This window comes from Saimiri boliviensis, chromosome 11, assembly GCF_048565385.1.
Source record: "Saimiri boliviensis isolate mSaiBol1 chromosome 11, mSaiBol1.pri, whole genome shotgun sequence".
Lineage (NCBI taxonomy): Eukaryota > Metazoa > Chordata > Mammalia > Primates > Cebidae > Saimiri > Saimiri boliviensis.
This window is the reverse complement of record NC_133459.1, coordinates 84759691-84903869: the sequence shown is the minus strand read 5'-3', so window position 1 is coordinate 84903869 and position 144179 is coordinate 84759691. Positions and strand designations below refer to the sequence as shown.

The 144179-nt window shown below is 42.3% G+C and overlaps 1 protein-coding gene and 1 long non-coding RNA gene across 4 annotated transcripts in view; both read right to left on the bottom strand.

Moving 5' to 3' along the window:
• LMO4 (LIM domain only 4) overlaps positions 1 to 7753 on the bottom strand; it is a 17147-nt gene extending 9394 nt beyond the window's left edge. The window contains exons 1-2 of one of the 2 annotated variants that reach the window (XM_003943264.4): positions 6964 to 7753; positions 3942 to 4180 (exon numbers count right to left, since the gene is read on the bottom strand). In XM_003943264.4, coding sequence (XP_003943313.1) covers positions 3942 to 4177 — 236 coding nt within the window. In that variant the 5' untranslated portion in view covers positions 4178 to 4180; positions 6964 to 7753. Of the gene's footprint in view, positions 1 to 3941; positions 4181 to 4377; positions 4533 to 6963 lie in introns of those variants that run through there. The other variant, XM_003943265.4, reaches the window with a different exon arrangement.
• A 20444-nt stretch (positions 7754 to 28197) lies between these two features.
• On the bottom strand, positions 28198 to 141083 carry LOC141580409 (uncharacterized). 2 transcript variants are annotated; one of them, XR_012512617.1, is made up of 4 exons: positions 136608 to 136651; positions 135950 to 136027; positions 125609 to 127407; positions 28198 to 28349 (listed from the first exon to the last, which is right to left on the bottom strand). It is a non-coding gene; the product is annotated as an uncharacterized LOC141580409 (long non-coding RNA). The 2 variants fall into 2 exon arrangements; XR_012512618.1 differs by lacking the exons at positions 135950 to 136027; positions 136608 to 136651 and adding an exon at positions 140867 to 141083.
• Positions 141084 to 144179: the final 3096 nt, after the last annotated feature.

Genomic DNA, 144179 nt, shown 5'->3' with positions numbered 1-144179 from the left:
GCAACCCAGAAATTATGCCTAGAGCCAAGTCCATTAAAGGTACTTCGGAATAACTAGAGACCAAGCACCTTAAAAGCACCAGAAGCTATTGATACTTAAGAGGGGGGTTGTGCATAATCGCAACTGCTGCATTAGAGAGGGGAGGGAGGGGAAAAAAAAAAAATCAGCCAAATTACGCTTGGTTAATTCAGAGTAACAGATCTGCCCCCAAGTGAATTGGAGGCCTTGAATTAATTCTGTTATGACAAATCAAGATAAACGTTCCCCCTAAATTGCATGCGATTTAATTAATTTTTGAGATCCTGGGTTTTTTTTTTTTTTTTTTTTTTTTTTCCTAGCTAATAGTTCACATGCTCCTGTGCTGTCATTGTGCTTGAGTGGGCAGACTTCAAAGTGATATTAAATAACCAACTATTAGATTTACCTAGCACGTCCTATTGGAAAAGTGCCATTTAATTACCTAGCCTGTTCAATTAAAGGGACAGCATTCTCTGAATATAGCAGCTTGCTGTTGATTACCAGGGAAATGAACTCGCTGTCTGGCGGCGCCTCCATTCCTAACGCCACCCCCTCCCCAAACACACCCTCCACCACCAACTACCAATTCTCCCCACCCTCGCCCCAGGCCCCCACCCCCGGCCGCGCCGCGCTCACTGCGGCTGCGGGCGCCACGTGAACCGCCCGAGCGGAGCCCACGGAAAGAAAGCGCGACCCGCCAGCCCTGCTCCCGCCCTGCGCTCGCCCCCTCGCGGGCCGAGGCCGCCCGCCGGCTGGGCGCTCTGACTGCGGCCTCGGGCGGCGCCGGCCCGGGTGCGGACGGCCCGGCGAGCGAGGGCCCGCCGACGACCGCCACCCGAGCTTCCGGCGCGTTTCCTCGCCCTCCCCGGACCTGGAGCCCCACCCGTCGGTCTCCGAACTTCCTCCTCTCGCTGCACTTTCCGCGCCACTCTTCGGGCCCGAGGTGGGGGTGGAGGAAAGAGGGTTTGAGGAGAGAGAGACGGAGTTTCCAAAGCTACTTGGGGCGCTTGGGTGGAGCTGAGGGGTCCGAAACCGGGGGTGGGGGAGGGGGAGGAGGCAGTCTTAGGACAAAGTGGGGGGGCACGCAGACGTTGGTCCCTTTAAGACCCACCCTCCCCCTCCGCTCTACAACCCCCGCTTCATCCTTTTCCCTCCCTCTCTTAGAGGCCAATTTTGTTAATTAAATGTTTTGTTTGCGACGCAGCTCTCATTCATTGCGGACACGTCATTCGGAGCAGATCTAAGCCAGAGACCAGATCTCATTAGATAAAGCCCATCAGAACTAAGAAAATGGAGGAGCCACTAATTAAAGCTTTTAATTGTGCGGATTCGCTGCAGCAAGGCAGCCGCTTTATCTGAAATCTTGGAGGGAGAGGAGGCAGAAGCCCAGCTCTGCCCAAAGACACTTGGCCGCCGAGGGGGAGGGGACTGGTGAAGGCGCCCCCTCTTGCAGCCCCCTCCCCCGCCCTCTGGCCGGCCTTTCCCGGCTCTCCCGCAGCTTTTTTAGCAAGTCCTTGTTTGTTTTCAAAAAACCACAATCTCAGAGTCAGACAGTTTAAAAGCCCCTCAGTAAATCGCTCCGTGGTCTCAGCCGGACACCTAGGGGTCCCCTTCACCTGGCGGCGCGCGAGCAGATTACTCCACTCATCAGCAGTGGTCCCTGCGGCATTGAAAGCTTCTCCAACAAGTGGACTTGAGGGAGATTGGGGAGGGGATAGCTGAGAGGAACAAGAACGTCTGCGCTTCCCCACTTTCCCACTCTTTGGGCATCTTGATGGGCTGACAGAAGGAACACTGAAGGAAGACTTCAGTAATCTCTTAAATTGGAGGGGAAGAGGGGCTCAGCTGCTGGTGAGCCCTGAGCGAAGTGTGAGGCCATCAATCTGGTACTGAGCTAGAACTCATCTCTCCTAGAGAAAGATCTAAGGTCCTCCGGGTAGCATCTAGTTAAAGAGGGAGCCTGGCTCCAGTTTCCAGATTCAGAGGGAAAAAAGGAAGTAAGAACGTTAGATCCGATTAATTAAGGCTCAGGGCTGGGCACACATCCTCCATTGCTCCATTAGGGCACACGAAAACACCAAAACGTCATTTACATTTGGCCCCAAGAATAGAGAAAGGCATGGACACAATTCCCAGGGAGCCACTTGCCTAACTTTGTCCTGGGGGAATACAAGTGGACCCATCTTCTTTTTAATTAGTTGTAATCAGAAGCGAGGGGTTTTTGGTTTTTATTTTTATTTTTTAAGGGACTTGGAGAAGAGATGAATATGTACCATTCACGGAATCTTAACTCAATTTTTCCACTTCAAACCACACTCCTTTTTTTTTTTTTTTTTTTTTACCACAGTTTTGCTTTCTATTTAATTACGATACTGTCAAAGCTCATGGCATTGCTTGGAAGGAGAACCAGAAAGCATTACCCATGTTCCCTCTGACTTTCCAACATTTACTTCTAAAAGAACACTTAGTGAAATTAATGCTGCCATCCTAATTTAAAAATAAAAGCCCTCTCCCTTCCTGTATTTCTTTTACTTGACTGATTGAGGATGCCAGCAGAGTGGACACAGGTTGCATTATCAAAATAACTAAATATCATTTTACTCCATCATCTTACACTAATGATATCACTGGGGTAAACATATCCACACTCAGCTCCTAACTGCACTGGGATATGCTGCAAATATTAGCCGCAGAGTAAGGCGAATCACAATGGAGCTATACTTTGAACAAAATGTCTCATCCATTGATTAACCCACACTGAAGAAGAAAATTGTGTACTAATCACTTAAAAGAAAAACGTTTAGGACAAATTTACATAGGATGAAATTCTGCTTAAAAGTGCGATTTTCTAGTATCAACTGTGTGCGTGTGGGTTTTTTTTTAATTACTGGATGTTGAAACAGAACACCTCTTAGAAGCATTCATGTGCATCAGTCTATCAAACCATTTACTCAAATTAAATGTGTAATCCTTCAAATGCCTCCTTTCAAATTAATGAGTTTAAGTAGCTTGAGTTCACCTGAAAAGATCCTATAGGCACCTGACCTCCTGAATGCTTCCCATTAATTGCACTGCAACTTGTTGGAAAAGACTGCTTACATGAACATATTAATGTTCCTATACATTGCTTTAAAATGCAAGATTAGTATAATTGTATAGCCTCTTTTTCTAAATCTCTTTTGGGGATCAAGGGCAGTGATACAAACACCACCACCACCAAAAAAACCCAAAACCTGAACATGCTTCAACTGAAAAAAACTGCAAATTCTACATCGCAAACCACACACTAACTGAATTATTGCAAGCCTACAGTATGAAGAGAGACATTACCACTAGGTTTTATTTCTTGGGTTTTTTTTTCTCTATAAGAAGAATTACAAGTCTTTAAACTGATGGGTAATTAGCATTTTTCACAAGGAGCACACAGAACCAATCAACAACTTTCCACTCAAAAAAGTTTAAAGATGCTTATGTAAATATCATAATAAGCCATCACCATAGACAAATCATTTCTCAAAAACTACACTTGTATTTTTAAATCAACCTTTGTCTCCGTGGGTTCCTACCGTGTTTTAAGAACGCAGCTTAACTCCCGCTTGAAATGTTTGCTTTTAGCTGAAAGTCCAGTTGAGGCGGACCACTTACAACTCTGGGACCAGAGGGTGCTCAACCTTTGCACATCTAATGGCCCAGTCCCACTAGATGGTCTTTGCTTAGTACGGTATCTGCCATTAATTTGACATCAGATATTGGAAGACTAACACATGCTTCCTGAACCCCTTAAATTCCGTCAACTAGAAGATTTTTGAGGTGAAGGCTGCAATGTATTCCCATAGGTGCCTACTCTTCCTCACAACCCTGTTGACCTTTGGCTTTGCCAGTGCTCTGCTCGCCCTTCTCCAGGAAAGGCAGCAAAGCCTTACCTAATGTAGTCATTTCTGCAAAGGATCATCCCGCTCTTGGTGTAACAGGACGTGCCGATGTCGCCCAGTTGCGCCTGGCAGCAGGAGCACTTGAGGCACCGGCTGTGCCAGTAGCTGTCCATGGCATAGAGCAGAAAGCGGTCCGCAATCTTGCCCCCGCAGCCTGCGCACCGCTTCCAGGAGAGGGAGCCGGCCGTCACCGGGGGCGGCTGCGAGCTGCTGCCCGGATTCACCATGGTCTGCAGAGGGCGGGAAGGGACAGGGAGGGAAAGACAAAACAGGGGCGATGCAAAAGTTAGTAATCGCCGGAGGAAGAGCAAGCCCATTCCCCTCCTCCCCCCAGAGCTGCTGGAAGGAAGCAGCAGGGCAAGGGCGGGAAGGAGGCTGAGAGGGAGAGGGAAGGAGGGAGGCTCGCCGGCAGCAGCCGCCTGTTTACTTTTCTCAAGCTTTGTTCTGGGGCCACGAGCTCCTCTCAACTTTCCTGCGCTTGCAGCCGCTGACAATTTCAGCTCCGGTACTGTCAAAACTCCGAGAGCAGGCTCTGCGGCGCGCTCCACCCCTCGCGGCGCCTCCTCCCAGCCCCCGCCTCCGCCCACTGCCCCCTCCTCCCCTCCTCCGCCGCCCGCCTCCAGCAAATGAGGGTCAAACCCACCCACCGCCGCGCCCGGCCCCTCCCCAGCCCCCGCCGAGCCCCGGGAGAGAGCCATGGGGAGTGGGGAGGCGGCGGCCCCGCCGGAGCCTCGTTCCCTCCCGGGCGCTGCCCTGGGAAGTGCAGCTGCAGTTCACAAGTTGGAAATAGTTCGGTTTTCCGAAAGAGAAGGAGGGAGGGACGAGCAGACGGGAGATGGAGAGCGTGGTGGTGGGAGGGAAGGCAAGGTGGCGGGAGGGGGGTGCAGTGTGTAAAGTTGCGAAACTGGTTTTTCGTATTTTAAGCAGCACCTTTCACATGCCATTGTGGTGACCGCCATCTCCCATTATTGTTCCAAATCTCATTTCATTTTGAAGATCAATGAGTGTTTTCTCTGGGTTTTCAGGACACAGGCAAGAATAATAGATCATTGAACTTTAGGATGCCTGTTAACTTCCTATACAAACACTCTCCACTTTGGTCTCACTAATCTGCCCTTGATCAGCAATTTAAATGCTAAAGCTTTGTTCCTCCAAAAGGGGGGTGGAGGGGGGGCAGTGTTACAGATAATGTGCGGGAAGGCACCATTAAGGGATGCACAAGTTAAATTCGAGTCTGTCCTGCCGTCACCAAAAACTGCTTTAAAAAAAAAAAATTCCCCACTCTTTCTAATGAATGCCACAAGAGATGCAACTGGGGTATAATATAGGAATCAATTTATAAAGCTTAGCCTAAACCGATTAATTTGTTGCCTTCAATCCCGAGTCCAATAAAGTCCTAGTGTTCCTCCAGTCACTTATTCTATAAAAAGATCAAGTTATTTACTGCCAATTAAGCAGCCTGTTTTGTCTTTGTCCTCAGTAAGCTGAGAGTGTGGGCTCCCCCTGAGGCTCCCGGCTATCTGCTCAAGACATTCAGCTGATACCTCAGAAGAAGGCGAAGTTTGCCTGTCCCCGGCCCAACTTGGCTGCTGCAAAAAAACGAGGAAGAGGGAACGAAACAAGGACTCCGGTTCCTTAAATAGGCCGATTTTAAACACATTTCCTCCGAAAGAGTCCCGGAACGTGTGTCCAGTGACCGCACAATAAACCAGAATAAGAACTGCACCAATTAAGCTGTAACAAAACCCTGAGACTTTGGAAACAGGACCACTCTAAAACCCATTAGCATTGCATTTATCCGAATGCATCATACCTTTATGTAAATTGATTTATCTGATGCATTTACTCGAGGAATTGCTTTTTGTTACAATTTCAGCCCTAACCCAAATGAATCTGCATTTCCTGCCCTAGGTCTTTAAACTGTTTCCCCCCCCAACCCCCCAACGTTTTAATCGCTCCGAATTCCTTTTTAGAAGGAGAGGGAGGGAGGAGATTCCAAGCTCTTCCCCGCCCCCATCCTTAGTGAGAGGTAAATATATATATATATATATATATATATATATATTTTTTTTTTTTTTTGAAAAGGAAACATTACACTGAGAAAAGCATCCAGTAACCCCATTAGCTAAAGCTCTTAAGGACAAGCAATACCTTAATGCTGATTAAATCTAAAAGAGATGAATCAAGAGGACTGACCAGAAACTGACTCCCCTGATAACTAAGGACGGGCCCTCATCAAGTTTCATTTAGAGTTGGAAAAAAAAAAAGAAAGCTTTTAAGTTAAATAGGCTTATACTCTAGTAATTACATAGCCAAGCAATTTAGGTCCTGGGATAGTCAGTGAAATAGAAAGCAGAACTGGCAGCTAGAGGCAAAATCTGCCCCCCTTTAACAACGTCTCTGGTGTTTTTTAATGGAGACCAAGGGAGGGACAAACGTAACGCTGGCAATTTGTAGTACAAAAATGGATGCTTAATTCATGTCTTGATTTTAATTAGGTGATTCACCGGATTTCTCCTGGATTGGAACAAAAGACTTATAAACCAAAAGGAATTTTTTAAAAAGAACCAGCAATACCGAGTCCTGCTCACTTAGATCCTTCCTGCCACTGTTTCAAAAATAGTGTTTACTAGAAGGGGGGGCATAGTGACTACTCCCACCCCCCCATACACTACTTCTCATACTGAAATCCTCATCTAAGTACCCCCTGCCTTTTCCTTAAGAACCAGAAATATCCCCACCCCCTCTAGGGTCCCCACCACCCCGTTTCCAAGAAGAGCCCTTTTGTAAGCAGGAACCGCTACAAAGCTGGCGGCCCCGGGCTGCCCTCCGCGCTAGCTTGCAGGCCGGCCTCGGTAGTTTCAGACTCGCGCTTTATCTAAGCCGACGTATTGTTTACTTGCAATTTGGGACGGTCAGGGTAAGGAAGCCAAAGAAAACAGCCCTCGCCCGAATCGGCCCCCTCCCTCCCTCTCCCCGCTCGCGGCCCGCGGCTCCCCAGCCGCCCCCTTACCTGCTTTTCCCCTATATTGCAATATTGCGAGAGGCGGCGGCGGCGAAATGCGAGCGAAGCCGCTCGGCTTCCAGGGAAGGGGCGCCTGGGCTGGCGGCGCTGGAGGGAGGGAGGGAGTTCTCGCAGAAGCAGGAAAGGGGAGGAGGGGGCTAAGGGCAGCTTTTTTTTTTTTTTTTTTTAAATCGCGTTGCTCTGGGGCGGGCTAGGGGCCCCCGCGTAAGTGGCAGGCGGCCGGGAGCAGAAGTGTCAGTCTCAGTCCTCGTCCTTCTCCTCCGCCTCCGGCAGCGCGCGAGCAGCTGCAGGAGCCCTCGGCCCGCGCGGCGCGGCTTCAGGCGCGGCGCAGCGGCAGCAACTGCTGCAATCGCTGCTGCAAGTTTGGCAATGTGGCTTCACTTTGTATATTCCCCCGCCCGGCGGCCTCCGCCCCCGCCCGCGCTCCTCCCGCTCCTCCTCCTCCGCCGCCGCCTTCCTCCCTCCCGCGCGCTCGCCCGCTCGCTCCGGGCAGGCAGCGGCGGCTTGACTGAGCTCCCTGCACCTCCGGCCCGGAGCAGCCGCAGACACAACAGCCCCGGGAGCGGCGGCGGACGGTGCGGAGGCCGGTGGGCGGGCACGCCCAGGAGTCGGGGCTGCGGCCGGCCGGGCCCGGAGCGCTGGAGCCTGCGCCGCTGCCGGGGCTGTTGCCGGGGCTGCTGCTGCCCGGCTCGGAGGCGGCGGCGGCGGCGGCGGCTCTGGCCTCTAGCCGGCTCGCTCGCTCCCTCCGCGGCTCTTACACATGTGTTACTGACAGAGCAAAATCCCAACTACTCCCCGGCTCTGCCGCCGACGTCAGCGACCCTCAGCCACTGGGCGGCCGGATTGTTCAGGCGGAATAATAAAACCTGCCAATCCGGGGAAGGACAAAGGGATGACTGAAACGAGACTCGGGGGGCGGGGGAGAGAGCGAGGCGGCGGAGCGGGCCGACCGAGGAGCAGGGAAGGGCCCGAATCAGGTGGGGAGGAGTGACCCGGGTGCCTGGCGCCGGGGGCCCGCTGGGGCTGCCCTTCGCGACCCGGGATCCGGAGCCGAGATGCGAGGGGGCCGCACCTGCCTTCTCAGCGCTCGGGGACCCTGAGGACCCGCGCCCGCTTGCCCCTCGGGGACTGCTGTCCCCTGGATCCGAGAGGGCACCCTTAGGAAACTTCTCATCTTTCTCAGAAATGGGTCTCTTCCTGTTTGGGAAGATAAGTCCTGCGTCTTAGAGCAGTGGACTTCTGTCCCCCACATGCACACGCACACCCACAATACAGAAGAGGATTTTTGTTGTTTCTTTCATTCACGACATTGGAGATTGGTGAACCGTAGTGGAAGCTTAGTTAACAAGGTAGAAAGATAAGGGAAGTAATAGTTGCTAGCTAAATACTTCCTACTTACCCTCCCTCATCCCCCCATTTACCCGAGTATAAAAGTGCCTAGGAGACATTTCATAGGTCCTTGTCAATTGGTAGTGATGTAGGAGCACGGTCCTTATTTTAAAAGTTGACGAAAACTTCAAGGAGAAAGACTTGCCCGACCACCCTCCTCACTGTGGAGGATGAGAGGTGGAAATTCTCATAGCCCCCCCAAAGCAATGGAAGTAATTGCAAGATTCGTAATCTCACAGCCTCCGGAGAGTAAAAAATGTCACCTCTACTATAAATCAGGTTTTGAGGAATGCTTTTAGGGTGCTAGCCTGAGAGTCTTTTTCCAAGGCCGAAGCACAACCTAGATGCTTGAATTACCTAGGCATTCGACTTTACTCTGCCAAGTATGTTTAATAAATCTCCAAACTGAGGCTAATATTAGGCCTGATTATTGTTAGTAAGTTCCAGAGAGATTTTTCTGGTGGAAATTATCATGAAAGTGCAAAGCCCTTCTGCTAAGTATCATTAAGTAAAACCAGCCTTGTGGGACAAGTTTTCGTATTGTGTTACACACAGTACTGCTAGATTGAGGAAAGAAACCTGAAGGAGAATCTGGTGAGACAATGCAGATGTTGAACATCTATGGTTTTAGTGTCTATATGGGGGATTTCTGTCTTTCAAACCGTCAAAACGAATAAGGCTGCATAAGAAAGAATAATTATTGCCCATACAATCAGGTAGAGGGCATTTTAAATATTAATTCAAATACTCATTTTTTAATTCTATCTTCTTAAAATTAAATGAATTAATTTTATTGATTTGTATTTAAAATTGCAGTGTTATGATCAATTCACCTTGTGTGCATTTAAAAAAACATTTTAAAATAGTAATTAAAATATCCTACACAGAAAACAGCTGCAGATGGGCATGATTAATTAAGGACCAACTTAGAAAAGATGTAATGCTGCTTGAAGGTTAGTCAAGAAAACTCAAACCAAATGAGGAAAGGAACCCCATAAACAAATAATACATTTGAATTCCCTGGTTCATTTTCAATTTGTTAATAATTTATAATAAAACGGGATGACACAAGATATTAGATATCAATTAAGATATACAATTAAGTTAAGACTTGTTATGTGCAAGTACATTTCCTTCTCTGGGCCTTACTTTTCTCATGTACAAATCAGAAAATTAAGCCAAATGGTCTTTAGTTTGCCTTTTTGAAAATGATTTTCTTAGATAGAACACATAATGCATAGATGTGTAATGACCTGTGGTACTTTTCAGTATTTTTCCTGTACTATATACGCTAAAATGAAATCTTAATTCCTGAAGGGAATGTGAGAAATTTAACCAGACACGTGTTGAGCCATCACTGAGTGATTATCCAAAGGATCCCAGTAGTTGTTTGTGGAAGGAAGGAAAGTGAGATGGCTAAAACTTTGAATACAGAGCTCTAGGCTACAAGGGCCTACATTTTAGGAGGTGGTTTTAGTGCTTCAGCTCTAATTCTGTGTGGAGTGAGGTCTTTAAATATGTCCTGGTAGATTAGAGTAGGTGGGAGTGTATTACCAAAGAGCTTTATTTGCTGATGTGTGGTTATAGAAATACAAAAGCGATAATGGCTAACAGTCTCTCTCTTCTGAGAGGTAGGGAGTAAAATACATTCGCTGTAATCAAAATTCAGGTGTACTTTAACCACAGCGCCACCTCTCGGTAGTCTTTATTTCTGCATTCTTTGCGTTTAGCAGTCCTTTCTCATCCTGATTTGTGGTCTGAAAGTGCCTGGTTGAGTGGGTAGCAATGTCAATCTTTTATTTCCACTGATGCGAGACACAAAAACCGTGTAAACACACACAAATTCATTATGGATAAAGAAATTCTGTATTTGGGTATTCTTCAAATATTAAAAACAGTGCATAAAGTGATATTCCTGGTATAAAGTAAAATTGTCTAACTCAAAGTAATGTTATATTGTGCCCCCACAGTTCAAGAAACCTCTGCTGATATTACACATTAGTCATTCAGCCTACTCATCTGCAATGAGATATGAGTATGAGGCTTTGAAAAGAAAGATACATGTAAATGGTTTCTTTCTTGAATCCTAATTAAATGTGGGAACCATATTGATCCTAGATCAAGCCCCCATTTTCTCCACTTGCCCCAAAATTCTTTGTTCATAGTTTCCTTTCTCGTTTATGTCCTTCAATCATAATCACTCTTTTCTCCAAGTGACAGTTCTCTAAGAGTCTCCTCTGGACAGCCAGAGGTTCTCCACAGACCTGTGTAGCCTTTAATGTCTGGGGAAAGTCTAGACTATTTGATGCTGATGTGACCTCCAAGACAACACACCCCAGCTCTCTCTCAGGAAAAAATATTCTGTCCTTTTAATGTCAATGCAAAACCGTTTTTGAAGAAAGTCTTTTTAGGAAGGAAATTTTTTTAAAAATCTGCTCACCTTTACCTTTATTGCTGTCATCACAGAGATCCCTTGATATTGAAAGTTTCCTCCAACGTGAATACAAAAAGCTTGAGTCTAGGACAACAATTCCAAAGTGTAAAGGGTGTGGAGCGAAAAGGGAACAGTAGTTACCAACAGACAGAACCCAAGGAAGAGGAAGGGCAGGTTAGGTCCTGGAACAGTTTTTTTGTGGTGGGGAGTATGGCACAGTAAGTAGAGTCAGGGACCTGCTGCTTCATTTAAGGAATTTACAGCCACAGTGGCCCCATACCTGTAATCCCAGCACTTTGGGAGGCTGAGGCAGGCGAGTCCCTTGAGTTCAAGACCATCCTGGGCACCATGGCAAAACTCCATCTCCACTAAAAATGCAAAACTTCAGCTGGGTGTGATGACATGTGCCCGGAGTCCCAGCTGCTCGGGAGGCTGAGGTGGGAGGATTACCTGAGCCCTGGAAGCTGAGGCTGCAGTGAGCTGTGATTGTGTCACTGCACTCTAGCCTGGGCAGTGGGAGAAAGACCCTGCCTCAAGGGGAAAAATAAATAAATAAATAAAATAAAATAAAATAAAGAAAAAAAAAAGGAGGAGAACTCAACATCCTGAAAAGCCTATATTTCAAAGAACCACATCTTGGCTTTAAAATCGATGTTTAATAATACTTTGATTTTACTGACTGCCTTTTTAGTCTTTCTGAAAATTCTTTATAAATATCTCACTAAATGTTTCATATGATAGATGTTTCTAATAGTTGCCTTATTAGAACATTTTTATTTGTTTTTTGTTAAAGCAATCCAGATGATGTTTGTAAGTATCCCACCAAATTATGTTAATCGGTATTAACTACTATTTTTAAGGTAATATATAAGCATAGGGAAGAAGTTGATATTATGGCAATAAAATAACAGATCACTGAGGAAAAGGAAACAGCATTGACATTGTGATTGGAAATATAATTTAAGACGTAGATTTTGATTTTAATTATTCTATTTGATTGAGGCATTTGAAACTCCTGGAGTTGATGGAAAGGTGAGAAAGATAATAGGAAGGAAGAAAACACCTCTGAGACCCAGCATTTTGCCTGATTTAGCAAGACCACTTGAAAATAGTGTCATGAATGACTCATTGTCTTGATACAGTTTATTACCGTAGCAGCAGGACATTACAAATCCCCCACATTTGCCTCAGAACTATCAGCAAATCTTTTTTTTTTAGACACAGTCTCCCTCTGTCTCCAGGCTAGAGAGCAGTGGTGCAATCTCAGCTCACTGCAACCTACCTCCACCTCCTGGGTTCAAATGATTCTCCTGCCTCAGCCTCTCAAGTAGCTGGGACTACAAGCACACACCACCATGCCCAGCTAATTTTTGTATTTTTAGTAGAAACAGGATTTCACCATTGTTGTCCAGAATGGTCTCGATCTCCTGACCTCGTGATCCACTCACTTCGGCCTCCCAAAGTGCTGGGATTACAGGCGTGAGCCACCACACCTGGCCATGTTAGTGTCAGTTTTAATTCTAGTACTGATCTAATTAAGCTTTTTCTCTGTGTGAATTTGTAATAAGATGTATTTCAAAGTACAACATTGGTTTCTATTTGTTCACCAAAAAAAGATGATGAAAATATAACATTTATGTTATGATAACATAACATCACTATTCATCCAATTGTAATGAATGACCCTGTTGGAATTAGGGAAGTACAATCCATAGCTGTCCTTGGACTTGAAAAGCACACATTTCTACTCTATATAGAGCCATAAATTTTTTAGAATAAAAAGAACAACCAGATATGGATTTTTTTAAATAATAAAATTGAATAACTCAATTGACCAAAATGTGTTCCCTCCACACAGAGGTACACATTATAACGTCATCATTTATATTTCTCAACATAAATCAAATTTCATAATAAAATTGTTTTTGATGAATCACCACTTCTTTTCCAGCTTCCAAACATTCTGACAGAGAAAGCAAATTTGTCAATTTCTCTGTGTGATAAGAAATCACTGAAAATATATTTAAGACCTTTAGTCTAAGATAATAATTTTTTTTGGAAGTTTCGTTTAAAAGGAAAACATTCAAGTGAAGCCATTTTCAAATTTGGAGAAATAACTGAAGAATAAAATAGACTTTCTTTTCAGCATTTTTTTCAGTGCCATCTGCTATACTCTGACAATAAGGCCAGGAGAAGTCATTACAGAACAATACTCTGGAAACAATTTGCTTCAAAAAAGAAGGAAAACTTAAACAACACTACCTTCATACATGTTTGTTCTAATTATAGTGTTAAAACACCCCAGCATTGTCCCCAGATGCCTCTCTCTGTCCTCTTTTTATTGCTTTTCTCCACTGAGATAACATTTAACACTGCATTGAAATTCCTACTTACTGCTTGTGTCCAGTAGTAAATCCTAGCACATTATTAGAATATCTGCCTGTTATCAGCTCAGTCAGGGAATGAATTATTGACTATAACTCATTGCTGGGAAGACTACGTATGACACTCCAGTGAAGTTCTGATAATTTCTAGAAGTCATGGTAATTTATGGAAGGGGGTTTTGATTGATCTCCACCACCTATTTTGCACCTATCAGTAAATAGGACATATATTGATGGCCTACTTGAACTCCATTAACAATATGGGGGAATTCACGATTTAACCATTTCTCTTTTTTCTAGTATGATTTCTATTAAAACGGTCACTTAGTTTCTACTAATTTTCATCTGTGTGGTTTATTCCTGAGAGGGAGGAATCACATATCTCAACTACTGAATACATAACATCACTATTCTAATAATGATTTAGATGGAGTCCTCATTTGTAGTTATACCAGCCTCTGCCTTTTGGAAAGAAAGCCCTGGTATCATTGGAACAGATGGAGGTGGAGCAGAACAAATACTGAAAGATTTTAAAAGGTCTCTTTGAGTGCTGTAATACAGCTGATAGAATAAAAGAGAATTTTTTGAATTAATGGATAGTATGCCAGTTAGTTATTTGGAAAAAAGTTTATAGTGTGTTTTGATATAAAATGTACAAATATTATTTAATATGATATAACTGTCCCTTTAAAGTTCATTTGCCAGAACATTAAATAACCATCACCACCAATCTCAACTCTCTTAATTTTAGGCTGATTTTCCTCCTGTCTCATTTTTTGCTGGATTTCTCCAAATTCAATTACTTCTCAGGGTAAACTCTACCAGACAAATGTTTCTTTTATTTCTTTACTGAGTTTTCATCATTGTGATTTCATTATTGTTTTATTTACTATATGAATTGTTTTCTAGAAAAACAACCAGTGTTTTCAGCTCTTAATATGTAATATAGCAAGCAATATAAATAATAATTTAAAATTTAATGGTTATTTCCCAGATGACATTTAAAACATGTTTACATTTCTAGAAAATTTATCTTATACCCAGTAGTATTTAATAATTTGATGCAAAAATAATGGTGTCTCTTTTGCCAGGGCAGTCAAGATGGGAGGTGGGTAACTTGACTGAACACTTGGCTTAAAGAAAATAATTCTTTTTTCATTTTATCTTAATTTAGTAGCTTCTAGCAGTCATCTAAACAATCTTAAAATTAAAAGATAATGTTAATGGGAGAGACTGTTGTCATAGGATAATGGTTGCCTGCTGCTAGATTAATGCAGTGGCAATAATACTGGAGCATTTATTGAAAATAAAGGGAAAGACAAAGCCAGCAGATTTATTTTTAAAGCAGGTGTCATGGATCCTATGACACCATTGTGTTATAATTAGTTTGTTTTAATTTTACCAAATGGCTGATGGAGAATGGCCCCTTTCCCTGATGGGTGTGGGATGGCAATGACCCTGGCTGCATCCCCATTTCTGGAGAGCAATACTTTGTGTCTGGAGGATACTGTTGTGTGATTCTTCCAATCAGAAGACAGTTTCTTTTTCTTTTTTTGAGACGAAGTTTCGCCCTTGTTACCCAGGCTGGAGTGCAATGGCGCGATCTCGGCTCACCTCAACCTCCGCCTCCGGGGTTCAAGCAATTCTCCTGCCTCAGCCTCCTGAGTAGTTGGGACTACAGGCATATGCCACCATGCCCAGCTGCTTTTTGTATTTTTAGTAGAGACGGGGTTTCACCTTGTTGACCAGGATGGTCTCGATCTCTTGACCTCGTGATCCACCCGCCTCGGCCTCCCAAAGTGCTGAGATTATAGTGTGAGCCACCATGCCTGACCGACAGTTTCTAAAGGCTATGTAATTTAAAGAAACAAATGCCAAAAATGCACAAATAAATTTGTCCTTGACCAAACAAAAAGCAAGAGTCTACTTAACAGTGTCATCAATTGTTCTAGAAACACTAATAAACTCCCATATTAGTACCCAACTACATTGCTCTCCAGCAAGCCCCAGGAATGGCCTATACAACAAAAGCTCTGTCCATAGATTAGTCACCGTAGCCAACTGTCCTTGATTTACCTTCTTTGAATACCTAATGATAATCTGGGGCTAAGTAATAGACTTTTCCAAATGACATTCTCACAGGAATGCCATGGTAGTCAAAATTCTAAGATATACCCCCAAGATTCCCTCCTTGGGTATGTGTGCCCTTCCTAACCCCTTCTCCTTGAGTGTGGGTGGGCCTGCCTTAATCAGGTGAGCCCTTGTGAGAGCGGGTCTAGAGGCAGAAGATTATGAAGGAGATTCAGAGCTGCAGAAGATGTTCTCCTGTTGTCCTGGAAGGGGCAGACTGCCATATGTGAGAGGCTCTATGGGGAGGCCACACAGCAAGCAAGGACCCATGTGCAGCCTCTAGGAGCTGAGACCGGTCTCTGGCCAAAAGCTGGCAAGGAATTGGGATCTCAGTCCTACTGCCATAATGACATTCATCCTGCCAACAACCAGTGACCTTGGAAGGAGAACATAAGCCTCGGATGAGATGGCAGTCCCAGCTGACACCTTGATTTCACCCCGGTGAGACCCCGAACAGAGAACCCATCTGCACCAAACATGAATACCAACCTACAGAGGCTCTGGGATAACAAGTGGGTGTTGTTTTAAGCCATTTATGATCTGCATTTATGATCATTTGTTATGCAGCAATGGAGAGCTAACCAATGCAGTGAGAAAAAGCCAAAGGAGGTATTTTGTTGCCACCTCTTTCTCTCTACTACCAGTTCTTCTATTTGTTCCCTAAAGTCCAATCTTCCTCTCTGGCAGAGCCTGGGACAAAAAGCTGGAGTGTCCTCACTACAACCAGGGTTTGTACCAGTTAGGATATGGGTTATAAGCAAGAAATACCAATAACTAACTCATGCATGAGGGAATATATTAAAACATATCAGGGGTTCTTAGAATTAACACGAGGCCTGAGGCCCAGTCCGAGAAAAGCAAGAGCCAGAGGTGCTCTAAAAAGTTAGGAAGTAGGAATTTCAACAGTGGTCTCCTAGCAGAAATAGGGTGGTTAATATGGTGTTGCCTGGACAAATGACCTTCCACTGTTCCTATTCTTCCCAGGGCCACTTAGTCAAGTTGCAAAATCCCTAAAAAGAGCCTCCTATTGGGCACTCTGTCATGTGCCTGACTCTTAAGACAAGGAGCAGGCCTCTTAGGGCTTCTACAGTTGGAGCAAACCCTGAAAGTCCCCTCCCTCCCAGAATCTGTAAAGTGAAAGAGAGGTAATCCCCTAGAGGAAAATAGATAGTGGACATTTTTTTAAAGGGATGAATGTCATCCAAATTGTATGTGGTCAGAGGGTGAATGCCAGACTCATGTATGATGAGAGCAGAGAGCCTATCAGACAACAAAATTCAAAGCAGGAGTTTTGGGCCACAAGAAAATAATAGGAGTTTTGGGCCACAAGAAGCCTCATAATAAGTCTGAGAAACAGACATCTGCACCACATGGGGCCATCTGAGCAAATTCTAGACCCAAGAATCCAAGAATCTAGATCCAAGAATCTGGCTTCCTACATGCCCCCCACGTGGGTAGTTTAGACCTATGTAGACCAGCCAGAATAAGACTGAGATCTACCTCCTTTGTGTCTAATACTCATTAATTTCTTACTTGTCACCGTATCATAAGCACCATATTTCCTACCTCTTGGGATTATAAGTGTCCATGACTATTTGCAGCGGGAAAGGAGGTGGGGAAGATGTTACACATTTCAGAGTTGTAATACAGATGTTTAGGAGGCCAGTCGGAAAACCAGTCTGGTAGGTTCAGGGTATTACAGGGTTTCCGTCAATTGACACACAAATGGACTCCTGGCTTTCTTTGTTTTATTTACCTCAATTAAAATTGTGCTATCCTCAGTTCATTCATACATTCAAAAAACATTTACTGAGCACCAGTTAGATGCCAACTAATGTTCAAGGTGGTGGAGATACAGCAGCAAAGAAAGCAAAGCCCCTGCCCTCATGGCATTTATAAATTATTGTATGTTAGAGGGTGGAACATGCTATGAAGAAAAGGAAGCAGGGTCAGAATGATAGGGAGTGGTAGGGCCAAGTGGAAAGGCTCTTGGTGGTGGAGCACAATTTTGTGTGGCGAGTCAGGGAAGGCTTCAATGACAAGACAATATTTGCCTAGAGACATAAGGAAGTAAAGGAGCCATGCTCCTAAGTGAAAGAGAATTCCAGGTAGAAGCAGCAGAGTTGCAAATGCCCTAAGGAAGATATGTGCTCAGTATATTTTAGAAGCAGGTAGGAGACCAGGTTGCCCAGGGTGTAGTAGATGAGATCAGAGTTTAGATTGGAACAAATGTGGGGCCTGGGCTTTTACCTGGATGTTACTGGAGGATTCTGAGCAGAAACGAGATACGATCTGATTTACACGTTAGACGCTTTATCCTGGTCGCTGGGTGAGAATAAACAACAAAGCGGGAAGAAGCAGAAATATCACCATAGAGGAGGTTGTTGCAGAAATCAAGCAAGAGATGATGGTGGCTAGAACCACAGGGATAGCAGAAGGGAAAGTAAAAGTGATTAGATTTTGGATATACTTTGAATATCTGAGGCAGATAGAACTACCATTTCTATTTCAAAATTTACATTTGCGTTCATGCACATTTGACAATCTTTGGTGTTTCCATGTTTCATAGCAGCTATACCTTCCTTTCTGTTTCTGAGAAGTTAGGCAGGCACCACTCCCCATCTCTCACCCCACAAAATTCCTCTTTTCACATTCTGAGTTTATGTCAGAAATAGCCATAATATTGTTTTTCACTCAGATATTTCAATTTTAACTCAGAAGGAAGAAATAACAAATAATGAACCTCTCAAGGCATACCAGACACTGAGCTAGGTTCTTTCCATAGAGCAATTCATTTAATCATAATGACTACCTGACACAATAGGCATCATTGCCTCCATTTTAACATTGAGGAAACTCAAATCATAAATGTTAAGTGATTGCCCAAGAATAGTGTCAAAGCTGAGGTGCAAAACTTGGAATTCAGCAAAGCTTTATAGATTGAAGAAACTTTCCACAGTCCACTCCTACATGCTAATAAATTAGTCTGTGCAACTTGAGCTTCTAAACTTGTGGTTCTCAACTGGGGATGGTTTTTGCCCCCCAGTGGACATTTGGCAATGTCTAGAGACACTTTTGGTTGTCACACTGGGGAAGCAGGGAGTTGCTGCTAGCATCAGTGGGTAGAGGCCAGGGATGCTGCTAAACATTCTACAAGGCACAAGAAAGCCCCCACAACAAAGAATTATTTGGCCCAAATGGTGTTTTAGTTGTTGTTGTTTGTTTTGTTTTTTAGATGAAATCTCCCTCTGCCACCCAGGCTGGAGTGCAGTGGTGCAATCTCGGCTCACTGTAGCCTTCACTTCCTGAGTTCAAGCAATTCTCCTGCCTCAGCCTCCCAAGTAGCTGGAATTACAGGCTCCCACCACCACTCACAGATAATTTTTTTATATTTTTAGAAGAGACAAGGTTTCATCAGGTTGGCCAGGATGGTCTTGAACTCCTGACCTCAGGTGATCCGCCCACCTCAGCCTCCCAAAGTGCTGGAATTACAGGTGTGAGCCACTGTGCCAGGCCTTTCCTGCCCAAATGGCAAAAGTGCCAAGATTGAGAACACTGTTCTTAACAATTGTTCCATCATTGGACTGTCACAGTAGAAGTAACGTAAGCTATGACACACTTATTAATAATCTTTCATTAAGATCTAAAACTAAGGAAGTTTCTACAGCCAGAACAATTTCAGTGTGTTGGTTGGGGTTAAATTTATAGTCACTCATGGAAGTTGTACCCAGGACATTCCATCGCACAATGCTCTGTGCTCATATAAGCTCAAGAATACAAAAGCAAAACTGTAAAATGAAAATTAATAAATGTCCAATTAAATGTCTACAAATGGTAGTGGATGAACTTAACAATTGCAATATAATTCACTTCTTATATAGGCACGTGCAAATTATATTACTGTGGGATGTGTTTAATATGATTTGGGCAGATATTCCAAAAGCAAGATCATTCTAGTCTCCACAGAATTCTGATAATAGCTTTACAGTCATTGTTTTAAAGAGTGAAATCAGGAACGGGGCAAAGCTATACCTGAATGAAGTGAGATGCTTAATTGTGCCAAGATTTGACAGAAATGCATTCAGGCAACAGAAACAGCAAATGCAAAGGCTCTGGGGTGGAAATAAGTATGGCGTGCTTAGTGTTAGCTCATGCTGCTAGAATGGAGTGAGAGGGATGGAGTGTAACAGAAGATACTGGTGAGAGAAACAGAGCCTTTAGATTTTAATCTGAGAATGTTGGGAAGCCATTGGAGGTGTTAAGTGGGGTTGTGCCATAATCTGATTTCATTTTTAAAGAAGTTAACTGGCCCTTGGAGAAGAATTGATTAGAGGGCTATGTGGCAGAAATTACTCCAAGCTTACCCCAGGATTCGTTTTCCTTCTCAGAAATAGAGCCCCAGCTTAAACTGTGTATGTTGGCACCTGGAATAAAGGGCTGCGTTTCCTAAACGTCCCTTGCTGCTCTATAGACCATGTGACTACATTTCTATCAATAATTCTTTGTAAGAGGAAGTGTGGCTAGGACTTGCAGGATGTGTTTTAAAGAGGCTCATTCAGCTCTCTTCTTCTTCTCTCCTGTTTCTTCCTTCTTTGGGCCTGAAATGTGTACCTAATCACTAAAGCGTCACCATGAGATGGCCTTGAGGATGGCAGTTGTGTACTAGGATGAAACCTTGCACTAAGATGATAGAGGAGATGAAAGACAGAGACCCTGATGAAAGACAGGTCCCTGGCCATACTATGAAGTTGCCAAATCAACACTGCAAGAGTTACCTCCAAACATATGAGAGAGAAATAAACGTATCTTGCTTAAAGCTTTTTACATTTTTTTATAGAGAGTTGAAATTAATTCTAACTGTTAGGAAGCAAAAGTGGAAGTGAGAAACTAATAAAGTGACGACTGCAGTATTCCATGTGAGAGATGAGGTTGATATAGACAGGGCAAATGGTGCAGTGGTTGGAGGTGTAAGATACCAAATATACTTTGAAGGTAATGTTAAGAGCACATGCCAATGCCTTTTTTGGGGAACTAACGGGAAAGAACAAAATCAAGGATGATTTTTTATTTTCTAGGATAAGCAGATGAATGAGAGCTGTCCTTTTCTGAAATGGGAGGCCCAGAAAAGGATAATGGGGTAAATCGAGATTCTGTTTTGGACTAAGTATAAGATTGAGATCGCCATTTAACATCCATGTAGTGAAGGTGAGAAGTCAATTAGATATGTAGGTCTGGAGCTCATGGGAGAGGTCTATACTACAGAAATAAATCTGGAAATTTTTAATATATAAAAGGTGTCACAACCATGAATAAGACTATAAAGGGCCAATGATTGAGCCCTGGGGTGACCCAACTTTAGAGGTCATGAAGGGGAGAAAGTGCAAGTCTAGTACTTGAAAAAGAGGAGGTAACAAAGTTGGAGGAAAACCAGAGGATACATGAGGAAAATGTAAGAAGAACACTAGTCAAATCTGTAAATGCTGCTGAAAGCCTAAGGTGATGAGCGAAAATAGGTCATTGAATTGGCAAGATGGCGCTATTTGGAAGGGAAGTACCCATTGGACTTCCTTCCCCTTTTATGTCTCATTGGCTAGAACAAGATCATGGGCTCAGCCCTGCACCAATCCTGATTCAATCCCTGGGGGCTGAGGAGAAAAACACCTTCCCTTGTATCAACTGATCTCTGCCTTGGAAAAAAAAATCAGGAATTGATTAGCAGAGAAGTTGGGGCAGGGAAATGGCTGATGTTTTGGCAATAAACAGTGTCTGCCTCAATACTTTTTATTGTGACATAAAAATTCCAAGCCTCATCACAGTTAAGGCTGGTACTACATTGGGCACATGCAGTAAAGTGATCTGCTGCTCTTTTTGCTGTTGCCATTGATCTTGTGATGAACTGCTTGTCAGGCGTTTGTATACTATTAATTACAAAATAATCCCTCCCATCTTCAAGAAATTCAACACACCAAAGACTTCTAAAACTAAATAAAGATGCTGCCAAGTGAAAAAAAGAAAGGAATCAACTGCATGGATTTTTTCCCCCTCTAAAATTCTAGAGCCACCTGCTTGTCAGCTTGGAAGAGTAAAAACATTTTTTGCTCTTTGATCACATGCATAAAAGCTACAAAGTTATTACTGACCAAGTGTTTAAAAAATGATGCTGGAGATTATTTTTTTTAAAAAGCATCCAAGAGAATTCTCCATTTACCTTCAAATTTGGCTCTCTTACCGTCTACTTCATTCTCTGGTAAAATCACCCTTATTTGCCTTCATAAAGTGCCTTAAAGTTGGCAATCCATTGTCATTTGTGTCAAAGACTGAGACAGGTTCTGGAAACTAGTCTCTCTTACTTCCTCTAACTCTGCTGCCAGATATGGAAACTGTGCTTATGAAATGAGTGGGTGGCAATGGGAAGCAGGGAGTGCTGCCTTATTCACAGCAAATGCGATCCTGTGAGACTGGGCCTGGCCTCTTCCTCATAATCATAATAAGCCACACATGTACTACCTGCACCGTAGGAATGCTATATTGCCTCTTTTAAGAAAATCTGAAGACATCAAAAGCTGCTGGAGCAAAATGAATAAGGAAATAATGACAGAGGGCCCACTATGTCTGGGTAAAGCCCTTCACACAGCGTACAGCACCACGTAGGCCCTCAGTCAATGACAGCTCAGAGAACACAAGATACTGCAAAACACACAGAGGGGTCATGTCCTCTGGACTTTTAAAATCTAGTCTAAGAAAAAAGAGTTAAAGATTAAGAAACAGCTAACGGCAAGAAGAGAATTTCGGCATGCTGTTTGTATCAGCTGCAGAGTAAAGAGACAAAGGAGACTACCGGACGGCAGTGAGTAAAGTGGAAAATCTACCAGATTCCAAGGTGAGAAGAGGCATCAAGGTTTCTCTGATCTAACCCCTTCATTTCACAATGAAGTCAGGGAATTGCAGAGGTCCAGGATTGGTAGCAATCACCTAGCAAGCTAGCGGCAGAGCCTACCCTGGGCTCCAGGTTACACTCTTCCCGCCTCATCAATTGCTGGCTACACCTCCTTCCAATTCCAGGACACTATTCCCTTTATCGACGGGGGAGTTGTCAAAAGAACAGGTACGAGAGCCACAAAAGACTGAACCCCATGCTTAACTTTGTATTCTGATTTCATGCTTACATTGACCCTTTTGATTGGAGGCCATTGAGAAAGATTACTTAGAATAGTAATCTCAAGGGCGTGATAGATATTGTTTATGTTTCCAGCAAATCATTCACAACCATCCCCTTTCTTCTCTCTAGTGGGAGCTTGGTTTTGTTCAGTTATCAAGGTGCCAAGTGGTTTACAGGAACCTGGGACCCTTCACAGTCTCCTGAGGTGAACTACGATGTGTCAAACCTGGAGCACCCCTTGCCAGTGACTGGTTTAGGAGTAGGCATGTGACTTCCTTCTGACCAGTAAGATGTGAAAGGTCAGCTGCCGGTATTTCCAGGAACGGTGTCCTTGCTCTTTATTAAAACAAACAAGAAAAGTGGGGAAAGGAATAGTCCTATCTCTGCTGCCTTTAGATGTTATGTGAGGACCACATGCCTGGGCCTGCTGTTATCTGGCGAACCTGTGTCTTTAATAATGTGGGTAAGCGCCTGAATTAATCCAGCGGGAAACTTGGGGTCTCTAACTTCTCATTACTGAGGAAGTAAATACCCCTATTGTTCTAGCCACTTTTATTTTTTATTTTAATATTTTTAATTATTGTACTTTGGGCTCTGGGTCACATGTGCAGATTGTTGCATAGGTACATACATGCCGTGGTGATTTGCTGTCTCCATCCCCCACCTCCTCCCATCGCCTATATCAGGCATTTCTCCCAGTTTTATTCCTCCCCATCCTCCCCGCGCACCTCCCTCCCACGCCCTTTTTTTTGAGACAGAGTCTCGCTCTGTCGCCAGGCACCAGGCTGGAGTGCAGGGGAGCAGCCTCGGCTCACTGCAACCTCCGCCTCCCGCGTTCAAGCAATTCTCCTGCCTCAGCCTCCCGAGTAGCTGGGACTACAGGCACGCACCACCATGCCCAGCTAATTTTTCTGTATTTTTAGTAGAGACGGGGTTTCACCATGTTGGCCAGGATGGTCTCGATTTCTTGACCTCGTGATTCGCCCGTCTCGGCCTCCCAAAGTGCTGGGATTACAGGCTTGAGCCACCGCGCCCGGCCTTTTGTTTTTGTTTTTGTTTTTGTTTTCGTTTTTGTTTTTGTTTTTGTTTTTGTTTTAAGAGGAAGTCTCACTCTGTTGCCCAGGGTGGAGCGCAGTGGCGCAATCTTGGCTCGCTGCAACCTCTGCCTCTCAAGCTTCAAATGATTCTCCTGCCTCAGACTCCTGAGTAGCTGGGATTACAGGCACGCACCACCAGCCTGGCTAATTTTTGTATTTTTAGTAGAGATGGGGTTTCACCATGTTGTCCAGGTTGGTCTCAAACTCCTGATCTAAGGTGATCTACCCACCTCAGCCTCCCAAAGTGCTGGAATTATAGTCAAGTCAGTTTTAACTGAGTTTTCTGATCATTGCAGCCAAAAGCATCCTAATTATTATAAAATAAGAACCAATCTTCAGAATTTCCAATAATCCTGAAGAGTTTTATTTTGTTTTCTGAAAACAACAGCAACGACCACAAACAGGGCTGTCTTCAGGATGATGTTTCTGCAATTAGGCTTTCCTGGTAGCAAGGCCTCCCTGGCAGCATGATTCCACCACATGCTATCTCTTAACACTCTTGTTTCCAGAATGCCTATTATTTTTAATGTGGGATTTTGGCCTCGGCCAAGTCTTGTTTATACCATTAGGATTTAACGTGCCTCATGCCTCTATTGGGTTTTTCCTGTTCCTTACTGCCTGTTTCAGAAGGCTAGGGAGACCTTGAAAAAAACATAGACATTGGGAGAGGAAACAAATTCTCAGTATCAGTCTTATGGGTACTAATATCTATTTCCCACCAGATGGATGAGATTTCAGGGTCTGCTAAATTCATGATGTGTACATTTGAAATGTACTAAACGTTCCCTTTGTTTCATCTGTTTGAATGGGGGCTGTAATGATATTCCTTCAGTGTATATAGTTATTAAGAGTCCTTTGCTTATGTTAAGGGGGCTTATGGAAGGTTTCAGCCAAACACAAAACCACTTATTAGGACAAACAGAGCTTTTAAAAGAATACTATACTCTCATGAATAAACTAGTTTCTGATTGGCTAGAGTTGCAATTTAGCTTTTATCAGTAATTAAGGGCAAGCCATGGAGCAAACTCGTTAGTTGACACCAATTACAATTGGTAGACGAACTAATGAGTCCAAGAAAAAAGTTATTTATTTCTAAACTTTTGAAGCATAATTGTTGTGTAAATCGGATAGCGAGCAAATCTTTTCCATACGTTTAGGTTGGTAATTGAGAAATAAAATGATTACCAAATGTACTCTTTGTCCAGTTTTGTTCTGCAGCCGGTCTCTCTCGGGACTCTTTAAAGTGTAAGGAAAAGGTGATGTCAACAGCAACGTACTCTGGGCAAACGGAGCCAGGATTAATTAATAGAGATGAAAGGGAAACACTAGACCTTTCTAAACCATCGCCTTACAGTCCCCACAGTTAGATGCTTGCTGTTCTGCAGATGACCAAACACAGTGCCGAGGATGAGGGCCAGGGCCCAGAGACCGCCTCGTATTTAAAAACAAAACAAAACAAGAGAATGGAGAATGAGCCTTGTCTCCATCTCATTTCCAGCATGCAGTCTTAAAAATGAGGAACTTTCAAGAGCTTTTCCCTTTGAAGTTTAATATGTGGGACTTTACATCAATATAACATTTTAAATGTGTTAAGCAAATTAGTCTCTGGTTACAAAAGTTTTGAGACATTTGCAAGTTGCTGTTTAACTAAATTTAATATGTGCCAGCAAAGTTGATCGTGCAGTTGTTCGTTTAGAAGAATGCACATTTGGAATGATTAATAAATAAGCCAGCCTCCCATTGCTTCAACCTCTGTTTATTTGAAGGCAATCTACTTTAAAAAGACATTAATATTCTTAGAATTATTATTAGAATAATTGCTTTTACTCTGCTCAGAACACACATTTTTTTCTCATTTCCCTTCAGCACAGACAGCTTTTCACTCAGATATAAACCTCCCATTATTATTCCCCACCCCCCAAAAATGAAGAATAGGAATTATACACTTTTCACTAAGGAATAATTAATTTGTCTCAAGTATTAGAACAGAGAATTGCAGAGTGACTTTGAATGGTAGTCTCTGAGGAGTAGCATTGTTTGTTCTCTCCAGTCTTTAATGAGCTTTAGTAAATGGCCAGGAAAAATTACCTTCTTTCTGTAATATGAGAGAGGCGAAGAATGAAGGAAGCTATAGAATCCCTAGGAGAAAAAGGAACAGACACACGCACGCACACACACACATGCATATACACACACATACACACCTCCTTCACAACAGCACTCTGGTTGGTTAGGAGAACACAGTTCTCCTTTAGACTTATTTGAGGACAAGAGATCTGGTTACTAAGTGCATTAAAACAGAAGCATGTCCCTAATTTGTATTGATTATTGTTATCGTTACCACTGTTGAATCTGCTGGGGAAACCATCCATTCTACAATTCCATGGGGCTGGATATTCATTACACCCGCCATGTTAAATTTCTTTCCTCTTTAATGACTGAAAGAGAATTCGAACTAGAGCTTTAACAGAAATTAGCTGTAAAGAAGCCGCCCCTCCCCAATGGGTCACTGAACTCCATAAAAAGAGTCCCCACGTTGTAAAGATCCTACGCTAAAAGAGACTCACTACGGCCAAAAGACATTTACAAAGAACCAAATCATTTTTCCCAGCTTGCCATTGACTCCTGCGCTTGCACTCAAGAAATGGGAACATTTTTAGTCCTAAAATTCCTCAAGTAAAGAGGAAGTGTTACACTCATTTAAAGGTGGCCTGGAAAGTGAACTACGCCGGAGACTCCAAAGTTCATCCCCTCAAGCTGGTGTTGGGATCTAAGGGTACCCTAAGACAATACCCCTCTTCTTGCCAGAGTTCTGAACCAACTGAGACATAACCCAAAGGGACAAGGCAGGAGGGGCCCAAGTATCACCCCTAGACTGAAGAAGCAAGTATGTGCAAATGTGGCTTTTACCTGGGGCCCAGTAGGCTTTTTTTTTTTTTTTTTGGTGGGGAGAGACAGGGTCTCGCTCTGTTGCCCAGGCTGGAGTGCAGTGGCACAATCTCGGTTTACTGAAACCTCCTTCTCCCAGGTTCAAGTGATTCTCCTGCCTCTGCCTCCTGAGTAGCTGAGATTACAGGTGTGTGCCACCACACCGGCTAATTGTATTTTCAGTGGAGATGGGGTTTTGCCATATTGCCCAGGCTGATCTCAAACTCCTGAAATCAGGCAATCTGCCATCCTTGGCCTTCCAAAGTGCTGGGATTATAGGCATGAGCCACCATATCCAGCCCCAAGTAAGCTTTGTAGTAGCAAATGGCACAATTGGACTGACTTCCCAACATGTTCTCAGCAGCACAGGCCTCTCCGGAACAGCTGAATGCATAGCAGCAGGCAGGACACAGCTTGGCCCCCCAGGTGACTTGCTCTGGAGAGGAAGGGGAGAGGAATGATGGGACTCTCGTTTCTCTTTTTAGGCATCTAACATCCCCAGGCCCTGCATGAAGGAGTGTCCACTATGGAGCCAGTCCAGCCCTGTGCTTGCCTCTATTCCCTGGATTGTGTGTGTCTTCCTTTCCTTATCCCTAGTCACTGACCTCAGGCTTTGTTCTAGCAGGATCCTAAGCTGACACTTTGACAAGTCTTATAAACTGGTTCCCACTGAAATGGTAATGACCAATAGAAGCTTAATATATTAGGCACTGCCAAGGATTTGGGGTAGGGAGACCCATGGGTTTTGGAATTAAATAAATTTCCGTGAATTTTAGCTTCACTTCTTACTAGTCTAGCACCCTTTGGAAATGTCCTTAATCTCTCTGAGTCACAAAATCCTCATCTATAAAAGGGTTAAAGCCACTGTTGGTGAACTTTGTAGGTCAATGCGCTGGCACAATGCCTCCTGTTCAGTAAATGTGCATGTCTTTCCATTCATATTCAGATATAAGCAGATAATAATAACAACCATAGTTTCTAATTGTATAAAGCTCAGAGTTTACAAAATGCTTTAATGGAAATATTTCGTAAGAACTATGAGAACTACATGAATCCTATAATAACTCTCCTAAGGCAGGAATTATCTTTGTTTTGCAGATGAGGAAACCTAAAACTCAGAGAATAGAAGTTACTTGTTCAAGATCATTTAATTAGGAATCATTTAATTAGAGTTCATATGTGAATATGAGTTACCTGCCTCCAAATCCTACTCTCTTTCTATTCATCAAACTAGTTCTTAATAGTAGGTTTTTGTAACACTGCAAAACTGGAGACAGTATCCCCTAAATCAGAGAAGGCAAACTGGCAACCTGGGAGTTTAATCTAGGCACCAAATGTGTTTTGTTCAGCAGAAAGTTTCTTACAATTTTAAAATTTTTGCTAACATTTAAAAATCGGGATATCATTTATGAATATTTAGATTTACAGATTCTTTAAAAAACCAAGAGGTCTGAAACTTGCATGTCCATTAGGCCCCATCACCTACTGGTGCTGTGACCTTGAGAAGACTAGCTCTTTGTCCTTCCTCACATGTAATGTGAAGACAGTAAGAATCCCCTTCTCAGAGGGTGGTTGAGAATTAAATGAGATAAAATATTCAAAATGTTTAGAACAGTCCCTGGCTCATAGGTAGATCTCAATCAACTTTAGGTATTATTTGTATTCTCTTTACGACTATTTGCCAGGAAAATGGAGCCTGGGGATTTTCCTGGAGACCCGCAAACTGTACTTACATTTGAAGCAATGCAAGATGGAAGTGTGGTTTCAGTCTGACATACAAAGCCAAAGTTGGTTCTTACGCAGAAAGTGCAGCTTAACCCGGCATTAATACTTGAGCTGTTCCAGCTGAGGTTCTGAAAAAAAGATTTGTCATGTCTCATATTTATGATATTTAAAGCAAACAAGAACAAAACCCCTAATTCTTGAGCTGGCATTTTGCACGACTTTGCTAGGAAGAAAAAAGATGGAGAGGAAAAGTGGAGGGGGAAGGAAGAACTTTTCTTAGTTTTGCTTAAATGAAAGAAAGAAGGGAGGAAGGGAGGAAAGGAAATAAAAGTAGGGAAGAGAAGAAGAAGAAAAAATTTAAAAAGGCAAAGAAGGTTGTTCTGAATATCAGGGAAGGTGACTTTCTGGTTCTGCTAGAATATTTTAGATACGCTATGCCCTCTGGTAGCAACTTGCATTTTGCTTTGTTTTGTTTTCAGAAACTTCAAAGTTTCTCCAGGCTTCATCCTCAATTAGAACAAATGTCAGTAACATGCTTGAAGAAAATTTGTTTAGAGATGTGTGTATGGTTGAAAATTGCACATTACACATGCCCCATGCATGATTTTCCACTAAATTTTAACGACGAGCGGAGGTACATGGTTCCAGATAGATGAGTGAATCTGAATGTATATATCTGGTGCTTTGCACGCTGACATAAACACAGCTGCTTTTATACATTTGAGAACATTTGTGTTTATTTGAATGTGTGATGGGGAGGTCATCAAAATGAACACACTCGTTGTGTTTATTTGAATCTCACATCGCTCATAAGAATACATGCTGTGTTTGAACATGCAGTCAAACACCAGCATCTCTAAAAGGCAAATCAAACCACAAAAGGCAATTCAGAGCAAAACCCCATTAATGCTGCATTAGAGGTGAAATTCCTTTCACAGGAAAGCCAGGGAACTTAAAGATTTTCAACAACAAGTTTGTTTCTACCAGCTCAAGAGAAGTTCGAAGATCGCTAGAAAGAAGTACACAGTTTCTTTCCATTCCTTAATCACAGTACATAGAATTTGTATTTAGTAAGACAAAAAGAAAGAAAGAAACCAAACCCAAGCACTAAAGTACTAGAAATGTTTGCAGGGCACTAAGAAATGACACACTATTGCAATGTCAATAACATAGGCAGCACATAAGCTTTGTATTTGGAGGATGCTGCTGGTGGTGTCAGTGAAACGAGCAGGATTTGGGTGATGTTACGGTTATGGTGATGGGGATGATTTGTACACGTTTGAGTACCACGTCTACAAGGACAAGGGAGTTCTGAGCCATTACAAAAACGGGAATGGGGCAGGGAGGTACAGATGTGGTCCATGAGTAGAGGTACTTGTATGTAAGTATGCTTGCTTCAGTCCTTAAACAGAGGATATTGCCAAACTTAGTCGTCTGTGACTCAGGATTTTTTTGCACACTTCAAGAACAACAACAACATTATTATATAATCCTGATACATTTTTTGTTGTTGTTGTTGTTGGGATCTCACTCTGTCACCCAGGCTGAAATGCAGCAGTGTGATCATAGCTCACTGCAACCTTGCATTCCTGGGCTCAAGCAATCCTTCTGCTTCAGCCTCTCAAGTCAAGTAGTTTGGAGCTACAGGTGCACACTACCTGCCTAATTTTTAAAAAAATTTTTTAGCAACAGGGTCTTGCTATGTTGCCCAGGTTGGCCTCCATCTCCTGGCTTCAAGTGATCCTCCCACCTCAGCCTACCAAAGTGCTGGAATTTTAAGTGTGAGCCACTGGGCTCAGCCCAGTGGGTTTGAATACTTTGAAGCAATGCAACCTGCTGCGTAAGTCTGAGAACGGTTGAGACTGTGCTGGTTCTCAGCTGTTGCTCTAGTTCAAATTAAAGCCCCTCTCTGTTATGCTAGGTTAGCTTTTTAAATTCCTCATCGTACGTGTGCTATAATAGAAAGAGCAGATTGCCAGGAACTGAGGCATCTGCCATTAAAACCTTCAGAATTAGATTCACAAAACTTGTTACCTATAGTTTTCTCTGGGAATAAAAAACATAAAAAGCAAATAAATAAACAGAAAGGAGGAAAGGGGAACACAAAACAGCAAGATGAGGTACCTCTGCAAATTAAATAGCTGATGCAGACGATTGAACAATAACAAGAAAAAGCGTGTGTTTCTCTTTGGCTTATAAGAACTGACAAGATTACAGCCGATGGTGGTTTGGCTGGAGAGTAGGAATTTTATTGTATGGTATTAATTAAAGCCAGAGGGAGTGGTATACCAGGAGCAGGAGGTGAGTCCATTTCCACAGAGCCACAGAATGCTAGGGTTTGACCACCAGGCAAGACTTCAGATACGTGCAAAACTTTCAAAATAAAAGACATAAAAAATCTTTAAAGGCCCGTGTTATCATAACAAAACATGTTTAGAATAACATAATGTCTCCACTGGTTCCCCATTAGAACAATTATAAAATTCAAAATTGCTTAATTGGTTAAATTAGATAAGATCAGATTGACTGAGACCAGAAGCAACATCTACCCCTCTTCCATTTCCATTGACTGTAACTGTGTCTTTGTTTCTCTACCAGGATGCATTTTCATCTACCTAAAATACTATTACTACATGGCAGCATGTTACTCCATTAGTTTTAACACTTTTAAAAAATGTTTCAGCAATGACAAATGAAAAGAGGAAACAGAAGTTGCATTTTAAATCAAGCAATTTTCGGAGTTTTATGTGGAAAACAAGCAAGACTATCTCAAAACTCCCCTTTGATGAGGCCCCAAATATACAAAGGGATCAAACTCCATAAAGACAAAAGGATTTTCCCCCTGACTTTGGAGTGATATCTTGTTACACTAATGGCTCTTGACAGCTGTCATAAGACCCTTCGTTTACAATCTTCAGAACGAGGGAAGCTAGAGTCTGCCATTGAAACCTCAATGTTTCCCATTCAGAAGCAAGCAAGTTTGCCTCTTAGGAAGAGACATGGACTAAGGTAAGGGAGAGTAGAGTAGATTTAAGTGAAATAGGTAGTTTCAAAGTCATATGTTTGGCTGAGTGTGATGGCACGTGCATGTCATCCTAGCACTGTAGGAGGCCAAGCTGGGAGAATCGCTTGAATCCAGGAGTTTGAGATCAGCCTGAGAAGCTGATTGAGACCTTGTCTTTACAGAACAAAATTTAAAAAATTAGCTGGATGTGGTGGTGCACACCTGTAGCCTCAGCTACTTGGGAGGCTGAGGCAAGAGGATCACTGGAGCCCAGGAGGTTGAGGCTGCACCGAGCTGAGATTGGGCAACTACACTCCAGCCTGGGCAACAGAGTGAGACTGTCACCTTAAAATGAACAAAACCAAAAATAACCCCATATGTTTGATCTGATCTCATTTTCATTTTTAAAAATAAAATATTTGCACATATATGTATATATGTGTATGTTGAGCATCCTTAATTTGAAAATCCAAAATCTGAAATACTCCAAAGTCTAAAACTTTTTGAGCACCAGCATGATGTTCAAAGGAAATGCTCATGAGAGCATGACTTTGGACTTTGGATTTTCAAATTTTGGCTGCTGAACCAATAGATATATCTAATGAAAATATTCCAAAAGTTAAAAAAAAAAAAAAAAAGAAAGAAATCTGAAACACTTCTGATTCCAAGCATTTCAGGTAAGGGATATCCAAACTGCATATGTAAAAAAGCTCAGAAAGGTTATAGACCAAGGTGTTAATGATAGTCCTTCTTTTTCATTAACTATATTTAGTGCTTTTCTATAATGAAGTATGCATTAACTTTGTAATAGGGAAAGTTTAAAAAATATTTTTCAAAAATGGAGATTTTAAAAACTAGCAACATGACACCATTGTTTCATCTCTGAAAATAGTGTGTCACTCGAAGACACAGATCGCTAACCTAGAGATTCTTGAACAGCATATAAAATAAATCTCCTTCAGAGCAGTACCATTTTAACTCCTATTTCATAGATAGGACAAGTGAAAGTTCCAGTGGTAACTCGCTCAGTCTCTCGTGGCAGTAAATGGAGACATGTGCGAACTAGGTCCTTCATTTGCCACTATCGTGTTCCTGTCTCTGTTTAGAAGAACATCTGGAGAGCATTCTATCATTTGTCAAAGCTGAACTTACCTTTCTAACAGCCCAGAAATGTAGTATTACTATTTGCTTTCATGTTAACAACGAGAAAACAGAAGCTCAGAGAATGATTTGATCTTGGTCTTATGTCTGGAATGTGGCCAAGCTGGACTTAACCAAAGCCCTGATTCTGGGGCTAGAATGAATCCCCCTGCCGAAGTGAGGGGAGCCCAGGAAAGACACCCAGCACACGTCACAAGTGGCTACTGATTTGAGGGCCAGGATGGCATGTAATTAACCCCCACATTCTAGAGCCAGAATAACAGGATTGGAATCCAGGCTTCAACACTTACTAACTGGGCAAGCCTGGGCAAGCTACTTATACCTTCTTCTGACTCAGCTTCTGCATCCGTAAAATAGGAATAATAATAGGTCTATCTTATAGGGTTGTGTTGAAGACTAAAGGGGTTAATATACATTAAACACTTAAAATACTTCTTGGCCCCTGGTAAGTACACATAGCTTTTGACTATTATTAACATATAAGGACAATTATATCTTATCTGTTTCACTTAAATTAATAAAATATATATATATATATATATATATATATATATATATATATATATATAAACATGTTATTGGCTGGGCGCGGTGGCTCAAGCCTGTAATCCCAGCACTTTGGGAGGCTGAGGCGGGTGGATCACGAGGTTGAGATATCGAGACCATCCTGGTCAACATGGTGAAACCCCGTCTCTACTAAAAATACAAAAAAAAAAAAAAAAAAAATTAGCTGGGCATGGTGGTGCGTGCCTGTAATCCCAGCTACTCAGGAGGCTGAGGCAGGAGAATTGCCTAACCCAGGAGGCGGAGGTTGCGGTGAGCTGAGATCGTGCCATTGCACTCCAGCCTGGGTAACAAGAGCGAAACTCTGTCTCAAAAAAAAAAAGAAAAAAGAAAAAAAACATGTTATTAAATTATTCCTACACACTGCAGCTGCTTGAGAGCTCTGAGGATGAGGCCTATCTTCTGTTAAAAAAGGTACCTAAATTATTTTAAAAGTGTTAAAGACATGCAGCACTGAGACAGTCCCCTTAAATTAATATGAAGGATTGAAAGTATTTTAAATGGAATAATTTTCTTACTAAACAAAGCAATATATTTTAATAACTGTGTCCATGGAACACCCCAAATCACCTTAAATATAGTGCCCCACGCTTAGGACACACCGATAAACTGTTCGTGGCTAATGTGGAAATTGAGCTAATGGGACAATATGTGGATTAAAGGACAGGGGTACCAGGTTGATGAGTCAGATAGAGGATACTGGAGCTCACTCTCCTGGTTTCCAGGTGCAAAAACTTCAGTCGTTTGGGTAAAATCTTGCTCTCTTCAGCGCTGTGGCAGGTGTGGTGTACATGTGAGGCAGCTTCCCTTTCCCTTTTCCTCAACTTCTCCCTCTCCTTAAATGCCCTCCCTGCTTCCCACTGGCCTTCCCACAGGACGAGGTGAGCCAGAGCCCTGCTAGGCACTGCAGGCAGACTTGCTCTGCCTCTCTGCTTCCTGGTTCTGGTCTGCTGTGCAGTAGGTCAGCCGTTTCTAGCATCCTAACGTAAACTCCGAAGCAGGTGCCCAGGTGCGGAGAAAGAAAGGAGAGCAAACATTCAAGCCTTCTGCCATCTACGGCTACCCCGAGCGAGACACATCAGAGGGGGTCCAGCTTCCATGTGGTCCAGCCCAGCATTCCATATTTCTCTGCACTGGGGTTGAAGGCCAAAACTCTGGCTAATAATAAAGTATAACGTCCATTTCTTGTTCTCTCTCATTTTCTTTCCCTCCTCAGAGTGACAGTGGCTCACCAGAAAGGATTTCAGTATTCCTGGGTCCATAGTATCACACAGTACCATCCCGTGGTTACCCCAACATTAAATAATGATCTACTGACTCTCTCAGGGGACTTTCCAGAGCCAATGTGCCTCTGACTATGGGACCATCAGGATCAGTGGCAGGTTGTAGGAAGAGACTCTTGCGCACAGGTGCTAAACCGTGATTCAATGGGGTGGCTTCATTCCAGAACGTGAGCTTGCCATGCGATTTTGGAGGAAAACTCCCTGAGGAGGCATTTGTGGTGGAGTTTTTGCCTTGGTTGCCCATTCTGGGACTCAGATAGGAGGACAATCAAAATGACGACAGACAACAGTCTGACAGAATTACCCCAGGCACATGCCTGGCCAGTGCCTGTTAGCCTTAGAGCAGCCTCTCTGGAAGTCTTTGTCAGTGATGTGAAGTCAATGCAGTTGTTTTTTGTTTTGTTTTGTTTCGTTTTGTTTTTTGAGGCTGGAGTGCAGTGGCACAATCTTGGCTCACTGCAACCTCCGCTTCCTGGGTTCAAGTGATTCTCCTGCCCCAGCCTCCCACGTAGCTGGGATTATAGGTGCCTGCCACCACACCTGGCTAATTTTTGTATTTTAGTAGAGATGGGGTTTCACCATATTGGCCAGGATGGTCTTGATCTCTTGACCTCATGATCTGCCCACCTCGGCCTCCCTAAGTGCTGGGATTACAGGGGTGAGCCACCACACCTGGCCTTTTTTTTGAGACGGAATCTCGTTCTTGTTGCCCAGGCTGGAGTGCAACCGCGCAATCTCTGCTCAGTGCAACCTCCACCTCCTGGGTTCAAGTGATTCTCCTGCTTCAGCTTCCCAAGTAGCTGAGATTACAGGCAGCTGCCACCATGCCCAGCTAATTTTTTTATTTTAGTAGAGATGGGGTTTCACCATGTTAGTCGAAGTGGTCTCCAACTCCTGACCTCAGGTGATCCACCCGCCTCAGCCTCCCAAAGCGCTGGGATTACACGTGTGAGCCACCATGCCTGGCTAACCAATGCAGCTTTTTAAAAAAAGTTTTCAAATTGTTCTTTCTATTCAAAATGAAAATAGCTTTATTGAGTTCCACAAAAATGATATATAGTTTTACTATATATATATCATTCATACATGTCAATCTAGGTTGTGTTCTTAGAATGTCAATAAAATATTGGCACTGCTTTTATCAGACACAGGGGGTGTATTTTAGATGTGTCTCTGTTGGTTTAAGGCATTTTCCTGACTTCCCTTTGCCCTTGGGATGAAGACCAGCATCCATGCCGTGCCTTCCTGTTCATCCTCATCCCTCCCCTGCCCCTTCCCCCTGTGCTGCTGCCAGAACTGAAGCCAGGGTTAGTGCATTCCCCTTAGGAACAGCATCCAGCCAGGCCCGCTTTACTTCCCGGCGTGGGTGTGCACTGGTCCAGGCCTCCTCCATGGGCCTGCTCATCCAGGGGTGAAGATACCCTCTCTGCTTGGCAAGGCAGGCAAGGGAGTCCTACAGCCTGAAGCAGCCCAACTGAGGCCAGCTTTCTGGAAGAATCCACAGCCAGGCAATACGGTGTTCAGATAGCTCTTCTATCAGACTTGTCACCAGTGATTCCGGAAAGCTGCTTCCCTAAGTTTTCCCTTCAAATCTCCTTGCCATACGTGAGCTAAAGCTTGTCATTAAGAAGGCAGGAAAGCTGCAGATGCTCAAGAGGTGGCTTTTTGTCACTCCAGCGATTTAGATGGCTGCACTTAGCCAGACTTGTCCATCCTCCTGACCTTAGCTTTCAGGCCAATGAAAGGACGAAGGCAAGAGCTGCTGACTTTCATTTGGTCCATACTTTCCCCTTTTTTTTTTTTTTTAAGACGTGGTCTCTTGCTCTGTCGCCAGGCTGGAGTGCAGTGGTGCAGTCTTCGCTCACTGCAACCTCCGCCTTGGTCCATACTTTCACAACAAACCTATCTCTGGGGCAAACTGAGAATCTCAAACCCCCGCTACCCAGAAATGGAACCCACTCACTGTCCCCAGTTTACCACAGGGTTGCCTTTTAAAAATCAGTCCTCCCTTCCCCTGCCCAGCGTCTATCTCCCGCCAGTCTTCTGAGATCTGACTGGTAGACTCAGGCATCCCGAGAAACTGCATCTCTGAAAGTTTGAAAATCTAATTTGTGCTACTGTTGTTAAATGATGGAAACTCATAACCACTGATTCGGAACTCATTAATAGGGCAGCATTAAGGAGTTGCTACCGCATTTGAAATCCATTTCTTGGGGGAGTCTGACTGCCATTAGGGACTTTCTCATGGGGTGATTGAAGTCGCTCCCTTTAGAAAACAAAGTATTCTATACAACCACCTCAAGGCCCCTGCCTGCTTTCTTTTAGGAATTTAACAGAGGCTTATATAAGGTCCAATAACTCAATTAATTAAGAGTAAAATGAAGATGGTGACTTCATATTTCTTTGGTCAGTGAAAATTTTAACATTCTCATAACCCTTTTTATTCTCTCTTCTCTTTGTGAATGCTAATAGAAAAATCCTTTATAAATGGTATTTTGTTAGCAGGGGCTATGCCGACAACTCCACAGTATCTTCCCACAGATCACTGCTCACATCATTCAGATGTTGAAACTTTTAAATGAAATCAATACTGGCCTATTCACGTCAACAGCGCTGTCCCTGGCGATGTAAAAATATACAGAGAAACTGCAACCCAGGCTACTTACCCAGGGCTCTTTTCATTACAGGTCGTCAATTAAATTATTTCTACAATACTGTATCCGTCCACAGAATGTTATGCAATATTCAGGCACATTACTTCAGCTACACAGAATTCCAGTAAAATAAATGAGGGCGGGCAAGGAAACTGAAGAGACTTAGTAAAATAGGAAGGCATTTACAATAAGTCCAGTCACTTGGCTGCCCCCACAATACTTTTATTATCACTTAAGAAACAGCAATGTCTTCATTCTTGTGATTCCAAATTATTCCATTCTATAGGAAGGAATATCCGCAGAGAGATTTCTTGTACCGGTGAGGAGTGGGAACTGTAACTGGGAGCTCGAGAGTCGGCCTCGTTTGGACCAAGCTGCTGGGCTTTGCCTTCAGAGAAGCTGGATGTGTCTCTATGTTCCCGGATTCAGTTGCAGCTGCCAGATTGAGAACTGGGAGCCTATTACCAGTCAAATCCTCCGGTCTTCACTGATGATACCCCAGGAGGTTCTGCAGCTCCAATTGCCCCTGGCGCTGAGCAGGGGAAGCCGGTGGACTGTGCTGTGGCTTGGCCCCGGAATTAGTGATCCCGCCAAGATGCATCTCGGCAGGAGGATAAACTGATTGAATCAATAATTTCAATCACTCCCTATTCCTGATAGAAACCAGGGAGGGCAGAGGAGGATGGGGGAAGGGAAAACCCACAAGCCTGGAGCAGAGGGGCCAGGGCTAAGCCCAGCCTGAAAACAATGCAAACATCACCATAATGAGGTGAGGATTGGAAAGAAGAAAAATGGGCCAGGGTCACTGAATAAGTGCCTAGGAATCATCCTCACCTAAGAGAGCCAACCTGCAAGCAATCCGCCATCTGAAAGCCACCTCCTCCTTCTATGGGGTGCAGAATTTTGAGGCTTTTGGTCTGAGGATTGTGACTACTATGGGCTTGGAAATGACCCACAGAGGCTGCTGCTCCCAGCACCTCGCCTCTGACTTACAGTCCACTGGCCGTGCGCCACAAGGCCCAGCTTGGAAGCTCAGTTCTGACACTTCCTCAGCTATGTGGCCATCTCTACATGGCTATGTTAAGCCGCATAGGATCTGCCTAGGCCTATTTCCTCCTGTTAGCTATGTGATCTTTTTAGGCCTATTTTCTGCTCTCTAAAAGGGAAGCCTGAATCAGATAGCACTTCAAATCCAACTCCTGAGACTAACATTAGAGAATTCTGCAGGCCCAAGTTTCAGCTTGTCTGCTCCCATCGCTGCCTCTCCGGCTGGTCTGGTCCTGCCTGCAGTGGAACCCAGGCACAGATGGGGAGGTAGCAGGGGCTGCCTCCCTTAGTAAGACTTATTAAGTGCTTACCATGGAAGATCTCAGCCAAGTCTGATACTCCTTGGAAACTCCTGAGGCATTATTATTTATGTCCCCATTTTATAGATGAGGAAAGTGAGGAACAGAGGAGTTAAGTAACTGTCCCAAGTCACTGAGCTAGCTCCTAGCAGATCCAAAAGCAAAACCTGGGTCTGTAAGTCCCCACAGTCAGAGCTTTTCATGGCCAGAGTATACTGCCTCGCTCCCTCTTTGCTCCTTAATGGAGCCACTTGGGAATTAAGTGTCTTCTTTTGTAGCGTGACCTTCATCCACCAGCTGGAAACCCAGGAGGGGCCTCAGCCAAGTTTACTCCTGGCACAGTAAGGAAGCAGAGGGCCTCCAGGAACGTTCTTCCTCACTGCCCACCTTCTCAGTCTTCCATTCCCTGTGCCCTGCCTAGGAGACTCAGCTTCATCTGCCTTATCTGTGTCCCAGCCGTCTTCGCTGACACAGGCCTCTCCCTACTCATCCCCTACACCTAGACCCCAGGTCAGAGGATGCTCACTGCAGGTCCCCATCCTTCTGGGCCTTGCTCTCCGCTATGAAGCTGCCAGCAAGTTATGCCATGGGATTTGAGCATCGGGTATAGAGCCTTGGACAGCATATCCCATGCCCCCATTTCTTTAGAACACTTTGGAAAACAATGCTCTTAATCCAAAATTGCAGGTCAGAATTTCTGGGCCTCAGGAAAGGTCATTTGAAAGAGACTTAAGAGAGGAGCAAGTCTGCCGTATCTGCCATCAGTTCAACGACAGAGGGTGTCTTAGTCTGCTTGAGCTCCTGTAACAAAATACCGTACACCGGTGGCTTATAAACAGCAGTAATTTATTTCTCACAGTTCTGGAGGCTACGGATTCAGTGTCTGGTGAGGGCCTGGTTCTATATGTGTCCTCAAGTGGTAGAAGGAGTAAGGAAGCTCTCTAGAGCCTCTTTTATAAGGGCACCGATCCCATTCACAAGGCTCTGTCCTCATGACCTAATCATCCCCCAAAGGCCCCAACTCCTAATACCAACACACTGAGAATTACGTTTCAACATATGAATTTTGGGAAGACTCAGACACTCAGATCACAGTAGTAGTCTACTCCAATCACTCACAAAACTCACATGGTCCAACCCAGGAACTTCTCAACGCATGTTGCAGCAAGTGAAACACTCTGAGTTTTGCAAGTGTCAGTTGGGAAAGCTGTTGGTTCGAGCAGTGGGGAATAGAGAGTAGGAATAGATGACACAGGAGGTGGCCTGGCTCTGTTTCTAAACTGCCACAGTGGCAGTGACCCCCAGCCTTCCTGAGAGATCTACTTGGAGTGTGCAGCACATAATTCATGGAGCTCCACAATTCCATCACACTGTTTTTCAATTCAATTCACCAAAAATTTTTAAAGAGCTTGAAGGCATAAGGTCCTGGTATTGCATCTGGAGACATGGACATGAATAAGACCTGGTCTCTGACTCTAAAAACCTTAGGGTCTAGTGGGAGAGACAGACACACACAGAAGTCACCATGATACAAAGCAAGCGGTGATTAGTGCTGAATAGAGACATACACAGAGGACTGTGGAGAGTCAGAGGCCGGCTGATTACACTGTCTACGGGAGGAATTTGCAGAGGAAGGGACCCGAACTGGACTTTGAAAATAAAAAATGTAGAAGCCTTATGATATGGTTTGGCTGTGTCCCCATCCAAATCACATCTTGAATTGTAGCTCCCATGATTCCTCCATGTTGTGGGAGGGACCCAGTGGGAGGTAATTGAATGGGGGGGGCAGGTCTTTCCCATGCTGTTCTTATGATAGTGAATAACTCTCACCAGATCTGATGATTTTATTCATTTTATTTTATTTTATTTTTTAAATTTATTCTGAGATGGAGTCTCACTCTGTCGCCCAGAGTAGAGTGCAGTGGTGCAATCTCGGCTCACTGCAACCTCAACCTTCTGAGTTCAAGTGATTCTCATGCCTCAGCCTCCCAAGTATCTGAGACTACAGGTACCCACCACCTGTAATCTCACATACTAAATTCAGCTAGTGTTTGTATTTTTAGGCGAGACAGGTTTTCACCATGTTGGCCAGGCTGGTCTTCACCTCCTGACCTCAAGCAATCTGCCCACCTCGGCCTCCCAGAGTGCTGGGATTAAAGGTAAGCCAACGTGCCCAGCCAAGATCTGATAGTTTTATAAAGAGGAGTTCCCCTGCACGTGCCCTCTCTTGCTTGCTGCCAGGTAAGACGTCCCTTTGCTCTTCCTTCATCTTCCACCATGATTATGAGGCCTCCCTAGTCATGTGGAATTGTGAGTCCATTAAAACTCTTCCCTTTATAAATTACCCATTCTCAGGTATGTCTTTATTAGCAGCATAAGAACAAATGAATACACTCTCTGAGCACTTAATATGTGATCAGCTTCTGATGTGTGTCACACCAGAAAATCAACACAACCCTGTGTGGTGGGAATATGCCCCACTTCGCAAACAGGGGTAGCCGAGAATCAGCCCAGGCAAGAGCCAAACTCTAGCCTATCTGCCTTCAGAACCCGAGAGACCCGCACAGCCCAAGAGAACAGAGGTAGCCAAGCCATGTGGTGGGTGGGGAAGTACAGGGTGGATTTGGAGGAGAGAAGGGGTGCAAATCTACTGTGGCTGAAGTTCTCAGGGTGGGGCATGGGAGGGGGCGGGGAGGTGAAATCATGGAAAGGGTGAAACAGTGTCAGGTGGGGCTATGAACAGGGACTCTGCAGCCCGCCGGGCACACGCCACGCTCCTACCCCTTATCAGCTGTAGAACAGTGAGTAAGTTGTGTCATCTTTTTATGCCTCCGTTTCTTCTCCTATAGATTAGGAGAATGATAGATAAAGGGGAATAAAAAATAGCAACCCCCCCAGCCCCTCATAGAGTTGCTGTGAGAATAAATGAGCTACGTAGTAATAAAACTATATTCTCATAGGATGGTGCTAGAAGCACGGTAAATGCTATGTATTATTGAAAGAGACTTAGAGGGTGCATTTTAGAGCTGGATGGCTTGGTTCAAACCCTGGCTGTGTCACTTAGTGGCTGCGTGACCTTGGTCAACTTACAGCAAGGTCTGCCCCTCAGCTTCCTCATCTATAAAAGAGAAACAACAGTACCTATCTCACAGAGTTGTTGTAAGGCCTCAATGAGACATTGTTTGCGAACCTGAGAAGTCTGGCCCCGCGTTGGAAGCTGTTTCCTAAATCATAGTCTCACTTCTACCACTTCGGCTTGCTAGTTAGGGGCTAAAAACTTTCTTCACAATCAGTTGTGCGAGTGTCCTCATGGGAAATTCAATAACAAGTTCAGCAAAAGAACTGTAAATTCTTAATTGTAAGGGATTAATAAGGCTATATTATGGTAAATTTACCTCACACATAATTTATTAAGTCAAAACTACAGTTTCTAATTAAAAACCTAAGAAATCATGCGTGCTGAGGCTTATAACCCACAAATTTTAGTCTGAAACAACTTACTCAGGAAACCGTAAAAGACAGGGCAGTGTATATAAATCATGCCTTGGGAAGAGGCAAGTTGAGGAGGCAGGTAGGTCTGTTTGGGGATTTCTAGCAGGCCCCTCAACGTAGCATCTCAACTCTTTGACATCTGTACTACCCCCAATATACAGACAGCAGATCCGAGGCAGAGGGAAAACAAATGTGCGAAATAGTGGCCCGCCGATGTTGACACCCAGGCTCAGGTGCCAGTTTGGTGCCAGCCTCCCGTCCGCCCACAGCCCCTTGAGCAAAGCCTTCCACACAGATGCTAATTACGCGCCTTCATTTGAACCCACAAATCTGGCATTAATTTGTATTGGAGCTACGAGTCCTTTTTGCTTAAGTGGTAAAAAAGTCAAAATGGTGGTAAACTTCTAGAAGATTCTCAAGGTAACACAGACCATATTTTGATCAGAAGACCGTGTTGCATAAAGGTTAGACAGGCAGATGGACAGACCCAGAGTGGAGGCCAACTCTACCACTTACTGGCTGGGTGCGGCAAACTTCGCTCTCTGAACTAGAGTGCAAAATTAATTTATTCTGCAAAAACGAAAGAAATAGTCATAGCTCCTACTTCTTAGAGTTTTTGTGAGACTTACATAACTGTAAAAGCCTCTGCCCAGTACACAGTAAGCATTTAATATTTATTATTATTATTACTTATTTTAGGCAAAAGGGTCGGGAGGAAGTGGCGATAGAGAAGGAGAAACCCCAAAACCCTCATCACCCTTTGCCTTGTCCTGAATCACAGAGGTGTTTTCTTTGCTGAATAAGGGATGCCTGTTTGAGTTAGAAGACAAAGACAACAAGAACTGCAAAATTCAACAAGTTATCCAGTTAAGTTTTGGTCTTTGGCATAAAAGTTGAGCTTTCACTTAATGTGCCTGACGTTTCTCTTCAAAGGAAAGTAAATTGGAAACGTTTGTTTCAAAGTTATTTTCGGAAAGAAAAACAAAGCAGAGGGTTAATTGATTTGAAAGCTTTAGTGGTAAGACATCTATGATTTGAACTTCTAGTTGTTTTAGTTGTAAATCACATTTAGAAACATAGTTATGTATGTGTGTACATTATGTATACACACACACATTTTTATATATCTCTATATCTGGTTTGATGTCACAGAGTTGAAAGTTCTTTGTTCATTCTAATGCCAATATGTGAACAAGAAGGGAAATCCTCTCACACTGTAATTGCCCTGAGGTCAGGGTCACGAAACCCCCGTGAGACCTTGTGGCATCCCTCTTGATTTCAGCCCTGGGAACAGCCATTTCTGGTGGTAGGGGGGTAAATAACTCTCCATTTGTTTGACAAGACTTCCAGCTGGGGTGTCATCAAGTGTCACTTGCTGGGGCACTGCTGTCTCTCTGCACCCCCACCCCCACCACAGGGACCTGCCTTGTACCCGGGGGAAAGGATTGAAACCAGCCAGGCCCAGAGTGGCCCTTCATTCATTCATTCCTATCCTCAAAGAGGGGGTCCTGCCTGCCCACTCCTGCCTCTGTGTCCAGTTGTCCTCAGAAAGGTGTCTAGGATGTCCTCCGCTTCAGCTCCATCCAGGGGGTCCTGGATGGTGAGAAGCAGGATGTCGGTTTGTCTTGGGAAGACGCTGGTCCTCTGCACTGCCAGCAGCACGCATTCTAACAATTAAAATTTCTGTTCTAAGATAAACAAATATTTTTTTACCTTTGGGGCATTGTACAAGCGATTACATGACACTGGTGACGTGAATGGACTCCAGTCATGGCCCCAGCTGTGGAGTCTGCCACCAGAAGTTAATGAAATCAGATTAATTTGAAGTCTGGAGACTCAGAGAGCCAAAAGTTCTGAGCGGAAAAAAAGAATTGGGAGCTGAATGTGGCTTCCCACAGTAGTGTCCTTGCTAAATAAATGCTAGCCTTGTGTATTTTTCCTCATGAAGAGTAGGGAAGTGTTTTCAATGAAAGGGTGAGAAGAGAGTCATCGTCATCAGAGCTATCCACCCATGAGGAGGTCTGTGTGTGCTGAATGCTCCTATTTAAAATTCAGGCGTAAGTACCACACAGGTGTCTCTTGCAGAGCGACACGCAGTGTCCTGTCCACCCTCCCCACCTCACACACACCCCCCTTCGTTCATAAATGTGCGCCCCTCCTGGCCTTGAACATTCGCTGGGGTTTGGACTGGAATCTGGCTACTCTTTGGCATTGCCATAATTATGTTGGTCAAGGCCTGTGTTCTTGACAAAGAAAACATTCCTCTAACTCAACCTGAGTAATCCTTAATGAGTCCTTGTATCTTGTGATAAATTTCATAATTATTCAGCCCCTACCACTAACACCGAAATTCATCAGTCAAAGCAAATTAGCCGAGATTCATTAGAATAAGACATCTAGTAGGCACATGTACTTTATTAGCCTCTTACACCAATAGTTTTAATTAGGTACATATTTCACAGCTCTCGAGCTACTCCAGTGAAGGGCTGCCTTTATCTCTTTTATTTACAGTAACAAGCAATCAAACACACACCACCATAATTAAACTTGGATATAAAAAAACTTGTTTTATTAATGGCAGCCTATTCTAGCCTTGGATTTCTGAAACCTGTACTAGATAGATATTTTTATTAATTAAATAAATACTATTCAATTAAACTGAAAAGATGAAGTGACATGAGAGGGGCGAAGAGTTCTGTTTAAAAGTGAGATTCTCTTCTTCCTTCCTTGCTGATGGTTTTCTCTGTCTCACCTTCAGCAGGGGAACAAACATCTTCATCAGATATTTTAGTGATGAGAAAAGTGATTAAAATCCAGAACATTTTAAAATTATTAATAAGGAATTTAAATGATGTTATAAAAAAGGAAATACAAGATAAAATGTTACACATTCATAGAATTTTGGCTCATGCATAATAAACAGTCGAAATAATACTATCCAAATTAAAGAGGCAAGAAGCCCCTTGCTTTAGCCGTGGGTAGTAGCGTCAATAAATGACAAATGGCGCCATCTGCTGGTACTCGGGTTAAACACTGAATTCAGAGCCCAATTGCCATAGCAATCAGTTAAGTTGTCAAAACAAGAAAGTGATAAAACTTTGTGCCTCCTGATACTTTCATGAGGGTAGACAAGGTATAACTCTGTAAGAAAGACAAAGTTAGAGCTTAGCATCCGGAGGCTTCAAGCAAGACACTGTGGGGAGATCTCTAGCCTTTCTGGTCTCTTGCACTCTCTTTGAAGTATATGCAGGAGGGTCACAGCCAGATCTTTAAAAGATAACATGCATGAAAAAAAAAAAAGTTTAAAAATAAAAAATTTTTTAAAGCCCCGCACAGCACACACTCACTTTAGGGGGTGACATTACCTGACGCCTTTGAACCCTGAATTCCTGGGTTGCTGTACCACAGTGCACCCAGAACTCTAGGAAGCTACCTTGCTGTGTCTCTCGCAGATTCTGTGACACCATAACCATCATTCCCTAGTCCTTCTCTGGAATGCCTGTTCTTCACTTCCCTCCAACCTTACTCTTAGTTGTTTGTGTCTCTGGTGCATGAATGAGATTCCTCGCTCTTCAGACCTCTCAGGGGCTGGTGTGAAACCAATGAAATAACATTATTTTAATGTAAATGATCATATTGATTGACTGAACCCATTTAAACAACTCACTGAACAAAAATATATGTGCAATAACCTTTGAATTATATCTTTTAAAATTCAAATCCTCAAAAAGAAAAAAGAAAAAAACTTGATCCATTATCCCACCTTCTGCAAAGAGTCCCTTTAAGCCTGATCAATGAAGTCAGTCCCTCTGAGGCCACCTGGACTTACAAATTGAAAATCTACATTTGCAGACACCACAGTCACTGGGACCTTACTTCTTGGCCGCATTTTGGCATAAAATGTGAAATTAGATCATTTTAAAGATTCCTTGATTGTTGTTATATTTCTTATAAGTAACAGATGACAGAAAAAAAAATTTATATTTTTATAGGATATTATTTAGAGGTTATTGGAATGAAAATATTGACAAAGTCTGAGTAAACTTCTATTGCTTCTGCCCTTTCTGTAAGGTAGGACTGAGCTAGGCTTTTCCAGTGGGACTTCCATGAGCACACAAGGAGGGGTAACTACAGCTACAGGCTACCAGGTGATAATATGGGTTACTCACAGTGTGTGTGTGTGTGTGTGTGTGTGTGTGTGTGTGTGTGTGTGTGTATGTGAATTACTCCAAGCCCCAAGTCCACTTTATTCAGGCTATATCTCCTGTGAAAATAGAAAACAGCATAGGAAGAACTTCCTGCTAGGGAGAATCTCCTACCCTTGAAATCCTCCTTATGTGGGCAAATAGCCCCTTTCATTTCCACAGTTTCCCTGCCAGGGTGCTGCCTTCCTGAATGGCCCTCTGCCTTGAATAGGGGTCCATGCCTACAGGCCACTGGTGGCCCACTGTTTGGCAGCACTGGCTCCATCCCCGACCCTCAGGTCTCTGCTTTTCTCAGCTCATCCTTTCAGAGGCACAGATCATTCACCGACTCCGGGACCCCCATCCTCAATCAGCAAGATCCCTATACCCCTTTTCTCTCTTCCCTATGCTTCCTTACTACTTACTGACACCTCAAGCTGCCCTTAATTTAAACTTTTATAGGAGCCAGAGGCTGCCTTAAGATCTAGCCCCTGCCCAGACACTTCAAGGTGGCCCTCCCTCTCCTCAATCTCAAAAGAACGAACAGATGTGTGGTCACCAGACATCCCTGATATAAAAGGAATGGAAAGAAAGAGGCTGGGATGCATGGAATGCCTATCATGTGTCAGGCTCTGGATTTAGAGATTTATCAATGTCTCAGTGAAGCCTCACACAGTCCTACAAAAATGGGGTACCATCTGCATTTTATAGATTAGGAGACAGACTCGGAGAGGTGGAGACACTTGCCCAACGTCTCCCAGCACTATAGGGCAGAGGTAGAGTCTGACTTCATGGCACTGCACTACCTCCCCAAGGCAAGGATGAGCAAAAGCTGCTTCTCACCTGGCACCTGCTTAGAGATCTCTGAGGTCTCCTGTCCAGCCTCACTTGAATGGCCTCACCACTGCTTTTGGCAGGTTGAACACTGCCTCCTTGTAACATTCCCTGCCTCCTCCTAACTCTCTGCCTGTTCCTTCTTCATCTCTTGGGTGGACTCCTCTTTTGTCAAATGGTTCTTGAACACCAGTGTCAGAGTTCCAATCTGACCCTGCCCTTCTACTCTACAGGCTTGCTCTGAGTTGTCTAATTCACCCCCAAGACTCTAAAGGCCAGGCAACACCTCTCAGATCTTCATCTCTAGCTCTGATCTTTCACCTGATCTTCTAACTCATTTATGCAAATTTCTGCTAAGCATCTCAATTTGGGCATCCCACAGGCACCTCAAACTTAACGTGTTTGGAATAGTTCGCCTTTCCATCAAACTACACCTCCCTACATATTGCTTATCTTAGCCAACGGCATCACCAACCCCAGACCTCCAGGCCAGAAAGATGGGATCATCCTGCTACTCCTTGAGTGCCCAACCCAATCAGCCACACAGTTCTGAGCCTCCCATTTCTTAAATATGTATTAGACCCCATCCCCCTCTCCCTGCCCCTGCTGGCGCTGTCCCACCTGATAACACAGCTGTCTCTTTCTCTGTCTATTGTAATAGCTTCCTAACTGGATCTCTGCCTCCAGATTTGCCTTCTCAAATCTTTTCTTCCCAGAATCATCAATGTATCTTTTAAAAATGCAAATCTTTATACATCAGTCTGTGTTCTTCAGGATTCTTGATTGTCAGTGTCAGAAACCAGTTTCAAACTGACATTTGCAAAAGAGAGTATCTGTTGGTTCTTGTAACTTGGAAAGTAGACCCAGGTGTCCAGATGAAGACAGGAGTCCATCTATCTTCAACTCTCACTCCGCTGTCCTCTGGGTTTGATGTTGGTTTGTTCTCAGGAAGGCTCTCCTTGTAGTGACAAGATGGTGACTAGCAGTTCCAGGTGTATATTCTAGCTGCTTAGCAACCTAAGCAGAGAGAACTCTGTTCTTAAGAGTTCCAGTATAGTACCAGAGTGATTCTAATGTGGCCCATCTTGGCTCACATGTTAGCCTCTGAGCCAATCACTGTGGCCCAGAGGATGAAATATCGTTGGTTCAGGAGCACAGTACATGTCCACCACCCCTGTACGTCACGGATCCACAATATCCAAAAGTGGGAGCAGAGTAAATGTTGATCAGTGGATGAACTGATAAACAAAATCTGGTATATTTATTATTCAGCCTTAAAAAGGAAGAAAATTCTGATCCATGCTGCAAAATGAATGATCCTTGAAACATTATGCTAAGTGAAATAAGCCAGGACAAGTATTATATGATTTCCCCTTTTACATGGTCCATAGAATAGTCAAATTCATTGAGAAAGGAAGTAGGAGAGTGGTTACCAGGTGCTGGGAGAGGGGTGAATGGAAAGTTATGGTTTGAGGTCTAGAGAGTTTCAGTTTGTGATCATGGAAATGTCCTGGAGATGGACAATGGCAATGTTTGCACAACAATGTGAATGTGTTTAATGGCACTGAATTTACGCTTAAAAAAGGTTAAAACTGTAAATTTTATTAATGTATTTTATTATAATTTTAAAAACCTTTTGACAGTTCCCCATCAATTTCTGGACCAAGTCTGAGCTCTCAAGCATGCTGCACAAAGTCCGTTTTGATCCAACCCCGCCCCCTTTCCAGCTTGCGCTGCCCTTCTGCCTCACCCTGAAAGCGCACTGTCCAACAGAGCTTTCTGTAATGATGGAAGTGTGCTGCATCCATTCTGTCTGACATGGCAGCCACCAGTGCTATGTGGCCACTGGTCACTTGAAATGTGGCCAGTATGACTAAGGAACTGAATTTTAAATGTTTGTTAATTTAAGTGTCAATAGCCATGTGTGATTACTAGTTACTCTATTAGACAGCAGAGTGCTAAAACATAGAGTTATATCAGGTTATTTTATAACCACGTTCTTTTGCTGATTCTATTCCTTTATCTCTGATGTCCTCCCCTCCCCTTTTCATTCCCAAACTTTCAACTATTCAAGAAAACCTCAACTATTCCCAAACTCTCAACTATTCGAGGAAGGTAAGGCTGGGAAGGACTCCTGTACACGTGGTGTCATGATAACTTCTCTCATTCTGGTTTTCTTTCGAGCATTCATTTATTCATTCCTACAGGTCCTCGCTAGGCACTGGAGATGCAAAGATAAATCCAGTTGTTACTGTAGAGCTCACAGCCAATTTCTCTTCCAACGATCCTAATTATCCCTATGCTACCCATTAGCCAGGTCCTAACTTCCTCTTCTTATAAGGACACCAGTAATTTTGGTTTAGGGCCCACCCCAATGATCTCATTTTATCTCAATTACCTTGTTAAAGACCCTATTTCCAAATACAATTACATTCTGAAGTATTAAAAATTAGGACTTCAACATTGGAATTGTTTCTTTTCTCTTTTTTCCTTTTTTTTCTTTTGGAGACAGAGTCTCACTCTGTCACCCAGGCTAAGAGTGCAGTGGCACAATCTCAGCTCATTGCAACCTCTGCCTCCCGGGCTCAAGCAATTCTCCTGCCTCAGCCTCTCGAGTAGCTGGGATTACAGGTACCTGCCACCACGTCCAGCTAATTTTTTGTATATTTTTAGCAGAGATGGGGTTTCACCATGTTGGTCAGGCTGGTCTCAAACTCCTGACCTCAGGTGATCCACCCTGCGTCAGCCTCCTGAAGTGCTAGGATTACAGGCGTGAGCCACCACACCCAGCCTATTTTCTTTTTAAGAATCAATTTCATTCCTTGAAGTCATCCCTTACTCATATGTACCCACTTCAAGAATACACATGCCCTATGCACCCTGTGTTGGGACTAGGTTCTTCGGGGAGTAGCAGAAAACTCGAGACTATGAAGCATACACAAGTTAGAAACTTTTTCAATCTCAGGTAAAATAGTTAGGACATCCATGGTTTCTATGGAGCTCTACGGTGTCAAGATCAAGTCCTTATCTTAGCACACCACCATCTGTGGCTTCCATTCCTAAGATCATCTTCTTGTCTACCATGACTACTCCAGCTCTAGCCTCAATGCTACATTTTAGCAAACACATGAGAAAAAAAGAAAGAAGTTGTACATATGACCCTTGCTCATATCCCATTGGCTAGAACTTAATTGCATGGTCACACCTAGCTGCAAGGGACTTTGGGAAATGTATTCTTACTCATAATAGCCATATATTCAGCTAAAAACTAGAGAGTCATCATAAAAGAAAGGGGCATCAAAATAAATTAAAGTAGTATTGGATTATAACCCAAAGTATAAAACAAATATCTGTGAGTCCAACTGACATAAATAAATGATTTCATAAGTAAATAAATAGAGGAAAACAGACAAATTTCCTATGCAGAAAATTTCAAATACTGTAATTTATTTACATACTCTACCCTTAGAGAAGGGGAGCATAATTCCCCACTTTTAAGTATGGGCTACATGTGGTGACTTTCAAAAGTAGTTTGGAAAAGGAGGGGAAAAAAGAAAGTTTACAGTGGAGAAATCTGACAAATACTACCCGGAGCCAGGTAATCAAGGTTAAATCAACAGTGGTAAATCATGCTGATAGCATGTACCCTTGATATAATATGGTTAGAATGACATTTTACCTCTGTGGTCCTCTTCCCCAAAACACATTACTTCAGTCTAATCATGAGAAAAACATCAGACAAATCCCAGTTGAGGGTCATTCTCCAAAATACCTAACCGGTCAGTATTCCTCACAACTATCAAGATCATCAAAAACAAGGCCAGTCTGAGGAACTATCACAGTCAAGAGTCGTCTAAGGAGACCCGACTAATAAATGTCATGTGGCATCTTGGTTGCGATCCTGGAATCACAACAACAACAACAACAACAAAGGACATTAGGGAAAACAGAGGAAAACAGAATAAAGCATGGGCTTTAGTTAATAAGAACGTATCAATATTGGATACTGGTTTACTTCTATTATTACTATTTTGAGATGGAGTTTTGCTCCTGTTGCCCAGACTGGAGTGCAATAACACCATCTTAGCTCACTACAACCTCTGCCTCCTAGGTTCAAGCGATTCTCCTGCCTCAGCCTCTGGATTCGCTGAGATTACAGGCATGTGCCACCACGCCTGACTAATTTTGTATTTTTAGTAGAGACGGAGTTTTGCCATGTTGGTCAGGCTGGTCTTGAACTCATGACCTCAAGTGATCTACCTACCTTGGCCTCCCAAAGTGCTGGGATTACAAGCGTGAGCCACCATGCCTGGTCATGGATACCAGTATCCTATTTATAGTGACATATGTGCTGTACCAATATAAATTCATATGGGAAGCTTCACATGGGATATATGAAAAACTTTTGTACTATCCTTTCAATAACTCTATAAATCTGAAACCACCCCAAGACTAAAAGTTTATCTTTAAAAATATGAGGACACTCGATATTGGAGGACAACCAGCAATTAATTGTCCCACCCCACCTAGAAGACATTTCTTTCTCTTTGTACCTCCAAATCCAAGAGATGTTCATGCTAGAGAGGACTTTTAAGGTCATTTGACTTATCCCTCAAGATAAGGAAAAGAAAGCCGAAAAGTCCCATAGAAAGACGTTGCGTACTGCTACGCAGCCAGCTGATGGGTAGAACCAGAAGCTACATGGCTTGAGAAGAAGCCAAGTGTTCTCTCCACTCCTCCATACTGCCTCCCAGGTCTCCAAATTCCACAGAAGAAAGAAGTGGGCTGGGGGGATGTCTGTTAACTGCCTGGTGAAGAAGAAGCCTCAGCATAGTGGAAAGCACTCTGCCATTAACTGTCCTTTTAACAATAACGAGTCACCCCATCTCTCTGAGCAATTTCTTCACCTTCAAAATGGAGACAGTGCTGACTGCCCTGCTTATCTTCACAGGGTTGCTGTAAGACACAAACCCTATGTAAACGTCTGACATTCCTATGTTGTAACAGACCAGCCCTTTTGACATACTGAAGTTTTGTCCACAGTACAGCAGAGTGGACCCAAACGTCACATGTAGGCAGTAGTATATGTCTTTCGAAAATGGAATACAGAATCCAGTCATGGCATGTGACTGTTTCTAACTCCTTGCTGGAGTCTCTTTATTAGTCGGACACTGTCCTGCTCCCTGACCAACTGTCCAGGAGGTCCTCGCAGCCTTGTGTATCAGGTCAGGAAAGCTACAGAAGCCTGTTGAGTCCACCATTGTTGCTTGTCATCTTGTGCAATACAGCGTTTCGGTTGAGTGGCGGTCCTGCATCATCTGTCACGTGAAAGTGATTCCCCAGGGAAAATTGCCTTGAAGATCCAGATCTCTGCACAGGCCTGGCAGGTTTCCCCAAGAAAGGATAGTGCCATTTCCTCAGAGCTGGCTGCAGCCAAGAATAGCCCACTTCCCTGCTCCCACCATGCAGCTCCCAATGCCCAGCTTTTCCCACTGGCATACTGGGGTACTCACTAACCACAGAGGCACTGAGCTGGTGTTGGCTCCAGTGTCTTCTACCTCTGGGGTCCAGAACCTCCTTCTCCCCTCCTTCGCAGGGCTCTACCTTTGAAGTTCGGTTGCTTTGTTTTTCTCTTAAACCTTAAACATCCAAAGCTCTCTGCCCCTCCTTAACATCCAAAGTACACTGCCCCCTGGTCTAGATGTTGAAGCAACTTGCTTTCCCTATGATAGGCTGAGTTCTACTTCTAGGGCACCTTACACCAACCCTTTGGAGAGAAACCACCTTCAGTGACTCAAAGACATTTTCGGCATCTAAGAGAGACTCCACTGCCTTTTGAGAGAGGTGGTGCTACTCTCAGCGATTTCAAGTGATTGAGGACATGGAGAAGAGTGAGGAGAAGCTGATTGTAATATCTGGCAAGACATTTTGCTATGAACAAAGAAAAAATAAAATTGAGTGCCTGCAAGGTCCCAGGTATTGTTTTTGGCATAGGTAATCAATCAGAAATCGATCAGATTTCTAGAAATTGTTCACAGAGATTGTTAAGACACTGTCCCTGTCCTCAGAGAAGTTCGAAAACAGCTTAGGAGACAAAACAGGCAGATGAGCACCATGCTGTTCACAAATATTTTAAGAGGCAACAAGAGGACATGATGCCAACACAGAGGAGAATCTCCAACCTGTCGTGCAGGAGACAGGCACCCACACTAGTCTGGGTCTTCAAGGACCTCCTCGTGGCATGCCTGGGCATAGCTAACCATCTGAGTCTCAGGTAGAGGCACAGAAGGTGTGGAAATCTCAATACTAACATCACGGAGAATAAACAATATGAAATCAGATAAGAAACACAAAGAAGGCAAGACTCTTCTATTAGTCTGGATTCTCTTGGTTGTAAGTGACAGAAACTTGAATCAAATTAGTTTAGGCCACACTGGGATTTAGAAAGATACTGGGCCATAATCAGAAATAAGAAGAGGGACCCAGAGGCCATTTGAAATTGGAGCTTAAACACCACCATGACGCTCTGTCCTTCCTCTCAGAGGGAGACTTCGTTCTCTTCCACAGACAGACGGCCTTCCTGCGGTGGGGAACACAGCTCAGAAAGCCCCTGAATCCAGCATGCAGGGGCTGTTGCCATCAGAGGGAAACAGACAATCCTCCCTTGGTTCCAATTCAGAAAAACCCAGGGAACGATTCTGATTGGCCTGTTTTTGATTGGTGTCCATCCCTACACAAATAAACCATAGTCAGGGTTTGGGTAGGAGGTAGGGTTGTGCTGCTTCAAAAAATCCACGGCAACCTTTGGTGGTGTCAATCACAGAGATGGGGAAACTCTGAACCAAGAGCCACCCCGACAGATGTCTACAAATTCAATGCTCAGAACCCTCGGGAGTGAAAGGTATCACTACTAGGAAGTTGAACCCAGTTTTTCTTTTTTTTTTTTTAAATCATTTCACAATTAAAACCTTAAACAAGCCTAAAATACCGGCATACATAGGCTAAACCTGTGTAACTACAAACATATAGTAATACCTCCCTAGTTATCTTTTAATCACCAGAAAGTTGGCTAGAGTAAATAAATATGAATGGCCTACGTATGTCCAGCATTTTGCAGTGCATTAAGGAGACGGAGTGGAACAGGAGTTGGAAAAAGTAAGCTTCTGAAGTTACTTGGGATCAGAAGTAGATCATGGAGATCACCTAGTCCACAGATATTTCCCTGTCAGCGTTCCCGGGAGGCCACAAAAGTGCTGGGGGAGGGGAGTTGGAGTGGTAGGGGAGAGGTTGAGCCGATGAGCTCTGAGCTCCAGTCTTCTTCCAGAATGTCTCCTGCTACAGCTGTTCCGTATATTAGCATTTCACAAAAATAGTATTTGTAAGAAAGGTTTTTGCTCCTTTACAAGTGTTTGAACACCACAGACACAGTCCAGCTTCCTTGTGTTGCTCCTGGAGATGTCAATGCCCAGATCTGTCTCTTACATGCATTTAACGACCACATTTTACTTAGACCTGGCTGGCTAAGGCAGGCGTGGGTCTAGAGCCCTCTCCTCCTGATACCAGGCCACCACTGTTCCGCCACCAACCCTCACTTCACCTACATGAACAGCCAGATAAAACCATCATCGAGAGGTCTCATGCAGAGATTCAGAGAAGAAAGATCACTCTCTCGAGTCATTCACTATTCAACAGGATAGTGAGTAGTACTGGATGTGTATATGAAGAAGTTTATTAAGGAGAATTGACTCACATGATCATAAAGTGAAGTCCCACGATAGACCGTCTGCAAGCTGAGGAGCAAGAAAGCCAGTAGTGCCTCAGTCCAAATTCCAAGACCTCAGAAATAGGGAAGCAGACAGAACAGCCTTCAGTCTGTGGCCGAAGGCCCAAGAGCCACTGGTGTAAGTCCCAGAATCCAAAAGCCAAAATCTTGGAGTCTGATGTTCGAGGGCAGGACGCATCCAGCATGGGAGAAAGATGAAGGCCAGAAGACTTAGCAAGTGGGCATCTCCCACCTTCTGCCTGCTTTATCCTAGCTGTGCTGGCAGTTGATTGGATGGTTCCCACCAACATTGAGGTGGCTCTGCCTCTGCCAGTCCACTGACTCAAATGTTGATCTCCTTTGGCAATACCCCCACAGACACACCTAGGAACAATGCTTTGCATCCTTCAATCCAATCAAGTTGACACTTACATCACAGTTATATTATGTGGAAGTTGGGAGATGGGGAGGAGAGGAGAGCAGAAGGGAGAAGCAAGCCAGCCCACCTGAGGCTTGTACCACGTAAGGTGTCAGGTGGTTGGCCCGTGAAGAAGTGCATGGGACAGGAGCAGACAAGGAAGAATATAAAGGAGAAAGGAGTAGAGGAAAGAAGGATGGGAGAGGCAGGGGCCACACCAGCCAAGAAGTTCCAAGAATCACACTTTAATTAAAACGGCTGTTGGCTGGGCGAGGTGGCTCATGCCTGCAATCCCAGCACTTTGGGAGGCCAAGGTGGGTGGATCTTGAGGTCAGGAGTTTGAGACCCGCCTGGCCAACATAGTGAAACCCCATCTCTACTAAAAATACAAAATTAGCCAGGCATAGTGGTGCGTGCCTGTCACCCGAGCTACTCAGGAGGCTGAGGCAGGAGAATTGCTTGAACCTGGGAGGCAGAAGTTGTGGTGAGCCAATATCACACCACTGCACTTCAGCCCAGGCAATAGAGAGAGACTCTGTCTCCAAAACAACAACAAAACAGCTGTTTCTTCCTTTGGTTTTGTGTCACAGGTTTGAAATCCTGAAGTCACTTACTCAACATTTTCTCAGGAATTCATAATCAGACCCTTTAAAATTTGCTCTAACTGCAAATGCTGATACTCTAATAGCAAATACTTATTGATGGTCACTGTGTGACAGGCACTGTGCTCAGGGTCAGACAGAATATGGGCAGCTTGGGTTGACTCCCCATTTGGTGTTATTACAAACCAATATCCTATTGACCAACAGTCATTTGCTGAGGGTGAGAGAAACTGATTTTTTGTTAATATAATTCATATTTCTCTATCTTGATATTCAAAATAAGAGACTTATTTCATGTGCTGAAACATGTTGACTTAATTAAAATTGCCTCCCATTTCACTTATTTCACTCTCACAACTGAATAGTGTTCTTTTCAAAGCAAAAAGATAACATACTGATAAAGTTGTAAAATCTTGTTCGAATTTTGCTTAAATATCTAATTTCTCTGACTTTCATGTTGACAGAATGTTTCCCGTGTTTTTGTCCTTGTTTTCTGTTATGATTCTTTAAAGCAGACAACTGCTTGGGAAGCCTGGTGTCAGGATTCTAATTTAGATATTAGCATAATTCTCCAGAATACAGCCTAGGTTTGCAGCTGGCTATGACTTCCAGCTTCAGGGTGGTTGGTGGCAGGACCTGCATGTGTCTGATGCAACTCAACCACACTGGCCAATCAGGATAGTTTTTATCTCTATTCCAAGGGTACTGTCTATTCTGGCAGGAGAGAGCCAATTCCATTTCACCAGACACATCAGGATCACGTGTAGATACCTGAATTACTGGCACCATGTATATCATGTATTCCTAGAGTATTTGGCATCCCTTAAGCATGGACCCAGAGACCCGCAGGCAGCTGCCCTGATGGCCAGCTCTTAATCTGGCTTTGGCTGTGCCATCTGTTCACATGCATTTAATCCTCACAACAATGCTAAGAAAAGAAGTATTATTATACCCATTTTACAGACGAAGAAATTGAGGCTGAGAGTGATTAAGTAACAAACTAACTGGAAAACAGCAGAGTCAGGGTTTGAACCAGAAGATCCTATTTGAAAGCCCACGCTCGTATGGTATACAGCACTCTATACTACTCCTCTTGATAAGTTAAGTACATATTTCACTTCTATTCCCATTTTAGAGTTTCTGCCAAAATTGCTGTTTTTAACTTGAGACCTACAAAGTCAATAGCACTGACTTTGGGTCACTAACTCAGTCAGTTCTACCAAGAGAGCAGTGTATGGCATAGTAGCAAGAGCCCAGGACTAGGAGGCCTAGTCTATGGGTCACAAGGCCGGACACATAGTAGGTGCTTTGTATAGAACTACGAAGCACAAGTCACTTGGGTACATTTGATTATGGCTTTCTTCTGAGTGTTCAAGAGACCACTTTAATTAAAGATCCTACAGTTTATACCAGCATCACAAGGGTTGTAAAACACTGCAGTGTGGCATCAAAAACTACCACCATTTACTGAAAACTCATTAAACTTCCTACACAGTACAGGAACTGAGGAGCAAGGAGAGTGTAGAAGACTTTTGTTCAAAGTAGCCTCTGCCTCTAACTGCTATTTTGTTCGACTTGTCTTCCCTTCTAACTTTGTCCCAGAAAAATCTCTAGGGAAATGAAATTAAGCTGTTTCCCAGATTTACTTTTCAAAATTAGTCCTGGGCTGGCCTTCAACACTGCAAACACATTCTGTGTAGTCACAAGGGAGGACTGCACTGAATTCTTGGACCAACTATGAAGCTTTGGGGGCCAGACAAGCTGAACAGGCTCAAGAAGAACACAGAGTGGGTGTTTTGTGCTAATGACCGCCCACCCCGCCGGTCCGTCCCGGGGCGGAAGGCTCTTTCCTGTGCCCTCTTGTTTGTCCTTGCCCTTTCCTGCTATTAGGAATAATCTGTTTGCTGCCTGTGCTTGGCTTTGGGGCTGGGTAACTGTTACCCACAGTAACTAAATCAGGCCATAGTTTTGCCCAAGTACCCGGGGACCATCATCAGAATTAGGGCACTTTCCCAATCTAAATGGTCCTCCTCCGCGGAGGTGGGAGGTGGCGTGGTTTTTCTTGACACATGGGCTGCCTGCTGTGGTGACTCACCCTGTCTGAGGGCCCATCTGTAAAAGCTAGACATCGTCAAGGACTTGGCTTCATCGTTTTCTTGGGAACGAAGAAATTCCATTTTAAATCTGCATATTCATCATTCTGGAGAAATAAACACAGTGTGAAACTAACTAAAATATTTAATAGTCAACATTTAATAATTCCCCAATCATATGTGGAAGGAGATTTCATTCTCAGGAATTGTAACACTCATACATATGTAATTATACAGGCAGTATTCAAGAAAGCTATCTTTCTTTCCCATAATAGATTTTCTTTCATTCTATGTGAGTTTTCAACAGATTGGCCCCAAGAGGAAAATACCGCCTACTCTGTCCTTTTCCTACAGTGCTGAGGTCATGGCGTTTTAAGCATTACTGGAATTTCCTTTGTATCCAAGTCTTTCTTATCTTCTCATCCTTAAAGTCATCTTTTCACTGACATTCTCTCTCAAAACAAACAAAGCAACAACAACAAATTTTTAGCATAAAATATCCACATAAATTCGAATTTTGTTAAGGTAAGAAGTACTCCAGAGTCCTCATCTGACACCAGTCCTCTGCTTTCTCTTAGCCACGAAAAGACACTCAGGCACTGGGCAAATGTAATTTCCTTGTGCCTGTGGTGGGGAGGTGTCGAGGGAGCAAATTTTAGGAGTCTGATATCAGTGACAGTTTTTGCCAGTAAAATTGTGGATTTCAACACGTCTTCTTTTATAAATGTTTAACACAGGGGGGATTTAGAAGGACTGTTTGTGGTCAACCTTTGTAGATTCTATTCATAAATGCCATTTATTTTTCATCACACAAGAAATTAACAAAATCTGAACCAATCCCTCTTGCAAAGACATTATTCAGTGGTAACAAGTCCCAATATGAAGAATTCAGGTTTCCTTCTGTCTAATCATATGGCCATTTTCCCAACTGTTTCACACATGCTAATGGAGTGTGACAAGTAAAACACGTTTGGCTCAGTGTAGGGTCCAATATGAGATGGCTTCACAACGACAAAGCTTCTAATCATTTTTCCCCTAATCTACCACTGCTTTGGGGAGTTGGTGTCTTCCCTGTCATGAGTGATTTCAGTGCACTGGTCAGGGCAGACTTGACAGATTCTTTATCAATGTCAAATGCCTTTTGTGGTTAGGTCCGGTAATGCTAAAACAAAACGCCTCATAGATATTAGATATATGGTGGCATTACGGAATTCTCTTGCAGGCAATATGTTTTGGTCAACCTATGAAAAGAAAAATGGAGCACAAGATGAAATCAAAGGAAGATGCAGTAAAAGTCTTGGCAGTTATTTCTACGGAAAACAGACAATGTGAATGACGTGGGACCAATCGCCCTGCTCCTCTTCTATTCATGTTAAAATAGAACAAAGAGAAATTGCCAACAAAGAAAGCAATGATCTAAGAGGAGGGGACTGAATCTCAATAGGCCTTTCCTTTCAGGAAACAGTAGTATTGCTGGAAAACATGACACCCCTGTATGGGCAGACACGCATACCCAAATGTACACACTCACTCTTACCAATTAAAATAATAAATTTTCCTTGTGAGTTTTCCTTTTGACTTGCAAGGTTAATCTCTTAGGCCTCACTGACTCATCCACTCTCCCAATATTTAACTTGAGTGCACACTGCCTTAGAAAAAGTAGAATCCAAGCATCTCTGAGCAAAATGGTCTGGAAGAGATTGAATGGTGTTATTTTGGCAAGAAGGGTTTGTAATGCCATCACTGTACCTTTCTAGCAGTACAGCCATGACAACTGTATTACGGAGCATATCCTCTTCTTCAATTCATAACAGTGGTTATTCCATGAGCAGATTCTTAAGGAATCCCTCAGAGGTGCACACTGTGAGGCCTACATGTATACATGAGTCCTCATGTATACACCAACCACCCCTGCACTCCCCATTCAAAATAAATATAATATCCCAACCACTTGCTGAATCTGAACTGTGCTAATCTAAAATTTCAGAATACCACTGTCAGAATAACATGGACTCCAAGAAGTTTCATTGCCTTTTTGGAAACCCAAAAGCCAGGGACAACAAAATTCTCATCAAAGTTACAAATGAACAGTGGAAGAATTACTCCAAGTGCTGAGTGCTAACCTGAAATTGTTATGTGTTCCACTATGAAATCGGTAAATTAATATAAGCAAACAAGCCATACTGCACACCCTGAGTCCTCAGCCTTCAGATGCTCTTCTGTTTTATACAGTTAAAGGCTGAAGCTATTTCAATATTTCATCCGATTTTTTTTTCTTTTTCTGTACTAATTTAGAAAGTTGGTACTTTAATGAATTCAACTCACCGAAGCTAAAAATGTCCAGACCTTCTTAATAAGGTACCTTTCAATATTAAACTTTGGGGTCTGTTTTCCTCCCAAGCAGGCACTTAATTCCCATTAGCACTAATGGCAAGTGTGCACAAACATTGAGTAGGAAATATCTATCTCTTTGTCTCTTTGTACTGAGCTCCAACAAGGGAAAAAAGCAAGCAAGAAAAAAAAATTTGAGATTGGATAAAAGAAGTAGAGTTACAGATTCATTTACAAAGATGAAATTAATGCCTAGCACCCCCAAATCTCAGGGAGCACACACCTTTAATAAGCAAGATGAGGAGAAAATTTCTAAATCATTTCAAATGATACCTAAGCCATGCTTCTCTGAGAAGCCTGTTTCCCTTCCATCCCCAGCATATACATTAAACCCATTTTGCACTTGTTATGTACATAATGATTCTAGACAACATAAGAAGATTTCATTTTTTTCTTATCATTTTTACTTATCTGCCAGTGAGCCAATTTATGCAGCTTAAACCATTGCTAAAGAAGATGCATCAGAAATTGTCTGTAATCATTACAAATAATAGCACAGAATGTTCACAAGAAGCTGTTTTCTTATCATATTTTCATTAAAACATCTTTTCACCTGCTTTGCTTTTCCCACGTCTGGAACCTGTGTTGTAATCAGTCTTATTAACTGGGAACATAAATATGATTTATTATGGTCTGATAATGGAAGCTATGTGGACCCAGAGAAGGGCTATATTGTCCTTTGATAAAATGGCTCTTTTCTCTCAAATGGAGAACTCTATCATGAGAACATGCAGAATGTAGTGAGTGATTATTTCCTCAGGGTAATTGATGGAAAAGCCTGACAGAAAATCTTCTTGTTGACCATGACAGCCTCAGAGGGTCCCCAAACCTTCCTGAGTTTGACAACCTGCAGACACTTTTGATGAACTGTATTCTTCTGTCAGAGACAGCCTGTCTGGGAGGAGAAAAGAGACCTTTATCGTCTGATCGGCTATTATTGTCTTGATCTTTTATAAGCAATCTCTAATGCACATGAATATAATATCCTTTCACACAAGTGCCAAGCATAATAGAAGTGTAGTTAAAGGACCCTCTCCCTGGTTATGTAAATGTCCTTACACCATAATTAAGAGAGATGGTTTGTGACTGATAGAGGAAAGAAAGAGTAATCAAGCTGTTTTAGCATTTCCCCCCTATTTTAAAGACTTCAACTCGGGATAAACAGCATTTATGGTAGATATAAGGAATCAGGTTATTTTGAAGTCTTGGCCTAAAAGGAAAAATAGTTTTGAGTATGATATTAGTGTTATATTTTTATTAAACATGCAAATGGAAGCTGGTTTTTAGCCAAGAGAGATTACTATGCTGATATAACTTAAAAGAAAATGAGTATGTTTCTCAAAATCCCAGTCTGTGGCTTACAGCAAAACAAAGACCTATTAATAAGGAATGGACTTGCACAAATAGGTCCTCGAGTCCAAATAAAGTTCTCCAATAAATTTCCTTCTTATCCATTTCCAGGAGCCTAAACATAGCAAATATGCATCTATATATTCAATAAACAAATATATTTGCAGGCAAAATGCCTGCAATTATTGGGCAATTAAATTCACTTCTTACATGGCCCCTGGGAACCATCTCCATTTCTGAACTGTGAAGGATAGTTCTAGATGGTATTTGTTTGAATTTGGTGGCAAAACTTTTCTGATCTTCCAGATAAAGCCCAACCAGCTCATGGAGGACAATAGCTTGATGTTCAATCTTAGTTGCTGGCAGAAAGAAGAAAAAGACATCATCACCCTTCCTAAAATTTTTAATCCCCTCCAGCAAAATACAATACTTAATTTTTCATTAGCCTTCTGACATCTGGACTCAAGAGTATCCCCACAACAATCACTAATGGGTTTTGCATTACCAATTAGTGGAGAAAACCCTCCATGCTGGTGCCAAAGGGTTAATCATTAGTTTCACACTACTGGGTGGTCAGAGTTGGAAGAGCAGCCCCTGAACCCAAAGGGGCGGAGAGCAGGGGCCCCAGCCTGGGGAGAGCTCTCATTATTAAGAAACATGCAACTCACAGGCACTGACCTCCATATCCCGCTCCTGGCATCTTGCCTTGAGGTGGATTTCAATATTACACACAGGCATGTGCACATGTGCACTCATACATTTATGTACATGTCTGGGCCTAGAACAAATTACCAACTTAGCCAAACTTTATTGAGCCTGTCCTATCAAAGGTATATCAGACCAGAGGAGTTCCTTTTCTCTCAGCACCTCTGTCTACTTGCTTCTCTAAGCAATGACTTTCCCATGGGAATGAAAAAATTTGCCATTTCAGAGGGAGTTGGGTTTTGAGAAGTGTTTGATCTTCCTTAAGAGATACTTCTCTGAAGTTCTGCCAACCCTCGATTATCTGTACAAATGAGGCTTAGAGAAAGTATGGGTAGATTTGATTCACAGATAATTTTCAAGCTCCAGTTTGGTCTATATTTTGGTTTCTTTCTTGTACTAGTGCAATTAACAAGCAAAACTGATTGGATGGTTCCTTCCTACTTTTATGGTCAATTTTGTGGATGTCAGCAGAGTAAGAAAATTGTCAAAAACCTGGCAAACAAAAGAGTGGAAAGGGGAGAAACAAAATACCCAGATAATCTGCAAACTGGATAATCTGCTCCTGAATAATTGAAAAGAACCTAATTTCAAAGATAATACACAAAAAAGGCCTGGAGAGCAATTCCATCTTGAAAAGGCACAACCCTTTTCCCCAACCCCAAAACAGCTAGTAGAAAAACAAATCAACAACAACAACAACAAAAACCCCACAAGAAAAATTCCAACATACTGTCCCCATCCACATTTTCTCTGATCTGATCCATATGTGTTCTAAGTTAAATTATATTCTAAGGAGGATCAGAGTATGAAAGAGGAGAAGGAGGCATCAAAAGCATTTCTTACTTGTGATCTGCCTGGCTATCATCAAGTGCTGATAGCAACAGGGTTGCTTTCAATGCCATGCTGGCCTAAAACTTCAGCAATCAATCCACCTTGATTCTAATTTTTTAAAAAACGAAAACCAGTATCCAAGAAAGGGACAACAATGACTCAGTACGTCATTTTCTTTTTCTATTTGTTCCTTTCTTTGGTCCCAAATATATGATTCCTTATTTTTAAAAAAAAAAAAAATGCTCAAGTACATTTGAGACCGAAATGAGAAATTGTTATGCTTGAATCTCCACGGTATTTCCACTCAAGGTTAGCACTTTTCACTTAAGGGAAGAAACACTCTTAATGAGCCTACACATGCACAGATTTTGGCCAGAGTCATTGACCGACTGCACTTATTTAGTTTTGCTTTAGAAATGAAAATCTAATAAAGTAACTGGTAGTTTAAATGTCGCTGAAATTTTCTCCAACTTCCCAACTGGAATTGTAAAAACAGTCTCGAGTTCCTCTAATCTCCCCCTCTTTCACCTTCCAATGCCACACTTCTGAGGTGATCCATTTCCTAAGAAATAGCAGAACTAGGTTGGGTTCAGAGGTCAGGGGCACAGGGTGGGGAGAGGAAGACTCTTTCTTCGAGTTGGAGGGGATTTGCTTTCTTCCCCACACCAAGGAAAGAAGGACCGGAATCTTGAGGCTGGGAATGTTCTGCCGCTTGCAAAGGAATTCAAAGGAGTCATTGTGTTTGATACTTTGCTTCCCAATTGGCCTCTGACAGCAACATCAGAAGCAACAGATACTTCAGTTCTACATCTGGAAAGAGGCATTTTTTTCACCCAGAAAAAAAAAAACCACACACACACTTCTGAAGACATTGAAGCCTAATTACTCTACATCCCATAGTCTTAAAGACTGGGATCTTGTAGTTGGTGATAACCTCTTGAGGAACAGGAGCAGATCCATTAGAAACTCAGATAACATTTCTATACTTTACCCTCAATAAAACTGATAACCAAAATAAGTATATTGGCTGGATGCTTTCATTTCCCTGGCCATTGAATTGTAATGATCATTATGTAAGATACAACAGGACCATTCATTAAACTATCAAATGGAAAATACATTCTTCGCTAAAATGTAAGGGATTTAAGATGTCCAAGGCTAAATGACCAAGGAATTGGTTTAGGTTAGCAATTGTCTTCCTTGCTTTCTAGAAGATATATAAATCAAGTCCTCATATTCATGGTAGAAACCTTAAAGTTCTGAATCGTCTGAATCTTAAGGAATAGGAAGTATTCTATGTAGCACAGTAATTATATTCATGGAAGCTGGAACTGCTATACAATATCCCCTGGGAGAAGTTTCCTGCATTTCTACTGCTACTGTGACCCAAACGGAGATGTGCTACAAGCAGGAAAAGAGAAAAGAGAAAGAATAGGAGTAGCAATCCAGGAAGCACTGAGGGAGACTGAAGGTACAGGCTGAAGCAGGAAAGAAGGCATTAGTTGGTGAAGAGGGGTTTATGAAATTATTAGCAGCCAGCCACCAAGACAGAATCCATTCCCCACACTGTAGCCAAAGACAAAGGATCTTAGGCCATTTTCGTTGTTCTGCCAGCTAGGTGGACTCTCGAGCTTCTCTGAAGCCATTGAAAACATCTCAGGTTTTCTCATTATGCTATTTTGGTAGAAATTAAGCTCTGTAAGTCAAGAACAGAATCAACTCTGTATAAATGCACTCCTTCTTTATACCCTATTCCAAAATAGACTACCTGTCTGATTTTATGCCCAAATGATTGAAGACTCCTTTAAAATTGGAGATATGCTTGTAAAACTGCTTAAACATAGGCCTAAGTTCCCTACTAAAAGAATATTTTGAAGACGACATAGAGAATAATTGTACAGTACTCATACAAAAAAGAAAAATGGGGGCGTACCCATGAAAGGCTCATGAAATAGTCCTTGAAAGTGCTTGAAGTAATGGACAAGTGCATCCTATGGGAATCTGATGAGTCTTGTATAGACATAAACAATATTAGTGAACTTTTCTTCTCCAGCTTGCCCTTGCACATTTTTGGCTGGTTCCCCTCACCATCTACCTTCCCTCTGGGCATCTTTTGTTTTAAAAATTGTTTCTTTACTCATGTCATCTGCTATCCTCTCCTCTAGATTTTGACCATCGATTACTTGGACACAACATTAAAGAAGTCCTCCAGCTAAAGAAAGCTGTTGATTCCCTTTATGGAAACAGCCACTCTCCACTACCTTGTCACTCTACCAATTAAAATTTTCAACATCTGGAGCAAGATTAAGAGATGTAGATCCATTGCTGACCTGTTCCAGGTGCAGAAATGCTGATAGTCACTAGAAACCATAAAACAAATGCCAAGCAAAATGAAAGCATAACATTTTGAGCAAAGCTTAGAATCAACAATTAGATACTTGAACCCTAACTCTGAGATCCCAGGGGTACCCAGGGCAATCATATTCCTGAAAAGACTCCAGTCTAGTTCTTGAATTTTTAACTTTATGCCTTTAGCTACCGAAAAACTAGGCCAAATTTGGTGCAATTTCATTTCCTAGTGACTTTGCAGTCATTCATTCTTTTGAACACTTCTTTGGGGCTTTGTCAACATCCTGCATTTTCATTCATTCTGTCATGACAGCTTCCTTTTTAGCTATAAAGAAGACTTATGCCAATTAACATTGTATTTTGTCATCCTCTTAGAGGCTTAGCCTTTGCAGAGAGGATTGACAATGACTTCACCCTGAGTGGTGAGTGGTCTCTCTCAGCCATAATCACAGGCTCAACAGTGAATCATTCCCAACTCTGCCTTTTCTTTTTTATAAGTGTTAAAATATTAAATATTTAAGCAAAACGTTCTGTAATGCAGCATTGCCTCATGCTAATCATCAGGTTTAAAGTTAAGAAGATAGAAACTTCATACATTTGACAAAGATAAAAAGAAAGGATGAAAGAGAGAAAGTATGAGCAGGGATATTTCTTTCCTGGGATTGTTATTCAGTTTCAGCTATAGTCAGGCAACTCCTGCTGATTCTGCCAATGGAGGAGGCATTAGCCAGATAAAGCCAACCCTTTAGTTTCAACTTCTTCTATAATTCTAACATTACTGGGACTATTGACAGATGTCAAGCAGCTAGAGTCATGTCTCAATACAGATCAATGTCTTCTGATAGACATACTCACAGAATACATACAGACATACTCATGGAATTCTTACAAATTGGGTAGGCAGTAGAGAGAAGAAAATAAAAATCATAAATAAAGTACTCTACACTAGGGAGTCCAACAGTGATGGCAACATAAAACCTAACTCAAAGCACATAAATACAAAACAGAAATCTACTGGCCCTATAACTGGGAAGTTCAAGGCATGGTCTAGCTTCAGGCATGGCTCACTCCGTTGTTCCAACAATGTCAGAAACCTATTCCTTTCCAACCAGCTCTTTTCTGTATTTTCCTCTGTGTTGTAGGTAAGATTTTTCTGTTGGGTGGTAAAGAAAGACACAGCAGCTCCAAGCTTACACTTTTACCAAGGACATTTTACCAGGGATCCTACGAAAAAAAAATCATGTCTATTTTCCAGAAATCATATCAAATCCCCAAAAGGACTCTTTAGAGTGCTACTTGGCACTCTTGCTGATTGGGCAACCTGACCATTTGATTGACAGCCCTACCTGAGTCACAGAAAATTTAGGAAGGGTAAATCTAAAAGGAAGGAGGATAACCTTTTATCAGAAGGAAGGGTAATGGAGGCTGGAAGGTGGAAGGCAAATGTCCTCCAGGCAATGTCATTCCAGTCACTTTGAACCTAAATCATTTGCAGGGATCTTTGGGACTCATTAGCATCCCTTGGCTCAGTGGCAAGATGGCGCCTCACCTTTGTTCCAAGCTGCTACAATGCTTTTTTAGGTCTGAGTAGAGAACGGACCTCTCAGCACCTTAAGTTCCCTACTACATGGATGAATAAGATCTGCTCAGTAGCTTATAATGGTTCCTTAACTGCCATTACTGACTATTATATAAATAAGTAGTTACTGACTTAAGAACTCACTATTTACTCAATAACTCTTGATGGGAATTGTGATTCCCTTACACACTATTACAGAAGTACATAATTATAGACCTTTCAAAATGGTTATTTCTTTCAGGCATTTGCCTGTAATAGCTCCTTCAAAGCTGTTAAGCTTTTATCATGTGAAGACCCAAGTAGAAAATATTTGGTTCACTCCTCATTGACCTAATAGAGAAAAAAACTCATCTTTAAGATAGTGTCAGCTTCCTCCCAAGAACACATGGTCAGCCTTGTCTGGCTTGAGCTATTTGAGAAGGAAATCAAATTGCTATTAGATCATGCTCACCTCATTTAGTAATTAAATATTGACACTGAATGATCATTGGTAACTATTTCTTTAGTCTCCTCTGAAGGACATCTTATCACAGCCACTTGTCCTGACTCTGTTACTATCCAGCAAAGTTTCTATAAAAGTAAAATGCCAGGTAGGTCTGTTGGCTTCAACACATCTCATTACTGAAGCACGGGGCACAATTCATACTTTAATGAGGAAAAGGTTTATGCATAGTAAATACATTGGTCTCACAGAGGAAACCACAGATAGGATCAAGAGATTGAGAGATGCCTGGTTCTGCCATGAGCTCAAGAAAACCATGTAATATATGATGCCATGAAATGTATACATTTAGTCTGTTTGGGCTGCTATAAACAAAATATCTCAGATTGGGTAATTTTTCAACAATAGAAATTCATTGCTCACAGTTCCAGAGGCTGGGAAGTTCAAGATCAAGGTGCCAATAGATCTGGTGTCTGGTGACAGCCCGTTGCTCACAGATAGCCCCTTCTATGTGTCCTTACATGGTAGAACGTGAAAAGGGCTTTCCCAAACCTCCTTCATAAGTGCACTAATCCTATGGATGGGGACGGAACCGTCATGATCAAGTCACATCCTGAGTACCCCACCTTTTAATACTATCATATTGGGGTTTAAGTGCTGACATATGAATTATAGGGGGACCCAAACATTTAGACTACAGCATATGTGACACAATCATTATATGTGATGTGTATCACACTACAAAAATGATTGCTGTACTATGTTTGAAAGGGTCTCAAGATACATAGAAAAATATATTTAATTTGCTAGTTCAGATCAAGAAACTGTTAAGTATTTATAACCCTGTTAAAGGTACTAGGTTAAGTGAGGAAGATGCAAATATAAAAATCAAGTTTGCTTTCATGCTTGCTAACCCACCTCAGGACTCTATTTCTACTGCCCCGTTTCCTACCGTTGATACTGACACCCTCTCTAGGCTTCACTACTTATAGCTTTCTACCCAAGTCTCAGGTAAGCATGACTCCTTTTCAGCCTTCTGCTGTTACATGTGCTGTTTCTTCTCATTAGAATTCCCCCTCTTTTCTTCTACCTAGACCTTACTAAAACATCACCTCTTCAGTAAAGCTGATTCACGTGAGCAGAGCTAGCCACACACAATCTCTGTTTCCGAAGCACATATAAGCATGTGTATTACACCATCAGCATTTATTCATGTGTTTTGTACCCCATTATACTGTGAGCTCCCAAAAGGTCAAGATTATGTCTGATTCACGGTTATCCCTTCAGGGCCCTTGCAGAGTACGTGGCACAAACAAGTCCCTAGTAAGATGTCGAGTAACGGTCATTTATTTGACATTATTCCTTCTGCAGATAAAAGCTACTTTGCTCTCCTTGCGTTTCTACTGTCAGGCCTCATAGGTGACTAGAAGAGAGACATAGGTGCATGAACCAGGATTGGACAAACTGAAGTCAATGCTGTAATGGAAATTCAAACAAGCAATGAGTGGAAGGGGACTTAGAGGTATGGAGAACAGAAGGAGGAAGAGAGGAAGAAAAGGAGAGCGAGAGAGCAAGAGAGCTGGAGGTGAGAGCATCTCAGAAGGAGGAGGCAGCATACACTGTGGCTCTGGCCGGGGAGGGAAAGGGGAACAGAACATGAAGAAAGAAGAAACACAGGCACTTGGTATGGGAGGAGCAGAGAATAGTGTGGGAGAATTGCAGGGTAACAAACTAGGATATCATGTTAGAAGGATCAGTTGGGGTGGGACTGGTCATCCAGGATTTGGACTGCCAGGCTGAAGAATTTGCATTTTTGGACTCTGCAGTGGTGGAGATTTGTGGAGAGGAGAGAGTGACAATGTCGGCATTTGATCCCATATGGGCGTTGGTAATGCAGTGGGGAAATTATGAAGACTGGGGTTCTAATGCTCAGAACCAAAACATTCAGACTGTACTTTTCAAGAATTTAACCTCTTACCCAACTTTAGTGAAACACAAGCCTCGCGTCACACACCAAATGAAAGAACAAATTGCAGGTGATCAGCCCTGATATTTCTTAGCCTTTACATTCTCAAGCATGCCAGCAACTTGCAGATTCCTCTGCCTGGGACTCACTTCCCCTAGCTATGCTCATGGTTGCCTCTCCTTTCATTAAGGTCCCTGCTCCCTGCTCAAACATCATTTTTACAGAAAGGCCTTTCCTAACCACTGTGTCGAAAAAAAGCACCCCCCATTACTTTATCCTGTTTTACTTTTCTTCAAAGCACTTACAACTAATTGACATCATGGTATATATATCTATGTATTTATTTGCTTAATATTCATACCCTTCGCTATGAGGATCATCCAACTTTTTCTATAAACTCCATAAAGACCAAGACAGCAAATATTTTAGTATTTGCAGGCCATAAAGTTTGTTGTAACTACTAAACTCTGCCATAGCGGCACCTACACAGCTGTAAACAATGCATAAATAAATGGACACATTTGTGCTCCAATAAATCTTTGTTGACAAAAATAAACTGTGGGCCAGATACGGCATGGGCCATAGTTTGCCGATCCCTGCTCTCGTAGAAAGTTCCATGAGGTCAGCAATACTGTCTTGCTCACTCTTGGGTCTCCAAGGATTGGCACTCAGTTAGGAATTTTTGAAGAATAAATGGATGGGGGAACAGATGTTCCATAATTCTAAGTCTTCTATGCATTGTCCACCAAGAAGATCTGGGCAGCTTCTGTTCCTTGCCAACGGTTATGCTAGCCTTGTGGCTAATCCCCTTCTGTTACTGTTTAGACAAGAATTCTGCTCCTCTCTCAAGATTTACTTATGGTCATGCACTCAGAAATGCTCAGATGGGTACAACCATCACCAAGGGTGGGATGGGAGGGCAAAGGGGAAATAAAATATGAAGCATCAAAAAAAAAAAAAGAAGAAGTAATGAAGTCCTATGGGAAGCAGAGAGGTATAGGAATACTACACCCATGTGAATATGTATATTCCCTTTGTGATGGTTAACCTTATGTGTGAACTTGACTGGCCATGGTGCACAGATATGTGTAAAACGTTCTTCTGGATGTTTTTGGAGGAGATCATCATTTAAACTGGTACACTTTGAATAAAGCAGATTGGCCTCCATACTGCAGATGTTCCTTATTCAAACACTTGAGGGCCTGAATAGAACAGAAGATTGGGAAGACTGGCACACACACTGCCCCCAGCCCATCCCCCAGCAAGCAGAATGCTGCCAGCAGATGGCCTTCAGACCTGAACTGCAGCATTGGCTCCTCTCCAGGCTTCAGTCTGCCAGCCCACCCTGCAGATTTTGGATTTGTCAGCCTCCATAATCTTGTTAGTCAATTCCCTAAAAGCAATCAGTCAATAAATAGACAAGTAAATAAATCTGTTGGTTCTGTTTCTCTGGAGAATCTTGACTAATAAACACATAAATACACCATAGATTTATTCCATTAGCAAAGTGGGGAACCAATTGGCTCTGTAGAATTAGAAGCCTTACACTTGGGCATGTGCAAATCCCCATCACAGCAGCTTTCAAAGATGCCCTGTGGTCTTCAAGGAAACATTCAAATGTTTCTTAACACTAAAAGTGCCTTCCAAGCCTGGCTTCCACCCACCCTCACCTCTACATCCAGTCAGCGTTAGAGTGCGGTGTGCAGTACTTCTCACTGCTAGCTGCTTTCTGGAGGGCAAGATCCTGCAAGTTTCCATACCTTTGCATGCACTGTAGCCTCTGCCTAGAGTGACCAACCACCCACTGGTCACCTGGCTAATTCCTAGTCATTCTTCAAAATTTCCCCTCAGAACCCCCAGAAGACAGGGTTAGAGAGGTGCCCCTGTTACCAATCATTGCCTAGTTACAAGTGTCCCTGCATGATAGATGTCGCTTTGCTTCTGTCTCCCCCAGAAAGCTCCTACCTCCTTGAGGGCAGGGACACCCTGTTTATCTCCCTACTTACCTCCTCCCACCTTCTCAGTCCGCATGTCTGTACCTAACATGCAGCGAAGACATTAGAGGGCAGTTAGATTACAAAACAGTTCAAGAAATTAAACCATGTGTAAAATGGTGTCACTTATTTGCCATCTATGAGAATAGAGCTTAGAATCACTCAAGGAAGATACAAAGCTAAATCCCAGGGGTATTAAGAATCTGCTCTGGGGGCCTCCGACTGGACAGAACTTCTGACCCTGAAGAAGTATTGTCCTGAGTGAGCACCACAGGTGAGAAAGCACTGCCCATGCCCTTTCCATTCTGTGCCACGTTTTTCCCCCCAACTTCCCCAAACACCCCTGGGGTGGGAGTAAGGTGGGAAATGGAGAGGTAAAAAAACAGTTAGAACCTGGGCAACCACTTTCAGTTCTCCCAGGTCAAAAACATTCAGCTCTACCTATGGGAAGAATCTGAGGGCCTAGATCTCTTATTTTTCCATAGAAATTAATAAGAAAATGGGATTTGCTTTACAGCAATAAGCAGACAACTGAGCTGAAACATCTGGTCAACAAAGGCAGGTCCTCCTTGGTGACGGGAACTCACTAGCAGCAGTCTTTTCAGTGGATGGCTCCCAACCAGACTGTCCTTAGTGGATAGCACCTAACCAGACTACAAGGCTCTAGACTTCCTGGTTTTATCAGTGACTTGTTCTGGAACTTTTATGCCTCATGCTTTTATTTCTCAGTGCCTCAGTTTCTTCATCTGTAAAAGAGGAAGAATAATGTTTGCCACCTGCAGCACAGGATGGTAATGCCGATGAATGAGCCGGCATCTGTAAAGCGCTTCATGTTTCCGCTCCTACCTCTCTATGGATCTGAAGTTGTATTATTATTACTTCTGAAAATGTCAGCTATCATCCAAATGGGTTATTTCAATCAAAAGGCTTTCTTCAGGAGGACTTCATAAAGAAAAAGTGAAAGCATGCACATTCTCCTTGGAACCATCATAATTAGTCCCAGTAACAGTTGGGCCATTTTTTTTTTTTTCAGTTCATTTATAGTCAGATTCTGCAAAATTGAAAACATCCAACATCTGGGCTGAAAAACTTATACAAAGACAGAAAGCCCCCCAAATGGGCACGTGTGGGCTTCAGTGGCAGAGAAGCCAGATGTACTTTTTGCCTCAACTACTCTTTTCAGCCTTAAGAGAGGAAAAAAATAATAATCAGATTTTCATGCTTACAAAAACCTTTGATTTTCATCCCTAATTTTTAAAAAGTATATTTTCTGACTAGTTGTGAATTTAAGATTCTCCCAAATAATCAGAAATTTCTACAAAAGGAAATCTTATAATACTGTACAAAAGCATTTTGGGGTTCAGTTGTAACCCCGTAAAATTTTACAGGGACAAATAACAGTTAACATTTATTGTCTCTACACTATGGGCAAGCTGTCTTTTAAGCACCTTATAGGTATTATCTCAGTTAATTTTTGCATCCAATTCACAACATTAGTACTAGTATTTTTCCATTTTGTAGGTAACAAATCCAAGGAATAGATCGATTAAGTAACTTGCCCAAAGCACCATTAAGACAGAGAAAAGAAAAATGTTTTGGTTGATGTTTAAAGGAAATTTTTACTTAATTCAACCTTAATACGGCAAGAATCCAAGACAATCTTTGGTATAATAAGGTTATCCCAACCAGATTAAGCCACACCCTCTCCTGGGAAGAGCTGCAGAGCCTTTAATACAGCTTTCTAAGATCAGAGTGTTTGGGCTTCAGAAACAAGCCCAGCTACAGAGTTTGTCCCAGTTTCTGCCATCTTCTTTAATGTTCTGGGGGAAGAAAAACACCCCACACATTTACAGTAACTTATTTCAGCTATTTGCTGAAGAAAAGCTGTCTTCAATTCCTGTTGTTTTCAGCATGCCACCCAAAAGTATCTAGAAAATTCCTTAGGGAAAGAGGGGAATTTACTAGATTGCCAAACATCCTTAGAAAATCTGCTGGGGAACTCCATGGAAGGGCTTTGTGAACAAGGATAAAGAGGGCACATTAGCGTTGCCTTGTTTCATAAAAAAAAGAAACACACATAACAAAACTTGATCACAAAATCTCATTTTACAAACTCTAGGTAAGATGCTCCACCCTGGGGTAATAGCACAACCACAGGTTGCTCTGCTGTGTGCTTTCTGAGTGAAGACCTGATTCAACTCCAAGGGCTGGGCAAGATAAAACCAGAGGGGTTTATGTGCACAGCATTTAACTTTAAACATTTCTTCATGGAAATTTACAATGCACATAATTTACATATTCAATACCAGTGACAATTTACTTCTCCCATCTGAACAGGGCTTTCAACTATGCCACTTGAACTAAATTAATAAACAGTAATTACAGAATGTTGTGTGAGCTAGCTGTTGATGTTGAGCAGATTCTAATCAACACCTTCTTTTAAGGGCCAATTAGAGCCGAATGTATGCAATATAAACATCTTCGAGTATTTAGACATGAACCGCAGAACAAGGTAAAAAAAAAAAAATTAAAATCTGAACAATTAGACTGGGGATGAGCCAGTCAAAGCTGGAGCCATAGACCTTTTTCAGCCAGTCTCTAAAATCAAGTTAATTCCTTTAAATGATGAGAATTTTTGTGAAATGGGGAGGGGCTCCAAGGACTTGTTAGGCCAAACCCCATCCGTTAAGAGATCTCTCCAACTTCCTGTATTATTTTCCATATGTCTTAAGTTTCATGGCTTTAAAAAAAAAATTGCCTCAAACACTTTTCTCCTTAATTCATGTGCATCTCAGTGAAAACTTAATCTCCATATTTCTGACTCATTTATGTATAAATCATCTACATGTTATTCGATGTCTAAGAAACCTTTCCCTAGGCCCTATCTTTGGCCACCCAGGCACTACACAAAGCTCGGAGTGCATCCCAGGCCCTGCTCTGAGGGTTTGCATATCAAATACGAAGAGCACACAAATCACTGAGGAACCAGACTAGAAGCTATGGAAGGAGAAATCAAATAGCCTCTCAGTCATTGGTTGTCCTCAGAACCTTGTCTCAGTTTCTTACCATGGCAGCATTCCGGCAGGCTTTGTGACCTCAGGAAAGGGACTGATGAGGAGGCATTCCAGTAGTAGTAAAAGTTCTGGGAAATGGACAAAGCTACACTAGTCACCGACGTGCATGCAGTGAATGGTTTCTTCCCAATGCCCGAGAGAAATTGGTAACCACATTTCTTTCCAAATTCGCAACTCAAGATGATGGTATGGGAGTGAGTTGCCTGTAAAATCCACTTTGTAAGGGGCAGATGATGGCCTCCCCTGAGTGAGCATAAGTCTAAGATGAGCCTGGTCCAAGTGGGTGTGTGAAGACACATTTACAGCCCGTAACCTGTAACCCTCCCTTCCTCTTTCTACCTTAGATCCCAAGGATGTACCTGGACAGTTAGTTCCCTGCTTCCCTCCGGCTAATTGGCTCCTCTTCTTACAACCTTGACTATCTTTGCCTTTTCTTTTCCACTCAGATCTTCTCTCCCTCCTGGACTTGGCCTCATCTCTGACTGTTCAAATCCTACCCAATCTTGAAGCCACCTTTAATCTCATTCCCTTCTCTCATTCCTTCTCATTCTTCCCTTTCTTGCCCTCTCTCTGTCTCAATGTCTCTCTCTCTCTCTCTCTCTCTCTTTCTCTCACCTCAATCTTTCTGTAATCCATATTGTCTATGACTTAGCCATAAATTGCTTTGAAATAGCTCTCAAAAAAGTCTATTTTGTTCTATAACCTCCTTCATTGATATTTAACTCTGTAGGTATGCTCCCCTCTCCCTTATCTAGATCACAGATAGCCTGGGACAGAAAATTTGTACTTACATGACTTTACCATTGTACCTAGCAGTGGGCTGTTTATGTGAGCAAGTGATAAATGAATATTAGTTGAATGAATATAAATAATGCTTATTTTAAAGTCCACAAAATGAAAGTCTCTCTTTTGCTTCAAATATTTTCTCAACAAAATTTGGTAGTATAATGATAAACTCTGGGCCAGATATCAAAATTTCAAGATAGTTCTTAATTACCAGTCACATATTGAAGTGGGAGAATTATGGAGACAAGGGGCTGTGAGGGACCACTGGAAATAATTTTATTCCACAGTTCTGCTTCTGGAGAGGGCTACACCAAATAGACTCTTGAACAATAGTCCCAGATTTTTGCCCTGTGCGTGAGCATAATAGTCACGTTATTATGTGACAATGATAGTGATCGTTTCTCGAGTACTCACTATAGGAAGGCAAGGGCCCTCACTATTCTCACTCAAGCATGGCTGGAAGCCAACTTTCTGTGGGTACAAGCAAGTGTCCCATGGACAGGAGCTGCTGGGGAAGATGTCCTGGGCACTCTCATCTCTCATCTTTGACCCATTTGATGAGTTTCTTTCTTGTCTTCCTTCTGTTCATACTCCAAATGCTTCTCTGGACAAACTCATCTGTTTCCTGTAGCATCATCCAACATTTCAGGAGTAAGAAAGACGGGAGTTCTAGAGCAGAAGCTCTTTTGCCTCTCCTGAGCTTTGATTCTGTATTTCTAACCACTTGTAGGTTACCTTAGCTGTCCTATAGCTGCCTCAAACACTATGTGCACCCAAGTGACCCTTTGTGCCCTTTTCCTGTTAAAGAAAAAGGGCACAGAGGTTCATAACTCTTCCTTTTCTTTCTAAGTGGTATGAGTACTCACTCTCTTGCCTATACCAAAAGCTGAGCTTTGTGTTTGACAGCACACTGTGGAGGAAGGAGCAGGGGGTCTGGAGTCTAACAGGACACTGTGTTTGAAATCTGTTTCATCCATTGACTAACAGTTCTGTGATTTTGAATAATTTTATTTGCCTCTCTGAGTATGTTTTCTCACCTGAAAATATAAATATGCTAACAGAGCTACCACATATTAGGCCTTTAGGAAATGTTCGTTTTTTTCTTTCCTTCCCTCCCTCCCCACTTCCCTCTGTGTCACCATTGCAGCAGCAGCCACCACTTCTGCATCCTCCTCATCTTCTTCTTCCTCCTGCTCCTCTTCCTCCTCTCTCTATCCCTTTGCTTCTTTCTCTCCCTCCCTTTCCCATAAAAACTCAGTCATCAAGTCCTATCAATCATGCTTCCTAAAGAACTGCCTTTTTCTCTCCATCCCTACTCTCGTCATCATCTCACCTGCAATAGCTCCCAACCCAGTTTTACCGCCTCTGTTTCCTCCTCTAGTCTATCCTGTTCTCTGCTACCAGTTATCTGAAGACATAACTCCCTTATATACAATCTATAATTGTTCCCAGTTGCTCACAAGAGAAAAACCAAACTCTTTGGCAATATATTCAAGGACCTTCATAATCTACCTTCGAATTACTTTTCCAGTCTCATCTCCAACTAGTTCCCAAAGCTCCCCCTGGTTTTCAGCTGGGTTCTTGCCATTTGCTGGCTATGCCACATTCTTCAGTACCATTAGTTTGTTATGCAGGTTATTTCCTCTACCCAGAATCTCTTCTATCTCACCCAACACTCACACACCTGGCAAACCTCTACAGAACTTTCCTGATATTGTCATAGTGTGAGTTCCTCTTAAAAACCTTACCTGACTTCCTCTGAGCTTTCAAGGGCACAAATTAATTATGGTGTCTTGGCCTTCTTCCACTTCCATTGTCCCCTGGGTCTTGGCTTTGCCTCATATATTCTTATATCCCCACTGGTGACATCTTCCCTGAATCCAAATTTCTTCCATCCTGGTATTCTCTGTCTAATTCTAAGCCCATGCCACAGTAATTCCCTCCTGTGACTGCAGAATGTTAACTTTCTAGCCAGGGCCCTGGCAATAGAGAATCCAAATTTCTAGTCTCAGCTTTACTGTATACTAATTATATGATCTTGAAGAACACATGTTCAAACTTCCTGAGCCTTTAAACTAGTAAGTACTAACCTTCCTCACATAGCTCCTCTAAAGACTAAGGGACTGACTGGCATTAGGATAGACATATAGGTCAGTGGACTAGAATTGATAGTCCAGAAATAAAACCTTACCTTTTTTATGGTCAATTGATTTTCTATAAGGACGGGAAGACAATTCAACAGAGAAAGAAAGGTCTTTCAACAAAGCATGCTGGGACAACTAAATATCAACCTACTTCGAAAAGAAAGAAGTTAGACTCCTACTTCACATCATATGCAAATATTAACTCAAAGTGAGTAATAGGCCTAAACATAAGAGTTAAACTATAAAGCTTTTAAAAGAAGACATAGGAGTAAATAGTGACAACTTTGGATTGGACAACGATTTCTTAGACATGACATAAAAAGCATTAGTGACAAAATAATAAATAGTTAATTAAATTGGACTTTATCAAAATTAAAGAATTTTGTGCTTCAAAGGACACCATCAGGATGAAAAACAAAATGTAAGAAAATATTTGCAAATTATGTATCTAATAAGGGATTTGTATCCAGCATATACAAAGAACATTTACAATTCAACAATAAAAAAAGAAACAATTAAGAAATAGGCAAAGGCTTAGAATAGACAATTGTCCCCCCCCCAAAGAAACCCCCACAGATGGCCAATAGCACATTAAAGGATGTTCAACATTATAGGTATTAGGAAAACAAAAATCAAAACCAAAATGAGACACCACTTCAAACCCACTAAGGGAAAAGATACCCTATTTGATAAATGGTGCCAGCAGCAAAAGAATAATCAGCAGAATAAACAGACAACCCACAGAGTGGGAGAAAATATTCATAAACTATGCGTCTGACAAAGGACTAATATCCAAAATCTGCAAGGAATTCAAACAAATCAGCAAGAAAAAAAATAATGATATAAAAAGTAGGCAAAGGACATGAGTAAATAATTATCGAAAGAAAATATACAAATGGCCAACAAATAGTTGCAAAAATGTTCAACAACACTAATTATCAAGGCAATGCAAACTATAATCACAATGAAATACCACCTGCAAAAATGGCCATAATTAAAAAGTCAAAAATTAGCCAAGCCTGGTGGCAGGCACCTATAATTCCAGCAACTCAAGAGGCTGAGGCAGGAGAATCGCTTGAACCTGGGAGGTGGAAGTTGCAGTGAGCCGAGAATGTGCCACTGCACTCCAGCCTGGGCAATAAGAATAAAACTATGTCTCCAAAAAAAAAAAAAAAAACAGTCAAAAAACAACAGGCGTTGGCATAAATATGCTGAAAAGGGAACACTTTTACACTGCTGGTAGGAATGTACTAGTAGAACCACTATGAAAAACAATATAGACAGTCTTTAAGGAACTGAAAGTAGAACTACCATTCAATCCAGCAATCCCACTACTGGGTGTCTACCCACAGGAAAATAAGTGATTATATGAAAAAGAAATGCACAGACATGTTTATAGCAGCACAATTTGAGATTGGAAAGATATGGAACCAACCTAAGTGCCTCTTAACCAATGAGGAGATAAAGGAAAGGTGGTATATGCCTTTGCAGCAACTTGGATGGAGCCAGAGGTCATTATTCTAAGTAACTCAGGAATGGAAAACCAAATATTGTATGTTCTCACTTCTAAGTTGAAGCTAAGCTATGAGGATGAAAAGGCATAAGAAGGATATAATGGACTTTGGGGGTCTCAGGAGGGAAGATTGAGAGGTGGGTGAGGGATAACAGACTACGTATTGGGTACAGTATACACTGCTCGGGTGATGGGTGCACTAAAATCTCAGAAAACACCACTAAGGAACTTATTCACCACTAAAAAGCCCATCAATGGACAAAAAAAGCAAAACATGGCATATTCATACAGTGGAATATTATAAGTACCAATACATGATATAACATGGTTGAATCTTGAAAACATGCTAAACAAACACAGAAATGAATGATTCCATTTACATGAAGTGTTTCAAATAGGCAATGGCAAATCCATAAAGACAGAAAGTAGACTGGTGGTTGCCAAGTGCAGGAAGACAGGAGAAAGAGGGAGCGACTGCTGATAAATAGGTGATGAAAATATTCTGGAATTAAATAGTGGTGATGGTTGCCCAACTCTGTGAGTACACTAAAAACACTCAATTATACATATTAAAGGGGTGAATTTTATGGTATATGAATTATATTTCAATAAAACTGTCATAAAAAACTAATTTAAAATGTTAAAAGATTGAGATAAGTACACAATAAATACCAGTTACTCTTATAACGTGTACTTCTGTTGTTCCTGTGTTGATCTTATCCTGTTGTAATTCCAGATTGGTTTAGTTTTCTGTTTTCCACACTAGAACATGAACTTCCTGAAGATAGGAAACATGCTTTACTTAGAACCTACGCTGTGTTTATTTATCTTTCCCCAGTCATTAGAGAGATATATGGCACAGAGAACACTGTACATAACATAAAATAACTGCAATAAATTAAAATGAACGATTGAGTGAGTGGGCAAGCGGGGTTTCTACACACATATTTAGCACCTCTATATTACACATTTGCAGGGCTTGGGCTTAGACATTTGCAGGAAAATGCAGACTAGTCAGCAGGGATGCTTACTGTTCCAGGGACGCTACATAACTGTTTGCAGCCCTAAATTTCGAAGGAAAGAGAGAAGGGAGAAAACAGGAATGGATGAATCCTAGTGCTTATCCTTGAAGGCTCACAGGTCTAACTTTCACCAAGTTTCTGTCTGTTCTCCTGGGTTAAAGTTCTTCAGAAATCAACAAATTCAAACCTTGGAACATGTAAGAGTTTAGTGCTAATCAAAAGCCAGGATCTTCAATTATTAGATTCTAAATCACAACTTTCTTACAAAAAACTGCCAACAGCTACTTCTGAGCTCTACTCAGAGAACAGAAATTGTAATTTTGTTATTCTGTTACCATTTTATATAGGATTCTACTCTCCCTTCCTGCCTCTATAAAGATATTGGTAATCAGTCATAGCACATTTCCCACTGATTCTGGGTATTGCCTAAAAATCTTTCTTAATACAGTGTTCCAAGAAGCCACCACCAACCTGTTTGACATCCATGTGACATAACAAACCATCCCCAAAATCTAGTGACTTAAACCTACCATTTTATTATCTCTCACAATCCAGGTGGTTGACTGAGATCAGCTAGATGGTTTTTCTACATCATGTAACGACACCTGGGCTGCAGAAATCTGGGTGGTCAACTAGGCTAAAGTGTTCAAGATGGTTCACTCATATGGCTGACAGTTGATGCTGGATTTTGACTGGGAGCTTAGTCTGAGCTATCCACTGGAGAGCCTCAGTTCTTCTCCACCTGGTCTCTCTGTGTCACTTGGGCTTATCACAGGATGATGGCTGGGCTCCAAGACAGAAAGTGGAAGCTGCCTGTCCCAAACTTCACTTCCACCACATTCTTCTGATGAAAGTCAGTCACAAATGCAGTCCAGATTCAAGAGGAAAAGAAATAATCTCCACCTCTTAATGTGAAGAGCGGCTTGTGCATACTATGGAAAGGAATTGTTAAGAGACAACTTTTGAGAGCTACCACAATCTGCTCTCTGACCATAAAAATTCACATTCTTCTCAAGAGCAAAATATACTCTCTCTTCTACCCAAGATTCCCTAAAAGCCTCATCCTTTTAGCATTAGCTCAAAGTCTAAAAGCTTATTAGCTAAATCTCAGGCATAGTTACAGATGGTACTCTTAATGTGTGGCCCCATTTGCTCATCTACTCAGATATAGTTTCTCAAGTGCAAGGACCTGTGAACTAAAAAGATAAGTGCTGTACTCCCCGCACATGCCACGCACAGCCAGGAGAAAGAGATAGAATAACTGCAATAGACATTTCCATTCTTAAATGGAAGGGGGTATGAAAGACATATAAAAGCATTGGTCCATTGCAATATTTTGAAATCCTCCAATTCCAAAGTCAGAGAGTATTCCTGGAGTAAGGCTCGGTTTTGCTCCCTGAGAGCAGAATGGCTTTTGTTACAACAATGGCTCTTGGGTCTGCCCTCTGAGCTCTTAGCTTCACCCTCTCTGAGTCATTCTTTTTCATTAGAAATGCTTTATGATTATAGCTAAGTAGCTTTTTCAACCTTCTTTATTGACCATAGGAAGTTAGGTCCTCAGAGACTTATTTTCATTTTGAACTATGTCTGTCCCTTTTAATCTAAGCTGAAATAATTCATCTAATTTTTAGGTTTACTATATGTAAAAGTATACTGCAATGCATTAAAAACATTTCAGACTCGTAAATCTTTCCAAAATAAGTGCTTTTCTACCTTTGGCTGAAAATAACGGTGCTGTGAAAAAAAAATGCTCTTATACTCTTAGAAACTATTATTTTTAGCAGAGGGAGTATAGGAAACCGTCCTTTAAGAGACTTAAAATCCTACTGTCTATCTCAGAAGATTGATAAGACTCAAACTTAAATCTTACTGAGGTTTCCATAACAGGTCTTACAGCCAAAACTTTGATCTAATCTAGACTTTCAAGGCCATGTTTTCCTAGCAGTGACATGGAATCAATCTCTTCCCCCAGGTTTTTATTTACTTTGAGAGTATTTTGTAGGGTAGGGAGGCTGAGAATAATAACTGTTTTATTTTGTAACTCAGCAAATCCTGGATTAGGAATGTTTCTTCTTGATTCTTCTTGAAAACTGGACAGTCCATTCTTTCATTCATCTCTTTTTTTATCTCTATACTTTATGAGGCACAGTTAAAAGCTATCACACACCCTTTCAACATTCTGCCTGATAATCTGAGGAAAATCCACAAGTTCATTAGACATATATTTTATATTATTGCATTGCCACTTACCACTACTTCATAATTAGAATCACCTTTTCTCCAGCCTCCAACACAACTTTCCTACAGTCATTTTGGTCTCTGTGAACAATCTCTGTAAAAACCTTCCCAATTTCACTCATTGCCTGGTCCCAAAACCAGTGCCACAGGTTTAGGTTTTTGTTACAGTAGCGCCCCCCTTCGAGGTAAAAGTTACTATTTTAGTAGTTTATTACTATTAAAAACTTAGTAGCTTAAGGAGACATTATGCTACCACACTTCAAACTATACTATAAGGCAACAATAACCAAAACAGCATGGTACTGGTACAAAAACAGACATGTAGAACAGAATAGAGAATTCAGAAACAAAACCACACATCTACAATCATTTGATCTTCAAAAACCTGACAAAAAACAAGCAATGGGGAAGGGATGCCTTATTTAGTAAATGGTGCTGAAAGAACTGGCTAGCTATATGTAGAAAATTGAAACTGGATTCTTTCTTTATACCTTACACAAAAATTAACTCAAGATGGATTAAAGACTTAAATGTAAGACCCAAAACTATAAAAACCCTAGAAGAAATTCTAGGCAATACCATTTAGGACATAAACATGGGCAAATATTTTATGACAAAATCTTTAAGAGCAATTGCAACAAAAGCTAAAATTGACAAATGAGATTGAATTAAACTAAAAGCTTCTGCACAGCAAAAGAAACTATCATCAGAGCAAACAGGCAACCTACAGAATGGGGAAAATTCTTGCAATCTATCCATCTGACAAAGGTCTAATATCCAGAATCTAAAATAAACGAATTTACAAAAAAAAATATTAAAAAGCAGACAAAGGACATGAACAGACACTTCTCAAAAGAAGACATTCATGCAGCCAACAAACATATAAACAAAGCTCAACATTACTGATCATTAGAGAAAAGCAAATCAAAACCACAGTGAGATGCCATCTCACTTCAGTCAGAATGTTGATTATTACAAAGTCAAAAGACAACAACTGCTGGTGAGGATTCACTGTTGGTGGGAATATAAATTAATTCAACCATTGTGGAAGACAGTATGGCAATTCCTCAAAGATCTAAAAGCAGAAATACCATTTAACCCAGCAATCCCATTACTGAGTATATACCCAAAGGAATATAAATCATCCTGCTACAAAGATACACGCACATGTATCTTCATTGGAACACTATTCACAATAGCAAAGACATGGAATCAACCCAAACGTCTATCAATGATAGATTAGATAAAGAAAATGTGGTACATATATACCATGGAATACTACACAGCCATAAAAAAGGAACGAAATCATGTCTTTGGCAGGGATGTGTATGGAGCTGAAAGCCATTATCCTCAGCAAACTAATGCAGGAACAGAAAACCAAACACAGCATGTTCTCACTTATAAGTGGGAACTGAACAATGAGTACACATGGACACAGGGAGGAGAACAATACACATTGGGACCTGTCAGGAGAGAGAGGGAGGGAGAGCATCAGGATAAATAGGTAATGCATGCTGGGCTTAATACCTAGGTGATGGGTTGATAGGTGCAGCAACTACCATGGCACACGTTTACCTATGTAACAAACTTGCACATCCTGCACATGAACTCTGGAACTTAAAATAAATATAAAAATTAAACTTAGTAGTTTAAAACGACAACCACGTTAATTGATTCTCACAACTCTGTGCATCAAGAATTGGATAGAGTACAGCAGAGATGTCTCATCTCTTCTTTTCATGCCCTCTGCTGGAACTAGATCATCCAAAATGGCTTCTTCACTTACATGTCTGATGGTGCTTCAGGTGAGATGGCTCAAAGGGCTAGGTGGTGGCTGGAATAACTTGCCTGCAGTCTTGTGTCCGGAGCTTCAGTTCTCATTGGTGGTTGGGTCTTCAGTTCTCCTTCATGGAGTCGCAGGTTCTCTACCTCTCCACGTGGCCTCTCCACATGGTCACTCTAGCACAGCAAATAGATTTCTTCTGGCAGCTCAGGGCTCCCAAGAGCAGAAAGCAGACTTCCAGGGCTTCTTACGGTTTAGGCCAGAAATGGCACAACTCCACTTCTTCCACCTTCTACTGGTTAAAGCAAATCAGAGGAGCAGCCCAGCTTCAAGGGGAGGTGGTTACACAATGGTGTCAGTACCAGGCGAGGTGATCCACTGGGGGACATTGATATAGCAGACTGCAACACAGTCTACCAGAATTGGTAAGAAAGATGGATTCTATTTACTTTTCTTGACCTTTTGCTACACCTATTTGCTCGATTCTGAAGCATACACAGCTTGCAAACAGATGTGCCACATCATACAGTAATATTGCCACATGTTGGCTCTGAGGCGTCACGCAGTCATGTGTGTCTTCTTCATCCCCTTCCTTTACCACTAACCTCCACATTGCCCTTGACAGACTTACGTAAACCATTTGTGTTTGGTTTGGTTCCTTCATTCATGTTGCCCATAGAGCATTTGGAGAAAACTGCTTCGGATTGTCTCAGCCAAATATTTGCTATTTATAGCCATTCCCATTTCTGGAAAACCAACTGCTTGCACCAAAAATGTAGAACATAGACATCAGATAACCCCTACCCGCAGACAGGAGCACTTGTATCTCATCTGCTCTGGGGTAAATGGCAACTGAAAGCTCAATTCCAGTATAAAATGTAAGGAACACAGAAATTTTATCTACCAGAAGTAGTCTTGCACAGAATTAACTGAGGGGCTGCAGGAGTCTCTGAGCCTTCAAAATAAAATCACAAGCCAACTTTTAAATGTTTGTGCATTTTGCAGGGAAAAGATCCATTATCTTTCATCAGATTGTTAAAAGGGACTCTATGTACCCAGAGAAAAGCTAAGAACCTGGTTTCACATAGAATACTGTGATATACTTTTCCCATTACTCAAAGGCCAAGTTGCAACTTTTATTTTCTTAAGCCACATCTTCCTTCCTCAGTGTGAAGAGGTGAGTGCTTGATCGATCATAAATATCAAAGGAAATAGAAATGCAGCTCTACTATTCTCCACTGACAGATCCCTTTTTTCTATCCTCCATGTGCCCTTATTTTCTCTCTCTTTCCATATCCTCCCATTTCAGCTCACCCCTGTGTATTCTATTTTTTTAAAACGTTCCAGCCATATCCCTGGACACGACTTTATCTATTTCTAACATTGAATGACCTGCAATAGATTAGACATTATACCTGTAAGAACGTAGATTACCCAACACCATTAAGTGACTTAATCTGAGATGAGAACTAGTGGATTATAATGAACCACCAGTGCATGTTTCCAAATGCCCTTTGTCTCACTTGGAGATACACTTTTTCTTAAACAATCACAGGAGTAGAGTTGACATATGTTGTAGTATATTATTTTGATTAAATTCCAGTGAATTCTAGCAACATCATGTGTGAAATTGTAAAACAAATTTTCCCTATAATTTTCAATTTTCTGTTGCTTGTGTATATCTCATGAGATAGAGGAGAAAGAATTGATTGTTCCATTGTCATGGTAAAGTGGAGTTTCTTTATATAGATACATCCATTGACAGGTATCTCCTGTTGTTGCCAATTTAATTCATTAAGCCTCAGATGAATCAGGCACCCACTTAGGTCCAATGGTTGATACAAGAGGAGTAAAATTGATTGTTGTCCTCAAGTTACTTATGTTTATTATTAAACCTCTCCCAAGGTTTAATGGGAAAGAATAATAAAAACAGACACAAAGAGAAGGAAGCAGTGGAGAATTAGATCAGAGGTCTACATTCTCAGAGAGAAAAGAGAAACAAAGAATTAATTCTCATCTCCCACATTTGCCTTCATTTCCTTCCAGCACTTTCTGCTCTTGATATTTCTACTTTGTTGCTTTCCTTTCCTTCTTTCTTTTTTCTCTTCCTTTCTTCTTTTATTTTCTTTTTTTAAAAATTATTATTTTTATTATACTTTGAGTTCTGGGGTACCTGTGCAGATCTTGCAGGATTGTTACATAGGTATACACATGCCATGGTGGTTTGCTGCATCCATCCCCACTGCATTTACATTAGGTATTTCTTCTAACATCATCCCTCCTGAACCTCCCCACCCTGTACTATCACTCCCTTAGCCCCCCACCCCACAACAGACCCCAATGTGTGATGTTCCCCTCCCTGTGTCCATGTATTCCCATTGTTCAACACCCACTTATAAGTGAGAACATGCAGTATTCAGTTTTCTCTTCTTGGGTCAGTTTGCTGAGAATGATGATTTCCAGATTCATGTCCCTGCAAAGGACATGAACTCATCCTTTTTTATGGCAGCATAGTATTCCATGGTGTACATGTGCCACATTTTCTTCATCCAGTCCATCCTTGATGGGCATTTGGGTTGGTTCGAAGTCTTTGCTATTGTAAACAGTGCCACAATGAACATACACGTGCATGTGTCTTTATAATAGAATGATTTATAATTCTTTGGGTGTATACCCAGTAATGGGATTGCTGGGTCAAACGGTATTTCTATTTCTAGACCCTTGAGGAATCCCCACACTGTCTTCCACAATGGTTGCACTAATTTACACTCTCACCAACTGTGTAAAACCATTCCTATTCTCCACATCCTCTCCTGCATCTGTTTCTCCAGGTTTTTTAATAATGCCATTCTAACTGGCAATGTGGTTTTGATTTGCATTTCTCCAATGACCAGTGATGGTAAGCATTTTTTCATGTTTGTTGGCCACAAAAAATGTCTTCTTTTGAAAAGTGTCTGTTCATATCTTTTGGGCACTTTTTGATGGGGTTGTTTTTTTCCTCATAAATTTGTTTTAGTTCTTTGTAGATTCTGGATATTAGCCCTTTGTCAGATAGGGAGATTGCAAAAATTTTTTCTCATTCTGTTGGTTTCTGGTTCACTATAATGATTGTTTCTTTTGCCATGCAGAAGCTCTTAAATTTAATTAGATCCCATTTGTCTATTTTGGCTTTTGTTGGTATTGCTTTTGGTGTTTTAGTCATGAAGTCTTTGCCTACGCCTATGTCCTGAATGGTATTGCCTATGTTTTCTTCTAGGGTTTTTATGGTGTTAAATCTTATGTTTAAATCTTTAATCCATCTGGAGGTAAATTTGGATAAGGTGTAAGGAATGGGACCAATTTCAGCTTTCTGCACATGGTTAGCCAGTTTTCCCAACACCATTTATTAAACAGGGAATCCTTTCCCCACTGCTTGTTTGTCAGGTTTGTCAAAGAACAGATGGTTGTAGGTGTGTGGCATTACTTCTGAAGCCTCTGTTCTGTTCTGTTGGTCTATATGTCTGTTTTGGTACCAGTACCATGCTGTTTTGGTTTCTGAAGACTTATAGTTTGAATTCAGGTAGCATGATGCCTCTAGCTTTGTTCTTTTTGCTTAGGATTGTCTTGGCTATGCAGGCTCTTTTTTGGTTCCAATATGAAGTTTAAGGTTGTTTTTTCCAGTTCTATGAAGAAGGTCAGTGGTAGCTTGATGGGGATAGCATTGATTCCATAAATTACTATAGGCAGTAGGGCCATTTTCACAATATTGATTCTTCTTAACCATCAGTGGAATGTTTTTTCATTTGTTTGTGTCCTCTTTTATTTCCTTGAGCAGTGGTTTGTAGTTCTCCTTGAAGAGGTCCTTCATGTTCTTTGTTAGTTGTAGTCCTAGGTATTTTATTCTTTTTGTAGTAATTATAAAAGGGGGTTCACTCATGATTTAGCTCTCTGTCTGTCTGTTATTGGTGTATAGGAATGCTTCAGATTTTTGCACATCAAGAACTTCCCCAATCTAGCAAGCCAGGCCAACATTCAAATCCAGGAAGTCAGAGAATACCACAAAGATATTCCTCAAGAAGAGCAACCCCAAGGCACATAATCATCAGATTCACCAGGGTTGAAATGAAGGAAAAAATGCTAAGGGCAGCCAGAGAGAAAGGTCAGGTTACCCACAAAGGGAAGCCCATCAGATTCACAGCAGATCTCTCGGCAGAAACCTTACAAGCCAGAAGAGAGTGTGGGCCAATATTCAACATCTTTAAAGAAAATAACTTTCAACCCCAAATTTCATATCCAGCCAAACTAAGCTTCATAAGTGAAGGAGAAATAAAATCCTTTATAGACAAGCAATTGCTGAAAGATTTCATCACCACCAGGCCTGCCTTACAAGAGCTCCTGAAGGAAGCACTAAACATAGAAAGAAACAGCCAGTACCAGCCACTGCAAAAACATACCAAATGGTAAAGACCATTGACAAAATAAAGAAACTGCATCAACTAACAGGCAAAACAACCAGCTAGTATCAAAATGGCAGGATCAAATCCACACATAACAATATTAACCTTAAATGTAAACAGGCTAAATGCCCCAATCAAAAGACACAGACCGGGAAATTAGATAAAAAGTCAAGACCGATCAGTGTGCTGTATTCAGGAAATCCATCTCATGTGCAAAGACACACATATACTCAAAATAAAGGGATGGAGGAAGAGTTACCAAGCAAATGGAGAGAGAGGAAAAAAAAAAAAAAAAGCAGGAGTTCCAATCCTAGTCTCTGATAAAATGGACTTTAAACCAACAAAGATCAAAAGAGACAAAGAAGGGCACTACATAATGGTAAAAGGATCAATCAAACAAGAAGAGCTTACTATCCTAAATATATATGCACCCAATACAGGAGCACCCAGATACAAAAAACAAGTTCTTAATGATCTACAAGGAGACTTAGACTCCCACACAATAACAGTGAGAGACTTTAACACTCCACTGTCAATATTAGACAGATCAACAAGACAGAAAATTAACAAGGATATCCAGGACTTGAACTCAAATCTGGACCAAGTGGATCTAATAGACATCTACAGAACTCTCCACCCCAAATCCACAGAACTTATAATCTTCTTGGCATCACATCACACTTACTCTAAAATTGACTACATATTTGGAAGTAAATCACTCCTCAGCAAATGCAAAAGAATGGAAATCATAACAAACAGTCTCTCAGACCACAGTGTAATCAAATTAGAACTCAGGACTGAGAAACTCATTCAAAACTGCACAACAACATGGAAACTGAACAAGCTGCTCCTGAATGACTACTGGATAAATAATGAAATGAAGGCAGAAATAAAGATGTTCTTCAAAACCAATGAGAATGAAGACACAACGTACCAGAATCTCAGACACATTTAAATCAGTGTCTAGAGGGAAATTTATAGCACTAAATGCCCACATGAGAAGCAAGAAAAGTTCTAAAATTGATGCCCTATTGTCAAAATTAAAAGAACTAGAGGAGCAAGATCAAACAAATTCAAAAGCTAGCAGAAGACAAGAAATAACTAAGATCAGAGCAGAACTGAAGGAGACAGACACAAAAATCAATAAATCCAGGAGCTGGCTTTTTGAAAAGATCAACAAAATAGATAGACTACTAGCCAGATTAATAAACAAGAAAATAGAGAGGAATTTAATAGATGCAATAATAAATGATAAAGGGGATTTCACTACCAATCCCACAGAAATACAAACTACCATCAGAGATTACTACAAACAGCTCTATACACATAAACCAATAAATCTAGAAGTGGAAAAATTCCTTGACACTTACACCCTCCCAGGAATAAATCAGGAAGAAGTTGAATCCCTGAATAGACTAATAACAAGGTCTGAAGTTAAGGCAGCAATTAATAGCCTACCAATCAAAAAAAAAGTCCAGGTCCAGGCAGGTTCACAGCCGAATTCTGCAAGACCTACAAAGAGGAGCTGGTCCCATTCCTTCTGAAACTATTCCAAACAATACAAAAAGAGAGAATACTCCCTAATTCATTTTATGAGACCAACATCATCCTGATACCAAAACCTGGCAGAGACACAACTGAAAAAGAAAATTTCAGGCCAATATCCATGATGAACATTGATGCAAAAATCTTCAATAAAATACTGGCAAACCGAATGCAGCAGCACATCAAAAAGATTATCCATCACGATCAAGTAGGCTTCATCCAGGGGATGCAAGCCTGGTTCAACATACACAAGTCTATAAACGTAATTCATCACATAAACAGAACCAAAGATAAAAACCACATGATTATCTCAATAGATGCAGTGAAGGCCTTCAACAAAATTCCACGGCGCTTTATGCTAAAAACTCTCAATAAACTAGATATTGATGGAATGTATCTCAAAATAATAAAAGCTATGTGTGATAAACCCACAGCAAATATCATACTGAATGGGCAAAAACTGGAAGCATTCCCTTTGAAAACTGGCACCAGACAAGGATGCCCTCTCCCACCATTCCTATTCAATATAGTATTGGAAGTTCTAGCCAGAGTAATCAGACAAGAAAAGGAAATAAATCATATTCAGTTAGAAAAAGAGGAAGACAATTGTCTTTATTTGCAGATGACAAGATTGTATAGTTAGAAGACCCCATCATCTCAGCCCCAAATTTCTTTGTTTCTCTTTCTTTCTTCCTCCTTCCTTCCTTCCTTCTCTCTCTTTTTTTTTTTTTTTTTTTTTTTTTTTTTTTTTTTTTTGAGATGGAATGTTGCTTTGTTGCCCAGGCTGGAGTGTAGTGGCGCGATCTTGTCACACTGCAACGTCCACCTTCCAGGTTCAAGCAATTCTCCTGCCTCAGCCTCCCAAGAAGCTGGGACTACAGGTGTGCACCACCACACCTGGTTAATTTTTATATTTTTAGTACTGATGGGGTTTCACTGTGTTGCCCAGTCTGGTCTCCAACTCCCAGCCTCAGGTGATTTGCCCACCCGAGATTCCCAAAGTGCAGAATTACAGGTATGAGCCACCATGCCCAGCCCCCTTGTTGCTTTTCTCAAATAATGAAACAAAAACAACAAAAAGTGCAATAGAACTTCTCAGTCTAGCTTTTTGTCCTTCCCTCTTTCCTTTCAAGGATTTGTCTTCCTTTCTCTGCTCTTTGGCCAGGCAATGGACTCTGGCATGTTGGCTTTCCTCGCTCTGGTTTCTTCCACTTCAGCCCATTTTCCTTCTCTGCCACGTCATCTCATAGGTGCCTCTCACCAAACGAATACAGGTGTAGTAGCTCACACGCCCAAGCTCTGTGCTGGGCCCCGGAGATGCAAAGGCAAATCCAATTTCTATGTAGAGAAAGCTTGTTTACAAAACTCTCCATCTCCTAGGGATCTATCCTTCCTCCATATTAAGTTCCTTTTTTATTTCTTTCACTCTCTCTCCTCAGACTATTTTTATTTCCATCTTGACTGCCATTAGAGGTCTCTTATGAGAAGGAAATTATCTATAATGGAGCCAGAACATTAAAAGCCTCAGTTTCCTTGGAAATTATTGAACTCATGAGGGGTTCACATTGGGTTTTGAATTTTAAGAACTAAGTTATAAGAAACTTTGTTTTTCTAACCAGATTATTTTAATACTTGCCCTTTCTGGTTCTTCTTCATATACTGGTTTTTAAACTTCAGGCTGCGAGAATTTTCTGTAAGTTCAAGTCAATGCCAGATTATGAAGAAATGCCTTTCCAAATTCCTAAACGTGAACTAAATACGTCAAAGGTAGGAAGCCTGGAAGTAATTACTTCCGGCATCTCTGTATGAACAACCTTGAATATGTTTAGGCAAAGGGTATTGTGGAAATGACTCAGCTAGTCTCAGTGATCTGCTGGTGTGCCACTCAAGCTAAGGGGCATGCTAGTAATAATGATCACTTTGATTATTTATTCATTAATTCAAAAAATATAAGCACCTATGATACAATAAGCGTTAAACTGAGAGTCAGGATTACACCAAGACAGACATAGTTTCTGCTCTGATGGAGTTTTCAGTCCAGCTGGGATTATGAACATGTACAGTAATTCTAATAAAGTGTCCTGCGTGTTATGACAACATCACTATGTGCCAGGCATGTGCCAGCTGTGCCATATTCTTATCTCATTTAACGTATGCAACATTCTTATCAGGTAAGCACTATTAATCTCTCCACTTTACATATGAAGAAACTCGGACTCAAAGATGTTAAGTAACTTGCCCCAAATTACAGACTCTGAACTCAGGTCTGTTTGACTCAGTAGCTAGAGTTCTTCCCCACTACAGTACTGCATTTATCACAAAACTAAAATGTGGTGCCAAGCTGGACATCGTAAACTGACTGTCAGGACTGTGAAAGTGTAAAACAAAGCAGCAGTAGCAGTGTCTCAGACCACTCATCTGCAGAAGTGCGCTTATGAGAATTAGGAATAAAATAGCAACATGCTTTAAAAAGGTCATTCTCTATGACCCAAACCATTTTCTAATTCCAGGGCTAGAAAAATCTCTGCAAAATGAATAAAATGAATAAAAATGATAAAAGAATTGTTTTTTCTTAATCTCACTCATTTCCACAAAGATTATATTTATATTCAAGTGCTTTGTCTTGAAAGGCTAGAAGTGGGGAAGAAGTAAAGACTAGCTCCCCTTCTTAAGAGAGGAAAAAAAAATACAGAGAAGAAGTGATGATACATGAAAGCACAGTGAAAAGGTCTGTCTCCAACCAAGGTCAGCAGGCTGCCCAGATTCAGACAATTCCAAGTGCAAGCCAAAGTTTGTCAATGCCCCATAGCTCACTCCCTGGGGCCTGATGGGATATATTCCTAACAGTTGTTATTACCATTTAGCAGGTCAGAGGAAAGATGCTATTCTTTGGCTTTACCTGGAAAGATTTTCTTTTATCAGCAGAAAAGGATAAAAACTTAATTCTTGCAAAAGGAAGAGGTTTCAACAAAGTGAGTCTAAAAAATAATCCACTCCAGCCAAACTTGCTCCGTTAAAGAATTTTCCACTACGTATTGATCTGCGGTTTGTACATGATATCTTGAGATAACTAGTGCATGGTCTGTGAATTGGAATGTTCAGATTTTTGTTCCAGCTTTGGAAAAACCAACATGGTGACTTTTTGCAAGTCATTGTACCTCCTTGGGCTTTGATTTCCTTTTCTATAAAATGATAGTATTTGGACTTCATAGCTCTCCTTCCAGTTCTAATAATCTATGACCGTATTCCATGGACTCTAGCTGAATAGTTACTTAACTGGAGCAGCATTCCCATGGGAAACCAGTCTCCCCAAGCATTTATGCAAGCCCTATTTATGTCTCTAAGGAGGTGGGCCACACAGCTCTAATGACCTTTCCTATGCCAGGAGAAGTTTGAGACAGAAAAACATCTAAAGAGAAAATTAGAGTTAAAAATGGTTTACATAACTTCCTGATCTGGGAAAACAAGCTCATGTTAACGGAATCTCAAGAGAAGGAAACTGATATGATTTGGCTCTGTGTCCCCACCCAAATCTCATCTTGAATTGTAATCCCCACATGTTGAGGGAGTGACCTGATGTGAGATGATTGGATCATGGAGGTGGCTTTCCCCATGCAGTTGTCGTGATAATGAGTGAGTTCTCATCAGATCTGATGGTTTTAAAGTGTTTGGCAGTTCCCCATCTCATTCTCTCTCTCTCTCTCTCTCTCTCTCTCTCTCTCTCTCTCTCTCTGTCTCTGTCTCTCTCTCTCTCTCTCTCTTTCTCTGTCCCTCTCTCTCTCTCTCTCGCTCTCTCTCCTGCTGCCATGTAAGATATGTCTTGCTTTCCCTTTACCTTCTGCCATGATTATAAGTTTCCTGAGGTCTCCCCAGCCATGTGGAACTATAAGTCAATTAAACCTCTTTTTTTTTTTTTAGAGGTAGTCTCACTCTGTCACCCAGACTGCTGGAGTGCAGTGGTGGATCTCGACTCACTGAAACCTCCACCTCCCAGGTTCAAGCAATTCTCTTTCCTCAGCCTCCCAAGTAGCTGGGACTACAGGCATGTGCAACCACACCCAGCTAATTTTTGTATTTTTAGTAGAGATGGTGTTTCACCATGTTGGCCAGGATGGTCTCGATATCCTGACCTCATGATCCATCTGCCTCAGCCTCCCAAAGAGCTGGGATTACAGGCATGTGCCACTATGCCCAGTCAATTAAACCTCTTTTGCTTATAAATTACCCAGTCTCAGGTAGTTCTGTGTGAAAACAAACTAATACAGAAACTAAAAGTAATGGATATAATTGTCTTAAAATATTAATTATTTGTGTATTTAATACCTCTGTTAAATTATGTTTCACAGCAGCCACTCCACATCTTGAGCCCAAAGAAAGTAGAATGAGTAAATGCCACTTCGGGCATCAGGAGTAAGTTACGATGTGTGTGACTGGGGACAGTGTGGTGGGTCCTCCCACCAGACTGAAGGAGGAAAATGCAAGTGTGCTCTTCTACCCCCAGCAGGTTGTGAGAAGTGTAAAAGGGCTGCGGTGGGGGGACATAATGGACACGCATGCCTCCAACTCTCTCTCAGCAAAGTTCATTGCTGCATAACAAGTCACCACAATTTTAGTAGCTTAAAATACTGGGTATTTATTATCTCTCACAGTTTCTGTGGATCAGGATTAGCTGGTTCCTCTGCGTAGGGTCACACAAGACTACAACCAAGATGGCAGCTGGGCTGCATTCTCATCTGGAGGCATGACTGGAGAAGAATCCATCTCCAAGACCGCTCAGGTTATTGGCAGTTTTCATTTCCTTGTGGTTTTAAAACTGGGGGTCCTGACTTCCTAGTGGCTGGTGGCTGGTGGCTGCCTTCAGGTTCTGGAGGCCACCCACAGTTCCTAGAAGTCACCTACAGTTCCTCACCACATTGGTTTTCCCCTCACAGCCACTTCACCAAGTCAGCAAGCAAAGTCTCTTGCAAGTCAGCTAGCAAGATGAAACTTTATATATAATGTAACATAATCACCAGAGTGACACTGTTTCCAGTTTTTATATTTTATTGGTTAGAAGCAATCACAGGTCCCACCCCCGCTCCCACTCAAGGGGAGGGGATTATACAAGGATATGTGCACCAGGATGTGAGGATCATAAGGAACCACCTTAGAGCCTGTCTGCCACACAACCAAAAGCAAAGAGGCCCTTGTCCTCTGAGTCTCTGAGGAGAGACTACATTGCAGAGTACTGTCCCCACCCCCATACCCAATATGTGGTGGCCATATCAGAGCAGAGTCATGTTTAGGCTGAAAGCAGGCCTGAGTTGGTTTGCTGGAGTCTCTGTCCTTGTATGGAAAACACTCAGAAATTCCTGGATGCTCTTTAGAAGGAATGAGAAAGTAACTGACTTGCTGGATGGTCAGCTCACCAGAGGGGTCACCATGGGGGAGCAAAATGACCCCGTGGCCAAGGGTAGCCAAGGCCAGAAAGCAAGTGGTAGTCACAGCCAGCCCTCAGAAGGCTACACAGCACCAGCTGGCTCAAAAGAAAAGGCCACCAAGTCCTTTTCAAGCTGAGAAAAGAAGAGCTCTCAAGTTTCCAGCAGCAGCTGCCACCTAAGCAAGCACTGACAGTACAGGGAAAGGACACAATCCAGCAGGACCAGTGAGGACTCCAAGAGCAGCCAGAGGCCTGCACCTCTGAGACCACCTCTGCGGCTACAGAGTAAACTCACCCATCTACCTCTTGAAGTGGGGTGGGGAGGGGGGATTCTGAAAACCTGAGCAGTTACCTGAAAGGAACTATTTTAAAACAAAAGGAGACTGACATATTGTTAATTGGCTCATTTAAAGTTCACATTTGTTTCCCTGCTACCCCTGGAGGATCTTGAAGAAAATTCAATCAGTTATAGAGAAATAAAGGAAGTACATTTTCTTTTCACAATTGGATTGTGTGAGTGCATTTGTAATCTTGCTACACCTGCTATGTAACAGACACTATATACATATGTTTTCATAGAGTTCTCCCACCATCCTATGAGGTAAGTGTTATTATATTCCCATTTTACAAATGAAGTTGAAACTCTGAGAGGTTAAGTAATTTGTGCAAGGTCACCCAGCTGGCAAGTGGAAAAGTTTGTATAGAACCCAGAATTGTCTAATTCTAATACTTAGGCTCTTATTCACTGTGCCTCTGTATTAGTTAGGAAGGCCATATTCTGTAATTAGCATTCCTCAAACCTCAACAGCTTAACACAAAAAAATTTGGTTCCTGCTTATTTCACAACCAAGTACAGGTCTTACTCTTACAAACTCTTTGCTCATTTAGAGATCTACACTCCTCTTTCCTGGCTCTGCTATCCTCCAAATCTGCAGAGTCCTCTCCATTCAATCAGTAAATACAAGAGGAGAGACCATGGAGAGTTGCATAGGGTGATTTTATGGGCCAGGTCTGGAAATGTTACACATTACTTCTGACAACATCTATTGGCAGAACTCAATGCCATGATGCCACCTAGCCGCAAAGATGGCTTGGAGGTGTAGTCTAGGTATGTGCCTAAAAGACAAAGGACTAGGACTTGGTAGACACAGTATTCTTTGCCATTATTCCATACTCATAACCTAAAAGATATACATGTATGTCATCTTTTTCACCTTCCTTACTCCAAAGGAATCGGACTTTCCTTCCATTAAACATGGAGATCAAAATTCAAAAAATTGGTCTGATAATAAAGTAGTAAATATAACAGATACGGCCAGAAAACTTTTTAGATTTGGCTTCACGGTACTCTACATCTTGCTATGAGTTGTCTATCATCCATTTTAGTTTCATACCTGGGCCTCAGCAGCTAAAGTCCATGGTTGGTGTGTGCCCTGGCCATGGCTGACTCCAGTTGCTTGGTTGAAATCAGTGTGACCCGCCTTTGTGATGTGTCTATGGCTTGGATGTTGAAGTTCTGGTAGGAAGAGAAATCCAATTCATGATTGTTTTGCTATAATCTTAGAGAGCCCCTAATTACCTGGGCTTATGCCATTCAGAAAACTGAGAATAATAATAATAATATCATAACTTAGAAGCTACCACATCATATTGAGTTTTGTTTCCAGGGCTGGCAGGCACTAGATGAGTGTTTATTGATTTGATCTGACCAATATGTTTCTTTTAATGGTAACAATAGGAAGGTGAGCTTAGCAAATATATTTTTGGCTGGAATAAGGATAAAACGTTGTTGTTGTTGTTGTTGTTGTTGTTGTTGTTGTTGTTGTTGTTGTTGTTGTTTTAACCATAAATGTCTTGGAATAATGTTATACTTGATAAATGCAAAAATGGAATAAACAACTATCCACTTAGTGATGGTTGGCATGTGTTCCTAACTTAGGATGAGATTGAGTGATATTCCAGCTGTGCTTTCTGGTGTCCTTCAGGGTTTGATGGAGGAGCTGCAGAAACCATGGCTCATGGAAGGTAGAGCAGGGGCACAGGAGGGCACAGGTCCCCTTCCGTGAATTCAACCACAGCAGCTTTGTCTTGATTTTTTGTGCCATGTAAAATTTTAGAAAAGGATGATAAAGACATGGGTAAGCCACTGGAGTAAACCATGGCTTCGTTTGGGTATCATATGTGATGTAGTTAATCCTACATCATTCTCTCTGTGCCTGAGAAAGAAACAACTGGAGAGCTGATAGTGGGCAACTCAGAGTCTATCTTCCTCAGAGGCAATTTGGAGAGTGGAAAAAGCATGGGCTTTGGAGGCAGACAAACGTGAGGTCAAAGCATGGAACTTATTAGCTCTGCACAGAAATACACTGCCCTTGCAGGATAGCTGTGAACAACATGAAAGGCCACAGGCTTAAAAGAAGGACAAGGTATTGTAGTGACTGAGAGTATGGGGTTGGGAGTTGTACTGCCTGATTCAAGACTGCCATTTATTAGCTTAGTAACCTTGGGCAAGTTAACTAACTTCACTAATCCTCAGTCTCCACATCTGTAAAATGGGTTTATTGATAGTATTCACCTCATAAGCTTGTTATAAGACTTAAATGAATCTATGTCTGCAAAGCACTTAGCACTGCTGGACACATAGTAAGTGTACAGTGAGGACAATTATTACAAATAATTATTAATAAAGTTCTAAGCACAGACCCAGACACACAGAAGACATTTAATAAATTATAGCTATAATAACTTTCACCCAAGATCTCCTCTCAGAAAAAGAAAATGCTAAAGTGAAGAAGGAAGAGGAAAGGACAGTGGGTTAGTAATACAGAATGAAAGAGTGACTTTCTTAAAGTATTGAATATGACTAGAAAAACTGCATGAGTAGAGACGAAAAAGATCAGGGGATGTTATGCGCTTGGGAACCATGGTAGTAATGAGACAGACAAACATGGGGTCAATTTCATGCTCAGAGATAAGGCATTACTGTGAAAGAGGAAAAGCTAAACAGCCTGGCATGACTCAGTAGGCCTCATTCCAAAACAAGGCACTGTCTTCAGACAGGCTCCAATAAAATGCACATGGAACTCAGACACCAGCTAACACAGATCGATCATCTTCTCAACTTTCCAAACCAATACCTTGTGTCCTGTGGGGTGGCCATCCTGCTCAGGGCCAGATTCAGGCAGGCAGTGGGACGAAGAAAGCCAAGAGAGGTGTATAGCACCAAGAATGCGAGTAACTCTTCAGCTCCCACCTATCACTAGTAGGCAAGTGTGTGGTGCCCAGTTGTGCATGGCTTTGCATTAAATAATAGACAAAGGGAATTGTCTGTATGTAGCTCCTGCCCTCATGCATCTCAGGATCTAATACTCATCAGAGACTCCTTTTCCTAGGCAGCCCATCAGGCAATAAGATCAGATGGCAACTTTGCAAACTCATGTTTTATCTTCTTAACATAAAAGCCTATTCCCTCAAATTATCCATTAGAGGCAAAAGAAAGAGAAAAGCATCACCTAACAGTAACTCTTAAAATCCAAACTGATTAATTTCTCAAATGAATAATTTAGATCTGAGACACAAAATCATTTGGAAAAGAGCTTCTATTTTAAGTAATCTCATTCTACACCTTTCAACACCAGTGGACTCCACTATTTCACAAAACCTAATGCTTGTCTCATCTGCAATATGACTTCCAATATAACCAATCAAAGGGAGAAAGTATTGCCTAATGGCAGGGCAGGATTCCCTTCCAATTCTGAAAAGGAAAGGGCAGGACAATCTCGTCAACCTAAGCAAATAGCTCCTTCTGGGTGAATGACCAGGAATTGAGATATTAATCTGGAAATGTTATCTGGAGACTAGATGGATGATAGATTCCCAAAATACTTGAATACAATAGAATAAATCTCCCAACAAAGACGCAGTGGGAGATTATGTTTAATCTGTCTTTAATGATTAAGGCCATCATATTACACATAAATTGTCATTATATGGTAGTTGTTGGACGGACATGTCAATAACAGGCATGTTAGATATAGCATCAAATCCTGCTCCATAGGATTAAGTCCTCCACCATTTGCCAACTGTGTAACCTTGACTCATCTTTGTGCCTCAGTTTACTAATCTATAAAATGGGTATAATATCATTCATCTCACAGAGTTTGACAAAGACTCTCTCCTTTGATTGAAACTTTAGTCAGGCTTCTCTGAGTCCTCAGCTTGACTGGGCCTGAACTTGGGGTCCCTCTCTAGCTTTGTAGAATCCATTTTAATCAAGAATCTTACTAACAAAAATTTTCAGTCGGGAGCGGTGGCTCACACCTGTAATCTCAGCACTTTGGGAGACCAAGGCGGGCACATTACCTGAGGTCAGGAGTTTGAGACCAGGCTGGCCAACATGATGAAACCTTGTCTCTACTAAAAATACAAAAATTAGCCGGGCATGGTGGTGGGTGCCTGTAACACCAGCTACTTGGGAAGCTGACGCCGGAGAATAACTTGAACTTGGAAGGTGGAGTTTGCAGTGAGCCGAGATCATGCCATTGCACACCAGCCTGGGCAACAAGAGTGAAACCCCATAAAAAAAAAAAAATCCTCTGCCCTTGGTATCTAATCACCCTGGCCTGCCTTCAACAAATATCCCATCAAGTTGGTTTAGCCAGAAACCCTCTTATCCTCAATGTTCCTTCTTAGTTATTTTCTATCCACTGACCGCACCCACTCCGTGGCTATAAACCACTTATCCTTGTCAGGGAAAGAGTTGGGTCTACTCTCTCCCCTCTTCTGCAAGCTCCAAGTGTAGTGATCCTAATACCAATGGTCACGATCCCCAGGAATAAAGTCTGCCTTACCATCTTTAACGTGTGCTAGAACACTCTGCATTTCACAGGTTGAAGTGAAAATTTCACAATTAACATAATCCAGGTATAGAACTGGATACCATATCCGACGCACAGTCAGCTCCCTGCCAGTCATTACTATTCCAGGCAGACAAGGGGGCACAGGTGTTGGTGCGGAGAAGCACCAACATCTCTCTCACACCTCACACCTTGATGGTTCTCTCTGGACCCTGGAGATATAAAAGAAGTTTGTTGTTGTTGTTGTTGTTGTTGTTGTTGTTTTTCTTCTGTTACCCAGGCTGGAGTGCAGTGGCTCAATCTCAGCTCACTGCAACTTCTGTCTCCCAGGCTCAAGCTGTTGTTCTGCCTCAGCCTCCCAAGTAGCTGGGATTATAGGTGTGCATCACCAGGCTCAGTTAATTTTTTTGTATTTTCAGTAGAGACAGGGTTTCATCATGTTGGCCAGGCTGGTCTCAAACTCCTGACTTCAAGAGATCTGCCTGCCTCTGCCTCCTAAGGTGAATAAAAGTTTTTATATGAGCTGCTGTGAGTTACTTCTCTAAGACTCAGAATCTAGAATCCAGCAGACTTGGAATCAAGTTCCAGTTATGCCCGTTATGAGCTGTGTGGCCTTGGGCAAGATATACAACCTTATTCAGTCTCAGTTTTCTCATCTATAAAGTAGGGATAATAGTAACAACTATTCAGAAAGAACTTGTGAGGTTTAAATGAATTTATATACTTCAGTCACTCAGCATAGTCAATACCATTATTAATATTAATATCATTAGTAACAAATCTCTGCTTTCAGGATTCTTCACTCTAAAATTTAAAAAGTTAGATTCTCTCTGAGATCCCTGTTAGGACTAACATTTTAAATATTTCTGAATCTATTACCACTTTACAGATACAAAAACTGAGTCACATTTCACAAGTAACAAACGCCATGGTTTCCCAGACATTACCATCATAAGTAGACCCTAAATACTTTATTCTGTTTTGATTTACAGGCCTACCAAAGGCCCAGGCCTTTTCAATATTCAGCTGGAATGTTAATTATGGGAAATTCCAGAATCCGTGGCTTAGAGACAAGTTCTCATTTACTCTGTTCCCTGGCACTGGGATCCCTCCTGCCTTGCCTTCAGAACACCAACTTACTTTCCAAAGCCCAAGTGACCAAAGCCAGATGGCAGTGCCACCCAGTCCCCACTGCCCCAGGCCTCCATCCCTGCCAGCCCTCAGAGTCCCATCCTCTGGCCTGGGTCTCCCCTCCTACCCCTCACCCCTCCTCTATTCTCCCAGGTCTCAAAGATGACCCTAAAGAAATCCTTCCTTTACACCTCTTCCAGAAACACATTCTAAACCATATTCTCGGCCTAAGTCACTACTAACCAGGAAGAACCACAGGCTCACTTGTTCCTTATCAGATTTAAACACCGTCTACTTAAGGGAAATAAATCATTTCTTTAGCAGTGGAGGTTTTGCCTTTCCTTTGCTTGTTTTACTGGTGGTAGTAGCATTTTGCACACTGTAAAGGGCCATTTCACCCACTGACTCAATCATTAGCCTGTTGGACTCCTCGTCCCATAACAGAGCAGCACAGGAAGGTTCCAGGAGATTGCAAGCCCGGGGTTCCTGGAGGCAGCTTTGCACTGCTGGACCTAGGTTCCCATTTTGCCTGCTCTGCCGTCTGACTTCATGACAGGTTAGAAAGGCCAGACTTGCTTCCTGGTGGAAAGTTCTAAACATCTGCTCTGTGGTAGGAGGTTTTAGGAAGACTGGGGTGGTGGGTATTCATAGGAGACTGAGGGTGTTTGGTGAAAAGATTCTAAGATCCTCAGTGTAGTCAGAAGATAGGAGGAAAAAAATCTCAGTTATTACAACTCCCTGACTCATTGTATTCTTCCAGGCAATGATCTTCACGTCCCAAGGCTAATCCTGAGCGGTGGGATCATCTTCAAGGGCAGAGGCACTAATTAGCCATGCGGGTGGATGGATGGTGTGGCAGGCATCAGGCAGATCATCCTCAGTTCCTTCAAGTGAAGGGAGGATGAGGAGACAGACAGGGGCATGTCTCTTGCCGCTGAATGAACTGAGTAATTTACGTCTTAAGAAACCCCATGGCCTCGTAATGTCTTGAACAGTGCTTGACTCTTAGCCTTTGACTTTCACAAATGCTTTCAGTTTACCCTCATTTTACAGAAAAAGAAGAAAAAGTAGCCCTTCAGGGATCAAAGCATTTTCTTTAGGTTATGTGACCAGTTAAGCATACGAAAAGACACACAACTGGCTCCTGACCCCTTCCCACATCTTCTCCCCATGGGTCACTCTGCATGCTTTGTGCAGGGTCAGGGCTCCAGACATTGGCCTGAGATGCTCAGGTGGGCCTGCCTTCCCTCCCCTCCCACAGGGAATCAGCCACCTTGACAAGAGAAGATGAATCTTGCTAGGACACCAGGCAGAGTCTTGGAAACCTTCATTTTTCTCCTCCAAGTACTCAGCTCCCAGAGAGTCAAGCAATCTGCCTACTGTAGCAGAAAGCCATGTCCATTTTTATTTGGAGCTATTTAATACGTATTAGCAACATGCCAAGCACTGTTCCATGATCCCCAAGAGCCTTCCTCCCCACTTTGAACTGATTTATGCTAAAACAATTACACACCCTGGAGCTTCACTCCTGAAGTCGGCAGGAGGGGATCCCCATGGGACCCCTTGATAGTGAAAGTCTTACAGCAGCATCCCCTTGGCATTTCTAAGGCAAGGCACCCCAGATGGACTCTAGGGCAGGCCAGCTCTATGTCCGGTTTGCATGACATCCCTCTGCTTTGGCCGAGATTTCAGTGCACTGTGATAAGAGATGCTAGTGGATACTAGAAGCTTTCTGAACTCGGAATTAACCAGCTCTCTGGAGGACACACAACTGAGGCCCTCAGCACATGCAACTGTCTAAGAGAAAAGGTCTCTCCACCTGGCTTGCGTATTTGTGCTCCCACAGTCTCAATTATGTTCTTATCAAGAGGTGGTTGTGATGGTTCTCAGATTCCTCATTCCAAATTTCCTTGATATCATAATTACGTAATTTTGATCAGTCTTATGTAATCTGATGAAATATGAGTTCAGGGAAAAAAAAGAATTGTTTGCATGAAAACTAAGTAGAATGATTGGGAAAGAATTGGTAAAAGCTATTGCTAAAAAAACATATTGCCTAAGGGGATGTGAGAAAGACAACTGTACAGGATTGGGGCAAAATAATAAAAGCCTGAAATGGTTCTGTGTTCAGATTGCTTCACAGGTTTATTTATGTTTGCCTCCTGCATTAAAAGAACCTAAGCTGGAAATCATAAAATCATAGCTATTGAGTTATAGATGAGGTTTATTCAAAACTAGGGGGGGAAGCTGGGCACAGTGGCTCACATCTGTAATCCCAGCACTTCAGGAGGCTGATGGGGGTGGATCCCTGGAGGTCAGGAGTTCAAGACCAGCCTGGTCAACATGGTGAAACCCTGTCTCTACTAAATATATAAAAATTAGCCAGGTGTGGTGGCGGGTGCCTGTAATCTCAGCTACTCAGGAGGCTGAGTCAGGAGAACTGCTTGAACCCAGGATGGGGAGGTTGCAGTGAGCTGAGATCACACCATTGCACTCCAGCCTGGGCAACAGAGCAAAACTCCGTCTCAAAAAAAAAAAAAAAGAAAGAAAGAAAGAAAGAAAAAGAAAAAAACTATGTGGGTGGGTGCTTACTCAAAGGAATAGTCTTAGCCCTATGTAATAATAAGAAGAATCAAGATGGTGAATTCAAGTACACTTATTTAAGATAAATTAAATACATTTAAGGTGTAAATTCATACTTTTCCATGGTTCACCTCTTCAACTAATTTTTTCCCACATAACCAACGTTAGACTGAAGGGGGGGGGGTTTACTGTGGTAAGAACTAAATATATCAATGTACCCAGACAGTGAAGTAGACAAAAGAATGTGCTGCCTCCAACATGAAGGCTTTTCTTACTTTATTGCTCACTGGGTCTTGTTCTTTCATTTGTTCACTTATTGAGTTCATCAATATCCTTGATCCTCCTGAGAAAGGCATCGTGCCAAGGACTAGCAGTGTGGCAAGGAACAAAGTTGATGGCAGCACCCCAGGACTCACTTTCCTGGTGCTCCCATTCTCCAGTCCACCTACCAGCCGGCCAGATGCCACTCCTTTCCGACTTCCCTGCCCCCATGCCATGGCAACCCCATGACTTCGCTTCTGTTGTGTCCTTTGTCTAGAATCCTCTACCCACTCCTAGCTTGCCCAAAGCCTTCCACCCCATATGCCACCTCCTCCTTGGAGTCTGCTGTGATCTCTTCAGGCAAAAATGATCTCTCCCACCCTATCTCCCACAGAACTTTGTTTGTTTCTCTTTTATAAAATTTCTCATGTACTAACTTTTATTACAAATTTATTACCTTAGATTTAACCCCTTTCCTAATTTGGAAGGCCACCTAGGTCAATAACCAAGACTTGTTCATTCTGGCACTTCCACGCTGCCTGGTCCAGGGTCTTATTCATCATTTCCAAATGTTGCTTTGAGTATTAAAATACTACATATAAAGATTAACTAAACATAGGAGGTATCAAGAAAAAAATACTTGTTGATAGATTATGTGTCTTTTTATCTCTAAGAAACATTTTTGATTGACTATATACACTTCAAACTTCTTTTATTCACCAGCTAGTTGGCAAGTAATACAATGTGATCTGCTGAAAAGAGGATTCTTTTGGAAGTTTTATTTGTTTGGGAACCTTGCATTCTACGGAGATTTTCTTTCCTGCTGAAAAACATCTGGACGTAAAATGAAAGAAATTAAGTTTTTCCTCATATTTCTAGAAACATTATTCTGCCAGGGATTTTTTTTTTTTTTACTCTCATATGCCCAGAATGGAGAGCAAAGGGACTATGAAGAACATGATACCTCTTTGGAAATTTCAGAATGCTACCAGTTTCATTCTCCCAACTTGCATTTTAAGAGTTGTGAATCTGCCTCATCATAATGTAGGCAACTGTAAATGAGGATGACTTAAGCAATTACCCAAGATAGCCATGATTCCACTTTCCAGGAGCCCAGAATTGCATGCTTCTGAAAAATAATCATCTCCAAAGAAAACAGTTACTACTCAATAATGCTCTTTATGTTGCTAATGAGATTTTTGGTCATCATACTGATCCAGCTATTGATCCCACCCCCTTCTATCCCTCCTCTAGCCCCCCATTCCCCAACAGGTCCTGGTGTGTGATGTTTCCCTCCCTGTGTTCATGTGTTCTCATTGTTCAACACTTATGAGTGACAACATGCAGTGTTTGGTTTTCTGTTCTTGTGTCAGTTTACTGAGAATGATGGTTTCCAGCTTCATCTATGACCCTGCAAAGGGCATGAACTCATCCTTTTTGTGGCTGCATAGTATTCCACAGTGTATATGTGCCACATTTTCTTTATCCAGTCTATCCTTGATGGACATTTGAGTTGGTTCCAAGTCTTTGCTACTGTACACAGTGCCACAATGAACATATATATGCATGTGTCTTTATAACAGAACGATTTATAATCCTTTCAGTATATACCCAGTAATGGGATTGCTGGGTCAAATGGAATTTCTATGTCTAGATCCTTGAGGAATTGCCACAATGTCTTCCACAATGGTTAGACTAATTTACACTCCCACCAACAATGTAAAAGTGTTCCTATTTCTCCACATCCTCTCCAGCATCTTTTGTCTCTAGATTTTTAATGATCGCCATTCTAACTTGCTTGAGATGGTATCTCAGTGTGGTTTTGATTTGCATTTCTCTAATGACCAGTGATGAGGAGCTTTTTTTCATATGTTTGTTGGCTGCATAAATGTCTTCTTTTGAAAAGTGTCTGTTCATACCCTTTTCCCACTTTTTGATGAGGTTATTTTTTCTTCTAAATTTGTTTAAGTTCTCTGTACATTCTGGATATTAGCCCTTTGTCAGATGGATAGATTGCAAAAATGTTTTCCCATTCTGTTGGTTGCCAGTTCACTCTAACAATAGCTTCTTTTACTATACAAAAGCCCTTAATAAAAACATTTAAAATTTTTTTTAAAGGTAAAGGACCAATTTTCAGGACACAAGGGACAGAGCTGGCATTATTTTGATTCAAAGCTGATGGAAAGGGTTTTTTTCTAGCACTTTTGCCATGGTCAACAATGTTCCTCAGCCCTGGTGGTGGAAGTACAGGTACAAGTCAGCAGGTGCTGCTTGGAGGGGCTTCAGGAGAGGGAGAAAGGACCGCAGATGTCAGGAGCCAGACACGTGTGAGCAGGAGCTATGCATACAATCTTTGCTGGTTAATAGTCACTGCCTTCATCGTTACTCAGTTCTACTGATGAACGAAGCATGTACTCATTCACATAGTACCAAGCACTGAGGAGGTGCTGGAACCAGGGAGAGGATGAAGACAGTCCCCTCCCCTGCAATAAAGTTACACACAACATTCTCTAATACCCCATGGAAGGGCCTGAAAATTCCAGGAGGTCTTCACAAAGGAAAAATTATTTGGGCTGACTCCTAAGTAGAAGTCCACATCAGACAAAGGAGTGGAGAGCACTCCAGGGAAAGTGAACAATGGTGAAGTCTGGAGTACAAAAGAGCATGGCACTTGCAGGAAATGGCCAGAAGGTCTGTGTGTCTAGAATCTAAGTTAACTCCATGAGTGATGGGGAGGAAGAGCTGTATGATATGTGAGAAGTGCCACGCTATCCATTATATGAGCAGATATTGTAGGAAACCGGGCCAGAAGGATTAGAAGAGGAAGTAAAAATGTGTCCACATGAATAGGACCAGAAGATACTTATTCATTCAACAAGGTTTCTCAAGCTTCTGCTCCTGCTCTATGCCAAAGACTGTTTCAGATGTCTAGAATACATCAGTGAACAAACCAAAGACACCTGCCCTTAAGGAGCCTACATGCTAATGCAGACAGGCAAGAAGCAATAAACATAATAAACAAGCAAACTATACAACAAGGCAGATGATAAACTAAAAAAACAGTAGAGGAGGTAAAGGGGTCAGGAGTGCTGATGCTAGGGGAGGGGGTGTTACAGTTCTAACTAGGGTGGCCAAGTCAGGCCGCAATGAGAAGTGAGATTTGGACAAAGACTCAAAGGAGGTAAGGGAGTCAAGCCAAGCAGATACCTCAGAGAAGAGCATGTCAGATAGAAATAAAAAAAAATCCTAAGGTTGGGGGACCAACAAGGAGGCCAGGGAGTCTGAAGGCAAGTGAGCAAGAAGAGAAAATCAGGAGGTGAGATCAGGGAGAGCCGATGGGGTAGCCGGACTGCGAAGGGCCATATAGGCCACTGTAAGGACTTAGGCTTTTACTCTGAGTGCAAGGGAGCCGAGGTGACAGGAATACTGCAGTAGAGAGTAAGACACTGCAAACGTCCCAAGGAAGGGAGAGGTGCTCATGATGGTTAAGGCTGAGTGTCAACATGATTGGACTGAAGGATACAAAGTATTGATCCTGGGTGTGTCTGAGGGTGTTGCCAAAAGAGATTAACATTTGAGTCAGTGGGCTGGGGAAGGCAGACCCACCCTTAATCTGGTGGGCACCATCTAATCAGCTGCCAGTGAATATAAAGCAGGCAGGAAAACCTGAAAAGGTGAGACTGGTCTAGCCTCCCAGCCTACATCTTTCTCCCATGCTGGATGCTTCCTGCCCTAGAACATCAGACTCCAAGTTCTTCAGTTTGGGGATTCAGGCTGGCTCTCCTAGCTCCTCAGATTGCAGAAAACCTACTGTGGGACATTGTGATTGTGTGAGTTAATACTTAATAAACTTCCATAGATATATATGTGTGTGTGTGTGTGTGTGTGTGTGTGTGTGTGTGTGTGTGTATGCTATTAGTTCTGTCCCTCTAGAGGACCCTGACTAATACAGTGCTATAGCAATATCCTTGAGTAGAAGAGGGAGACATGGCATACTGCACAGGTAGACTGACTGGCTTTAAAAGGGAGCAAGGACAGAGCATCTGTAGAAACAGGCGGCAAGGTGGAGTCTGTGGGTGTAGATGGTAGTAGGTGCGGGGAAGGAGGGAAGGAGTCTGCGGACTTTCTCTTCTGTTTGCTTTAATTTTCTCAGTGAAGTAGGAAGCAGGGTCATTAGCTGAGAGTGGGTATGCAGGGAGGAAATTAGTTAACTGGGAGAATGAAAGGACCAGGAACCAACAGAATGATTGCCTGGCAGCGTTAAGGACCCACTTACAATTCACGGTCATGAATTTAAAGTGAGACCAGTCAGTGCGGCTGTGTGTTTTTCTCTGGTCATATTCAGCTGCACAGATGCACGAGGAAGCAAGTTGGATTTAACCAAGATTATGGTTTCACTAAATACGTTTGAGGAAATGAGAGAGGGGCGGGGGGCAGTCAACAAGGCACAACAGGATTGAGGTTTGAGCATGGGATTTAAGCTTGCTAAGAAGAATGGGGACACCAAAGGGGTGAAGGACAGGGAAAAAGTACAAATACCAATCAAGTATGGTCCTGGTGGCCAAGGGCATCATTCAGCGCAGGTACTAAAGAGAATGAGCTGGAAAGATAGCAGCTGGGGGCCAAGAGAGGGGCAGTAATTTGAGAATATAGAAGAGCTGCCAGGGTTGATAATGACAAGGCGCAGGTGTAAGTGGCTGAGGTGAGATGGGACCTGGGCAAGACACGCTACAGGTAAAGATTCATGGGTCCTAGATGTTTGAGACCTTGTTGTGCTTGTGAGTTGCAGAGAGAGAGAGAGAGAGTACAGAGAGAGGAGAGAGAAGGGCTGAGTTAAGAGCCCTGGGAAGACAATTTTGGACAGAGGGGAGGCCCAGAAGGGAGGAGGTAAATTGGCAAAAGTGCACACTGTTGTCCTAGTAGTCAACAGAGAAAGTCCGAAGAAGAGAATGCAGAGTCAGAGTCCTCAGAAGGGTCAAATCAGTTAGGGACCAAAGGGTGTCTATCAGATTTGGCAATTAACACATCATTAGTGGATTCAGGAGCAGCTGGTGGAGTGAGGCGTGAAGGAGAGGTGAAGAAATGGAGCCAGCAAGTGTGGCCCTCATTCTCTCTGAAGCAGCTCAGAAGCAAGTCCAGACAGTAGTGAAAGTACGTCTGATAGCCAGTTCCCCGTGGCTATAAGCTGAGCCTACTGACAGAACCTTTCCTGGAAATGCAAAATGAAAAGAAAAAATACAAAAGTGACTCTATTGCTTTAAATCATGCAGATCAGTATGCACACATCTGTAAAACACTGTTGTCAAGACAACTGACAAACCCTGGAAAACCAATCCCTCACTTCATTCATCCATCACCTTGTTCTGTGCCTGTGGTGCCTGCCTTTTTCCCTGTTGCCATAGATAACCTTAATTTAGATGAGGACCTGCTCGTTTAAGATACAGTGAAACCATGATCATTTTTGGATGGGATTATTGCCCATTTATGAAAGTAGTTACTGAAGAGGACCCGTGATCATGCACAAAATGCAGGGATACAGTGACCCTACATGTCAGATAGCCAAGTCACAGTTCTAGCTGGAGCACAGAGGACCTGAAGAAATCAGCCATTTGTTGACGCAAACATCCTATAAAGGCCTACTACTTGCTTATTAGAGAAAATGGGAGTGAAAGTATGAGCCACCTACTTCACAGGATTTTTGGAGAATACATTGTTAAGAGTTACAAAGTATCCTAAGGGAAATCAAGGCCTTATAAATGATATTTTAGTTATTCTAGCTGTTTGTTATGAAACCTTCCTGGGTATTGGCTGGGTTTAAACTATAAATAAAGAAAACATCATATTTCACCTGTTACTGACAAAGGCATATAGTTACAGGGTGACTTCAAGCAAGATATCCAGTGGAATTACCCTCTGAGTTTATGTTATAATAAACACATTCTTTAATGTTAGGCCTAAGTCTTGGATAGACAAGGATTCCTAAAAAACTGAAGTAGTTAAAAACAACACAGGAACAGAAAACCAAACACCGGATGCTCTCACCCGTAAGTGGGAGCTGAACAATGAGAACACATGGACACGGGATGGGGACAACTCACATCAGGGCCTGTCAGGAGCCGGGGAGGGACAGCATCAGGGTAAACAGCCAATGCATGCTGGGCTTAATACCTAAGTGAGGGTCGACAGATGCAGCAAACCACCATGGCAACCATTTACCTTTGTAACAAACCTGCATGTCCTGCACTTGTATCCTGGAACTTAAAATTAAGTTAAATTAAATTAAAAACAAAAAAGAAACAACCTCAGTACCCCAGGTCAGCTCTTCAATGTTTTCAAATGAACTCCAGCAGCAATTTCTTTTTGTTTTAGGGAACAAAGTCATTATCTGACAATTCTGGGGGCCAGAAGTTCAAGATGCCTCTTTTAGTCAAGGAAGCCTTGCCTGTTCCTGCCCCCAATTAAGAAAATATCCCCCTGAACACTGATTCCTTTTTACCTTTTTCTCCAAGCAACACAGAACCCTGGGCTCCTGGAGACTGGTGAAACCTTGAGAAGCCTTCCCCTCGACCAGGCTTAGGCCCTGGGTATCCTGTGACAAGACTGCACCTCAGCCCCGATGCCTACCCTCTTCCCATCTCTTTCTCCTCTCCCTCCACCATCACTGTCATCTGCCCTATCCTGGAGCACCTCTGACTTTCACCAGTCCCTGCACTGCTCAGGATTCATATTGTTAAAAAGAGCTACCATGGTGAGTATCCCTCAAGAACATTGTTAACTCACATGTATGTAGTCCATTATAATGAATAACAAGCCCTCCCATAAAGTGTTCCATTTGAGCCTCAGAGCAAACCCATGAGAGAGAGGGAAAGGATTAGTAGTAACACCTCCATTCTACAGCTGGGGAGACCACGGCTTAGTGAGGCCAAAGTCACACTTTATTTCATACTAGTTTCCCTAGCTGTTGTAACCAATTACCACCAACTTGGTGGTAAAACACATATTTATTCTTGTATAGGAACGGGTTACCTTTTTTCCGTCTATCATTATCACATGACCTTCTTCCTCTTCTGTAGTCAAATCTCTCTGCCACACTCGTGATTTCATTTAGAACCTACCTGATCACTCAAGATAATCTCCCAATCTCAAGATCCCAGACTTCAACACATTTGCAAAGCCTCTTTTACCCTATAATGTTCCAGAGATTAGAGGTGAATATCTCTGGAGACCATTATTCAGGCTACCACATGCGTCGAATTTGTAGCAAGAGTTCTACATTTTCTGGTAAAGCATTTCCACTCATTTTCTTTGACTTTGGAATTTGCAGTCATCACAGAGTTGCTACTTTTTCAATTAAGTTCCTGGTCAAGGGCTGAGCCAGTGGCCCCTCCAAGCATGCTTCTGCAGTCAAAACACCAAATCATGAGGACAAGTGAGTATCACAGTCACTGGCCTCACCCTGACGTGGCCCCATAGGCTGCACAGTGCCTTCACGGTTCATCTTAGCCTTCACGCCCCTCTGCCCAGGCACATCTTTCTCTTTGTCTTTTCTCTCATTGAGTCCCGTGCCCTTTTCTGTCCCCCAATCTGCCTCAACCAGACCCTGTGGGCTGCTTCTCCATTTCACCAGGGCTGATACATTTAGAATCATCTGCAGTTTTCATTGACATTCTGTTTACTCCCTGGAAGGCCTAGTTATTAATGGCATTTTCACCCTTTCATTGCAAATTGCAAAGACCTTCCCGAGGCCCCAAGATGGCCCCTCAGAGAAGATGCTCTGCTTCACAACCACAAAATAAAGCAAGACCAAAAACAACTCTTCTTTGGGAAGCTAATTTAAAATCTACTCGTTCCTCGTTAGCCCCTATCAGTTTTTCTTTCATATAACCACCAACATTAAAATATAAAGGATATTTTGCTAAGAAAATCCAGCTGTCTCAGGAACAGGCAGGACCATGCCAGCCGGCTGAAAGGGGCGGCTCCAGGAGCTCTGCACTCTCGTGACACAGCTGGCAGGAGTGGCCTCAGACTGCCGAGCTGAGTCCCATAAGACTCCTCCGAAAAGACAACCTCAGCACCCTCCATATCCTTCCAGGGCCACCCATCACCTAGGTGGCCCACCCATGGGGAGGGGACATTGTCTCTATTGGATAGATGACAAAGTGGTAGAAATGGCCCACTATTACACCCCTGTAAGTGCCAGAACCAGGGCCAGAAGCTAAATCCATTTAACTCCAGTGCCGTCAGTGAGTAAAATCTGGAGGCAAATTCCATGAGAATGTGTCTTCTCCAACAACCACTCCAGAGATCTACTTTGGGGATTTGATGAATTCCCAACAGAGATGAGTCAGTCAGAATAGGTGAGCAAGAAATAAAACTAGACCTGAAAAAGATATTCACAGTCTGCCTCTTCTTATCTCAAGTGTTCATTTTATATGATGACATTTGTTACCTGATAAATTTAGGTTATACATCTTTTTAAAATCCTCCTCTTCCTCTTCATCCTGAACCTGTACTCCCCAGTCCTTCAAAAATTTGTCTTAGGTTGAAAATACGGATTTCTTTTTTTTTTCCACTTAGGTCTTGGGCCACAAGTTAGATTGGAATCTGATCATAGAAGGTTTCCCAGGTGTATGTACATGTTGCTTCTATCGCATTGTTTTGTTTTTCTTTTTCCTTTTCACCTTTGGGCATGTGCTTCAGAAAGCCTGTCTGGGTCTTTGTGCTCACCTGGGTTCATATTTGTGGACTGTTTCCACAGCTTTGTCAATTCTCTGTGAACACCAGAGTTTTATGCATAACAGCAATGGGTCATTAGTCCAATTAAGTCTGCAGCCATTTCAATGGCTTCTATAGGAAGAGATGGAGCACAATATGTAATTTCAGCTTTTCTTGTGAGGGTTTTCAATCCTTCCGTGAACTAAATCATTTTATCAGTTTTTAAATTTTTTTTTACATGTCCCATTAAACTACAGAACTGGAACATGCTTGTGAATGGTTTCTTTCTGCTTTAACTCAAGGAGTTCCTGACATAACAAAAACTGGTAATTAACTGGCTCAGAGACTTTTACAATAGCCCCTTTAAATAAGTTCCAGCATGCAACCTTGCAGGCCCACTCCACACTGCTGATAGCGCTGCAATGCACCCGCTATTAAACCAGCTATCACTCTGACCATCAGCTCCCTCACTCTCCGCCACGCTCTTGTTCTGCCTGGAAATACCCACCTCTCTCCAGTTTCCCTCCTTAGTGAAGTCATCCCTTGATGTGGGACTCCTCCCTCTCCTTCTCAGCCAGGCCCTTTCTTTGCTTCCTGAGAATTTAGCCTCAATAGCATCAGCATCGCATGCCGAGGGCTTCTGTGGTTCATTTTAAATGTAGATGATGCAAGGACTCAGTCCAGAAGAACATACAGAGGAATGTCACCTCTGCTCTCAGCCACACACTGTGAACCCTGATCTGCTACTCCACTTCCGCTTTCCACTACCAGCCTCAGTAAGAAAAGCCCCAGTTTCTTTCTGGAAATAATTCAGTCAGTTCAACAGCTTACCATAAAAGGCCCTACCTGGTCTTCCTGCTCCCAAACTTCACCCCATCTACGGCTCCTTTTCCACAAAGCAGCCGAAATGCTCTCTGAAAATGCAGCGTTTCTCCCTAAGGTTTTCATTGCCCTTGGAATAAACCGAATTTCTTACCAGGGCCGGGCTCATCTCTGAACACTGTCCTCATGCTCACTGTGCTCCTGCCTCCCTTCTCCTCCTCAAAGCCAAGCCGGCATCACTCTGGGGCCTTTGCATCAGCAGCGCCCTGGGCCTGCGGTGCCAATTTGCATAGGTCAGGTTCCCTCTAGCCTCATGTCTCCGCTCAGCTGTCATCTCTGGGAGCCCTTCCTTCACCACAACCACCACCACATACACATGGGCACACATACGCCACAAACCATTGTATCCCTGTATTATTTTATTTACTTTTATTTTTAATAGCACTCTTACTCTACAATTACTGCTACAATCCTTTGCCTGTCTGCACCTGTGCTTCACTCGCAGGATGTAAGCCCCTTGCGAGCAGAGACCTCGCCTTGCTTGTGCCACATCAGCATCTGCATTTGGCACACAATAGATGCTCAGGAAATATTTCTCAAATGAAGGGTTTTGTAACAGAAGCTACACGAAGAGCAGAAACTCCACCAATGACCAACGCCCTGCCCTGTGGGCTCCGCAGCCTAGAAGAATAAGCAGATAAGAAAATATCATCTGAACTCAAGGACACTTTAAAAGTGCAACGGGGATGCACTATGGTGGTGAGCTGCAGAGGGCCTGGGGGAGCGGAGCTCTGCCCCCACGTTAAACCACCAAGGTATGTGTAGATCAAGGATAGGTGATCTCTGGCAGAAGTTTGGTACTGAGACGAGGTGTCTATGCCCTGAAGTTTAAACACCAAACACCAAACTGAAATGAAGGCGGTTCCTGGTTAAATATACCAACCCTGTTACTAACTCACCCTGCTGTGCAAATTTATTAAAGCAGTCTCCAAATAAACAAGTCCTAAAACTAATCAGGAAGTGGAAAAACATAAAAATAATCCCCAGCCCACAACACACAACCATGAAAACAAGAAATAAAGAAAAATGTTCTATATAAAACCCGCGGGGCCAAACTCTGTCAATTAGTGGTGGCGGCTGCCAGCAGAAGTCAATGGAGGTTTTCAGTCCAATAATAGGGGCAGGATTCCGGGCCCACGACGCATTGCATTTACTTTTAGGTAATAAATCAGGAATGTCAAGTGGATGTGCGTGGGCTTCGATGATGTGACACTTAAGCTGAAGAGTACTATCTTACATGTTGAGATCCACTGGAGCTCAGGGCAGCCACAGAGGTTCTTCAGTGTGTGTGAAGAGACCCCCTGCGTGGGCTGTGCTGGCATCACTAGGAGAAGGGAATTCTTCCCGCCAGCCCCATGCCCTGCCCAGGACTGGCTGCGTAATTTGTGGGCCCCAATGCAAAATGAAAATACCCCCTTGTTCAAAAATAATTAAGAAGTTCAAGATGTTAACAAAACATTAAATCAAATCCAAGACCCTTCTGAGAACAGAGTGCTATGCAACTGTGTAGGTTGTACACCCACGGAGCCAGCCCTGAGAGTAGGAAAAATTCTGGAATGCAAGCTTGGGCTCAGATTTAGAGCTCTCCACCAGTATCACAGCTGACAATTTTTAAGCACTTTCTATGTACCAGGTACTGTTCTAAGTGCTTTACCATGTTAACTCATCGATGCTTCACAGCAAGCCCATGCATAAAGAAGTCCAAATATACCCATTACATACTGAAGAAATTGAACTGTCCAAGGTCATACAGCTTGTAAGTGGCTGAGCCAAGATTCAAACCCACATGATCTAGTTCTATTAGCCACCTTCTACTGCTTGTTAGCAGTAGTCAGGTCATTCTGTTTCTTTTATTCTAATAAGCCTCTTACTCATATCTCATGAGATTCATTTCTATCACAACCATAACCAAGGACTGTCTGAATTAAATTATCCACTATGTGGCTTGTTACTTGTGTAACTTTGAACAAGTTCTTTGGCCACTCTAAGTTCAAATCTCCTCATCTAAATAAAAGAAATTAAAATAGTACTGATCTCATGATTGAGTTTGTTGAAGTGAAGTACTAGGTACATAGGCAGTGCTCAATAAAATGTTAGCTCCTGCTATTACTATTATTATTTGAAAACCTTACATAAATCTTAAGCTGACTGTAATAAAATTATAGCTACCATGTATTGAAACTTATCATATACTAGGAAATTTACATAGATCATGTCCATGTATTGCTACAAACCTAATGAAGAATACCAAGATAACTAAATAGGGAAAGAATAGTCTTTCTGACAAATGATGCCAGGACAAGAACATATCCATATACATACAAAATAATAAAGGTAGACCCCTTCCTCACACCATACACAAAAGCTCAAAATGGATTATAGACCTCAATTAAGAGCCAAACTATAAAACTCTTAGAACAAAACATGGGACTGAATTTTTATAATCTTGTTAAAGCAATGGTTTCTTATACAGGGCACAAAAAGTACAAGCTACAAAAGAAAAAAAATAGAGAAATTGAAAGTCACGAAAATTTTAAAATTTTGTGCAAGAGAGGACACCATTAAGAAAGTGAGGAGAACCCATAAAAATAGTAATAAATATTTGTAAAACATATATTTGATAAGGAAATTGTATCCAGAATATAAATAATTCTTACAACTCAACAATAAACAAATAACCCAATTAAAAATCAGCAAATAATTTTAATACACATTCTTCAAAAAAATATGCAAAGGGTCAATAAGCATGTGAAAGATCTTCAATATCATTGGTTGTTAGAGAAATGCAAATAAAAACCATAACGTGATACCACTTCACACCAACATGGCTAAAATCAAAAGGACAGAAAACAACAAACGTTGTCAAGGATGTGAAGAAATTGGAACTCTTATTTATTGTTGGTGGGATTGTAAATGGTGAACCTGCTTTGGAAAATAATTAGATAGGTCTTCAAAAAGCTAAACATAGAGTTACTGTAAGTCCCAGCAATTCTCCTTTTAGGCATATACTCAAGAGATATAAAGACATATATTCAATATAAAAGCTGTATACAAATGTTTATGGCAGCATTATCCATAATTACCCAAAAAGAACCCAAATGTTCCATCCACTGATGAATAGATAAACAAAATATGGTATATTTGTACAATGAAATATTATTCAGCAATAAAAAGGAATGAAGTAATGATACATGCAAAAGCTGATTGGGTGAATCTTAAAAACATTATGTTAAGTAAAAGAAGCCAGTCACAAAAGACCACATACTGTATAGTTTCTTTTACATGAAATGTCTATCATAGACAAATCCATAGAAACTGAAATAAGTGGTTGCTAGGAGAGATAGAGGAAAGGAGGAATGGAATATTCATGGGTATGGGTTCCTTTCAGGGGCGACGAAAATATTCTGGAATTAGATAGTGGCAATGGTTGCATGACTCTGTAAATATACTTAAAAAAATCACTGAAATCCCTTTGATAGGGTAAATGTTATGGCACGTAAATTATATCTTAAAAAAATGTTATGAACAACAAAATCCCAAATCCTAATAAGGTAGGTCTCATTTTCCCTGTTTGGTAGATAACAAACTGAGGTTCAGAGTGGATAAGGAACTTTCTCAGGGTCAAAGAGCAAAGCAATAGGAGCTACTATTGAACCCTATATGCATCTCATTTCCACATCTACACCCTTAATTAAACTGCTTCCAAAGCTCTAGTAACAACAACAACAAAAATTCCTTCTCAAAAGAAGGAAGAGGCTCCAGACACATTTGGTTTAGATCTGAGGTCACTTAATTCAAGCCTCATTTTCTCAAGTCCTTTACTGCCAGCTTGATCCTAGGCGCCGGGCAGATGGGTGTGTGGTGAGATACATGAGAAACCTACGAAAGGTCATAAACCTATGTCAGTCTGGCCACCGACCCAGACTGTGGCCTACTGGCTCTGCTGGAAAAGTCTATCCCAACAATCAATAGTAATGGCAGTGGCTCAATTCAATTGCTCACGAATCCCCATCCATCATTAAGACAGCAGAATGGCAAGCCTGGCCTTGCTAGGACCTAGTCTTTCACATTCACAGGCTTCATGCAAGTAGATAGCCCTTTCACTCTTAATGATTCCCCATCTCGGAGCACTGACACGTCTCCTAAAGCAATGCCCAATATTTACTCCTATTATTATACATTGCATTTACTATGGGCTGTATATCATAATTATCCACTGACCTGTCTTCTACTCCCTTTTCAGTGAGATTCTTAAAGGACTGTGTTCAATTCAGTTAAAAATTTTCCACACCATGGAAACTTTCCGTCACGTATTAACAAAAGTTCTAGTACCATTTCCTACATGCATACCGTATACTTGCTGAGTGCCAGGCTCTAGCCTAAAGTTTTATGACAGTGATCATATTTGATTCTCCCAACAATTCTATGAGGTAGAGACTATCACAACCTTGATTTTACAGCTAGTAAATGGCAGCCCAGTAAATCTCCTTGAATTTCTCTGAATTGTATTCTCGGTCAGTGTCAACACTGTTCTTTCTGGGTCACTCTGTAAAGACATGGGATATGTTTTCATTGATTCAGATCTTGCTGTATATGTATGCCCTGAGCAAACATAGATGCTGGGCAGGGTGGTACTGACTGGGACATGACAGGCAAACAGCCCTCTCTTGGATTTGATCAGAAACACTTCTCCAGGGGTCAGCTGCCTAAATTCCAATCTTTCCATTCAGGTGGCAAGTTTATACAATTGCATATTTGAGAATTGCCTCTGTTAGAATTTGTTACTACATTAACGCAAAGTGAGAAATGGTATTGTGTTTTTAAAGTCTGAGTAATTTTGTTGAATGCCTTTATTCCCATTTTGGAGAGATTGGAATGTTCTCTTACCATGTGGGGGTATTTTACTGACTAAGGGCTGTGGCACTCACAGTCTGACAGTTTGTAACAATTTTCTGGGGTTTAGGAAATCACCTTCAGTGACTAAGGCAAGCCGTTAAAAAATGGGATTATTCCTCTATTCACAATCAGTTGGTTGAAGAATTTGAGGTGTTTTACTCACATCCCAAGCATTCATAACGTCAGTGCTTAAAACCAGCTACTCCAGTTCAAAATTCTCAGCCATGACTTGAAAGGGGATCTCAAGTTCTCTCTTTGTGATGTCAGTCACAGCAGGATTCTCACACCTTTATCAACTCTCCACAGCACTCTTAAAGGCCTTTTTTAATGGGCCTGCTGTTTCAACTTCACACTCAGGGACAGAATTTAAGACACCAGTTCTCACTAGTGTACACCTGTGAACACTGAAAAAGGCATGAAATATCCCTGTGGCCACCTTCTGCCGTCTTGGTCTAACACTCCATCTTAGCTCACTGTTTGTGCCATGTGCAACGAAGTCGCCCACACTTTGCTGCCATTGCCTGTTCTCCCTTCAGCTTAACACTGGAAAGTGGGTTTTCTACGGCTTTTTGCGGGGAGGTCAGTTGTGGCTTGGGATATGCATTGGTTTTGCTTTCTTTCATATGGCAGAGGGAGGGCTATGAAATGGGGCTTCTGCTTACTTTACTGATTCCCCCTTTTCTTAGGCCCTGTCTCTCTTCCACTGTCTGGTGCTCCATCTTTCCAAACCAGCATCCCCATACTATCAGCTGGTTCTTCTACGCCTACACATGGCCCAAGGAGACATCTGGGGAGAGGGCGCAAGCCAGGGTTTGAGCCAGTCAAGACCAGTGCAGGCTGGGTTCATTTGGAGAAGCTGTAGCTGTTGAGGGTAACACAGATGCCAGCCAGAGGCTCCCAGCTCTTTGTAGGTATGAAGACAATTGACCAGAACCCACTTCCCACCCATTCTGTGGCCTTTGGAAACCCAAAGCTCTCCTCCAGATTGCTGCTAATTCCAAGGGTCCTCTTCTCAAGGTTTTTACCTCCAATTTCTGAACCAGCTACCTCTGTCCCACACGTATCAAAAGAATCTGGCACTTTCTAAGTTTTCTGCAATCAAATGTAAAAATCCTTCACTGAACTCTTGCGCAGTTTTATAAACTTTACTGAACCATCCCAGGCAGGTTTCTGCTCTCTCCCTCCACTTTCTCTCTTCACTTCTAGATTCCATTCATCCACTTATCATGCCCAGCAGCCGCCTGTGCCCTGGGGGCCTGGGGGCCAGTCCAGGCTCCTCTCCCCAAGAGGCATCTCTTGAAACCAAAGACTCCTCTCCCTTAAAGAAACTCTGTTGTCAATTATTAGAATAAGATAATGTTCTCTATCCTGTTACCCTGGAAAACCCTGGGACTGTTGAGAACACGGGAGGAGGGAGTGTTCTGCTGAGATGCCACTGGGTACAAAGATGGAGTTAGGTAAGAGAGTGGGAGGGCAAGCAGGGACTGAACAGGTAGACTGAGATATGGGCTGCACAGATGGCCAAATAAGGAAAGTAAGAGGAAGAGAGAGAGAGAGAGTTCAAGGAGAAGAAACACCAGTCACTGGGTGTCTGCAAGAAAACCCCTCTGAAAAAGACATCAAGGCAAAGGCAGCAAGAAAACCTTTCTCCGGAGCTAAGCCAGCAGAACTATTTCTCAACGCTGTGGAAACTCACAAGCACTCACCACTACTGTAGCTGCGAATCTAGGCCTTCTAGGATGCTGGCATCTCATCTGACACTCTTCACAGGCAGGGCTTGCTGCAGAAATGAGGTGAAGCTTAGCCTCCGAACTTTGAGATCCTTGAGTCTTGCAACAGGCATTGATGGTTTTTAATTTGGCTCAGCATCCTACCCTCCCTGCAACCTCACGAGCTGATCTCAGCAACACTGTGTTAACTCAGGTGGGGAGTGTTGGGGAATGCAGGTGGGGAGTGTTGGGTTCTAGTTCTGATTGAACAATTAGCTAACTGTGTGGCCACAGGCCAATTTTTTGACTCAGTCTCCGTTTCTTTACCTATCAAATGTAGACAATAACGCTGGCCTCACAGGACACTTACAAGGACTAGAGACAATCTATAACAGGTACAAGGTCATAGGAGCGGCTCAGTAAAGGGCAGTGAAGCTGGTTCTGCATACAAGTGGGTATGAATCATTTAGGTTTAATTATCATCGCAAACAATAACAAATGTAATATGTCCCATTAATTTTATTGTAAGTTTTATTTCACTGTGATCAGTGATGTGTTGATAAATATATACTAACAATTATAGTTAAATCACAACCAGACCCCTGGTTTATATCATTTGCTGATTTCCACGATGTCAGTACTACCACCCTGGACGATTTCAGTTTGAAATGTGATGCTCCTGGGCACAGAGCTGGGAAAAGAATGGTGCATCAAGAGGCATGTGACCGGCCAGGATGCCTCTGACAATTCTGACAATAGTCTCAAATCTGCTCAGATATCACATATTGGTGCTTGCAAATTAAGTCATGCACTTACAAATTTAAAAAAAAAAAGAATAAATATTGTACAGCATTCTCAGTAAATCAAGAATAGCCTCTTCACAGGAAAAAGAGATTGCTCCTTTAGTTCCCCATATGCCCCTAATTCCATATTCTGCCACTCCTTGGTCACCATTTGAGTATTCATAATTTTTAAATTAGCAAACCCCTGAGGGGTGTGTGTGTATGTGTGTGTGCGTCTGCACGCACACGTGGAAACTGAGCTTTTTCCACCTCCTCTTTGACTATCCACATAAGTATGGATTATATTTGAAAATCAGTCTTCACTAAACTCTTATAATAGCTTGTAACATCAATTTAACAATAGATAAAATAAAGGAAAATTACACTCTCCTTCATTTAAACACTAAGCCCTTTTAATTGTTTTATTTAAAAACCTCATTTTCCCCTGTAATTATCAATATATTTCCATCACCCCAGGAAATAAAAAGTCTCCTTTCAGGGGCAATTTTAACACCTGTAAATCCCCCAGATGGTAGAATGAGTCCATTAAGAGCTAGAGAGGAAAAGCGCTTGTTTTATAGTCTGGCAGTTTCTCAGTTTGCTCTTTATTTTTTAAAATCCTTTCATTGCATTTTTGATTAGTGCTGGATAAATAATGTTTGGATTAAAAATCCTACTGTATGATTGTATTCGGCATTCTTGCTACCAGTTTCTCAGATTCCACATTGAATAATATAACTCTTTCTCCGTGTAAGACTTTCGATGGTCACATACAGAACCAGAGGGATCCAGATCATCTCACTCCAACTTTTACTTTTCAAATAAGAAAATCGAGGTCCAGAATGATACCACGGTTTGATCATGTGGAGGTCTGGCCTTTTACAAGTCTCCAGGCAACCACAGCCACCGCTGCCCTCCATGCTTCCACCCCACCCCACTACACACTCACAGTGGGGTGTATAGTCACAAAATTCAGTAGAAACTAAAACATCAGCTATGCCCCACCCAAAAACAAAAAAGTAAAAATTGTAATAATAATCATTTATTTCTTCAATAAATATTTATTGGGTCGGGTGTGGTGGCTCACGCCTGCAATCCCAGCACTTTGGGAGGCTGAGGTGGGTGGATCGCTTGAGGTCAGGAGTTCGAGACCAGCCTGGTCAACATGGCAAAACCTCATCTCTACTAGAAACACAAAAGTTAGCCAAGCATGGTGGCATGTGCCTGCAGTTTCTGCTACTTGGGAGGCTGAGGTGGGAGAATCGCTTGAACCTGGAAGGTTGAGGCTGCAGTGAGCCAAGATCGCACCACTGTACTCCATTGTGGGTGACAGAGTGAGAAACACACACTCCCTCTCTCTCTATGTGTGTGTGTGTGTGTGTGTGTGTAATGTATATATGTATTTACTGGACACTTATTATACCCTGGGTACTGCCATTTTGATACTATATATATATATTTTTTTGAGACAGAGTCTCACTCTGTTGCCCAGGCTGAAGGCAGTGGCACGATCTCTGCTCACTGTAACCTCCATCCCCCAGTTTCAAGCAATTATCCTGCTTCAGCCTCCTGAGTAGCTGTGATTACAGGCATCTGTCACCGTGCCTGGCTAATTTGGTATTTTTAGTAAAGATGGGGTTTCACCATGCTGTCCAGGCTGGTCTTGAACTCCTGACCTCGTGATCCACCTGCCTGGGCCTCCCAAAGTGCTGGGATTATAGGCATGAGCCACCACACTCAGCCTATACAACGCATTTTTAAGCTTGTGATAGATACTCGTTTCCTTAAGCTACTGTATCATTAGTGTAACACACAGCTCTCCAGCTCTCTCAGATGGAAATAAACCTTGTTAAAGAAAGCTTGTAGATTTGCCCATTATGTTCACTAGAAACTTGACAAAACCTGGATATTGTGCTCTGTGTTGTTTGTTTAACTCTAGACTTTATAAAGACAACAAAGGATTTATTGAAATGATCAAACCCTTAGTGTGGAAGAACACTCTAAAGTTTGCTAAACTGTTCATTTAAATAACTATGTGCCATAAATGAAGTTCTCCTCCAAACCTCCAATGAAAAGAGAGTGGTTTTTTAAATAGACAGTTCTAGAAATGTACTCAGCTCCAGGAGGTGCTGGGTGAACTTCAGCAAGGTACTCCACTCCTCTGAGACTCAGTTTCCTCATCTGAAAAAACAGGAATAATACCACTTAGCTCAAAGGCTTGTCAGGAGCTAAAACCTGATCACATGTATAAAGCTTCTAGCACAGCACCCCACAGGACAATTGCCTTGCACACATGAGCTCCCTTTCCGGTGTCTCCCCTACTTAAGAGATGGAAGAGGAATTGACAGGAAAAAGAAAATTTAGGGGATGCACAGGAGAAGGGGATGGATGCAAAAGGAAAGGTGTGGTGAGGGGAGAAAGGGAGAGAGAATGGAAAAACAATGACTAAGACATGGGACCCAAAGAACAGGAAAGAAAGAGACTGCTGCTTAAGAGCTACTGGGACTCTGCCTAAGAGCCCTTCTTAGGTGATGTTAATCCCAGCTTCGGAGAAGGTAGCTTTGGTACAGAGTGAGTAGGTAAAAAGGCCTTTTTCTCAGTCAGAAAAGAACTTTCATCCCCCCATAGATTTCCCCATTAGAAAAATGAATGCTAATCCACTCACAAAAATAGTTCTACTAAAATGCCCCACATTCTGAGGGAGTCATTTCCATATGGGCTCCCTCATAGTTGGCAACCTTATTTGCAAAGCCTGGTGTCCTTCAGTGGTCTTCCAAATTTGGTGAAACTCTAAACAGTCCTGAACTCAGAAAATAATTCTCTAATCCAACTGTTTTCCTAGCAATTGAATCTTTATGGCTCTGAGCCTGGTATTTTTATCTATGCCATTCAAAAAATCTGATTAATTTGTATAGACTATACTATGGGGCATAAAGAATTTTCATGAGTGTTTTCACAGATCATGTAAAAATATTGGTTCCACACCAAGCCAATTCTACTGACTAGAAAGCAAGATAGGAAATCATAGATGAAATAAACACAATTTTTTATTAAGGGACATGTTAATAAGGGGGCAATGATGATGCAAGCCAAAGTCAGCTTATTTCCCAATACAGGATAAAATGTCTTTTTTTTATATTATATGATGTAGAGGATTTGAATGGAATTAAATACAAGTGGTAAGAGATGTTCTAGTCTCCGCCCTATGTAACAAACAACTCTAGAACTTACTGACTTAAAACAATGACCATTTTATTGTGTTTCATGAATTGTCAGGTCAGGAATCAAGCACGGCTCAGTTGGATGATTCATCTGCTCCTAGTGAAGTCAACTGAGGTTATTGAGTGGCACTTAGTTGGCATAAGGGTATGTAGTTTCAAGATGGCTTCACTCACATGTCTGGTACCTTAAGGATAGCTAGAAGGCTGGGCTCCATTGTGGTTGCTAATGAGAACAACTACACCTGGCCTCTCCTGCCTGTTGGTCTCAGGGCAGCTGGACTAGTTGTGTGACATTGACTTCTCCTAGAAAAAGTGTCTTGAGAGACTCTATGGGGAGCTTTACCATCTTCTCTAACCTAATCTTGGAGGTCACATGGTGTCACTTCTCCTTCATTCTATTGAGTCTAAGCAAGTCATAAGGTCAACCCAGATTCAAAGGAGGATATTAGATTCTTCTCAAATAGCAAAGTATAAAGTCACACTTTAGAAGATGTGTGGGATAGGGATATTATTGCAAAATACAATCTGTAACTGGGAACTGGGGACAAAAATCTCTGCCTTCCCATGGCATGGTTTCTAAAATATCCAATATCAGCTTTAAGGCCAAAAGTCGTTTTGTCATCATTGAGAGACTCTTTGTTCTGACCTGAAGTTGTTTGTTCACACAGTGCAATCCTATAATATCTACTTTCTGCCATCCCAGTCAAAGACTTAGTGGATGTGGGTCTGCCAGGGCCAGCAAGGTAGTGACTTGGGGCATCAACCTATAAAGAGTGCTAAATTAACACTTAGACCTAAAACAAAATTACTGGAAGTGAAATAATATGGAGAAATTTGAATACATCAGAAGTCCTTTAAGGCTGCATGCAATGTATCATTGGAACAAATGCCGTGATAGACTCCCAGAGGTGGGAAGTGAGACTCAAAGGGAGCATGCATGCTTAAGTAGCAGCAGAGGGTCAATGACATACATTCTCAGGAGAGTAGATCCAGACAACTCAGAACTTTTGCCTTCCTGGATAGATTATGCAAGTCTGGGACCAGAGATGAATTGTTTGTAAGCGTAGAAAGCAGGCAGAATGCTACCACCATTCCTTCATCACTGCACATCCCTCAAGCCTACCTCAACTTCTCTAAAAAAATATTAAACAAATAACTAAAGAGTAGCATTTCACTGTCAGGCCCCAGACTCTAGAACCATTATCCTAGGCATGAAATCTCCCACCCAAGTAACCGTGGTTCAAGGTTGAGTGATGGGCACAACGCCAGAGCAAGAGGCTTGAGACTCAGGCTTCACTCCCTGATGTTTACACTGCCCTCTGGAAGCTCTTGTCTCAATTATGATAAATTTTTTGATTTGTAAAACAGGAACGATAATAATACTTACCTCCATAGCGTTGTTGTATAAACAGTTTAGATAACGCCTGAAGCAACCAGTGAATGCTGGGAATCACATTATTGTTATTGTTGTTGGTGTCATGGTGGAGGTGGTGTTTTCATCCTTCTTTCTAAACACTTGCTTGGCCACAGTTCAATTTCCAAATGCCATAGGTTTGGCCGGTGTCACCTTCCCCATGACAGACTTCTCCTTGTTGATACAGGGTTTGGCGAAAGGCTCTCAAATTAAATAAAATACAGAAGATAATCTACCATCTCAGAACACGCAGTACTTGACATTGCAGAGCAAGGAGCTTGCATTCTCCTGGAGCTATTCTTTTTACTTTGGCAGCAGAGTAATTTTCAAATAAATATAAGTTCCAATAAGAACAATGCCAAGACCCAGTCGTGACAAAGCGACCAGCCAAACTAAGGGAGTTATTAGGGATGTTCTCTTAAGTAGAGAACTAAATGTTGATTGAATGTGAAAACTATGTAATGCTCAGCCTTCCCTTCAACAGTATGGCATTTTTTAGGATTTGGGGCCAGCCACATAATTTCCCAATGCCTGGATGTATTCAGGAGTCAAATTATCCAGGTTTCTCTGACAAAGATGAGCCAGACCGACAGACTCCCCCAAAGACGATTCAGAGGAGACGCCTCCGCATCCCTACATCTCTTCCTGCTTCTCCCTTTTGCAGATGTAAACATGCCACAAAACAGGGCAAGACGTTTGCAAACCAGCTCTGCAGCTGCTTCGTTACTCTACTAATATCAATATTAATTTTTGCAGGCTTCCTTTCTCAGCACATCAGGCTAGAGGTGCAACTTGTACGCATCCTAGTGTTTGGCAAGGGGATTTGTGAGCCTGCTCTAAAGGGCAGCTCCTCTGCCACTTCCCCTGTGGCACCATGCAAAAATCTAGTTCAAGCCCAAGACAGCAGAGAAAGAGCAGGGGAGGCAAAGTCAAGCCTCACAGGCCAGATCACAAAGGCTGAAAAACAAGTACCTGGGTATTACGTGCCTGCCTCTCTGGTGTTTTCGCCGCCAATTTCCCACTTGGCCACATGTGCACGTTTATTAATGTTCTGCTCATCACCTCCTGCAAGTCATTAATAATGATGCTCTGTAGGCGCCGGCCCATCTCAGAGCCTGCCAGAAGCACGCCGCTGGCCACCATCTCCCAGTCACTCCACGGCCGCCCACCGCTGCTCACGTGGCCTTCCAGCCGGGTTTCAATACAGGAGACAGCTCAGAACCAGCCCCGCTGAATTCATCTTTCAAGTAAGATTTCTGGATGCATCCATTTCATTTCCTTCACTCACTAATGTTGTGGACTCTTTTTTTTTAATTCTATTAAAAAATGCAATTAAATTTGTCTCATGGAATTTGCTCTTTAAAAATCCAGACAGCTGCTTGCTCATGGTGGCATTATGCTCTTGATTCTTACACATTTTTTCCCTCATCTCCATTCCATTACTTTACTGAGGATTAAAGACAGGCTTACCAGATGGCAAATGCCAGGATCTCTTCCCACCCCCACCTTCCGTTCGGAAGACTAGTATCATATCAGCCGTAATACACAGCCCAGGTTCCTCTATGCAGCTTTTGGCAGACACCAGCAATTGGTTCATTTAAATTCATTAGCCAATGCCTAAAACACAATGAAAGGGCAGGAGGTTAGGAAGGAGAAAACCTGAGTACTGCCGGGAACGCCGCGTCTGTGTCTCCCTGTGTGCCTCAGTTTCTTCATCTTTTCAGTCTCAGTCGCTTCCTCCACCATTTCTCAGCCATAAAGCATTCATTAGGCTGTGAAGCAAATGAGGTAATGTCTGTGGTGAGATGGTTTGTGCGTTTCCAAAGAAAGACACCATATAAAAAGCATTCTGATTGCTAACAGTCAGGGATGCTGAGGATTGGGCCTGGCTGGCTTTATAAACTATTTAACTGCCTGCTTCTTGCAAAAACTATTTTTATCAGTTAATTACACATTTTTCTTATTAAATAACAATGTGAAAGCATTTCTTGCTCATTTTCCTGTCATGATTAATTTAATCTGCCTCCCTTTATTGAAAGTCCAGTTTTCTTTCCCTCGTCTTATCCACCCTGATAGGCTAGTAAAAGTCCCACAACTGTTCAGCCCCCTTGATTAACATTAACCCCTTCAACTGCAATCTTTTTCTTATCTGGAGTCTCTGAAAGAGTTTCTTTTTCTCCCCAAACTGTGTGCCTGGACATTAAAGGATGGACCTTGCCCTCACGGGTGGTTTCCTTTTTCTTTCCTTTCTTGTGCCCTCTCTCAACAGGCAGATTCCCAGAGGCAGAAAAGATTTAAGTTCAGCCTCCAGCCATGTCCTGCATGGGAAGGAGGCCAGAGAGTCAGCGAAGGGAGCCTTGGTCATGTTCGATTTCAAAACAGGCACATGTGTGATGTGACCGGGATTGGACAGGAGTGAGAGGGAGCATGCCAATGCCACCTGCAGTCACTGCCTGGGATACTCTTTTCTACGAGTATCCGTTATTATGAACTAAAATTACTAATTATAATAAGCTTAAGCCCTTGACATGGAAAGAGGACCTGAGGCAGGCCCTCGTACTATTGCTCAAATGCAGAAAGAGAATGAGCTTCGAGAAGAGAAATCACAATTTTTGAGGCAAAATAGTCAACCATGACAATGACAGAAATGGTAACAGAAGAAGTTACTGCATGTGTTTTCCATCTGTCGCTTGTTGGGAGTAGAACACTGTACAAGCGACGGGATGGCCCTTCTGAGGTTGGGCTGCAGAAAGGCTATGGCTTCTCTCCTGGAAGCCCTCTCTCACCTGCTGGCTCACGCTAAGGAAAGCAGCTGCCACAGGGCAAGCTGTCCCGTGATGAGCTCCAGGTGGCAAGAACCTAAGGAACAGCCAATGAAAAACCAAGGCCTTTTGTCCCAGAGCCCATGAGAAACACAATCCCACCAATAACCGCACAGTGGGCATGGAAGTAGATACTTCCCCCAGCTGAGGATACAGACAAGGATGCAGCCCCAGCTCCACACTGATCGCCACCACATAGCCGATGTTGAGACAGAAGCGCTCAGCTAATCCACGTCTGTATTTCCACATCCCACAGAGACTGTGAGATGGTAAATGCCTGGTTTTTTTTTAAAGCTGCTAAATTTGTTACCCAGTAGTAGATAACTATTACACCATCCCTCCCACAGTCAAGATAATCCAGAAATACCGTGGGATACTACAGTCATGAGGAAAAGCACAGTCCTGCCTTATGCCCATAAACTCGCTAATCAACCAAAACCCTCTTTCTTTTTGGATGTGGTCTTAAAACCCTTCCCAACACAACTCTCCAGGCAGGTACATCCAGTCTGTTGTTTGGAGATGAGAAAAAACTATTGCTATCCCTAGAATAATGCAAAGAGAGGAAAACTCCAAGTTAGAAGACCTGATTCCTACTTACAAGCCAAGAGGCTTTGGGCAGGTCATTTATACTGTCTGAACTTCATTTTTCTCATTGATAAATTGGAGATAACTGTTTGGTTGCTCTGAGGTACAAGAAACAGAATATTCAACTTAAAAAATCTAAAGAGAATTGTGTCTTTTCCCAGTCTGCCACCTTCTATGTGTTGGCATCTCCCCTTACAGCCACAGGACAGTTGTAGCAGTTCCAAGCCTCATGTCCTCCCAAAATAATGCCCTTGGGCACAAAACGGAAGCATTCTTGTCTCCTGGTCTATGTGTAAGAAAAAATTTCCCCAAAAGGTTCCCTAACAGAGTTCCCCAGATGTCATCTTGGCCAGACCCAGCTTACACACCTACCCCTAAAATCATCACTGGCTGAGTGGATCAAGGTCACCATGATCGTCTGAGACCAACCACATTTCACCCCTGAGACTGGGAGAGGCCTGGCCTCCTGTGGAGCAGATGGCCATCCAGAGAAGAACTGGCAAAATTTCAAGTTCTGTGCATGTAAAATGAAGAGGGGGAAGTTGCCATTGGTTAAGTGTGCTAGTTTGCACAGGCTAGGCCATGCTGGAGTGTAACATGCATGATGGCTTAATCCAGCAGAAACTTCTCTCTTGCTCACACTACATACCCAGCACAAGTCAATGAAGGGCTCTTTCTTTTTCTACAGAGTGACTCAGGATCAGACTAACAGAGGCTCCACCTCATCAGCACAAGGCCTCAGGTTTACTCCCACAGCAGGAAAAGCTGGAGAGGTCACTTTCCCTCAGACTTTTTTGGACAGAACCAGTGAGTGGCCCTCCCCAACTGAAAGTGTAGTCTCCCAGGTACTGGAAAGAGGCAAATGAAACAGGAATTGTTCTGACCCCATTAGGCAAACAGCAATGTCTGCAATAAAGTCTTATCTCCTTACAAGGTTTTTGTGACATTCAAATGAGATAATGTATTAATTCATTTTTCAAACATTCATTAAGCACATAAGATCTACCAAGCACTGGACTGGGATAGATACAAGGATCAATAAAACACAGTCACCACCCTCCTGGGAGATATAACCATTCAGAAGATACCAAACATATCAGAATATCTTTCAAAGTTTACTTGCGCTTTCTTCCCCTCCTAGGCCCTGAGGGCTCACCTCACAAATTTTATCTCCCTATTGTTGGTTTAAAAGCTTTTGCCATGGTTTCAAGAGGGGCCACGGCCAGAAAGGACACAGGGCTAATCGGGAGTGGCACAGCACCCAGGGATTGTAGTAGAACATGGCGAGACACTCACAGATGTCATCTTTTCCTTGATCTCTCTTGTCTCACAGAGTTTTAAAAGAATGAGCTATTACCTGATTTCTTTCCAAAACCCTTTTTGTGTGGTGCATGAGAGAGAAGAGGTTCCTGCCTGAGTCAGTTCTAACAATCCACTCCCCTCCCTCCTCAAGCTCGTCTCCCTTAGCAGGCATTATCAGCAACTCAGTGTTTGCTGGTTTCACCCCTCTCATGAGTGTCAGCTTCCTAAAGAAGAGGTCATGATGCTGTCAGGATTGACTAGCCTGCAGTTACAGATAGACCCTGAAATTGCAGTGGCTTCACACAAAATCCTGGTCAGTTCAGGGCTGAAAGGAAGGTTTTCTCCATACAGTCCAGAGATCCAGGCTGATGGTGGTTTTCCATTATCAACCATGGTTTCTAGGGTTGCCCTAGGCATTGGCAGCCCCACCAACCAGAGGGAAAAGATCATGGGCAGTGCCTGTGGGAGGTTTTCAGTGGGCTGGGCCTGAAAATAGTACCCAGCACTTCTGCCCACAAACCACTGGAGAGAACTCAGTCATGTGACCACACCCAACTGCTGGGTTGCTGGGATATATAATTTAATTGTGTGCCCAGGAAGAAAGAAAAACAGATTTTGGTGGATAGCTAGCAGTCTCCCCCATACTAACCCACACAACTTCCTATTTTTCAACTTGGCAAAAGCTGAGACCAGGGAGTATTTCTATATAGCAATGTACTCTTTGGCCTGCCAAGAGGCCACATTTTTTTTATGGGAGAAGATTCACAAGTATCTTGGTGCAATTAATGGGCAAAGACCTGACCCACCACCCATTTCTCCTGTGGTATTGCTACACCTAGATTCTTGGTCAGGTCCCCCAATTCTAGACATAAAACCTTAAGGATGTGAAGTGATCTGGACATTTCCAACATAAGGAGAAATCAAAGGACACTTCCCATGTAAAATTCATCCTTTTCCAAACAGACACCAAAAAGATAAGGCTTATGTGACAATAAATTCAGCAGCCATGAGATTTGAGGAGAGGGGCTTCCTAGACACCTTTCATTCATTCACCCACTGAACACATGTTTATCAAACTTCCAGGGTGTGCCAGGCACTGTATTAGGCACAAGAGATACACTGATGAATCAGAACGATGTGTCTCGTGGACCTCAGAGACTAGACCAAAGAAAGAAAGTATGAAAGAATATAAAAGAAACACATTTAATGATAATTATAAAAGGAAAATGGGGCTAAGGCAGAGCATAACAGCAGGAGTGGGGAATGGTAACATGTAAATTAAGACCCTAAGGATGAGATGTTAGCCACACAAAGGGAGAGGAGGAGGTGGTGGGCACTCCAAGTGGAGGACACAGTATGTGCAGGGTCTGGGAAAGAGAGCATTTGGCATGACCAAGGAACAGATTGTTGTCAGTGTGGCTGAAGATGAGGAGGGAAGCGTGAGTGGGAGGTGAAACTGGAGAAGCCGACCAGAGCCAGATCACCAAGAGTTTTATAGGTCACGATAGGAGACATTTGAGTTTGATTCTGAATGAAATGAGAAGGCATCGGGCCTTTAAGAAGTGAAGGGACATGATTCCAACTGTATTAGTTAGCTAGGGCTGCCATAACAAAATACCAAGGCTGAGTGACTTAAACAGGAGAAATTTACTGTCTCATCGTTCTGGAGGCTAGAAATCAAGATCCAGGTGTTGGCAGTGTCATTTCCTCCTGCAGGCTCCAAGGGAAGATCAGTTTCAGGCCCCTCTCCTAGCTGCTGGTGGTTGGCTGGCAATCTTTGGCACTACTTGCAGACGGTGCTTGACTGTTCCTTCACAATCATCTTTTCTCTGCACAAGGCTCTTTCTCTCCAAGTGGCATTCTTTTTACAAGGACAACAGTCACATTGGATAGGAGCCCACTCTAATTCCGCATGTCTTCATCTTAACTAATTATGTCTGCAACAATCCTATTTCCAAATATGGATACATTCTAAGGTACTAGCGGTTACAACTTCATATAATTTTGGGGTGGGGACACAATTCAACCCATAACACCCACATTTTAAGATTAGTTTCTGCTAAGGATGGATGGGAAGAAGGGGTGATTTGCGTGAAGGTGCAGAGGCAAGATCTGGGAGACTAGGGTCACTGCTGCCAAGGTGAGAGTTGATGTGGGCCTGGGCTAGGTGTCCCAGGACAGATTGTGTTGATAAAACCAGCGTGACTGATGATAGATTGTATTTCACTGGCGAGGAAAATGGGTGACACAAAGATGACACTTCAGTTTCTGGCTTGAGCAAGGAGGAAGATGTTGATTCAGTTTACGAGAGGAAGAGGAAGTGGGAGTTAGAGACATGTTTTTTGGGTAGGCTCCCATGGTTTTATTTGGGCAATGTTAAGTTTGAGATATGTAGGAACCATCCAGATAGATATACCAAGTAGACAGTTGCATCTAAGGATCTGGAGCTCCAAGGAGAGGTCTGCTCTAGAGATTTAAACGTGGAGTCATGAGTATAGAGAGGAATTAAAGTCACCAAGAACAACTAGGGTGCAGAGCCACTGTTGCTCCTTCACAGGGTTGGTTATTCTTCTCAGAGGGCTGAGATCCTGACTGTCTAACAAGCTAACCCCTGATGGTTCCATCTCAGGCTTCACAGAGATTCTCTGGGTCTTTGGTTTCTAGAGAACAGGAAGAGAGTGCTCCCAATTCTCTCCCAGATTTATACAAATCGTTCATCATCTATGTCCGAGAACACCCACGCAGCCCAAGGTACATAGCTACCTATACCATATGAACGTTGGTGAACACACATACGCACGCCCCGTCCCTTCAACAGAAATGACCTAAACTTTGTGAGGTTCACATGTCCCTAGAGATGATCTCATTTGCCTGCTTCAAAAGCGCTTTGGTCTGCACAGCCTGTAGCAGCAAATTTACACTTCAAAAAGCAGACAGCTTTTTCCACATCTTATTCACTTAATGGGTGAGAATGTAAAATTAGTTCCGTTGCTGATGAGGACCTTGAGCCAAATGAAAAGTGTTCATTTGTCAGCACAGACTTACAGCCTGAGACATGATTATATAGCTAATCCAATAATGGGTTTTGATGCTGAGCACTTATTTATATACAGTATGTCTTGTTATCTGTTGATAATCAGGACCTACAATTTACTCTTTCTTGTGCGTGTAGTGTGAAATAGCAACATCTTCCAGACATATTGCATTTAAGTACCAACATGCAAACACATACAAAAAGCGCCATCATCAGCAAAATATTTTATTTGCTTTCTTTAAAAAAGAGAGAGAGATAACCAGTGTGTGTATTCGGGCTTTTACATTTTAAAAATATAAGTAGTAAATAACATGTGAAGTCTCTTTCAAGGGTATATAAGGGTTAAAAAAAAAAACCCTGAAAGCAAAATTTCCTTTATCATTTTTATCCATCCTAATCAAGTGATTTCTTCCTCTTGCTCTCTAAAAATTCTATCTGCAGGTCAAATCCTACACATATTTTTACTTATAATGGTATAAACCAAAAAGATACCTGGCAAAAATCTTCACGGTGCCACCAGCTGACTCTCTGACTACCTGAATCTTTCAGACACTCTGCTTATTGCAAAGATGCACATTATCACCATGTGAGCATGGGAACTGTAATAATTATCTCAGGCAAAATCTTTCTTTAAAAAATAGTAATTTAAAATTAAATATAAAACCACTGCATTTCTATAAACTCTTGCAGAGACTACATACTGCTACATTATATTGTTTCTTACCCTGTGGACGAGCATAAATGTCTGTCACTAAAATATAAGGACACTCTCGTCCTAATATAAATATAAAATGCATAAAATCCAACATTTAAAACAAGCAGGCATTTTTATAGGTATGATGCATTGTCACGTATTCCAGCTATAACAAAGCCTACGGGAAGGGAAAGGCACGTCAGGATTAAGTATTCTGTTAATTGCAAATGTGTAGCACACCTGCAAAATCTGAAAAATCCCATGTTTTGGAAAACTCACAGTTCTTTTCCATACTACCGTCTCCTGGACAGGCCTGGAAGAATCCAGAACAAATGCAGAGAGGCATCAGAGAGCTGTTATCTCCAGTTGCCACTTTTCCCCACTTAGTGATCCCCAGCCCGAAGGAAGCTAAGAGGACTGATCACTCTATGATATATGAGAATGAAGAGGGTCTAGCGCACTTTTTAAAACTGAAATTTATTCCGCAATAAATACTTCAATGTTGGTGGGACATGATGTTTTATTGGATTACAGTTGTTTGCTAAAGAAATCACACTGGGACTAGCAAAGCTTGCGGTTTTGTGGGTAATGCACTTGTAGATGTGAGGGCTTTACACTGGAAGAGTATTGAAGAAGGATAACAAGCCAAATTAGAAACTAGCTAAATACATGCAAATCTATATTAGGGCAATACTTGGCCGCGTTAAGTCCAAGAGCTTTTTACGGCGGTTGCTTTACCTAGGCCGGATAATTCATTAGGTTTTGACTCTGGTAAAGATTAAATGAATATAGCATACATTACATTCTTACTTTCGTCGCAGAAACAAATCTTCCTTGTACCAGCCAGTGTAATCTTCAGAGTTTTCGTTATATAAAACACCTCAAGAAAAATGCACCTCAGTAAGATTTACACTTTATTACTCTAATGATTCTACAAACACTACCACAATGTGATGAAAGACAGAGTAGTCCCGGACTGATTGAGAGCTAATAAAAATCAGTACTGAAAACTGAAAAGAGCACCCTTATCATCTTTCTTTCATTTAGAGCTGATTACTAGGGGATTATAATGCAATCACAGCTATGTGTGAGAGGTAGCTATGGGAACCAGTTTTAACTGTTTATCTAGCCAAAGATCTTAATTTAAGTTTGAACACTCTGATTCATTTATATGTAAGACACCAAGGAGACAAAATGCAGAAGAAACAGATGCGCACTTGTTCTTTCCATTTAACTTCGTAAGCTACCAGCCAATTTGTCTTTCAGGGACAAAATTAATTTCTGATGACAATGTGAGCAAGTAATAAACTAGAAGTTCCTGTCCTGGGAAACTTGTTAATGCCATGTAATGTTCTGGAGTTATTTAGGAGGGGAAGAAAGAGATTTGCTCGGGGAGTTACGGGGACATCTGCAACAGACACGCCTTTGTCCCAGCCCTTAGCCACCCCTGCAGAGGTTTATGACACCAGAAGTTGAATTGGGAAAGTTCAAAAGAAACCATGTTGTTTACCATTTCTTTCCTATGGAGTATTTTTAAACTTCTCGTTTTCCTTCATAGTCTCCACATGATTCAGAATTGCTCATAGGCCAAACCTCTGGCCCATTGCTTCCCAGCCTTGGCATAGAGGCAAGGCAAGTAATGATGAAATGAAAAATGAATCACGAGACTTCCTTCATGGGTCCCCCATTGCTATAGAACACAGCCCTTTGCAGACAAGTGCACTCAACCTGAGGGGCTCGAGGCCATGGCAAACACTTCACAGAGGAGCCCAGGATGTATGCCAGGACATCTTGGTGATGGGATTCGGTGTGCTAATCTGCTGCCTGCCAGAGAGAAGGGTGCCAGTCAGCTAGATGAAAGGCATGCACATACTTACTTGGATGGGAATTGAGACTGGCCACCTCCTCGAAAGCCATCCATGATGCCACCTATCTCCTCATGCCAGCAAGAATTACTATAACAATAATAAGAAGAAAAGCTAGCACTTACTGAATATTTACTGTATACTAGAGAACAAGATGGACACTCTACATACATGACTTTGTTTAATTAGCTCAAAACCCTATGAAGAAGTCATTTTTATGACAATTTTCTGGGCAAGGAAACTGAATCTCACAAAACCTAACTTGTCCAATGTCATGGCTAGCAAATGCAAAAGTCAGCATTTGAACTCCACCTGTCAGACTACAAAACTGATGTTCTCTGGCACTCGGAAAGGGAAACCTTGACAGTGTCCTTTATTTTGGCCATTCTTGGTTTCCCATCTTATTACAATAGTCGCCTCTTAACTGCAGGGGATGCACTCCAAGACCCCCAGTGGAAACCTGAAGCTGAGGATAGTACTGAACCCCATGCCGACTACTACACACCTATGAGAAAGTGTGATTTATAAATTAGGCACAGTAAGCAATGAACAACAACAACTAATAAAATAGAACAACCATAACAATATGCTGTAATAAAAGTTACGTGAATGTAGTCTTGCTCCCCCGCCCTCCACCTCCCACCAAAATATCTTATTATACTGTACTCACCTATTTTCAGACTCGGTTGACCACGTGTAACTGAAACTGTGAAAAGTGAAACCACAGATAAGGGGACTAACGTACACACCCAGTTTTTTCTATCTCTGGACTGTGTTCGTCTGTTAACCCATAGGCTCTATGCTCCGCTCCCCACTCACTCCCACCCTGACTTCCCCAGCTTGTACTTTTCTGCTCTCCGGGAGAACTCCCCACGGCATAATGGCTGTCCATTAGTGTGTTTTTAAAACCTCCCTTTCTCCTATCCTCTGACAGTTTTCATATGCTCCACATGAAGGATCCTTTTCCAGAAATATTTTTGAAGAAAGTCTAAAGTAAGCTGAAAAGTATTACATTTTTCATCTCAACGGGGAAATGGATTTACGAAAAGGAGAGAAGAGCCTGCAGGTCTTTCAGATTTTAAAAAGAATTCAACACACTGCTGCACTGGCACTGGGAACACATCTATCACAGAGACCAAGAGAGCATCTGCATTTACACGCTGAAACGGTTCCTTCGTCCTTGATCACGATAATGACTTAGAGTTCCGCTGAGCCTTTCATCCAGAGGGACGCCATGGCCCCTGCAAAAGCCAGCCCAGTGAGAGGCTCCCTCCACCACCAAGGCGCTGCTTCCTCCAAGGTGAAAGGAGGAAACGGCTCCATTAGGGGAAAATTGAAAAGGACAAGCGAGCACTGTAAATTCTGTTTCCACAGGCAAGTAAAATAACAGCCCGACTGCCCGTATTTAATTGCCCCATCTAGAACTTGGGCATAACAACGTGGTCCCGAAGAAACCATCTAAAGAGCATCAATAGCAAGACATACATAAAAGAAGGGAGCTGCTTTCCCGGCCTCGACAAAGCCATGATCTGTGAGCACCAGGACATTTTATTAATTGCCCTATTTCCGGTTTTTAAACCTACGTCAGGCAACTAGGGGACATTCCCTAGACAATTTCCACATGCTTCGCCTTGCTCTCAGGAGTTCAGTGGGATGAGTGCGAGTAGCAAAGACAGACTCAGGCTAGTTTTCTGTTCGGGGAAGCGCAGCGCTGCTTCCCTGGCTGAGTATAAACAACTGTACGAAGCATAACCAGCGTCTCCAGCTACTGTTCTGCAGGTCCTGGATCCCAGGGTGAAAGTCGGACTCACACTCAGCAAGGCACAACTTAGAAGTTGCCGTTCCAGACAGGCAGCAGTGGGCCCTGGGCTAGCCACCCATCCTTAGCTAATCCTCGGGTGGCAACCTGCCTCTGTCAGGAGGTACTGCTTGTCCTCTGCCTGAAATTCCTCTCTCCTATTTCCATCTTTATCCACCATCAATACTCCTCTCACGTGTCATCTCCTCCAGGCAGGCTTTCTAGAACTCCTTAAAGTTGGGCTAACCGTGCCCCCTCTGTGTTTCCACAGCATCATGCGCACACCTCAGGAACTGCATCGCCCACCTTGTATGATAAATAGGCATCATTTATTGAAGACACATGTGCCACTTACTATGCCAAGCACTTTACACATAAATATCTCTTTTCACCCAAGGTACTATTATCCCCATTTTACAGGTGAGGAAAGTGAAGGTCAACAAGATTGATCTCCTGCAACTAGTTAAATGACAGATTTGGAATTTGAAAGTAGGACTTTCTGCCCCCCCCACCAACCCACGCTTGCTCCCAGTGATTTCAGCACCCTGAGGCTGGAATCGTATTCCATCCATTTCAGTAGCCCCAGCACTGGCACCTTCAAGGCACTTATAGGCCCTCAAGTGTGCACTGGTTGCCCTGACACCACTGGCAGAAGTCTGTGGGGAGCTAACTGGCCCATATCAGGATAGTGAGTGAGCTGGCCTCGGGAGCCTCGCATGCTACCAGTTGACTATTCTGATTTGTCTGGGTAACAATAGAGCTGGGTTTTTGTTTTGTTTTGTTTTGTTTTGTTTTTTAAAGAAAGTTGAAGCATTTCAGGCAGGGTCCTTGGTGTCATGCTGACACTTCAGAAAATGTGTTGTCTTCCTGAATTCAGGTGTTCTTTTCACTGAATTCAGTCAAACCGGTTCTGCATATTGACACAAGAGGTGTAACCTATAGTGATTCAATTGTTATGCATCGCTGCATAATCACTTCTGTCATCCATCCCTGTCCTGTGGCAAGGCTGCTGCCACCACCGTGGCAACAGCTGCAGATTTCCCCAGAGAATGAGTGTGGTGGAGCGCCCCCTGTGGCGGGCAGGGGTCATGGTGACACAGCCCATCTCGGCGGGGTAACAAGAGGCTGCGCTGTCTGACAGATGGGCAGCCCTGCTCATCCTTCTCCTTTCTTCTCCACATCCAGGAACTCAAGTCCATCCCTTCTTTTGTCTTCAAGGGTTTCCCTTCCATCCTTTCTCGTTGTCCCCACTACTGCCCTGCTGCAGGCCATAAGCAAGTTGCCACTGGCCTCCTGATTCCAGTTGGCCCAGGTCACTCTGCATGCCATCGCCATGTCAATCCTAACCTGACTCACTGAATGTCTCATCCCTCCTGATCTTCAAAAGCTAGTAATGGCTCCTCATTGCATTCAGCATGAAGTTTACAGTCTCTTGATGCCTAGGCCCTCCACATGCAACCATTCCAAGCTTACTTTCTACTATTCTCCAACTGAATCCTGCTGAACTTTTAGCTGTTGTCCTCACTGGTCCCCAAACCAGCTCTGCTCTGCACTGGACCCCACACCCATACACACCCTGCCCTTTGCTCAGGCCAGCCCATTGCTTGCTCCTTTCTGCAATTACCAATCTCGGCTCTCTTCTCTGAATTCTCACAGCTCTTGTCCACCTTACAGTCAGCTATCTGATATATCATCTTACGTGAATGTATGTTGTTGCTTAACTTTGTAGATATTTATATACAATATTCCTGGGGAAATCATAGGTTCCTCGTGGGTGGAGACAACTGTCTCACCTATCTCTGACCCATGAAGACCTAGAACAGGCAGTCTTTTAGTGTTGTTCAATGCCATTTAGCTAGACTGTGCAAGCTCCATTCTAGGCATCCGGGAGTCCCTGTAGTTCCCAAAATGTGCCATTTTATCTCTTTTTTTCCAGGTATTTGCATGAGATGTTCCTTTTGCCTGGAACTCTTCAACTTTCACATTCCCCACTCCTCCAGCTCCAGTTTTCTTGGAAAGCTACTGGGCCTCAGCTTAGATAACACTGCTTTCAGAGAGTACTCCCTTACCCCCATGAGACCAGATGAGGGTTGGATCTCCCAGCAGCTATGTTAACTACAATCAGCGATTGTTATGTTATATGTTCTCTAAGACTCTTGATTATGTGTGACGGAGAAGCAACTCAAGCTAAGAAAAGTAGGTAATCTATTGGCTCAGGTATCTGCAATGGCCAGGGTAAAGCTGGATTCAAAGTATGTGGCCAGTTTACATTCTCTCTTGGTTTCTCCTCATTCTCTTTCACCTTTTCTCTACCTACTGGCTCTGCTTCACTCTCTGTGGGTCTTAGCCTCTATGCAGCAGAAACTAGAAGGGGGAAGAGTGCTGGGGAGAGCCTGGCTTTGAGGGTACTGAGTTTACATCATCACAACGGCCTCCAAGGAAACAGAGCTGATATCTCCCAGCAGCCACACAGCAAACCCCAGGGAACTACTCTTATTGAGCTTGCTTTGGTTTGCAGGTTCATTACTGGGCTAATCACTGTGGCCACAGGCATGGAGATGAAGTCTGTCACCCGCTTCCCACCACAGTATCATGAGGAGTAGAGGTGAACTACTATGATTGCCACCCTTACCAAAACCACTTGGAATTGCAAAAGAGAACTTCCCCACAGGAAAGAGAATCTTATTACCAAAAACAAAACAGAAAAAAAAAGGATACTAGATAAACAGAAACAATATATATTCACTACACAACCTCTGTCTGCCTCTTGCATCTGCCAAAAGCTACTGGTGGGTATTATTGTGTCTTGGTCATTATCTGTCCTTAGTACCTGGCACAAGGGAATGCCCAACCAATATTTGTTAAATATATAAATGAATGGATTCTGAGTGCCAATCAAACACCCTGAGTTATAGACAAGAAAACATAATGTCCTGTTTTTAAAAGCCTAAGTGTTCACACAGTGACCACTGGCCACTGCTCTTTTACTTTCCCCGACAATGCAATAGTGGATACCAATGGCTTTTTGGAGAACCCACCTTGAATGCTCAACAAACCCATAAAGTGTCCAAAGAAGGACCCGAAATTTACCTTAGATCTGGCAAGATGAGAACCTAAGGTCACTCACCTACCTCCTTAGGCCAGGGTCCATCCAATGCTGTGATTACAAAAATATCCAAAGCACCGCTTTATCAAGGCAGAAGACAACAGGAGAGATGCTTCAGAAAATCAACAAGATGCCTGTGTTTCTCACCAGATGGAAGTGAAGAAATGTGGTAAATGCGTTGCTTTATTTGACCATTCTGTTAGTATATGCTGACAACATAAAAATCTTCAACTCTGAGATTATAATAAAATTTGGCTCCTATGCGCCTACTCAATGGCAAGCTCTTAGAGCACAAGAACCCTATCTTTAACTACTCTGTAATTCCCACAGTGATTGGCACAACAAAGATGCACAGAGAGGCTGGAACTAAAGTACCTCAATCTATCTGGAGTTTTTATAAATTTAATTCTGCAAACCCAAATCTGATATGATATTGACTTTCAGAGACAGTGCCATCATCTTGATTGACTCATTGCTTCCAGAAGAACTTTAATTATGATGATGGAGTTCTTCTATTTCTTCTTAGGTTCCATCATTAACATAAATAAAAACGCTTTTAAAATCTATTTTAAAATGTGGGTCTTACCCATTTTCTTGTCATCTGCCAAATGCCTGTAGTCTTTCTAATGAATTAGACACCATAGCATACAATAAACTTGGTGCTTATGCCCACTAGTGCATCTTTACATAATTTTGGCCATATGCGCATGTGCATGCACACACGTGCACGCACACACACACACACACACACACATCTTAAAAGAATACGTTTCTTTAGAATTTCTATGAGGTATGATATGAGAAAACTATATTCCTTAGTTTCAGGATGACCAGGCATTACAAAAAATTTTGGAACAAACTTTAACAAGGCTTATTTTAAACCTTAAGTTTGTTAAAATTTTGGTTTATTACCATATTAGTCTGTTTTTACACTGCTGATAAAGACATGCCCAAGACGGGGCAATTTACAAAAGGAAGAGGTTTAATGGACTTATATTTCCATATGGCTGGGGAGGCCTCACAATCATGGCAGAAGGCAAGGAGGAGCAGTCAGTTTACCAGGATGGTGGCAGGCAAAGGGAGAGAGAGTTTATGCATGGAAACTCCTGTTTTTAAAACCATCAGATCTAATGAGACTTATTCACTATCATGAGAACAACACGGGAAAGGCCCACCCTATGATTCAATTATTTCCCACTGGGTCCCTCCCACAACAGGTGGGAATTATAGGAGCTACAAGATGAGATTTGGGTGGGGACACAGAGCTAAACCTTATCAATTACTAAGTACATGTTGGTGTAAAACAATTGGTGATATTGTTATCTACTTTACTTCCAAAGACTTCTGTTAACTTTATAACAAAAAAATAGTAACTTTTTAATAAACACCAAAGATATAATTAACTAATTATCTTCTATCTGGTCTTTGCACCATCATTTTCTCTTCATCCTTCACAAGTTGGATTTATAAACACTTTTTAAACACGTTGTAGACTTCTTAGGGAGAACTCTAATCATACTTTTATTCTCAAAATCTCCTGGCAAGTCTACAATTCAACTATCTTAGCTGCTTCCTAAGCTCCCAGCTCTCTTACTGACTACTTTCTGCACTGTTACCGTATAGTCACTCTGCACTCAGTTTTCTGACTCACCCACCAAATACTGAGTACAGCAGGCTCTGCCTCTTGGCTATAACATACTCTTTACCTCAATTATTTGGCCTCTCTTGTTCACCAGTCCAAATTCTACTTTTTCTTCAAAGGTCAAAGTATGTCCTACAGACATAAGAAGGCTTCCCTGAGCCCCTAATCCCACAGAGAGTTCTCAACCTGTGAATGTATGACTCTGAAGGTCCAGCCTCTCACCTGGCATTTAGGTACCGACATCTACCTTATCTCTGTTTTCCTCTTTTTCCCCAAATTTTCCTTGCATATATTTGCAAGTCCACTGGGTAATTAACATAATGAGCACAGAAATTAGTTTGCCATACTTTCCTGTGGTACTTAGCCCACCATTTTAATAGCTTCTCAACAAATGTTTAATTTTTTTAAAAAAATTCTGGCTGTTTTCTGATATATCCAAAGAACATTAGGAGAAAAAAGTCTTCTGTTTTGAACCACTTAACTATTCTTTCTGTAATACAGGATAAGTATAAGTTAAAAAGACAGTTAACTAAAGAGTGAGTGGAGTTCTAATTAAGAAAATTCTCTCCTGAGAATTGATTTCTTCATGGAGTATAGGGTTTATTTAGGAAAGGAGAGGACATACTATAAGGCAGCTGTCTCCTGCATGAGTTTTTCCTACTGTTTACTTCGAGGTAATGTATACACCCAGGAGAGCAGATACATCCATATTCAGAGGCAAATTCAAAATTACAGAACAAGGAGTTCTGGTTCATTATGATGTTCTGAGCACAGATCTCTGCCTTCCTTTCCTACAAAGATCCTATAGAAATTATAGAAAATATGCGTTTTAAAATAATAAAACCAAAACTGTTCAAGAAAAGTAGAATGCAACATAACCTAGACATGGAGGAATTCCTGGATGACACAAATTACATGAGACTAGAATGACAGTGAAATCAGAACTAAGGAAGCTTCAAGGAAATCCTGGACCAGTTCCAAGCTCAACAAATGCAAAGTTGGAGAGGCAGGGAGAGGTGGCAGGGTGGGGAGTGAGAAACCATGGAGCAATTAATTAAAGAACTGCATCTGGAACAGCTGAACCAATGAGGCAAATGTTCCCCACACCCCTCACCCATGCCTGCAGATCAGCTAACAATTTAGTGGCTTTTGCCTTCCTGTTAAAGCCAGAAGAATTTCTCCCTAGAGAAGGTGAGAATTCTGCCTAGATGGGGGTCCTTTATTGAGGTAGAAGCGGAGTACAGCTAGAGACAATTCTGGACTTCTGCAACAGCTGCCAAGGAGAAAACTGTAAAAAGTAAGGCCGCTCAGCCTTAAATAGGATGACCAGTTATCCTGGGTGACTCAGACTGTTCAGTTTGTGTTATAATCTCCAAACAATTATTAATACTTTTCCTTTCACTCTCAAAAATATCCTAGCTTGAACAATAAGTTAGGTAGTCACTTTACCCATGAGCGAAAAACAATGAAGCCACATTTTTCAAACCCAAGCCCAGGCACTGTATAAGGATTTAATCCTCCTCAGACTTGTCTGTCTGTTCAAATCATCATCCATATATTGGGCTCTCATGTCATTTGTCCACCAAGGACTTGAATGCCATAGTAAACACAAATACAAATGTGGGTTCTGACATGTTTGCCATATTAGGTGCGTCAGAATCTGCAATTGATATTTTAAAAGATTGTCACTAAAATA